The sequence below is a fragment of the Oncorhynchus keta genome, chromosome 10 (assembly GCF_023373465.1).
Source record: "Oncorhynchus keta strain PuntledgeMale-10-30-2019 chromosome 10, Oket_V2, whole genome shotgun sequence".
NCBI lineage: Eukaryota > Metazoa > Chordata > Actinopteri > Salmoniformes > Salmonidae > Oncorhynchus > Oncorhynchus keta.
Genome location: NC_068430.1, coordinates 8530301 through 8670561, shown reverse-complemented (window position 1 = coordinate 8670561; position 140261 = coordinate 8530301). Strand labels below are relative to the sequence as shown.

The 140261-nt window shown below is 46.0% G+C and overlaps 7 protein-coding genes and 3 long non-coding RNA genes across 29 annotated transcripts in view; 4 read left to right on the top strand and 6 right to left on the bottom strand.

Annotated features, from left to right (window-relative positions):
• Positions 1–19057: 19057 nt before the first annotated feature.
• LOC127932609 (keratin-associated protein 10-7-like) lies at positions 19058–31992 on the bottom strand. The gene is made up of 3 exons (XM_052528622.1): positions 31960–31992; positions 19208–20501; positions 19058–19074 (listed from the first exon to the last, which is right to left on the bottom strand). The coding sequence occupies exons 1-3, from the start codon at positions 31990–31992 to the stop codon at positions 19058–19060; spliced, it is 1344 nt and encodes a 447-aa protein (XP_052384582.1).
• A 1119-nt stretch (positions 31993–33111) lies between these two features.
• Positions 33112–45415, top strand: tarbp2 (TAR (HIV) RNA binding protein 2). 2 transcript variants are annotated; one of them, XM_035761154.2, is made up of 8 exons: positions 33112–33328; positions 34060–34133; positions 39650–39893; positions 40157–40232; positions 42432–42549; positions 42808–42935; positions 43178–43373; positions 43692–45415. In XM_035761154.2, the coding sequence occupies exons 1-8, from the start codon at positions 33276–33278 to the stop codon at positions 43847–43849; spliced, it is 1047 nt and encodes a 348-aa protein (XP_035617047.1). In that variant the 5' UTR covers positions 33112–33275; the 3' UTR covers positions 43850–45415. The 2 variants fall into 2 exon arrangements, with proteins under 2 accessions (XP_035617047.1, XP_035617048.1); XM_035761155.2 differs by having other exon boundaries at positions 34060–34183.
• Positions 45416–65542, bottom strand: tespa1 (thymocyte expressed, positive selection associated 1). Of its 2 annotated transcripts, XM_035761151.2 has the most exons (12): positions 65170–65542; positions 63422–63484; positions 61932–62104; positions 61394–61436; positions 53865–53908; positions 53696–53749; positions 52999–53038; positions 52352–52444; positions 51938–52146; positions 47445–48865; positions 46558–46645; positions 45416–45986 (listed from the first exon to the last, which is right to left on the bottom strand). In XM_035761151.2, exons 3-12 carry the CDS (start codon positions 62083–62085, stop codon positions 45904–45906), a joined length of 2229 nt encoding a protein of 742 aa, XP_035617044.1. In that variant the 5' UTR covers positions 62086–62104; positions 63422–63484; positions 65170–65542; the 3' UTR covers positions 45416–45903. The 2 variants fall into 2 exon arrangements, with proteins under 2 accessions (XP_035617044.1, XP_035617045.1); XM_035761152.2 differs by lacking the exon at positions 63422–63484.
• A 2018-nt stretch (positions 65543–67560) lies between these two features.
• sp1 (sp1 transcription factor) lies at positions 67561–79076 on the top strand. Of its 2 annotated transcripts, XM_035761157.2 has the most exons (7): positions 67561–67703; positions 68349–68425; positions 69306–70397; positions 71047–71254; positions 73000–73141; positions 73625–73815; positions 76612–79076. In XM_035761157.2, exons 1-7 carry the CDS (start codon positions 67697–67699, stop codon positions 76917–76919), a joined length of 2025 nt encoding a protein of 674 aa, XP_035617050.1. In that variant the 5' UTR covers positions 67561–67696; the 3' UTR covers positions 76920–79076. The 2 variants fall into 2 exon arrangements, with proteins under 2 accessions (XP_035617050.1, XP_035617051.2); XM_035761158.2 differs by lacking the exons at positions 67561–67703; positions 76612–79076 and adding an exon at positions 67704–67792 and having other exon boundaries at positions 73625–73871.
• Positions 74341–75731, top strand: LOC127932087 (uncharacterized). The gene is made up of 3 exons (XR_008143980.1): positions 74341–74721; positions 74770–74973; positions 75022–75731. It is a non-coding gene; the product is annotated as an uncharacterized LOC127932087 (long non-coding RNA).
• A 223-nt stretch (positions 79077–79299) lies between the features above and the next one.
• Positions 79300–80066, bottom strand: LOC127932086 (uncharacterized). The gene is made up of 2 exons (XR_008143979.1): positions 79930–80066; positions 79300–79535 (listed from the first exon to the last, which is right to left on the bottom strand). It is a non-coding gene; the product is annotated as an uncharacterized LOC127932086 (long non-coding RNA).
• Positions 80067–86546: 6480 nt separating this feature from the next.
• On the bottom strand, positions 86547–89230 carry LOC118374682 (cell division cycle-associated protein 7-like). Its single transcript, XM_052528621.1, has 8 exons — positions 88985–89230; positions 88761–88883; positions 87829–88146; positions 87623–87715; positions 87310–87465; positions 86944–87087; positions 86645–86812; positions 86547–86579 (listed from the first exon to the last, which is right to left on the bottom strand). Exons 1-8 carry the CDS (start codon positions 88991–88993, stop codon positions 86547–86549), a joined length of 1044 nt encoding a protein of 347 aa, XP_052384581.1. The 5' UTR covers positions 88994–89230.
• Positions 89231–89785: 555 nt separating this feature from the next.
• On the top strand, positions 89786–112141 carry LOC118374683 (anti-Muellerian hormone type-2 receptor-like). 5 transcript variants are annotated; one of them, XM_052526433.1, is made up of 12 exons: positions 89788–90042; positions 90303–90725; positions 93043–93234; positions 97832–97996; positions 98445–98534; positions 103338–103456; positions 103535–103756; positions 104269–104383; positions 106493–106650; positions 109653–109803; positions 110270–110397; positions 111299–112141. In XM_052526433.1, exons 2-12 carry the CDS (start codon positions 90701–90703, stop codon positions 111407–111409), a joined length of 1476 nt encoding a protein of 491 aa, XP_052382393.1. In that variant the 5' UTR covers positions 89788–90042; positions 90303–90700; the 3' UTR covers positions 111410–112141. The 5 variants fall into 5 exon arrangements, with proteins under 5 accessions (XP_052382395.1, XP_052382396.1, XP_052382393.1 ...); XM_052526434.1 differs by having other exon boundaries at positions 89789–90042; positions 103338–103444; XM_052526435.1 differs by lacking the exon at positions 98445–98534 and having other exon boundaries at positions 89786–90042.
• LOC127932085 (uncharacterized) lies at positions 105554–106294 on the bottom strand. Of its 2 annotated transcripts, XR_008143977.1 has the most exons (4): positions 106228–106294; positions 106022–106174; positions 105858–105971; positions 105554–105804 (listed from the first exon to the last, which is right to left on the bottom strand). It is a non-coding gene; the product is annotated as an uncharacterized LOC127932085 (long non-coding RNA). The 2 variants fall into 2 exon arrangements; XR_008143978.1 differs by having other exon boundaries at positions 105858–106007; positions 106111–106237.
• Positions 112142–119670: 7529 nt separating the features above from the next.
• Positions 119671–140261, bottom strand: part of LOC118379593 (NLR family CARD domain-containing protein 3-like) — a 40713-nt gene continuing 20122 nt past the window's right edge. For all 12 annotated transcript variants that reach the window (XM_052526420.1, XM_052526424.1, XM_052526421.1 and 9 more), the window contains one exon: positions 119671–120840. In XM_052526420.1, the coding sequence (XP_052382380.1) occupies positions 120341–120840 (500 nt within the window). In that variant the 3' untranslated portion in view covers positions 119671–120340. The remainder of the gene's footprint in view (positions 120841–140261) is intronic.

The following is a 140261-nucleotide window of genomic DNA, read 5'->3' as shown; positions in this document are numbered from 1 at the left end:
ACAACACTCCAACACTCCAACACTACAACACTACAACACTACAACACTCCAACACTACAACACTACAACACTCCAACACTACAACACTCCAACACTACAACACTCCAACACTACAACACTCCAACACTCCAACACTCCAACACTCCAACACTACAACACCAACACTCCAACACTCCAACACTACAACACTCCAACACTACAACACTCCAACACTACAACACTCCAACACTACAACACTACAACACTCCAACACTACAACACTCCAACACTACAACACTACAACACTACAACACTCCAACACTCCAACACTCCAACACTACAACACTACAACACTCCAACACTACAACACTACAACACTACAACACTCCAACACTCCAACACTCCAACACTACAACACTCCAACACTCCAACACTACAACACTCCAACACTACAACACTACAACACTACAACACTCCAACACTACAACACTACAACACTACAACACTACAACACTACAACACTCCAACACTACAACACTCCAACACTACAACACTGCAACACTCCAACACTACAACACTCCAACACTACAACACTCCAACACTCCAACACTACAACACTACAACACTCCAACACTACAACACTAACACTCCAACACTACAACACTCCAACACTACAACACTCCAACAATACAACACTCCAACACTCCAACACTACAACACTACAACACTCCAACACTACAACAATACAACACTCCAACACTACAACACTCCAACACTCCAACACTCCAACACTCCAACACTACAACACTCCAACACTACAACACTACAACACTCCAACACTACAACACTACAACACTACAACACTCCAACACTACAACACTACAACACTACAACACTACAACACTCCAACAATACAACACTCCAACACTACAACACTCCAACACTACAACACTCCAACACTCCAACACTGCAACACTGCAACAACACTCCAACACTACAACACTCCAACACTACAACACTCCAACACTACAACACTCCAACACTACAACACTCCAACACTACAAACACTACAACACTCCAACACTACAACACTCCAACACTACAACACTCCAACACTACAACACTACAACACTCCAACACTCCAACACTACAACACTCCAACACTGCAACAACAACAACAACACTCCAACACTCCAACACTACAACACTCCAACACTACAACACTACAACACTCCAACACTCCAACACTCCAACACTACAACCAACACTACAACACACAACACTACAACACTCCAACACTCCAACACTCCAACACTCCAACACTACAACACTACAACACAACACTCCAACACTACAACACTCCAACACTACAACACTACAACACTCCAACACTACAACACTCCAACACTCCAACACTCCAACACTACAACACTACAACACTACAACACTACAACACTACAACACTACAACACTCCAACACTACAACACTACAACACTACAACACTCCAACACTACAACACTCCAACACTACAACACTCCAACACTACAACACTCCAACACTACAACACTCCAACACTACAACACTCCAACACTACAACACTATAACACTACAACACTCCAACACTACAACACTACAACACTACAACACTCCAACACTACAACACTCCAACACTACAACAACACTACAACACTACAACACTACAACACTCCAACAACACTACAACACTACAACACTACAACACTCCAACACTACAACACACAACACTACAACACTCAACAATACACCCTCCAACACTCCAACACTGCAACACTACAACCAACACTGCAACACAACACTACAACACTGCAACACTGCAACACTACAACACTACAACACAACACTACAACACTCCAACACTACAACACTCCAACACTACAACACTCCAACACTCCAACACTCCAACACTCCAACACTCCAACACTACAACACTCCAACACTCCAACACTACAACACTCCAACACTACAACACTACAACACTCCAACACTACAACACTCCAACACTCCAACACTCCAACACTCCAACACTACAACACTCCAACACTCCAAACACAATACAACACTCCAACACTACAACACAACACTACAACACTCCAACACTACAGCACAACACTCCAACACAACACTCCAACAACACTCCAACACTACAACACTCCAACACTGCAACACTCCAACACTACAACACTCCAACACTACAACACTCCAACACTACAACAACAACTCCAACACTACAACACTCCAACAATACAACACTCCAACACTACAACACTCCAACACTACAACACTCCAACACTCCAACAATACAACACTGCAACACTCCAACACTACAACACTCCAACACTACAACACTCCAACACTACAACACTACACCACTCCAACACTACAACAATACAACACTCCAACACTCCAACACTACAACACTACAACACTACAACACTACAACACTCCAACACTGCAACACTGCAACACTGCAACACTACAACACTCCAACACTCCAACACTACAACACTACAACACTACAACACTCCAACACTACAACACTCCAACAATACAACACTCCAACACTACAACACTCCAACACTACAACACTCCAACACTACAACAATACAACACTGCAACACTCCAACACTACAACACTACAACACTCCAACACTCCAACACTCCAACACTACAACACTCCAACACTCCAACACTACAACACTCCGACACTACAACAATACAACACTGCAACACTCCAACACTACAACACTACAACACTACAACACTCCAACACTGCAACACTCCAACACTACAACACTCCAACAATACAACACTCCAACACTCCAACACTCCAACACTACAACACTCCAACACTCCAACACTACAACACTACAACACTACAACACTCCAACACTACAACACTACAACACTACAACACTGCAACACTACAACACTCCAACAATACAACACTCCAACACTACAACACTTCAACACTACAACACTCCAACACTCCAACAATACAACACTACAACACTTCAACACTACAACACTCCAACACTGCAACACTCCAACACTACAACACTTCAACACTACAACACTCCAACACTGCAACACTCCAACACTACAACACTCCAACACTACAACACTACAACACTCCAACACTCCAACAATACAACACTCCAACACTACAACACTACAACACTCCAACACTCCAACACTACAACACTACAACACTCCAACACTCCAACACTACAACACTACAACACTCCAACACTACAACACTACAACACTCCAACACTCCAACACTACAACACTACAACACTCCAACACTACAACACTGCAACACTCCAACACTACAACACTACAACACTCCAACACTACAACACTCCAACACTCCAACACTACAACACTCCAACACTCCAACACTACAACACTGCAACACTCCAACACTACAACACTACAACACTCCAACACTACAACACTCCAACACTACAACACTACAACACTCCAACACTACAACACTGCAACACTCCAACACTCCAACAATACAACACTCCAACACTCCAACACTACAACACTCCAACACTACAACACTACAACACTCCAACACTCCAACACTCCAACACTACAGCACTACAACACTCCAACACTCCAACACTCCAACAATACAACACTCCAACACTACAACACTACAACACTACAACACTCCAACACTACAACACTCCAACACTACAGCACTACAACACTCCAACACTCCAACACTACAACACTACAACACTACAACACTACAACACTACAACACTACAACACTACAACACAACAATACAACACTCCAACACTACAACACTACAACACTACAACACTCCAACAATAAAACCCTCCAACACTACAACACTCCAACACTACAACACAACAATACAACCCTCCAACACTACAACACAACACTACAACACTCCAACACTACAACACTCCAACACTACAACACTACAACACTACAACACTACAACACTCCAACACTACAACACTCCAACAATACAACACTCCAACACTACAACACTACAACACTCCAACAATACAACACTCCAACACTACAACACTCCAACACTACAACACTACAACACTACAACACTCCAACAATACAACCCTCCAACACTCCAACACTGCAACACTCCAACACTACAACACTACAACACTGCAACACTCCAACACTACAACACTCCAACAATACAACACTCCAACACTACAACACTATAACACTACAACACTACAACACTCCAACACTACAACACTCCAACAATACAACACTCCAACACTACAGCACTACAACACAACACTCCAACACTCCAACACTCCAACACTACAGCACTACAACACTCCAACACTCCAACACTCCAACAATACAACACTCCAACACTACAACACTACAACACTACAACACTCCAACACTACAACACTCCAACACTACAACACTACAACACTCCAACACTCCAACACTACAACACTACAACACTACAACACTACAACACTCCAACAATACAACACTCCAACACTACAACACTACAACACTACAACACTCCAACAATAAAACCCTCCAACACTACAACACTCCAACACTACAACACTCCAACAATACAACCCTCCAACACTACAACACTCCAACACTACAACACTCCAACACTACAACACTCCAACACTACAACACTACAACACTACAACACTACAACACTCCAACACTACAACACTCCAACAATACAACACTCCAACACTACAACACTACAACACTCCAACAATACAACCCTCCAACACTACAACACTCCAACACTACAACACTACAACACTACAACACTCCAACAATACAACCCTCCAACACTCCAACACTGCAACACTCCAACACTACAACACTACAACACTGCAACACTCCAACACTACAACACTCCAACAATACAACACTCCAACACTACAACACTATAACACTACAACACTACAACACTCCAACACTACAACACTCCAACAATACAACACTCCAACACTACAGCACTACAACACTCCAACACTCCAACAATACAACACTCCAACACTACAACACTCCAACACTCCAACACTCCAACACTGCAACACTCCAACACTACAACACTCCAACAATACAACACTCCAACACTACAACACTACAACACTACAACACTCCAACACTCCAACACTCCAACACTACAACAATACAACACTCCAACACTACAACACTACAACACAATAATTTACAAACAAATGTCAGCGTATTCTACTGGTGTAGAAGTCAGGTGCAGGAGAGCAGAGAGTTGTACTCCACTGGTGTAGAAGTCAGGTGCAGTAGAGCAGAGAGTTGTGCTCTACTGGTGTAGAAGTCAGGTGCAGTAGAGCAGAGAGTTGTGATCTACTGGTGTAGAAGTCAGGTGCAGTAGAGCAGAGAGTTGTGATCGACTGGTGTAGAAGTCAGGCGCAATAGAGCAGAGAGTTGTACTCTACTGGTGTAGAAGTCAGGTGCAGTAGAGCAGAGAGTTGTGCTCTACTGGTGTAGAAGTCAGGCGCAATAGAGCAGAGAGTTGTGCTCTACTGGTGTAGAAGTCAGGTGCAGGAGAGCTGAGAGTTGTGCTCTACTGGTGTAGAAGTCAGGTGCAGGAGAGCTGAGAGTTGTGATCGACTGGTGTAGAAGTCAGGTGCAGGAGAGCTGAGAGTTGTGCTCTACTGGTGTAGAAGTCAGGTGCAGTAGAGCAGAGAGTTGTGATCGACTGGTGTAGAAGTCAGGTGCAGGAGAGCTGAGAGTTGTGCTCTACTGGTGTAGAAGTCAGGTGCAGGAGAGCAGAGAGTTGTGATCTACTGGTGTAGAAGTCAGGTGCAGGAGAGCAGAGAGTTGTGATCAGACAAACACTTTATTCGTCAGAAGCAAAGAACAGACGGACGCAACAGTGTCCAACAAACCTCCAGCCAAAGGCAAAAGTGCAAAGCGCGACAAAGTAACAAATAAGCAAGAAATGTTTAACAATTATACATACTCCGGGTTGAACCATAGTACCCGGGGGAAAAACCAGCTTTGCACATCATTACATTTACATTTACATTTAAGTCATTTAGCAGACGCTCTTATCCAGAGCGACTTACAAATTGGTGCATACACCTTATGACAACCAGTGGAACAGCCACTTGCATCTAAATCTTGTTGGGGGTGAGAAGGGGGGTGAGAAGGATTACTTACCCTTACTTACCCTATCCTAGGTATTCCTTGAAGAGGTGGGGTTTCAGGTGTCTCCGGAAGGTGGTGATTGACTCCGCTGTCCTGGCGTCGTGAGGGAGTTTGTTCCACCATTGGGGGCCAGAGCAGCGAACAGTTTTGACTGGGCTGAGCGGGAACTGTACTTCCTCAGTGGTAGGGAGGCGAGCAGGCCAGAGGTGGATGAACGCAGTGCCCTTGTTTGGGTGTAGGGCCTGATCAGAGCCTGGAGGTACTGAGGTGCCGTTCCCCTCACAGCTCCGTAGGCAAGCACCATGGTCTTGTAGCGGATGCGAGCTTCAACTGGAAGCCAGTGGAGAGAGCGGAGGAGCGGGGTGACGTGAGAGAACTTGGGAAGGTTGAACACCAGACGGGCTGCGGCGTTCTGGATGAGTTGTAGGGGTTTAATGGCACAGGCAGGGAGCCCAGCCAACAGCGAGTTGCAGTAATCAAGACGGGAGATGACAAGTGCCTGGATTAGGACCTGCGCCGCTTCCTGTGTGAGGCAGGGTCGTACTCTGCGGATGTTGTAGAGCATGAACCTACAGGAACGGGACACCGCCTTGATGTTAGTTGAGAACGTCAGGGTGTTGTCCAGGATCACGCCAAGGTTCTTAGCGCTCTGGGAGGAGGACACAATGGAGTTGTCAACCGTGATGGCGAGATCATGGAATGGGCAGTCCTTCCCGGGAGGAAGAGGAGCTCCGTCTTGCTGAGGTTCAGCTTGAGGTGGTGATCCGTCATCCACACTGATATGTCTGCCAGACATGCATAGATGCGATTCGCCACCTGGTCATCAGAAGGGGGAAAGGAGAAGATTAATTGTGTGTCGTCTGCATAGCAATGATAGGAGAGACCATGTGAGGTTATGACAGAGCCAAGTGACTTGGTGTATAGCGAGAATAAGAGAGGGCCTAGAACAGAGCCCTGGGGGACACCAGTGGTAAGAGCGCGTGGTGAGGAGACAGATTCTCGCCACGCCACCTGGTAGGAGCGACCTGTCAGGTAGGACGCAATCCAAGCGTGGGCCGCGCCGGAGATGCCCAACTCGGAGAGGGTGGAGAGGAGGATCTGATGGTTCACAGTATCGAAGGCAGCCGATAGGTCTAGAAGGATGAGAGCAGAGGAGAGAGAGTTAGCTTTAGCAGTGCGGAGCGCCTCCGTGATACAGAGAAGAGCAGTCTCAGTTGAATGACTAGTCTTGAAACCTGACTGATTTGGATCAAGAAGGTCATTCTGAGAGAGATAGCGGTAGAGCTGGCCAAGGACGGCACGCTCAAGAGTTTTGGAGAGAAAAGAGAGAAGGGATACTGGTCTGTAGTTGTTGACATCGGAGGGATCGAGTGTAGGTTTTTTCAGAAGGGGTGCAACTCTCGCTCTCTTGAAGACGGGAGGGACGTAGCCAGCGGTCAGGGATGAGTTGATGAGCGAGGTGAGGTAAGGGAGAAGGTCTCCGGAAATGGTCTGGAGAAGAGAGGAGGGGATAGGGTCAAGCGGGCAGGTTGTTGGGCGGCCGGCCGTCACAAGACGCGAGATTTCATCTGGAGAGAGAGGGGAGAAAGAGGTCAGAGCATAGGGTAGGGCAGTGTGAGCAGAACCAGCGGTGTCGTTTGACTTAGCAAACGAGGATCGGATGTCATCGACCTTCTTTTCAAAATGGTTGACGAAGTCATCTGCAGAGAGGGAGGAGGGGGGGGGGGGGGGGAGGATTCAGGAGGGAGGAGAAGGTGGCAAAGAGCTTCCTAGGGTTAGAGGCAGATGCTTGGAATTTAGAGTGGTAGAAAGTGGCTTTAGCAGCAGAGACAGAGGAGGAAAATGTAGAGAGGAGGGAGTGAAAGGATGCCAGGTCCGCAGGGAGGCGAGTTTTCCTCCATTTCCGCTCGGCTGCCCGGAGCCCTGTTCTGTGAGCTCGCAATGAGTCGTCGAGCCACGGAGCGGGAGGGGAGGACCGAGCCGGCCTGGAGGATAGGGGACATAGAGAGTCAAAGGATGCAGTAAGGGAGGAGAGGAGGGTTGAGGAGGCAGAATCAGGAGATAGGTTGGAGAAAGTTTGAGCAGAGGGAAGAGATGATAGGATGGAAGAGGAGAGAGTAGCGGGGGAGAGAGAGCGAAGGTTGGGACGGCGCGATACCATCCGAGTAGGGGCAGTGTGGGAAGTGTTGGATGAGAGCGAGAGGGAAAAGGATACAAGGTAGTGGTCGGAGACTTGGAGGGGAGTTGCAATGAGGTTAGTGGAAGAACAGCATCTAGTAAAGATGAGGTCAAGCGTATTGCCTGCCTTGTGAGTAGGGGGAAGGTGAGAGGGTGAGGTCAAAAGAGGAGAGGAGTGGAAAGAAGGAGGCAGAGAGGAATGAGTCAAAGGTAGACGTGGGGAGGTTAAAGTCGCCCAGAACTGTGAGAGGTGAGCCGTCCTCAGGAAAGGAGCTTATCAAGGCATCAAGCTCATTGATGAACTCTCCGAGGGAACCTGGAGGGCGATAAATGACAAGGATGTTAAGCTTGAAAGGGCTGGTAACTGTGACAGCATGGAATTCAAAGGAGGCAATAGACAGATGGGTAAGGGGAGAAAGAGAGAAAGACCACTTGGGAGAGATGAGGATCCCGGTGCCACCACCCCGCTGACCAGAAGCTCTCGGGGTGTGCGAGAACACGTGGGCGGACGAGGAGAGAGCAGTAGGAGTAGCAGTGTTATCTGTGGTGATCCATGTTTCCGTCAGTGCCAAGAAGTCAAGGGACTGGAGGGAGGCATAGGCTGAGATGAACTCTGCCTTGTTGGCCGCAGATCGGCAGTTCCAGAGGCTACCGGAGACCTGGAACTCCACGTGGGTCGTACGCGCTGGGACCACCAGATTAGGGTGGTCGCGGCCACGCGGTGTGGAGCGTTTGTATGGTCTGTGCAGAGAGGAGAGAACAGGGATAGACAGACACATAGTTGACAGGCTACAGAAAAGGCTACGCTAATGCAAGGAAATTGGAATGACAAGTGGACTACACGTCTCGAATGTTCAGAAAGTTAAGCTTACGTAGCAAGAATCTTATTGACTAAAATGATTAAAATGATACAGTACTGCTAAAGTAGGCTAGCTGGCAGTAGCTGCGTTGTTGGCACTACACTAATCAAGTCGTTCCGTTGAGTGTAATAATTTCTACAGTGCTGCTATTCGGGGGCTAGCTGGGTAGCTAGCAGTGTTGTTTACGTTACGTTGAGTTAAAAGAACGACAATAGCTGGCTAGCTAACCTAGGAAATCGGTCTAGACTACACAATTATCTTTGAAACAAAGACGGCTATGTAGCTAGCTATGTAGCTAGCTACGATCAAACAAATCAAACCGTTGTACTGTAATGAAATGAAAAATGTGATACTCCCTGACCGGTGATTGAATTCGAATCAGTAGACGTGTGGTGACGTTGGCTAGCTGTTAGCTGTTAGCTGTTGGCTAGCTAGCAGAGTCTCCTACGTTAAGGACGACAAATAGCTGGCTAGCGAACCTCAGTGAATTAAGATAATCACTCCAAGGCTACACACACTAAACTACACAATTATCACATCAATACAAAACATGTAACAAAACAATCCCACACAAAGACATGGGGGGGGCAGAGGAATATATACATATATATATATGCAGTTGATTAGGGAATGTAAACCAGGTGTGCGGGGAACAAGACAAAACAAATGGAATAATGAAAAATGGCAATGGCTAGAGGACCGCCGAACGCCGCCCGAACAAGGAGGAGAGCCGACTTCGGCGGAAATCGTGATCACGAAGCATTTGTGTTTAGTGAGTCCGCCAGATCAGGGCAGTAGGCTTAAGGGTTAGGGGTCAGGGAAAATAGGATTTTATAAGTAATGTGTGTGTGTGTGTGTGTGTGTGTGTGTGTGTGTGTGTGTGTGTGTGTGTGTGTGTGTGTGTGTGTGTGTGTGTGTGTGTGTGTGTGTGTGTGTGTGTGTGTGTGTGTGCTTGCGTGTGTGTATGCAAGAGCGAGAAGGGAGAGTCAGTAAGAAAGAGAGAGTGAGAGAGAGATATTGAGAGTGATATGTGGTATATGTGTTTTTCCCATTCCGTTACCTCAGATAAACTGTGTGTGTTTTGTCCAGCCCTCTGTTCTGTCTGTTCTCTGTGACTCATGATCATTGTTGATCATCTAGTAGTCATCTAGGGAGGCAACAGTAGTAATCTAGGGAAGCAGCAGTCCAACAGTAGTCATATAGGGAAGCAGCAGTCCAACAGTAGTCATATAGGGAAGCAGCAGTCCAACAGTAGTAATCTAGGGAAGCAGCAGTCCAACAGTAGTCATCTAGGGAAGCAGCAGTCCAACAGTAGTAATCTAGGGAAGCAGCAGTCCAACAGTAGTCATCTAGGGAAGCAGCAGTCCAACAGTAGTCATCTAGGGAAGCAGCAGTCCAACAGTAGTCATCTAGGGAAGCAGCAGTCCAACAGTAGTCATATAGGGAGGCAGCAGTCCAACAGCAGTCATCTAGGGAAGCAACAGTAGTCATCTAGGGAAGCAGCAGTCCAACAGTAGTCATCTAGGAAAGCAACAGTCCAACAGTAGTCATCTAGGGAAGCAACAGTCCAACAGTAGTCATATAGGGAAGAAACAGTCCAACAGTAGTCATATAGGGAGGCAGCAGTCCAACAGTAGTCATCTAGGGAAGCAGCAGTCCAACAGTAGTCATATAGGGAAGCAGCAGTCCAACAGTAGTCATATAGGGAAGCAACAGTCCAACAGTAGTCATCTAGGGAAGCAGCAGTCCAACAGTAGTCATATAGGGAAGCAGCAGTCCAACAGCCAACAGTAGTCATCTAGGGAAGCAACAGTAGTCATCTAGGGAAGCAACAGTAGTCATATAGAGAGGCAGCAGTCCAACAGCAGTCATCTAGGGAAGCAACAGTAGTCATCTAGGGAAGCAGCAGTCAACAGTAGTCATCTAGGGAAGCAACAGTCCAACAGTAGTCATCTAGGGAAGCAACAGTCCAACAGTAGTCATATAGGGAAGCAACAGTCCAACAGTAGTCATATAGGGAAGCAACAGTCCAACAGTAGTCATCTAGGGAAGCAGCAGTCCAACAGTAGTCATCTAGGGAAGCAACAGTCCAACAGTAGTCATCTAGGGAAGCAACAGTCCAACAGTAGTCATCTAGGGAAGCAACAGTAGTCATCTAGGGAAGCAGCAGTCCAACAGTAGTCATATAGGGAAGCAACAGTCCAACAGTAGTCATCTAGGGGGAAGTCCAACAGTAGTCATCTAGGGAAGCAACAGTAGTCATCTAGGGAGGCAGCAGTCATATAGGGAAGAAACAACAGTAGTCATATAGGGAAGCAACAGTCCAACAGTAGTCATCTAGGGAAGCAACAGTCCAACAGTAGTCATCTAGGGAAGCAACAGTCCAACAGTAGTCATCTAGGGAAGCAACAGTCCAACAGTAGTCATCTAGGGAAGCAGCAGTCCAACAGTAGTCATCTAGGGAAGCAACAGTCCAACAGTAGTCATCTAGGGAAGCAACAGTCCAACAGTAGTCATCTAGGGAAGCAACAGTAGTCATCTAGGGAAGCAGCAGTCCAACAGTAGTCATATAGGGAAGAAACAGTCCAACAGTAGTCATCTAGGGAAGCAACAGTCCAACAGTAGTCATATAGGGAAGAAACAGTCCAACAGTAGTCATATAGGGAGGCAGCAGTCCAACAGCAGTCATCTAGAGAAGCAACAGTAGTCATCTAGGGAAGCAACAGTCCAACAGTAGTCATCTAGGGAAGCAGCAGTCCAACAGTAGTCATCTAGGGAAGCAACAGTAGTCATCTAGGGAAGCAACAGTCCAACAGTAGTCATCTAGGGAAGCAGCAGTCCAACAGTAGTCATCTAGGGAAGCAACAGTCCAACAGTAGTCATCTAGGGAAGCAGCAGTCCAACAGTATTCATATAGGGAGGCAGCAGTCCAACAGCAGTCATCTAGGGAAGCAACAGTAGTCATCTAGGGAAGCAGCAGTCAACAGTAGTCATCTAGGGAAGCAACAGTCCAACAGTAGTCATATAGGGAAGCAACAGTCCAACAGTAGTCATATAGGGAAGCAACAGTCCAACAGTAGTCATATAGGGAAGCAACAGTCCAACAGTAGTCATATAGGGAAGCAACAGTCCAACAGTAGTCATCTAGGGAAGCAACAGTAGTCATCTAGGGAAGCAACAGTAGTCATCTAGGGAGGCAGCAGTCCAACAGTAGTCATATAGGGAGGCAGCAGTCCAACAGTAGTCATATAGGGAGGCAGCAGTCCAACAGTAGTCATCTAGGGAGTAGGCAGCAGTCCAACAGTAGTCATATAGGGAGGCAGCAGTCCAACAGCAGTCATCTAGGGAAGCAACAGTAGTCATCTAGGGAGGCAGCAGTCCAACAGTAGTCATATAGGGAGGCAGCAGTCCAACAGTAGTCATCTAGGGAGGCAGCAGTCCAACAGTAGTCATATAGGGAGGCAGCAGTCCAACAGTAGTCATATAGGGAGGCAGCAGTCCAACAGTAGTCATCTAGGGAAGCAACAGTAGGGAGGCAGCAGTCCAACAGTAGTCATCTAGGGAGGAAGCAACAGTAGTCATCTAGGGAGGCAGCAGTCCAACAGTAGTCATCTAGGGAGGCAGCAGTCCAACAGTAGTCATATAGGGAGGCAGCAGTCCAACAGTAGTCATATAGGGAGGCAGCAGTCCAACAGTAGTCATATAGGGAGGCAGCAGTCCAACAGTAGTCATCTAGGGAGGCAGCAGTCCAACAGTAGTCATATAGGGAAGCAGCAGCCCGACAATAGTCATCTGCTGAATGGATATTGTGAATGGAAATAAACCTAGGATTTAAAATAGGTAAAGCGAGTTTGAAAGTGGCTTGACATGAGACTGCAATGTTCTTTCCTCAGAGACATACTGTAAAACGATGCTTTAGTTCCATTTTATGACAATATACATTATTTTAATGTGTTTGAAAATCAATGAATGCATGGCCAATAGTATATTAATAACGTTTCAAAGTAAGTTAGAATATGGCAAATTTTAGATAAACATATCCCCTTACCCCTCCTCTCTCTCCTCTCCCTCCTTTCCTCTATTCTACCCTCTTCCCTCTCCACTGACATCTCTCTCCTTTCTCCTGAAGTATCCCACTGATCTCTCTCTCTCCTTTCTCCTGAAGTATCCCTCTGATCTCTCTCTCTCCTTTCTCCTGAAGTATCCCACTGATCTCTCTCTCTCCTTTCTCCTGAAGTATCCCTCTGATCTCTCTCTCTCCTTTCTCCTGAAGTATCCCACTGATCTCTCTCTCTCCTTTCTCCTGAAGTATCCCACTGATCTCTCTCTCTCCTTTCTCCTGAAGTATCCCACTGATCTCTCTCTCTCCTTTCTCCTGAATATCCCACTGATCTCTTTCTCCTGAAGTATCCCTCTGATCTCTTTCTCCTGAAGTATCCCACTGATCTCTCTCTCTCCTTTCTCCTGAAGTATCCCTCTGATCTCTCTCTCCTCTCTCCTGAAGTATCCCTCTGATCTCTCTCTCCTTTCTCCTGAAGTATCCCTCTGATCTCTCTCTCCTCTCTCCTGAAGTATCCCACTGATCTCTCTCTCCTCTCTCCTGAAGTATCCCACTGATCTCTTTCTCCTGAAGTATCCCTCTGATCTCTCTCTCCTCTCTCCTGAAGTATCCCACTGATCTCTTTCTCCTGAAGTATCCCTCTGATCTCTCTCTCCTCCCTCCTGAAGTATCCATCTGATCTCTCTCTCCTCCCTCCTGAAGTATCCATCTGATCTCTCTCTCCTCTCTCCTGAATATCCCACTGATCTCTCTCTCCTCCCTCCTGAATTATCCATCTGAGTGCTCTCTCCTCTCTCCTGAAGTATCCCTCCGCAGACTATGTCTGTTGTGTTTATTTTCTCAGCAACCATGCACGTGTTTATCCAAAGGGATGCATTATTTCTCTGCTCCTCCATCATAGTGGCTTTAGTGCTCTCTGTGGTCAGTGTGTGTATTTGTGTGTAGTTTACTCCTACATGGGGAGACTGATGTGCTGTTCCCTTCAGACCCCTCCTCTGCTGTCTAAAAAGAAGAGAAAAAAAAACTCTTCGTTTTTTTCCGTTGACAGACAAACTGACTTGCAGTAAAGTGTTCTCTCTGTTTCTCATGCTCACCACAGCTCCAACTAGGGTGGGTGAGTCATCTCATACACACATAAACAACAACGTACAAAGATATTAATCAGTGAGATGCATATTCCACAGTACACATCAATGTTGTATAATATACATAAGTACACTCTCTTTACTCATGTAGAACAAACACACTAGTACCTTAAAGGCTCTTCTCCCTCTTGTCTGTCTTCATCTTTGTTTTATGCTCGCATAAAGAAAATACAGTCCCCATTCGTATGCATGCACAAGGACACATATAAACACACAAAAGGAGCACACAAAAGAGTAAAAATGCGCTGTAATTATTTTTGGGAAATAAAAATGGAAACTGGCACCAATTAAGGAAACCCATAAAGAAACGTCAAAGCAGAGAAGCACAAGGGGATTCAACTGAGAGTGTACATGTCAGAATACACCCAGGCTTCAGGATGCCATCCAGATACGATCCTCAGTCTATATAGCAGTGTTACCCTTTTTATCTGAACTTTTATACAGTTTTCCAGCTGTTGTTCGTCCATGTTATCTATAAATAAATAAAAACACCTAGTGCCTTAATGTGTCTTAATGTGTTTGGACCCCAGGAAGAGTAGCTGCTGCCTTGGGAGGGTCGTCATTGTAAATAAGAATTTGTTCTTAACTGACTTGCCTAGTTAAATACAGGTTAAATAAATTAAATAAAAAGCTAACGGGGATCCCTAATAAATACAAATACAAAAAGGCCTTGAAAAGCAGAAAAAAAGATGTTGAATGTAGATTTATTTGGGCTCACTATTCTAGTTAGATAAAAAGTTTAAAATACAAAGATTAGATCAAATATACCTGGGTGCTGGTGTTTTTGAGTTGCTAGTTTGGAGAATATAATTTGGAAGTATACAGTATATATATTTTTTTACTTTTTCAAAAATCAGAAATGATTGCTTATGGGTATGTCAAACGTGTGTGTACTGTTCTCAGATTTTTAATTCATAGATTTTAGATGTGCATTGATGTGTTTTGGATTTCATTGATGTGTTTTGATTGCATTGATGTGTTTTGGATTACATTGATGTGTTTTGGATTTCATTGATGTGTTTTGATTGCATTGATGTGTTTTGGATTGCATTGATGTGTTTTGGATTGCATTGATGTGTTTTGATTGCATTGATGTGTTTTGGATTGCATTGATGTGTTTTGGATTGCATTGATGTGTTTTGGATTGCATTGATGTGTTTTGGATTGCATTGATGTGTTTTGGATTGCATTGATGTGTTTTGTATTGCATTGATGTTTTTTTTTTGTTTTTTTGCGAACCGTTATACAGTGCTTTGAAAAATATTTTCCCCGTTTTCTAATTTTCTATACTTTTGTATATTTTTTATACTGAATGTTATCGGATCTTCAACCAAAACCTAATATTAGATAAAGGAAACCTGAGTGAACAAATAACACAACAATTACATACTTTATTTAATTTACTTCATAAACAAATTTATGCAACACTCAATGTCCCTATGTGAAAAAGTAGTTGCCCCCTTACACTCAATAACTGTTTGTGGGACCCATGTCGTCCAAAACGTTATACTTCTGACTCATCTGTCTCTAGAACATTCTTCTAAGAGTCTTGATGTTCATCCAGGTGCTTCAGGGTGTTTTTTGGCAAACTTAAGTCAAACTTTTTAGACGAGATGGTCCCGTTAAGTCTGAGCCATGCAGCAAGACAAAACACACAATCAAACAAGACAAAACACACAATCAACAAGACAAAACACACAATCAACAAGACAAAACACACAATCAACAAGACAAAACACACAATCAGCTAGACAAAACACACAATCAGCAAGACAAAACACACAATCAACAAGACAAAACACACAATCAACAAGACAAAACACACAAGCAACAAGACAAAACACACAATCAACTAGACAAAACACACAATCAGCTAAACAAAACACACAATCAGCAAGACAAAACACACAATCAGCTAGACAAAACACACAATCAACAAGACAAAACACACAATCAACAAGACAAAACACACAAGCAACAAGACAAAACACACAATCAACTAGACAAAACACACAATCAGCTAAACAAAACACACAATCAGCAAGACAAAACACACAATCAGCTAGACAAAACACACAATCAACAAGACAAAACACACAATCAGCAAGACTAAAAACACACAATCAACAAGACAAAACACACAATCAACAAGACAAAACACACAATCAGCTAGACAAAACACACAATCAACAGGACAAAACACACAATCAGCAAGACAAAACACACAATCAACAGGACAAAACACACAATCAGCAAGACAAAACACACAATCAGCAAGACAAAACACACAATCAGCTAGACAAAACACACAATCAACAGGACAAAACACACAATCAGCAAGACAAAACACACAATCAGCTAGACAAAACACACAATCAACAGGACAAAACACACAATCAGCAAGACAAAACACACAATCAACAAGACAAAACACACAATCAACAGGACAAAACACACAATCAGCAAGACAAAACACACAATCAGCTAAACAAAACACACAATCAGCAAGACAAAACACACAATCAGCTAGACAAAACACACAATCAGCAAGACAAAACACACAATCAGCTACACAAAACACACAATCAACAGGACAAAACACACAATCAAGTCTACATGAAAATGTCTAAAAAGCAACACATTTGAAGATTGGAATGGCCTAGTCCAAGTTCAGACCTAATCCCTAGTCCCAATTGGGATGTTGTGGCAGGACTTAAAACGAGCAATTCATGCTTGAAAATCCACACGTTGCTGGGTTAAAGCAGTTCCGCATGGGAGAGTGGGACAGAAGTCCTCCACAGCGACGTGAGAGACTGATCAACAACTACAGGAAGTGTTTGGTTGGAGTCGTTGCAGCTAAAGGTGGACTGATCAACAACTACAGGAAGTGTTTGGTTGGAGTCGTTGCAGCTAAAGGTGGACTGATCAACAACTACAGGAAGTGTTTGGTTGGAGTCGTTGCAGCTGAAGGAGGCACAACCAGTTATTGAGTGTAAGGGGACAATCACTTTATCACACAGGGGCAATGGGTGTTGCATAACTTTGTTTATGAAATAAGTAAAATAAAGTATGAAATTTGATTTGTTATTTGTAAACTCATGTTCCCTTTATCTAAAATTAGGTTTTGGTTGAAGATCTGATAACATTCAGTTTAAAAGAAAACAAATCTGAAAATAGGCAAATACCTTTTTTAGGGCAGCTGTATATCCATCTGTATATCCATCTATGTATCCATCTGTATATCCATCTGTATATCCATCTGTATATTCATCTGTATATCCATCTGTATAACCAGCTGTATATCCAGCTGTAAATCCATCTGTATATCCATCTGTATATCCATCTGGATATCCATCTGTATAACCAGCTGTATATCCATCTGTATATCCATCTGTATATGCAACTGTATATCCATCTGTATATCCATCTGTATATCCATCTGTATATACATCTGTATATCCATCTGTATATCCATCTGTATATTCAGCTGTATATCCATCTGTACATCCATCTGGATATCCATCTGGATATCCATCTGTATAACCAGCTGCATATCCATCTGTATATTCAGCTGTATATCCATCTGTATATCCAGCTGTATATCCATCTGTATATCCATCTGTATATCCATCTGGATATCCATCTGTATAACCAGCTACATATCCATCTGTATATTCAGCTGTACATCCATCTGTATATCCAGCTGTATATCCATCTGTATATCCAGCTGTATATCCATCTGTATATCCATCTGTATATCCATCTGTATATCCATCTGTATATCCATCTGTATATCCAGCTGTATATCCATCTGTATATTCAGCTGTATATCCATCTGTATATCCATTGTTTAGCTGGAATGAAATGTTTGTGTCCTTTCATATTTTACTGTGTGGTTGTCTCACCTAGCTATTAAGATGAATACATTTCATGTAAATCGCTCTTGATAAGAGCATCTGCTAAATGACTTTAGTAAAAAAGGTTGTTATTTGATACATTAGACTGTGTAAAAACCCAGCAGTGAGGCGAATATATAGCATTTTGGGGGAAAAAAGCATGATTATTTTTCTCTCTGAAACGAAACCATCAAGGTTTTAAATAAATGCATGTCTGTCATTGAACAACCCCAAGCCATGATTAGATATGGAAAAAAAACCACACCAATCTTTTTCATAATTTCTTTAACCTTTTAAATGTAAACCAAAATGTAATCTATATAATCCCCAAAAGTAATTATTTATCATGAGAGAGCCATAAACAATAACTAGTAATGCTGCATACCTCAAGAAAGGATCCTATCTCACCTTTCTGTTAAAAAAATAGTTCGAAATTGCTGAGATGTAGTCACTTTTGAGGACCCAAGCTCAAGTACACAGTATAAACAGAAATGTTTTTTTTTGTTTAAAATCTATTAATTATTTTAGATTACTGGCTATAAATCGATCTCTGAATGTGCTACAGCGAATGTGCTCCTACTCTCTCCTGCTGCGTTACAACGTAAGGATTCCAGGGGATTGTTAGTGGCTGTAGGGTTTAGCCAGGAATTGATGAACAGTCGGTAGAGCGAATGAAATGGTAGGAGGGACATCCCAGCTTGAAGTGGTGTCAGATTTCACGTCCTGCTTCACACAGGCAGAAGAGACATACTCATGTGTCCATGAGAATCAGGGCTTCCTCTCAATGCAAGCCACATTTACCAACAATTTTGAAAATGGATATATAGCATTTTGGAATTAGACTCTTCATATGACTTACAGGAGGCTGTAGACTTACAGGAGGCTGTAGGCTTACAGGAGGCTGTAGGCTTACAGGAGGCTGTAGGCTTACAGGAGGCTGTAGACTTACAGGAGGCAGTAGACTTACAGGAGGCTGTAGGTTTGCAGGAGGCTGTAGGCTTACAGTAGGCTGTAGACTTACAGGAGGCTGTAGACTTACAGGAGGCTGTAGACTTGCAGGAGGCTGTAGACTTACAGGAGACTGTAGGCTTACAGGAGGCTGTAGACTTACAGGAGGCAGTAGACTTACAGTAGGCTGTAGACTTACAGGAGGCTGTAGACTTACAGGAGGCAGTAGACTTACAGGAGGCAGTAGACTTACAGGAGGCTGTATACTTACAGGAGGCTGTAGACTTACAGGAGGCTGTAGACTTACAGTAGGCTGTAGGCTTACAGGAGGCTGTAGACTTGCAGGAGGCTGTAGACTTGCAGGAGGCTGTAGACTTACAGTAGGCTGTAGATGTACAGGAGGCTGTAGACTTACAGTAGGCTGTAGGCTTACAGGAGGCTGTAGGCTTACAGTAGGCTGTAGACTTACAGGAGGCTGTAGACTTACAGGAGGCTGTAGACTTGCAGGAGGCTGTAGACTTACAGGAGACAGTAGACTTACAGTAAGCTGTAGACTTACAGGAGGCTGTAGGCTTACAGGAGGCTGTATACTTACAGGAGGCTGTAGACTTACAGGAGGCTGTAGACTTACAGGAGGCTGTAGACTTACAGTAGGCTGTAGACTTACAGGAGGCTGTAGACTTACAGTAGGCTGTAGGCTTACAGGAGGCTGTAGGCTTACAGTAGGCTGTAGACTTACAGGAGGCTGTAGACTTACAGGAGGCTGTAGACTTGCAGGAGGCTGTAGACTTACAGGAGACAGTAGACTTACAGTAAGCTGTAGACTTACAGGGGGCTGTAGACTTACAGGAGGCTGTATGATTACAGGAGGCTGTAGGCTTACAGGAGGCAGTAGACTTACAGTAGGCTGTAGGCTTACAGGAGGCTGTAGGCTTACAGGAGGCTGTAGACTTACAGGAGGCTGTAGACTTACAGGAGGCTTTATGATTACAGGAGGCTGCAGACTTACAGGAGGCTGTATGATTACAGGATGCTGTAGGCTTACAGTAGGCTGTAGACTTACAGGAGGATGTAGGCTTATAGGAGGCTGTAGGCTTACAGGAGGCTGTAGACTTACAGGAGGCTGGAGACTTACAGTAGGTTGTAGGATTACAGGAGGCTGTAGGCTTACAGGAGGTTGTGGGTTTGCAGGAGTAGCAGAGACCCTACACTCTTAGAAGTAAAGGAGCCTCAAAGAACCTTTTGGGGTTCAGATTGCCAATGTGGGGGAACCCCTGTGATATGATGCATTTTTTGTGTGCAAAACCTTCACAGATTGACATTTATACGTTGATATTGGGCTGCCTGTGTAAAGGTTCAAACAGGAACCTTTTTTTGTGATGGAAGGGATTCAACCTTTTTCATAATATATTGTAGTGGCAGCAGCCTATTAGAGGATTGGAGGTTTGACTTTCAGATAGTTTTGGCCACACGTGAGAGTAAATGTCATTCCTGTTCATCACATTAAGTTTGTACACTACGGATTAAAACTGTTCAACCTTAACATGAGATGACAATACAACAGAACAGATGAACAGGAATGACATTTACTCTCACGATGGTCAAAGTTAATTATCTGAAAGCCATGTATCTACTAAGCCACGCTTCCAGTCCTCAGATCGGGTCATATTTTAATAACCCAGCATCAACCCAACCTGGCTCTTTTTAAAGAAAACAACTAAACTAAGTGACTTCAATGCCTGCAACCCAACAGTTTGGTCAATCAAACAACCCAGCACTTTGGTCAATCAAACAACCAAGCATTTTTAAGAGTGTAGGCTACAATAGGTTGAAGATTCTGTAGCTAGCTAGCGACCTAAGCCAACACCTAATAATTATCATCATAAACAAATGTCATTATCATCATTAAAAAAAAATCAGAATTAAACCTGGCTGGTAAAATAGTACTCATATAGGAATGGCTATTTGTTTACAAGTTGCTAGCTATCCCAAAAAAACACATATTTTCATCTTCGTCTGAGTCTGGCAGCGCAACAAATCCAACAGCTAAATTAATTCAAAGAGCTCTGCACGTGCCAGCAAAATGGTTCCTCCAGGATGCCTTTGCTACATTGAAACATTAAAGGTTTCTCCATTAACCCTTCAACTAACCAAAGGTGCAAATATTAACCTATTGACTGCAATGTTTCCTTGAAGAGCTCCAGGGTTCCTTGAGAATGTCCAGGGTTCCTTGAGAATGTCCAGGGTTCCTTGAGTCACACCTAAATCTAAGAGTGTACACAGTTGAGAGGGGGAGCAGGGAGATGTTTTGATTTAATTAAATGCGTACGAATTATGCCCTTATTAACGAGAAGAGCAATGGATCACTTTCTACAGAACGTAACTTTAAGTAAAGAAATGAAGAGGGCTCTGAGACTCCTGCCACTCGGTACTGTGACGGGGGAAATATTTAGAGTTGCTTTCGTCCTGCCAGGGTGTGGGTGTGTGTGTGTGTGTGTGTGTGTGTGTGTGTGTGTGTGTGTGTGTGTGTGTGTGTGTGTGTGTCTGTGAGCTCTTCAGGAGAACCACTAATGGGTGCCACATTCAACCAGCACCATGACGCCATGCCACACGATCACACACACGCACACAGTACAATTACTATATATTGTATGTACACTCTGACATGCAAAGATATGCATAGTCACACAGCTACAGTACACATACAGCGCTCCTTCAGCCTTACCCTGAGACAAACATACTGTCAAATATGATAATCATGTAAACAGTTTTGTACAGCGAACAGTACTGGATTAAGACTGGATTGAGACTGGATTAAGACTGGATTGAGACTGTACTGAGACTGGATTGAGACTGTACTGAGACTGTACTGAGACTGTACTGAGACTGTATTGAGACTGTACTGAGACTGTATTGAGACTGTACTGAGACTGTATTGAGACTGTACTGAGACTGCATTGAGACTGTACTGAGACTGTACTGAGACTGTTTTGAGACTGTACTGAGACTGTATTGAGACTGTACTGAGACTGTATTGAGACTGTATTGAGACTGTACTGAGACTGTATTGAGACTGTATTGAGACTGTATTGAGACTGTTTTGAGACTGTTTTGAGACTGTACTGAGACTGTATTGAGACTGTACTGAGACTGTACTGAGACTGTTTTGAGACTGTACTGAGACTGTATTGAGACTGTACAGAGACTGTATTGAGACTGTACTGAGACTGTATTGAGACTGTATTGAGACTGTACTGAGACTGTATTGAGACTGTATTGAGACTGTATTGAGACTGTACTGAGACTGTATTGAGACTGTATTGAGACTGTACTGAGACTGTATTGGGACTGTACTGAGACTGTATTGAGACTGTACTGAGACTGTACTGGGACTGAATTGAGACTGTTTTGAGACCGTACTGAGACTGTACTGAGACTGTACTGAGACTGTACTGAGACTGTATTGAGACTGTACTGAGACTGTATTGAGACTGTACTGAGACTTCTTTAAGACTGTATTGAGACTTTACTGAGACTGCACTGAGACTGCTTTAAGACTGTATTGAGACTGTATTGAGAGGTTAAGCGATATTCTGGATTTTGTATCATAATGACACAGTTATTCTTCCAGGGCTGTCATTTCATTCCTATAAATCGTATAAACCACTGGGACTTCCTCTCCATTTCTCTCTTCTCCTCCTCTCCCTGCCCCTTCACTCCTCTCCCCACCCCTTTACTCCTCTCCCTACCCCTTCACTCCTCTCCCTACCCCTTCACTCCTCTCCCCACCCCTTCACTCCTCTCCCTACCCCTTCACTCCTCTCCCTACCCCTTCACTCCTCTCCCTACCCCTTCACTCCTCTCCCTACCCCTTCACTCCTCTCCCCACCCCTTCACTCCTCTCCCCACCCCTTCACTCCTCTCCCTACCCCTTCACTCCTCTCCCTACCCCTTCACTCCTCTCCCTACCCCTTCACTCCTCTCCCTACCCCTTCACTCCTCTCCCCACTCATTCACTCCTCTCCCCACCCCTTCACTCCTCTCGCTACCCCTTCACTCCTCTCCCTACCCCTTCACTCCTCTCCCTACCCCTTCACTCCTCTCCCTACCCCTTCACTCCTCTCCCCACCCCTTCACTCCTCTCCCCAACCCTTCACTCCTCTCCCTACACCTTCACTCCTCTCCCTACCCCTTCACTCCTCTCCCCACCCCTTCACTCCTCTCCCCACCCCTTCACTCCTCTCCCCACCCCTTCACTCCTCTCCCCACCCCTTCACTCCTCTCCCCACCTTCACTCCTCTCCCTACCCCTTCACTCCTCTCCCCACCCCTTCACTCCTCTCCCCACCCCTTCACTCCTCTCCCCACCCCTTCACTCCTCTCCCCACCCCTTCACTCCTCTCCCTACCCCTTCACTCCTCTCCCTACCCCTTCACTCCTCTCCCTACCCCTTCACTCCTCTCCCCACCCCTTCACTCCTCTCCCCACCCCTTCACTCCTCTCCCCACTCATTCACTGCCCTCCCCAACCCTTCACTCCTCTCCCTACCCCTTCACTGCCCTCCCCACCCCTTCACTCCTCTCCCTACACCTTCACTCCTCTCCCTACCCCTTCACTCCTCTCCCTACCCCTTCACTCCTCTCCCCAACCCTTCACTCCTGTCCCTACCCCTTCACTGCCCTCCCCACCCCTTCACTCCTCTCCCCACCCCTTCACTCCTCTCCCCACCCCTTCACTCCTCTCCCTACCCCTTCACTCCTCTCCCTACCCCTTCACTGCCCTCCCCACTCATTCACTCCTCTCCCCACCCCTTCACTCCTCTCCCTACCCCTTCACTCCTCTCCCTACCCCTTCACTGCCCTCCCCACTCATTCACTCCTCTCCCCACCCCTTCACTGCCCTCCCCACTCATTCACTCCTCTCCCCACCCCTTCACTCCTCTCCCTACCCCTTCACTCCTCTCCCCACCCCTTCACTGCCCTCCCCACTCATTCACTCCTCTCCCCACCCCTTCACTCCTCTCCCCACCCCTTCACTCCTCTCCCTACCCCTTCACTCCTCTCCCTACCCCTTCACTGCCCTCCCCACTCATTCACTCCTCTCCCCACCCCTTCACTCCTCTCCCTACCCCTTCACTCCTCTCCCTACCCCTTCACTCCTCTCCCTACCCCTTCACTCCTCTCCCTACCCCTTCACTGCCCTCCCCACTCATTCACTCCTCTCCCCACCCCTTCACTCCTCTCCCTACCCCTTCACTCCTCTCCCTACCCCTTCACTGCCCTCCCCACTCATTCACTCCTCTCCCCACCCCTTCACTGCCCTCCCTACTCATTCTCTCCTCTCCCCACCCCTTCACTCCTCTCCCTACCCCTTCACTCCTCTCCCCACCCCTTCACTGCCCTCCCCACTCATTCACTCCTCTCCCCACCCCTTCACTCCTCTCCCCACCCCTTCGCTCCTCTCCCTACCCCTTCACTCCCTCTCCCTACCCCTTCACTGCCCTCCCCACTCATTCACTCCTCTCCCCACCCCTTCACTGCCCTCCCCACTCATTCACTCCTCTCCCCACCCCTTCACTCCTCTCCCTACCCCTTCACTCCTCTCCCCACCCCTTCACTGCCCTCCCCACTCATTCACTCCTCTCCCTACCCCTTCACTCCTCTCCCTACCCCTTCACTGCCCTCCCCACTCATTCAATCCTCTCCCCACCCCTTCACTGCCCTCCCCACTCATTCACTCCTCTCCCCACCCCTTCACTCCTCTCCCTACCCCTTCACTCCTCTCCCTACCCCTTCACTGCCCTCCCCACCCCTTCACTCCTCTCCCTACCCCTTCACTCCTCTCCCTACCCCTTCACTCCTCTCCCCACTCCTTCACTCCTCTCCCCACCCCTTCACTGCCCTCCCCACTCATTCACTCCTCTCCCCACCCCTTCACTGCCCTCCCCACTCATTCACTCCTCTCCCCACCCCTTCACTCCTCTCCCCAACCCTTCACTCCTCTCCCTTTCCCTTCACTCCTCTCCCTACCCCTTCACTCCTCTCCCCACCCCTTCACTCCTCTCCCCACCCCTTCACTGCCCTCCCCACTCATTCACTCCTCTCCCCACCCCTTCACTCCTCTCCCTACCCCTTCACTCCTCTCCCCACCCCTTCACTCCTCTCCCTACCCCTTCACTCCTCTCCCTACCCCTTCACTCCTCTCCCCACCTCTTCACAACTCTCCCCAACCCTTCACTCCTCTCCCTTTCCCTTCACTCCTCTCCCTACCCTTTCACTCCTCTCCCTACCCTTTCACTCCTCTCCCTACCCCTTCACTCCTTTCCCCACCCCTTCACTCCTCTCCCCAACCCTTCACTCCTCTCCCTTTCCCTTCACTCCTCTCCCTACCCCTTCACTCCTCTCCCCACCCCTTCACTCCTCTCCCCAACCCTTCACTCCCCTCCCCTCCCCATCCCTTCACTCCTCTCCCTACCCCTTCACTCCTCTCCTCACCCCTTCACTCACCTCCACACCCCTTCACTCCTCTCCCCACCCCTTCACTCCCCTCCCCATACCTTCACTCCTCTTCCCATTCCTTCTCTCTTCATTCCACTCCTTTTCTATCCCCCTCTCTCCCTCAGTTGGCTTTATGTGAGACTGATTGAGCTTGAGGATTCAGCCCTCATCAAAAGCAGCATGTGGTTGAACGCAAACCACTGGGACTCCAAACCACTGGGACTTAAAACTACTGGGACTCCAAACCACTGGGACTCCAAATCACTGGGGCTCCAAATCACTGGGACTTCAAACCACTGGGACTCCAAACCACTGGGACTCCAAACCACTGGGACTCCAAACCACTGGGACTCCAAATAACTGATTCCAAACCACTGGGACTTCAAACCACTGGGACTTTAAACCACTGGGACTCAAAACCACTGGGACTCCAAACCACTGGGACTCAAAACCACTGGGACTCAAAACCACAGACTCCAAACCACTGGGACTTAAAACTACTGGGACTCCAAACCACTGACTCCAAACCACAGGGACTTAAAACCACTGGGACTCCAAACCACTGGGACTCCAAACCACTGGGACTCCAAATCACTGGGACTTCAAACCACTGGGACTCCAAACCACTGGGACTCCAAACCACTGACTCCAAATAACTGACTCCAAACCACTGGGACTTCAAACCACTGGGACTCTAAACCACTGGGACTCCAAACCACTGGGACTCAAAACCACTGGGACTCCAAACCCCTGGGACTCAAAACCACTGGGACTCAAAACCACAGACTCCAAACCACTGGGACTTAAAACTACTGGGACTCCAAACCACTGACTCCAAACCACTGGGACTTAAAACTACTGGGACTCCAAACCACTGGGACTCCAAACCACTGGGACTCCAAACCACGGACTCCAAACCACTGGGACTCCAAACCACTGGGACTTAAAACTACTGGGACTCCAAACCACTGGGACTCCAAACCACTGGGACTCCAAACCACTGGGACTCCAAACCACTGACTCCAAACCACAGGGACTCCAAACCACTGGGACTCCAAACCACTGGGACTTAAAACTACTGGGACTCCAAACTACTGGGACTCCAAACCACTGGGACTTAAAACTACTGGGACTCTAAACCACTGGGACTCCAAACCACTGGGACTCTAACCACTGGGACTCCAAACCACTGGGACTCCAAACCACTGACTCCAAACCACTGGGACTCCAAACCACTGGGACTCAAAACCACTGGGGCTACAAACCACTGACTCCAAACCACTGGGAATTAAAACTACTGGGACTACAAACCACTGGGATTTCAAACCACTGGCACTCCAAACCATTGGGACTCCAAACCACTGGGACTTCAAATCATTGGGACTTCAAACCACCTGGACTCCAAACCACTGGGATTTTAAACTACTGGGACTCCAAACCACTGGGACTCCAAACCACTGGGACTTCAAACCACTGGGACTTCAAACCACTGACTCCAAACCACTGGGACTCCAAACCACTGGGACTCCAAGTCACTGGGACTCCAAACCACTGGGACTCCAAGTCACTGGGACTTTAAACTACTGGGACTCCAAAACACTGGGACTCCAAACCACTGGGACTTCAAACCACTGGGACTCCAAACCACTGACTCCAAACCACTGGGACTACAAACCACTGAGACTCCAAGTCACTGGGACTCCAAACCACTGGGACTCCAAGTCACTGGGACTCCATGTCACCCTAGCCCTAGTTAATTAGCCCCCACCCTACTCCCCCAACCTCCCCTTCCGTCCGTCTGTCCGCCCCAATCCCGGCATCACTCCTCCCTAACCTACCATCCCTTCTCCTCCTCGCCAGTCCCTCCACACTCCGTCAGCCACAGTCCCTCAACAGGATCTGTTCCAAACCCAGCCTGGCGTCTGTCTCTCTGTGTCGGACCCCCTCCAACCCACCACCACCATCACCACACTGATCATACATACTCCCTTACTTTGCACACACACACACACACACACACACACACACACACACACACACACACACACACACACACACACACACACACACACACACACACACACACACACACACACACACACACACACACACACACACACATCTTATACATGCAGAATCAAACACACACTCCAGACACACGAGCACAGAAACATTCCCAGTTCTTTCCCCGGTAATTGCTTTAATGTGAAACTTTGGAAGGGCTTTCTTGTCACTTCATGTTTTCTGCGATAGTGATGTGGCGAGTATTTTGATGTTATCCTTGGAGTGGCAGTGCTGGGTAGTGTTGGGTTTTGGTCGTCATGCTGTTACTAAAGAAGATATTCCTAGAGCTTCCTACAGTTGGGTCATAAGAAGTTAAAGAATGACAAAACAACATGGAGACAGGGAGGACCTTGTCTTGTCTTAGTGTGCCTGGATGTGAGTGTGGAGGAAGAAATGAAATGGTGTTGCTACCTCGCAGTCCAACCGGGGTGCACGGAGGAAGGAAACAGCTGGATGTGTGTCTGTGAGACATTCATACAGCGAATTGTAACGCTCAGTGGCCTCTAATGCTTCTGTTGTGTCCCTGTGTCTGTGAGACATTCATACACGGAATCATAAAGCTCAGTGGCCCCTAATGCTTCTGATGTGTCCCTGGGTCTGGATGTGAGTGCAGAGGAAAATAAATTGTTTCTACCAAGGTACTGTATACGTAGACTGGACATATGAGGTACATTCAGCCACTGTCTGGACTGGAGAAGGAATGAGAGGCCAAGGACCAGACAGAGGAGGAGGGGCCAGGAAAGAGCAGACAGCACTCAGGCCCATCCATATGTTTCCAATTCCCCCTCCCCCTCCCCTCGTCTGTCTGTGGTGCTCTCTGCCTGGGCTGGGGCAGGGCTTGGCTGGGCTGGGCTGTGGTGACATCCTCACTCACACCTATTACTCCATGGGAGACCATTGCTGATGCCCCCCCCCACACACACTTTACTGCAGGGGATTATATACAGGGACAGACCAGACTTTACAACCCACCCTCTAAATATTTATAATAACATACACCCAACACTACTACAACCCACTACAAAATACCACTACAGTACACACACAGCCAAGGCAAAAAACCCTAGACACATACACAGCTGTACAGCTGTACACAACGTATCAATCAAATCAAATCAAATGTTATTGGTCGCATACACATATTTAGCAGATGTTATTGTGAGTGTAGCGTAATGCTTGTGTTCATAGCTCCAACAATGCAGTAGTATCTAAAAATTCACAATAATACACACACACCTAAAAAATAAAATAATGGAATTAAGGAATATAATATTAGGACGAGCAATGTTCATGAATCATGGGACCAGCACTTTACATGTTGCGTTTATATTTTTGTTCAGTGTATATATATGTATGATGGGATGTATAGACATTATGCACAGTATGTGGATAGAATGTGTAGTATTTCTGTAAAATACGTAGCATAGAATAACAGTACAGTAATAGTTGAATAGGGTGGGCTTTGACTAGAATACAGTATATATATATGAAATGTTGTGGGGTCACTATGGGGTAGCCTAGTGGTTAGAGCGTTGGACTAGAAACCGGAAGGTTGCAAGTTCAAACCCCCGAGCTGACAAGGTACAAATCTGTCGTTCTGCCCCTGAACAGGCAGTTAACCCACTGTTCCTAGACCAGTTAACCCACTGTTCCTAGGCCGTCATTGAAAATAAGAATTTGCTCTTAACTGACTTGCCTGGTTAAATAAAGGTAAAATAAAACTATGTAAACATTATTAAAGTGACTAGTGTTCCATTATTAAAGTGACCAGTGTTCCATTATTAAAGTGACTAGTGTTCCATTATTAAAGTGACTAGTGTTCCATTATTAAATTGACTAGTGTTCCATTATTAAAGTGACTAGTGTTCCATTATTAAAGTGACCAGTGTTCCATTATTAAAGTGGCCAGTGTTCCATTATTAAAGTGACTAGTGTTCCATTATTAAAGTACCAGTGTTCCATTATTAAAGTGACCAGTGTTCCATTATTAAAGTGACCAGTGTTCCATTATTAAAGTGACCAGTGTTCCATGACTATATACATAGGACAACAGTAAAAGTAAAATAAAACTATGTAAACATTATTAAAGTGACTAGTGTTCCATTATTAAAGTGACCAGTGTTCCATTATTAAAGTGGCCAGTGTTCCATTATTAAAGTGACCAGTGTTCCATTATTAAAGTGACCAGTGTTCCATTATTAAAGTGACCAGTGTTCCATTATTAAAGTGACCAGTGTTCCATGACTATATACATAGGACAACAGTAAAAGTAAAATAAAACTATGTAAACATTATTAAAGTGACCAGTGTTCCATTATTAAAGTGACCAGTGTTCCATGACGATGTACATAGGACAACAATAAAATTAAAATAAAACTATGTAAACATTATTAAAGTGACCAGTGTTCCATTATTAAAGTGACTAGTGTTCCATTATTAAAGTGACCAGTGTTCCATTATTAAAGTGACCAGTGTTCCATGACTATGTACATAGGACAACAGTAAAATTAAAATAAAACTATGTAAACATTATTAAAGTGACCAGTGTTCCATTATTAAAGTGACCAGTGTTCCATTATTAAAGTAGCCAGTGTTCCATTATTAAAGTGACCAGTGTTCCATTATTAAAGGGACCAGTGTTCCATTATTAAAATGACCAGTGTTCCATGACTATGTACATAGGACAACAGTAAAATAAAACTAAAACTATGTAAACATTATTAAAGTGACCAGTGTTCCATTATTAAAGTGACCAGTGTTCCATTATTAAAGTGACCAGTGTTCCATGACTATATACATAGGACAACAGTAAAAGTAAAATAAAACTATGTAAACATTATTAAAGTGACTAGTGTTCCATTATTAAAGTGACCAGTGTTCCATTATTAAAGTGGCCAGTGTTCCATTATTAAAGTGACCAGTGTTCCATTATTAAAGTGACCAGTGTTCCATTATTAAAGTGACCAGTGTTCCATTATTAAAGTGACCAGTGTTCCATTATTAAAGTGACCAGTGTTCCATTATTAAAGTGACCAGTGTTCCATGACTATATACATAGGACAACAGTAAAAGTAAAATAAAACTATGTAAACATTATTAAAGTGACCAGTGTTCCATTATTAAAGTGACCAGTGTTCCATGACGATGTACATAGGACAACAATAAAATTAAAATAAAACTATGTAAACATTATTAAAGTGACCAGTGTTCCATTGTTAAAGTGACTAGTGTTCCATTATTAAAGTGACCAGTGTTCCATTATTAAAGTGACCAGTGTTCCATGACTATGTACATAGGACAACAGTAAAATTAAAATAAAACTATGTAAACATTATTAAAGTGACCAGTGTTCCATTATTAAAGTGACCAGTGTTCCATTATTAAAGTAGCCAGTGTTCCATTATTAAAGTGACCAGTGTTCCATTATTAAAGTGACCAGTGTTCCATTATTAAAGTAGCCAGTGTTCCATTATTAAAGTGACCAGTGTTCCATTATTAAAGTGACCAGTGTTCCATTATTAAAGTGACCAGTGTTCCATTATTAAAATGACCAGTGTTCCATGACTATGTACATAGGACAACAGTAAAATAAAACTAAAACTATGTAAACATTATTAAAGTGACCAGTGTTCCATTATTAAAGTGACCAGTGTTCCATGACTATGTACATAGGACAACAGTAAAATAAAAATAAAACTATGTAAACATTATTAAAGTGACTAGTGTTCCATTATTAAAGTGACCAGTGTTCCATTATTAAAGTGACCAGTGTTCCATTATTAAAGTGACCAGTGTTCCATTATTAAAGTGACCAGTGTTCCATTATTAAAGTGACCAGTGTTCCATTATTAAAGTGACCAGTGTTCCATTATTAAAGTGACCGGTGTTCCATGACTATGTACATAGGACAACAGCCTCTAACGGGACCTCTAAGGTGCAGCGTTGATTAACTGGGTGGTAGCCAGCTAGTGACAGTGTCTGAGTTCAGGGAAGCGAACTGGGTGGAGGCTGCCTGGTGATGACTATTTAACAGTCTGATGGTCGTAAGATAGAAGCTGTTTTTCAGTGTCTCTCGGTCCCAGCTTTGATGCACCTGCACTGACCTCGCCTTCTTGATAGCCGGGTGAACAGGCCATGGCTCGGCTGGAGGGCAGGCAGTGTGACCGCACCACCCTCTGGAGAGCCATGCGGTTGTAGACGGTGCAGTTGCCGTACCAGGCGGCGATACAGCCCGACAGGATGCTCTCAATGGTGCATCTGTGAGGGTCTTAGGGGCCAAGGGTCTTAGGGGCCAAGCCAAATTTCTTCAGCCTCCTGAAGAGGTGCTGTTGCGCCTTCTTCACTACACTGTCTGTGTGGAAAGACCATTTCAGATCATCAGTGATGTGTACGCTGAGGAACTTGAAGCTTTTCACCTTCTCCACTGTGGTCCCGTCGATGTGGATGGGGGCGTGCTCCTTCTGCTGTCTCCTGAAGTCCACGATCAGCTCCTTCGCTTTGTTGATGTTGAGGGAGAGGTTATTTTCCTGGCACCACTCTGCCAGGGCCCTCACCTCCTCCCTGTAGGCTGTCTCGTCGTTGCTGGTAATCAGGCCTACCACTGTTGTGTCGTCTGCAAACTTGATGATCGAGTTGGAGGGCTGAGCATGCACCCTTGTGTAACAAAGTAGAATTTTGAATATCCATAAGAGGATCCAATACTTGTTCACAATAATATCCAAATATTATCAGAAAGGAGAGAGAATGAAGAATGAAAGGTTGTGAATGGGGTTCTCATTAGATTCAACTGACTTAAATCAACCATGAGAAAGACTGATAGATTACGGCTTTGTATTGTGAAACTAAAGTCTAGTGTCATGTGTCTTTTTTTATATAGTGGTTAGTTTGACTAAATTCAAGTTTTAAAAAATATCCTTCCTTTCTTTAGTTCACTCAGTTAGCAAAGATGTATCTCAATCATCATCACTTCCATTCCATGTTGTGGGATGAGGAGGAGGAGTGAGAGCCAAAGTTGAAACCAGGAGCCCCTGAGGCCCCAAAGGACTGGGGCCGCAAAACACTCGTCCTCGGTCTTAAAGTTCATAAAAAAAATGTTTTAATCAGTCTGCTGCCCCCTTGAGGTAAATGTAATATGAGTAAAATTGCATTACCCCGAAACGGGACACGCCGCCGTGTAAAACGAGCGGATCGTAGGTCTCTAGCGGACCAATGAACTGTCGAGATTGAAATTATTCCCGGTGCGTATTGACGACGTCATAACAATTCGCCAAACAGAAGCTGTTTTCTGGTGGGACTGGGAGAGCGAGGTGTCTCTTCACATGTCGCTGCCTCCACTGACTTGGAAAATAGCTCATGAAATCAAGTGTCAGTATTTGTGGGGGGGATTTGCAATTGTTGGCTTCATCTCTGTCGATAGGGAATGAATGACGAGACAACACCGGGCAGTTGCAAGATAAACTCTGGGTGCTCCAGGTAAGCGTGTAGCGATGGCTAGCTACCATATGTAGCTAGCTAGGCGGTCCAGAATCTCACCTAGTTTAACTAAATGTCCTCTAAGCACAAATTGTGTAGCAAAGTAAACCGATTAATTAATTTACCATTCAATGTCAAGCGTTTTAATAATTGCATTTTGTAGTTCAAGGCCAGGGTATTTTTCAATAAACTGTCTGAGTTAGTTAGCTAACTAGCCAGCAGATCCGACCCGTTTGCTTACAGCTGCACTGGGTTCGGACAGCATTCCTGTGTATATTAACTGCGGAGCCGGTGCGAGTTCGGCAAAACGTACCTCAAATCCAGAGATGAAAAATGCATACTCCAAATTGTCCCATTATACCAACAGTAACATCAATAAGATTGAATGAGTGTTCGTTGAAAACAAGCAGCCATTCAATCTTGGTTGGGATAATGGAACAATTCGGGGGGTACAGTGAGTTTCTTATTCCTGGATTGAGGTATGTTTTCCTGAGCCATATCTCATGCCAGCTCCAAAATGTCTTAATTACATGCAAGAATGCTGTTCGACCCTCGTGCAGCTGCAAGTGGGTTGGATCTGTTGGCTAACAAACAAACCTCCCAACTAGACAAGTGTTTCTGTCTACCTACCTGTCAATCACTTCATGTCATAGTCTCTCGGAGAGAAACAACATATCGTTCCTCTGAACTGCTGAATGACAATTTCAGCTCTCCCATCTTTTTGTCCTCAGTATTGAGCAAATGCTGGCTGTGAACCCCGGCAAGACACCCATCAGTCTGCTACAGGAATATGGAACGCGGATAGGTAAGGCAGAGATGGTCTAGGAATGCTTCCTCTTCTGTCTCAGAGTCTGGGTAAGGTTTCATTCTGTTCTGTCTTAGCTAGCTACCTACAACTATACCAAATGGACTGGTTTATCATCTGCTTATTTAGTAGAATTAACACACTGCCTCAATACAGGTCACTTGTCAATATATATATTTTATACTGTAGAAGCCATAGAATTCTGAATTTGAGTACTAGAATGGACATGGCCAGTCTTATGCTGGGATAAAGGTCAGACATTTTGGTCAGAGTTGGTCAACCCTGGTTTACCAGTGCTGCAATAAGATATTGTGTAAAATAATGCATTTGAAGAATTTATCTGCACTCTTTGTTAGCTAGCTAGCCAGTCAGTTTCAGAGGAATAATTCCATAGCTTAATGAAATGAACTGCCAAGATGCCAACATTAATCTTCAAACACGACAGTGAGTCAATAGGCATTTTTCACGCCCCCAAAAAGACCACTTCCTTCCACGCCGAGAAGTGTGCGCCGATATCCGGTTGTCTGTAGACTTCTGTGACATTCAAACATTGGAGTTTACCCAGTCACTGCTCAATTTTCCCGAGTTTGGCATTAGCGATTTGGCTATCGTTCACGAACATTCCCAGACGAAGAGATCAGAACTTCATAAAAAGGATACAAGTTCTTCCACAAAGAATGTCTTCAACGATCAAGGTAAGTTAGTACTTGAAGTGACCAGTTGAGATAGATAGCTAGCTAACGATAGCTAAGACGTTACCAAATTGGTTAGTGCTAGTTAAGACGTTACCAAATTGGTTAGTGCTATCATGAGTTACCTAACGTTACTTAAGATTTGTCAGACTTAGTTAACGTTAATAAGTTAGCTAGCTATCTGACCAGCCACTGTAATCTATTTGTTGCTCGTTAGCTAGAGCAATCTCAGTAATGTTAAGAGTAGCAATGGTAACTTACAATGTCATGCATCAATTTAATATTTGTCACCTAACGTTCTTACATGCTCTGCTCTTCTGAATATGCATTGTGAAGACCAGGAGGGGGCAGTGGTAGTATGGGCAAGGTGTCACGTGTGAATGAGGAGCTCTAGTCACTGCAGGTTACGAGAGATGATAGGCAGTTTACCTGTATTTTCTTCAAGATAATCCAACTCTGTATCTGTTCACCGTAGGCATAGTTCCTTTGTTACTGATCTGAAGCTGGATAACCGTAACATGACGTATAGTCCACTTTTATTACAGTTGGTCAGTTATGTTTTTAATGTTAGAATTGATGAGAAGCAAACATGATCTTGCTGCTGCAGATTATCAAAAACATTGTATGAATCCCCTCACACACACACACACGTTATTTTAGATTACATTGCAAGCATCCAAGAAGCCTGTCATCGTAAACGGCTTATCGAGCTGAGGGCGCTTTGTGCAATATGGTGGCTCTACTCTTCCAGACTGCACATTACACCACAATGGTGTTGTAGACAGTGTCAGCACCATTGCTTTGCATGGAGAACTGTAGTTGTGGCATTGGCCAAGGATTCGGATGAGTTTTGAATGTGAGGATTATTCATATTGTCATAGAGAACACCCATTTAGCATTTCTGTAAACTCATATTACTGCACATAGTGTTACATTCATCCTGAATCTTTTTTATGCATTTAAAAAAACATATATTTTTACCAAGGGATTTGACCAGAGCCCATTGGATGAAATGGTTCTGAGGAAGCCAAGGACATCAGGCAAGAGTGTCATAAAACCCACTCTTTATCAAGCATTCCCTGTGAGTTAAACTGTGTTTTAAACAAGTTGGCGTCCCCATTGCGCTCACAAGTTGCTTTCACTTGTGTTGAAATTGCTTGAACTAAAGTTTTACAATCTTGGTTGACACTCATCCCTTGTCTGTGTTTCAGGGCCCCTTCCTGACATTACTGTGTCTGCTGAACAAAGTTTGAGGAGCATGTGACCACAGCCTGCCGTTGCCACGGTGCTGCATGGACTCAAAGAAATTACTCTGGGTGACTCTAGATTTGGTCCAATGCTCCATGGGTCAGTGCTGTCATGTCATTGGCCCCCAACTGTCACCAGAGATTCTAAAACACCCAGATGCTCCTGTGTTCCTCCAGCTCTCAGTAAAATCAAGTAAATTGTTCAGTAATTTAAACTTTGTCCCTACTTGCACTCAGTTTTACCACTTGGAGAGCTTAAAGGTGTCACCAGCATTGTCATCTGCTATTGAGAAGGACACAGTCGAGCAGTATTGTCTGTCAACTATGGAAGGAAATGAGGAAACCACGTGTGATTGCTAGCCAGTTTAGGGAGGCATGCCACGTGCGTGGGGAATCATCTAGCCAGGCCCTAGCCATGAGCACGTTTCCAGGTGAACGGCAAACCGGAGCTATGTGAAGGGGTCTTGAGCTTAAGGTTCTCCAGAGCTACTCTGAATGATTTGATGTCTCAGTCAAACGTTGTGGTTTTGTTGTGCACCCAGATGCACCCCATCTCGGGGCAAACCACGATGAGAAAGTTTATGGCCCTTCTGCAGCGCCACCCTTCAGGCTAGCTGACATCAAGTGCCTGATGTTGAGTGTAACGGACGTGAGGCACATTTTCAGTTTGTCAAGGGCCAGGCCAAGCTCAAACACAGCCACACATCACTAGTAAGTCCAGGGCCAACTGCCTGTAACCGGTTTAGTTTAGTACGACTTCACTACAAGCATTAGAAGTGCCATTACAGTAGAGAGAGTTTGGAGAGATGATTATTTTGAGGAACCTGACCTCTACACCTACAGGGATGTTTAGATAACTCATCAAAGTTGTAGGTAGAAGAATTGTATTTTTAATTGTTTTGTTCTTTTGTCTATCCCGTGTGGCTCAGGTGTTAGAGCATGGGGCTTGTAACGCCAGGGTTGTGGGTTCGATTCCCACGGGGGAACACAAGTATCAATGTATGCAGTCACTACTGTATGTCGCTCTGGATAAAAGCAGTCACTACTGTATGTCGCTATTTATTTTATGACCTAACATGTCACCAATGTATTTATTGAATAAAATCTTCAAATAAAGTTCTCTCTTTAACAAACACTACATCCCAAAAACCCATGTTATTCATAACTGTTTTCAGTACATATTCCATATAAAAATGATCCCAAATTCATATATTGTTTGAACAGATCAATTTATAATAATAAAAAAAATGTTCACTGGTTTAAAGCTGTTATTTATCACGATCTAATTAATTTAACTAAAATAATTTATTTTGTTGTGTGTCCTGCTGTGCTTGACCATGTTTTCACACTGGCTGATCACCCTTGAGATCCAGAGGTCTCTGGTAGTTCACCAATAAGCAGCAGTTGTTCCACAGTTGATTGACAGTCTACCAGAATGAGTGGGATAATCTTGTCCCAGATACAGTGCTCTCTACTAGCATGCTGACGTGCAATTGACTTGCTTTCGCTCTTGTCCTTCCACGTAAGCTGAGTTGCTCTCTTCAATGGGGGAACGATGAGTGTTGCCCCTACATCTGACAGCATCCTCTCTGACGAACCCCTCGTCTTCCATGCATCCATCACCAGGCTCGAGGATTCCCGAGAGACTCGTGATCTCCTGATCAGTGAAGAGTTTGGATACAAAAGTGATGCCTCAACGAGGTGCGATCCCAATCAGGCACATCTCAGATCTGTGCAGTCAGGGTAAATCTGGACTGTGTACTCTGGACAGTACACCTGGAACTGGGCCAATGGCATCTAAATGGGCGCAGAACCTGAGACGAGATGCAGGTCGTTGGTCCAGGTTATTATAATGCGGTTCATTTGAAGGGACAAAGATGTCCGCCAACACGTTCTCCAGCCCAGTTGTTACTCCACAGCATTACAGAAATAATTTTGTCAATGAGTGGCAGCTTCCTGTTGGTGTTGCACTTCCTATTCCAGTCTTCTGTGCCTTGGACCAGTAGATTCATCCTGGAGGTCAGAGGGGGCAGTAGACTCCCAGAACACCATGAAGATCTTCTCTGAATGGAACCGGTTATAGGAACCTGAAGTCCTCATTGGCTGCACAGAATTTTTGGAGCTGGATGTGTACGAAAAAACTGTTGGACTTATAGCGCTTGTTCCTTGATTCCATCCAATGCAGCATATTCAACACACCTATGATCAATTGTATATTGAACAACAACATCAAAAATAGACTAACAATTTCAACGATTTTACTGAGTTCAGTCAATTAAAATAAATCCATTAGGCCCTAATCTATGGATATCACGTTACCAGGCAGGGGCTCGTCCATGGGTGGGTCTTGGATTGCTTAGGCCCACCCAATTGGGAACCGGAGCCAGGCCCAGCCAATTAGAATGAGTTTTTCCCCACAAGAGATTTTATTTAAGAGAAATGCTCCTCAGTTTCGTCAGCTGTCCGGGTGGATGGTCTCAGACGATCCCGCAGGATGTGGAGGTCCTGGGCTGGCATGTTCTGAGGTTGTGAGGCCGGTTGGACGTACTGCCAAAGGAGGGGCTTAAGTTGGAGTGCAGAGTGGGAGAAAAGACATGCAACCTGGCTAGCCAGTTAGCGCTATACAGCTAATGTAATACCTGAAATATAGCAACTGTTTGCAGAACTACAACACCAACCGTCTGAAAAACCTAAGTTCACGTTACTCACCCGGGAGAGGAGGGCTTAGTCATGGGCCTCTGTAGTCAGTGCAGAGGGACCAACACTTGTGAATAGCTGAGAAATCCACCTCCTGTTCCCAGCTCTATCAAAGGGAGAGACCCAAGAATGCAGGCTCCCTCCCCAGTTCCAGGAGAACCGACAGGGAACGGTCTCCGTCTCAGTGCGTACACGGCCTTTTGGTGTTAAGTAGATGTTAGCCAGGTTAAAATGCAGGCTATTGATTAAAGATGCTCCCATGTAAAATAGTCTGGGCGCTCGTCTGTTCTCATTGCTGTCACTTAAAGTCTCATCCTTTTGGGGAAGTTGTGGAAGCTGAGATGTTTTTGTTCTAAAAAAAAAAAATTTAAGAGGGACACTACAGTAGCATCGAGAGGATTGTGCTGCCATTAAGCTAGCTTGCTAACTCTGCGCTGTTGCTAGCAACCTTAGCATAAACCGCAACAACATTCCATTCAAACAAGTCGATCCACAGCCATACGCTGTCTGAAATCAGTTGCTGATAGGACAGACAAATTGTACATGCAACAAGTACTGATATTGTATCATATAGCAGCTTTCCAAGAAAGCAAACATGGACATTTTATGGTTTGTTTACATATATTTGAGGCTATTTGTACAGAAATTGTATAAAAACCCGTATGAATTGTATTTCTAATTAGTGCCGTCAAAGTATTCACACCCTGGATTTATTCCACATTTTGTTACAGCCTGAATTCAATATGGCTGCCATCTTCACCTCATTCTGAAACTGAGGGTTTGACATAACCCCTCTAGTAATTTAATAGGATCTCTATGGTAGTAGCATGGTAGGATCTCAAGTGTCTGTGCTGCAACACTACCAATCCTTTTGTTCCAGGTAACACCCCAGTGTATGACCTGCTCAAGGCCGAGGGCCAGGCGCACCAACCCAACTTTACGTTCCGCGTGTCCGTGGGAGAGATCAGCTGCACCGGCCAGGGGCCCAGCAAGAAGGCTGCCAAACACAAGGCAGCAGAGGCCGCCCTGAAGATGATGAAAGGAGGACTAGGGGGACCAGTGGTGCTGGGAGAAGGATTGGGAGAAGGGTTTATTGGGGCGGAAGAGCCTTTGGATGGGGACAGGTGAGTGGATTATACACGTTTGAATCCAGAGAAAATGAGTAGTTGAACGCAGTGATAATTGGCTTCAATGGCTTATGTGGCGAGAGTAATGTAGAGAGGCTATCTATTGGAAGCCAGGACGCAAAAACACTGTAGACAAGTGCCTCTTATTTTGGTAAAGTTGCAAAACCTCCTTGCCAACCATTTTATAATTATGATAGATCGTGTGCTCTTGGTCAGTCTGGGGTAAATAAGGTCTTTTCTCTTCTGTTTTCCCTCCCTAGTTCTCCGTCAGAGATGAAGACTTCAGGAAGCGGCACGTCTCAGCAGTCAGAATGCAACCCTGTGGGAGCTCTGCAGGTGAGATGCATCCTGAGTTCATTTACAGATGAACTCAGTCCTCTCAGAACTACATTTTGAACCCCTTTCAACTCAGTTCAATAAGATTTATTGCTATTAACGTGTACATATGTACACAGTGCATTCAAAAAGTATTCAGACCCCTTGACTTGTTTCACATTGTTACGTTAATTTAATCTATTTTAGAGTAAGACTTAATGTTTTTCCTCAATCTACACACACTACTCCATTATGACAAAGCCAAAACTGTTTAAAAAAAAAAAAAAGTTTTTGCAAATTGAATACAAAAAAAACTAAAAACATACCTTATTTACTATTCAGACCCTTTGCTATGAGACTAAAAATTTCAGGTGCATCATGTTTCCATTGATCATCCTTGATGTTTCGACAACTTAATTGGAGTCCACCTGTGGAAAATTCAATTGATTTGGAAAGGCACACACCTGTCTATATAAGGTCCAACAGTTGACAGTGCACGTCAGAGCAAAAACCAAGCCATGAGGTCGAAGGAATTGTCTATATAGCTCCGAGACAGTATCAAGGCATAGATCTGGGGCACAGATCTGGGGAAGGTTACCAAGACATGTCATCAACATTGAAGGTCCCCAAGAACACAGTGGCCTCCATTCTTAAATGGATGAAATTTGGAGCCATCAAGACTCTTCATGGAGCTGGTCGCCCGGCCAAACTGAGCAATCGGGGGAGAAGGGCCTTGGTCAGGGAGGTGACAGAGCTTCAGAGTTCCTATGGGAGAACCTTCCAGAAGGACAACTATCTCTGCAGCACTCACCAATCTTGGACCATGATGAAACCGAGATTGAACTCTTTGGCCTGAATGCCAAGTGTCACGAATGGAGGAAACCTGGCACCATCCCTACAGTGAAGCATTGTGGTGGCAGCATCATGCTGTGGGGATGTTTTTCAGCGATAGGAACTGGGAGACTAGACAGGATCGATTCAAAAGATGAACAGAGTAAAGTACAGAGATCCTTGATGACAACTTGCTCGGGACCTCAGACTGTGGAAAGGGTTCACTTTCCAACAGGACAACGACCTTAAGCAAGACAACACAGCATTGGCTTCGGGAAAAGTCCTTGAGTGGCCCCGCCAGAGACCAGACTTGAACCCGATCGAACATCTCGATAGACCTGAAAATAGCAGTGCAGCGACGCGCCCCATCCAACCGGACATGGCTTGAAGGTCTGCAGGGGAAAATAGGAGAAACTCCCCAAATACAGGTATGAGCTTGTAATGTCATACCCAAGAAGACTCACGCTGTAAATCACTGCCAAAGGTGCTGCAACAAAGGGTCTGAATACTTACAGTACCAGTCAAGTTTGGACATCCCTACTCATTCCAGAGGTTTTCTTTATTTACTATTTTCTACATTGTAGACGGTCTTCACATAATATTGAAGACCACTATGAAATGACATATGGAATCATGTAGTATCCAAAAAAAAGTGTTAAACAAATCTAAATATATTTTATTTTAGTCAAAGTAGCTATCCATTGCCTTGATGACAACTTTACACACTTGGCATTCTCTCAACCAGCTTCATGAGGTAGTCACCTGGAATGCATTTCAATTAACAGGTGTGCCTTGTTAATTTGTGGAATTTCTGTCATTATTGTGTTTGAGCCAATCAGTTGTGTTGTGACAAGGTAGGGGTGGTATACAGAAGACAGCCCTATTTGGGGGGGGGCAATTTAATCCATTTTAGAATACGGCTGTGGAAAAGTTAAGGGGTCTGAATACTTTCTCAATACACTATATATAGATCAGGGTTTTCCAACCCTGTTCCTGGAAAGCTACCCACCTGTACGAGGGTAGCTCTCCAGGAACAGGGTTGGAGTGAAAACCTACAGGAGGGTAGCTCTCCAGGGACAGGGTTGGAGTGGGAACCTACAGGAGGGTAGCTTTCCAGGAACAGGGTTGGAGTGAACCTACAGGAGGGTAGCTCTCCAGGAAAACCTACAGGAGGGTAGCTCTCCAGGGACAGGGTTGGAGTGGGAACCTACAGGAGGGTGGCTCTCCAGGGACAGGGTTGGAGGAGCCTGGCTATAGATGTATACTGTCAGTCTCCGAACACCCTCCGACCTTTACAGAGGATAATGGCGTTAATTGTGAAGCAAAACATTTAAAGGTAAATGAATCTCCCACTTTATGGATACATGACTTTGTGTGTTTCACTGAAAGGAGCTGGTGGTTCAGAAAGGCTGGCGTCTGCCAGAGTACACCGTGACCCAGGAGTCGGGGCCTGCCCACCGCAAGGAGTTCACCATGACATGCCGGGTGGAGAGATTTGTTGAAATTGGTAACTAACTTGGGTTCTGCCCTTTTCAATATGTCATGGATTTGTTTTAGTTTTTTTTTTACATTACACCATTAGGTATATTGTATGTCCTTGTGTAGCAACATGATTCAATTGGTCAACTAACCAGGAAGTGAAATCAGGCGTGCTAGTTCTGGAATAGAATCCATGGAGTGACTGAGGAGGATACTTTTAGGAGATGTTTGGGAAACTGTTTACAAGAAGCAATTCTGTGTCTTACATCCAGCCTCTGTCCCACAGGCAGTGGCACATCGAAGAAACTAGCCAAGAGGAATGCAGCTGCTAAGATGTTGTCCAGGATCCACGATGTTCCTGTAGACCTGAGGAGCAGCCACGAGACTGAGCCTGAGGATGACACTTTTATCATGGTGAGACAGCGACCTGTTGGTGGCTTTTTCTAAGACAATATTGCTGCTGTGCTCGCTTCCTGACAGTTCATCATTGCAAATAAGTGTCTGTTCTTCAGACTTTCCGGTTAGAAATAAATCAAATATTGTTGGTCGAATACACATGTTTAGCAGATATTGAAGGTGTAGCGAAATGTTTATTAAAATGAATGAGGTTGCCCGAGTGTCTGAATCATGGTACCACTGTCTCCTCTGGTGGGTAGAACATGGGTGGGGGCAGGGTGGAGGCAGGGAAGTGTAAAGGTCTGGGCTGTACCTGGGACTCTCTGAGGAACTCTGCTGGGGAGAAGATGCTACAGCTAAGGAGCCACCCTCTGGGCATGCCCAGCTCTGACTTCTGCTCTCTGCTACACGACCTCTCAGAGGAGCAGCGCTTTGACGTCAGCTACCTCGACATAGGTAAATAACATCCCCTCATCACTGGGGCCAATTCACATACAGGGGGGGTGGGCTAGGAGGTCTGGGGGGGGTGTAGATCCACTTTGTTTTCCTGTTTTTTTATACTGAATGTATTAATTTAACTGTAAGAAATATAATTTTTCTTTAGTGGCAGCTACTTTATCATATTGAAATGGATAATGTACCTATAACCCTCCCCAACAAAAAATTACAAAAACAAAATATATGCTAAACTGATCCTAAACCAGCTCTCTTTGTGAATGTGACCAGGCTGTGATGTATGAACCTAATGTGTGTTTCCTTATTTCCTTGTGCCAGAGGAGCGCAGTTTGAGCGGTCTGTGCCAGTGTCTGGTAGAGCTATCCACTCAGCCAATCACGGTGTGCCACGGCTTCGCACCCAATCAGGACGGTGCCCGCGCCAGCGCAGCCCACAATGCACTGCAATACCTCAAAATCATGGCTGGGGGGAAGTGACTGTCTCCCAGACCAACCTCTCTCCATGGCAACGACCTAGACCCTGATCACATCGGAGGGTGGAAGCATCTTCCAACCAATGGTGGTCAAGGGAAGTAACCATTGATTGATCCAGAATTACCCATGTGGGAATTGGAATTTGTCTGTCCCCCCCACAGCCCTGTAGTTCTCTGGTCTGTTCATTCCTAAATGCCCCCTGAAGATATCCCACATAGCCCTAGATAATTTGTCCCTATGCCTTGAAGATATCCCACATAGCCCTCAATGACCTCTTGATTGGCTACACCATTTATTTGGATGGTCAGTCACCCACCTCCTCTGCTGTCACAGGCCTAGAGAGATACTCTGCAGGGAAAGGGCCAAATACATTTGACAACAACCCCCGTTTCACTGTAGCCTCATTGGCTGTTTTATTTGTTTTGCCACATCTACAATGATTGGCTTTGGTTGCCTTTTCATTAGCTAGTAAGTACTTTGTCGTCAACCAAAAATACCTCTTCTCCCCCCCCCCCGTTGAAGAAGTCTTGGCCTGAATGAAGTCTAATTTTGGACATTGAAAAGTGGACCTTTTAACAACATGAATTCTTAAATTTAGAGACTTGTGTACTTTTATTGCCAAGTAGACAAGATCCAGCCCATCTGTCTGTCAAGTAATTGACTTTTTTAAGAAGAGTCATCTGATAACTGTTAAAAGGTGTACATTTTTAAATTGCTTAACATCTGAAATGCAAAATGTTGAGTTTTGGAATTACATTTAACATTGTACTTTACCATTGATTATTTTCTTTGTTAGACCTCACAAAACCTTGTTTTGAAATTGTGAATAGATTACTGTGATTTAAAATGAGTCATTTTAATGTTAATAGCTGGTTGCTCTCGTAAAACTGTGTCAATGGACCCTCAATGAATTGATAATATCACTTCCCTTCAACTGTTGTTATTGTTAATGTCTGAAATGGACCATCTAATTAGCCTGTGTGCCAGTCTGTTCAAGGTCTCTTACCCACTACTTATGGAATTGCAATGTTAATACAATGACAATAGAGTAGGCCAAAAGCACAAACAGATCTGGGACCAGGCTAGCATTGAATTTTAGATGGAATTGTATCGCTGCATTTAATATAGTAGATCATCTAACTTGGATTCTCTTGCACAACGGCTGACTAATCTGCTCCTCTACTTCCTGTTACATGCTAATGGTATATAGCCTTAACTCTTATATCCTCCCATGTTTACTCCCACCAGTTCAGATAGTCACGCCTTCATGGTTTCATATGGGAGGTTGAGTCAAGAATAGTATTGGTAGCGAGTGCCAGAAGTATACTGGCTTGTAGTAGAGTAGGGTGACTGTTGGTCGCTGCTACATCTCATGATGAGCAAGCAGTGAGAGAAACACACACCGCATCTGATTAGTTGGGTTTAAATGTGGAAGACCCATTTCAGTTGTTCAACTGACTAGGTATCCTCTCTTTTCCAATGTTTGACCATTGTGGGGACGTGTGGTCCATCACCGGTTTGCTTTGTTCCTTTTTTTAAATAAAATACTTGATTTCAGTGCAAATAAAATGTTTCTTGAAATCACTTTATTTTTAACATTCATAAATAACGACTTTCACAAAAGGCACAGCACTAGCATGGATTAATGACTGTCAACAGAAACACTGGACACAAGACGGTCTACACAATCAAAACCGAAGGGTTGAGTTCCTGTCCGACTTACACTGAAGATCTTACAACGCCTGGACAAGTATTTAAACATGTCAGCGAACCACATTGCATTGTCTGGCACACAACTGTTGGTTGAGGCAATGCCTGCGCATCAGGTTAGGAAACTTGATCTGTGTGTTAAATATGCCTACGGGGCAATGTGTTAACCAACAGAAGTCAACGTTGAAGTGTGACGTCGAAGTGGGTGTGGTCAGAATGCCACCTGATTTCATGATGTCATTCACAATAACAATCCGTATCTGACTGTACCTTCAGTGGCTCAATATGTTTGTATGACTCATGTAAATAATAGCTCCCGGAGTCCATTTCCCCGAGGGTCCTGTTCATCAGCTCTTGTCTCTGTCAGGGGAGTCGTCATCAGCGTAGCCACTACTGTCTGATTGCATGCTGTCCCCTCGAACCACCAGACCTACAGAAAGAAAACCTCAGGTCTACACACAGACAGCCATACTCTCCTCATGGCTTTAACACAGGCCTACAGCACATCCCTGAATTAAACATGGAGGGTCAACCTGCCCATACTCTCCTTCACATTTCCAGTTAGCTGACGTTCTCGATGGAACATCAATCATTCTTACGAGAGAAAGTGTGGCTACAAGTTGTGAACACACCTTTCTTCACACAGCAACTCATTGGCAGGTAATGTAACACCACTGCCCATTGCAGCTACAGTATCAACCACATTCACTTCAAAACTGTCATTTGAAAAGGGTGTGTGTTCCTGTGAGATTAAACCAAAGTCCCAGTCAGTAATTTGACTGCTCTGAATCACACTAGTCAGTCATCTTTCTCTAAAAACAACTAGTTTGGTCGTAAAATATATTTTTTAATATATATAATAAAGGATTCTCCTTTGGACAGCCGAGGAACTGTTTTAGAGTCTTCGTTTTCCCAAAGAGTGTAGTGAGCAGATATAGACTGTTAATATCACTAGGTATCAGCTGACTATGACCACATATCAATCAAGACTATGAACTCACCTTTGTTTTGATTGACAGTGGACCGTGACAAAGATGTCGACCTTATAGTTTCTTGCTGTCCGAAGTCTTCCTCCCCTGCGCTCTGTACCTATTGGAAAACAGGTAGTCAGGAAAAACTCCTGGCCCAAGTATGCATAGTCACTTCACCCCTACCTACATGTACAAATCACCTTGAATAACCTGTACCCCCGCACACTGACTCGGTACCCATACCCCCTGTATATAGACTCCACACTGACTCGGTACCCCCTGTATATAGCCTCGTTATTGTTATTTTATTGTGATAATTTTTTACTTTAGTTTATTTGGTAAATATTTTCTTAACTCTTCTTGAACTGCACTGTTGGTTAATGGCTTGTAAGTCAGCATTTCACTCATCTACACTTGTTGTATTCGGTGCATTTGACAAAGTTTGATTTGAGTCAGGCAACAAAGGATGGATAATGGACTACACCAGATACACACCTCTATCAGCCCTAGGAAATCAGAGACCGGAGTACAGTGGATGGATAATGGACTACACCAGATAGAGGTGTGTATCAGCCCTAGGAACTCAGAGACCGGAGTACAGTGGATGGATAATGGACTACACCAGATAGAGGTGTGTATCAGCCCTAGGAAATCAGAGACCGGAGTACAGTGGATGGATAATGGACTACACCAGATAGAGGTGTGTATCAGCCCTAGGAAATCAGAGACCGGAGTACAGTGGATGGATAATGGACTACACCAGATAGAGGTGTGTATCAGCCCTAGGAAATCAGAGACCGGAGTACAGTGGATGGATAATGGACTACACCAGATAGAGGTCTGTATCAGCCCGAGGAACTCAGAGACCGGAGTACAGTGTGCCATATGGGTCAATCCAAAACAGTTCTGTCACTTACCTCCTCCAGCTCAAAGGAGTTGGCCTGTTGAATAGTTTGGGAGACCTGCCCTTGGAGTGATGTTGGTTTCAGAGGACTCAGGTACCTCTTGTTCCTCCATACACCTGGATAATACTGGGCTGCTGGAGGCTCCACTGTGCTCCCACCACTGGCAGGGAGAATCATCTCAGGTGCATCTGTGTCTAAAGAACTAGGTGGTGTCACATCAGTAACAGTGATGAGACAAGGGGACTTCCTGCAACTAAGGAGCTCTATAGACACGAACGTTGACACAACCCGTGTTCCAGTTTCTCCCAAACTAGACTCCACCTTAGACATGGGAGTTACTGTGACCTCTAAACTCTTGGCTGCGTTACTGGTAGTTAAGAAATCCTCCTCCCTGGGTTTGTGTAGTCCGTCCGATGTGGTGAAGGATCGGTCAGATCTTCTGACGTTCTCAGAGGACAAAATGTCCACCGTCTGTGTGTTACTATTCCTCTGTTGTAGTTGACTGCTGTACGGAGCCTGGTGAACACACTCAACGATCTGAGGACGGGTGATGTCATGGGTAACCTTGGCGACCGGTGCCACTACCGTTGCCCAGCCTGTGGGATGAATTGTGTTTTGAGTTTCTCCAACTTCACAAGTAGGTCTTGGAGTAGTAAGGCCAAAGTCCAGCTTCTTCCTACTACTGGGCTCTCTTTGATGACCCGATTCTGAAAGTGATGATGCCCCAAGGTTGGGTGTTCTGTCAGAATGTCGCTCCCTCTCTAAATCAACTCCATCCCCATCTGATGACGATCCCTGCTCCAACTCCTTGTCCCTGACTGTGTCTCTATCTCCCGGTGTCTCTGTCTCTCTGCCCCTGAACAGACGTGTGCCCACAGCACAGGTCTTGTTACTATCCCCAGTGTCCATATCCTGTACATCTGAAAACAACCCCTGCTCCCCCTCCCTGTCTATGTGTCCCTGTGTCTCTATCTCTCTATCTCTCACCATCGTGTCCACAGCAGCACTCGTCTCATTACTCTCCCCTGTATCCTGATTATCCTCCTCCATGTCTCTGGATAAAGGCTCTGCCTTGGTGTTCTCCAGGACCAGACCCACCAAGTCAGGAAGGCTGCTTCTCTTCTTGGGTGCCGACCCAGGCCCGGGGGAGAGTCCTGGTCTGGGGCAGGCAGAGTCCGAGCCCAGCCGGGCAGAAGCCCCAGAGCCAGTATACAGGCACATCTTAGAAACCGTATCCTTGAGTCGTTCCACTGGAGACCTCGGTTCGCTGCGGACACTTCCCATGAAGCGCCGTCCGATCTGCCTGTCAGCGGTGGGGGAGAAGCTGAACTCAGGAGGGGCGAGCTTCTGGAGGGGCGTGCGGGACACGTGTGAGTAGAGGGAGTAGAAGGCGTTGGCCATGGCTGTCAGCACCTCTACCTGCCTGAAACGGCCTGCAGGGGGGAAGACACATTCAGAGAAAGGAACAGTTTGTTTGGAATGCTGCCCAACACAGAGGGCATTGTACTGTTTGGAATGCTGCCCAACACAGAGGACATTGTACTGTTTGGAATGCTGCCCAACACAGAGGACATTGTACTGTTTGGAATGCTGCCCAACACAGAGGACATTGTACTGTTTGGAATGCTGCCCAACACAGAGGACATTGTACTGTTTGGAATGCTGCCCAACACAGAGGACATTGTACTGTTTGGAATGCTGCCCAACACAGAGGACATTGTACTGTTTGGAATGCTGCCCAACACAGAGGACATTGTACTGTTTGGAATGCTGCCCAACACAGAGGACAATGGGAGATGTGAATTGTTGATAGAAAAGTCAGTGTGGGAAAACTCAATCTGATTGGCTGGGCCCGGTTCCCAGTGGGTGGGCCTATGCCCTCCCAGGCCCACCCATGGCTACACCCCTGCCCAGTCATGTGAAATCCATAGATTAGGGCCTAATGAATTTATTTCAATTGACTGATTTCTTTATATGAACTGTAGCTCAGTAAAATTGTTGAAATTGTTGCATGTTGTGTTTATTCAGTATAAATGAGATACAGTGGCTTGTGAAGGTATTCACCCCCCCTGGGCATTTCTACTATTTTGTTGCCTTAAAACCTGGAATTAAAATAGATTTTTGGGGGGGAGTTTGTATCATTTGATTTACACAACATGCAATATATGTTTTATTGTGAAAGCGTGGACGTGCATAACTATCCCCCCCCCCCAAAAAAAGTGGTGTTGCAGACTCTGGGGCCTTTCAGAACAGGTGTATACAGTTTATACTGAGATCATGTGACACTTAAATAAAGTCCACCTGTGTGCAATCTAACTAATTATGTGACTTCTGAAGGTAATTGGCAGCACCAGATGTTATTTAGGGGCTTCATAGCAGAGGGGGTGAATACATATGCACCCACCACATTTCCATTTTTAATTGTTTTACATTTTTTGAAACAAGTCATTTTTTTTTTCATTTCACTTCACCAATTTGGACTATTTTGTGTCTGTCCATTACATGAAATCCAAATAAAAATCCATTTAAATTACAGGTTGTAACGCAACAAAATAGGAAAAAACGCCAAAGGGGGTGAATACTTTTGCAAGGCGCTGTATTTCTGAATTCAATTTCAATAAATTAGCTAAACTTTCTAAAAACATGCGTTCACTTTGTTATGATGTGGGGTATTGTGACGTCATCACGGGATATTGTGACGTCATCACGGGGTACTGTGACGTCATCACGGGGTACTGTGACGTCATCACGGGGTACTGTGACGTCATCACGGGGTACTGTGATGTCATTACGGGGTATTGTGATGTCATTACGGGGTATTGTGATGTCATTACGGGGTATTGTGATGTCATTACGGGGTATTGTGTGTAGATGGGTGAGAAATATTTGTATTTATTTTTCAATTTAAATTCAGGATGTAACAACAAAAAGGTGGAATAAGTGAAGAGGTGTGTAAACTTTCTGAAGGTCCTGTATACTACAGAGTTATATAGACACTATCAGTCTGTAGATGTAGTTGTCTATTGTACACTTCGATTTAGTGATTCAACTGTTTCAACTGCATGAAAAGTGCTACATAACTACAGTTACTACGTAAATGAAGCTGAGTGCTCCATAACTACAGTTACTACGTAAATGAAGCTGAGTGCTCCATGACTACAGTTACTACGTAAATGAAGCTGAGTGCTCCATAACTACAGTTACTACGTAAATGAAGCTGAGTGCTACATAACCGCAGTTACTACGTAAATGAAGCTGAGTGCTACATAACCGCAGTTACTACGTAAATGAAGCTGAGTGCTACATAACCGCAGTTACTACGTAAATGAAGCTGAGTGCTACATAACCGCAGTTACTACGTAAATGAAGCTGAGTGCTACATAACCGCAGTTACTACGTAAATGAAGCTGAGTGCTACATAACCGCAGTTACTACGTAAATGAAGCTGAGTGCTACATAACCGCAGTTACTACGTAAATGAAGCTGAGTGCTACATAACCGCAGTTACTACGTAAATGAAGCTGAGTGCTACATAACCGCAGTTACTACGTAAATGAAGCTGAGTGCTACATAACCACAGTTACTACGTAAATGAAGCTGAGTGCTCCATAACTACAGTTACTACGTAAATGAAGCTGAGTGCTCCATAACTACAGTTACTACGTAAATGAAGCTGAGTGCTCCATAACTACAGTTACTACGTAAATGAAGCTGAGTGCTCCATAACTACAGTTACTACGTAAATGAAGCTGAGTGCTCCATAACTACAGTTACTACGTAAATGAAGCTGAGTGCTCCATAACTACAGTTACTACGTAAATGAAGCTGAGTGCTCCATAACTACAGTTACTACGTAAATGAAGCTGAGTGCTCCATAACTACAGTTACTACGTAAATGAAGCTGAGTGCTCCATAACTACAGTTACTACGTAAATGAAGCTGAGTGCTCCATAACTACAGTTACTACGTAAATGAAGCTGAGTGCTCCATAACTACAGTTACTACGTAAATGAAGCTGAGTGCTCCATAACTACAGTTACTACGTAAATGAAGCTGAGTGCTCCATAACTACAGTTACTACGTAAATGAAGCTGAGTGCTCCATAACTACAGTTACTACGTAAATGAAGCTGAGTGCTCCATAACTACAGTTACTACGTAAATGAAGCTGAGTGCTCCATAACTACAGTTACTACGTAAATGAAGCTGAGTGCTCCATAACTACAGTTACTACGTAAATGAAGCTGAGTGCTCCATAACTACAGTTACTACGTAAATGAAGCTGAGTGCTCCATAACTACAGTTACTACGTAAATGAAGCTGAGTGCTCCATAACTACAGTTACTACGTAAATGAAGCTGAGTGCTACATAACTACAGTTATTATGTAAATTATAGCTGAGTCATATTCAGACACTATCTATATCTTGGCTGTGGGTGTTGCGTGATGGTGATGACCGCAGTAGTGTGGGTGGGAGTCCCACACAATGGTGTGTGTTTGTCTTACTGGCCAGGGAGAGTCCTGGGTCCTCCTGTCGGAGCCGGTGCAGTTGGGACTGAAGGAAGAGGCGGAGGTTGATGCCGTGGGCATGGGAGGGGAAGTTGATGAAGCGGATAGGTATACGGGCCGTGACCTCAGGCTCATCACAACCAAACCCTAACTGGTACAGAGTCTCCTCTGCATCCTCCGCACACATCTGCAGGGCCTCCGACACACTAGGGTGTGTGTGTGTGTGTAAGTGATGAGTCAGAGAGACAGATAGAAGAGAGAGGGGATGGGGACGGAGATATAGAGGAAGAGAGGAGAGAGAGAGAGAGAGAGTTACTGACTGCACTTCAGTTGAAACATTCTTCAGTGACCGTTGTACTAGATCTGTTAGACTGTGAAACATCAGGTTGAGAGTGGTTGGTCCCAACTCGCCTCGAGGCTTTACTGGTGCTTTTGGAGAGCCCACTGGAGGCCAGACTGTGACCCAGGTGGAGAAGGGACAGAGCCAGCCTCTGGTGGGGAGTACTGCAGATACAGAACAGGAATCAAAGATGACAGGCAGAAATAAACAATGGCCAAAACAAACCAGAAAGATTCTAATAACTTTATAATAGTAGTTGATGCATGCTATTATTTATTATTGTGCCTGTATTAAAACAGAAGTCATATCTTAATGTACCTGTATTTAAAATGTACTAGTAGCTGGGGGGGGGGGGATGTATAAAAAATAAAAAAAACAACTCCAGACTATAAATGTAGCCTGCCGTGTGTAGTACTTTGTAAATTTGACAGATCTACTGTGGGTGGCCAGTGGCCTGGTGGTGACTCCTCTGTGAGGATGTTTGGGTGGCGGAAACAGCAGTGGGCAGCTGCTACACAGGCACCATTTAGCCAGCAGGCACCATTTAGCCAGCAGGCACCATTTAGCCAGCAGGCACCACCATTGGGAGATAAAAGCAGGTCAACTTACATCTCTTCAACCATACTTGACTAAACTAAACCTCCCTCTAAAACAGGAAAGACATTTAAGACAGAATTTATGTAATTAAACCACATATTCCGGTTAAATATGGTCTTACCTCAGTTCTGAGACTCCTTCCTCAACATTTAATACTGTAGCTGTAAAACATTAAAGGAAAGTAACGTTTGAGTGAAAAGAAAACACTGGTGCGTGTGTGTTTTCCCCCAGAAGATTTGGTACATTTCCTCTGTGCCCCTTTGTGTTGTGACTAGACTTCAGTGAGCGATGGCTTGTCTCTTTTCAGACACGCCCTCATCTTTGCTTTATATAAAATCGGGCCAGTCTTAGGGAGAGTCAGTCAGTCAGCAGCTAAATAACATGCACCAGCATGTCAGACACTCAATTAAAAGAGGTGAAGGCTGAAGGTTAGATGCTACAATGAGCCTATTGTTTTGTTTCATTGGAACTACATGTCGTTGATGTACTAGTAGTGGAGAAGCAGTCCTATGCCATGAGAACGGTGTATCTCACTAACATTGCAGACCTGTACCCTGGATTTATTAAATGGCAAAATAATGAAAGCCTTCCACTAGACAAAACAGGTCTAATGGGACTTCACAAGGTAACACACATACACAGACCATCCGTTTCCAAAACATTCATGATGCTCTCCTAATTTTCCTACAAAACTATTTCCTGCTTTGATTATTTCCTATGGTGTGTTTTTATCTCGGTGTGTGTGTGTGTGTCCGTGTGTCTGTGCGCGCCTGCATGTAAATGTGTGCCAACAGGTTTATCTTCTCTTTCATCCTCACCCTCAGCCCCCAGACTCAGGTCATCTTCAAAACTTTTCGATTTCAGCAGAGACTCTGGAAGAAGAGAGGAGACTAAAAATCAGTGTTCTGTTGTGACCAGTAGGATATGACATCATTGCTCCATGCTGACAGTAGATTTCTGTGACGGTGGCTTTGTTGTCAGACTTACCAACAGTCAGATTATGTCTAGAGTTTTCTGAGTCCGTCTCCAGCCTAATGAGAAGACGTAGGTTACATGTTGTTACTAATCATAAAATTTCAATTTAAAATAAAAAAATAAAAGACCTACACACCAAAACAAAAACCTTTATTGTTACATCACAGCCTGGTATGACAACTGCTCGGCATCCACCCGCAAGGCACTACAGAGGGTAGTGTGTACAGCCAAGCTTCCTGCCATCCAGGACCTCTATACCAGGCGGAGTCAGAGGAAGGCCCTAAACAGTTTTCAAAGACTCCAGCCACCCTAGTTATAGGCTGTTCTCTCTTGCTACCGCACGGCAAAGGGGTACCGGAGCACCAAGTCTAGGTCCAAGAGAATCCTAGTTTATACTCCAAAGCCATAAGACTCCTGAACAGCCAATCAAATGGCTACCCAGACTATTTACATTGCCCCCCCCCAGAACGCTGCTGCTACTCTCTGTTATTATCTATGCATAGTCACTTTGATAACTCTACCTACATGTAAATATTACCTCAACACCTCTGCACATTGAAGTACCCCCTGTATAAAGCCTCCACATTGACTCTGTACCGGTACCCCCTGTATATAGCCTCCACATTGACTCTGTACCAGTACCCCCTATATATAGCCTCCACATTGACTCTGTACCAGTACCCCCTGTATATAGCCTCCACATTGACTCTGTACCAGTACCCCCTGTATATAGCCTCCACATTGACTCTGTACCAGTACCCCCTGTATATAGCCTCCACATTGACTCTGTACCAGTACCTCCCTGTATATAGCCTCCACATGGACTCTGTACCGGTACCACCCTGTATATAGCCTCCACATTGACTCTGTACCAGTACCCCTGTATATAGCCTCCACATTGACTCTGTACCAGTACCCCCTGTATATAGCCTCCACATTGACTCTGTACCAGTACCCCCTGTATATAGCCTCCACATTGACTCTGTACCGGTACCCCCTGTATAAAGCCTCCACATTGACTCTGTACCGGTACCCCCTGTATATAGCCTCCACATTGACTCTGTACCAGTACCCCCTATATATAGCCTCCACATTGACTCATTAAGTAAGCATTTCACTGTAAGGTCTATTGTTGGTTAAGGGCTTATATTCAGCATTTCAATGTTGGTCGTATTCCTGTTGTATTCAGCATTTCAATGTTGGTCATATTCCTGTTGTATTCGGTGTATGTGACAAATAAAATAACATTTGATTTGCTTCATTCCATCATTGGTTGGTTGCGGCCCCAGGCCCCATGGGCCGTTTTGTCAGAAACACAATGGCACAGAGGTTTCAAGTTTTTAGGGAGCGTGCAATTGGCAAGCTGACTGCAGGAATGTCCACCAGAGCTGTTGCCAGAGAATTTCCTTTCTCTACCATAAGCCCCCTCCAACATCGTTTTTGAGAATTTGACAGTATGGCCAACCGGCCTCACAACCGCATGTGTAGGCGAGCAGTTTCCTGATGTCAAAGTTGTGGTCCAATACCTGCCCATATCCAGCAACTTCACACAGCCATTGAAAAGATTAGGACAACATTCCACAGGCCACAATAAACAGCCTGATCAACTCTATGCGTAGGAGATGTCACGCTGCATGAGGCAAATGGTGGTCACACCAGATACTGACTGGTTTTCTGTTCCACGCCCCTACCTTTTCTTTAAAGTACATGTGACCAACAGATGCATATCTGTATTCCCAGTCATGTGAAATCCATAGATTAGGGTCAAATTTATTTATTTATTTAAATTGGCTGCTTTCTTTATATGAAGTGAACTCAGTACAATCTTTGAAATTGTTGAATGTTGTGTTTATATTTTTGTTCAGTATATCTTTAAGCCTTTGTCTGGGGAAAAATGTCATCCATAACTGTTATAGGGGTCTACTGTCCTCCCCCGGCTAACCTTTGCGCACTCGATGAGGAAACTAGTAGTTTATTTTTATTTTCCTAAAATCAGAAGTTATTATCCTGGGTGACCTAAATTATGATGTGGGAAATGCAGACAATCTAAACCTAACCCAGATGATGACTAAACCCACACAGCCCAAACCTAAAGATCCTTCAAAATCAACTCTGATTGTTCTTATTTTAACCGATACACCAGATAAATATGTTTCTACTGGTGTCTTCACCCAGGACAGTGACTATTGCCCAGTTTTTGTGGGCTCGCCATGGTGCTTTGTACACATGTATTTTTTTTAGTAAAGTACGTTGATTACTCATATCTGCTGTCCTGCGCCTGACTCTCTACACCAGCTACACACTGGACCATTACATTGGGTCAAGGCCAGGAACAGAAGCCCAGACGGACAAGCTTTTAAGCAACTGAGGTATCATTATGTAAAAACTTTTTTTTATTTTTTTTATCAGAAAAGGCTAAATCTGATTATTATGTAACCACTGTTTCAGATTGTAATGGGAACCCGGCTAAATGTAGACTATTTACAGAAAACCAAGTCCTGGATGCCTTGGTAGCAATAGACAACAACAAATCCACAGGAACCGACCAATTGGATCCCAGTCTGCTTAAAGTGTGCAGCACCCATCATTGTTGGCTCAATAACCCACCATTTTTTCATTTAACATTATTATCAGGAAATATTCAAAAAGTATAGAAATCATCTCTTGTGCTGCCACGCCATAAGCACAGAGATAGTAGAGATCATACTTATCACCCCATTTCAACACTTCCTTGTTTGGCTAAGATTCTAGAATCCTTGGTAAATGCATAACTTTGCACCTTTTTTTAAATTTATCTGAAAAATGTATTTTGAATGTAAACCAATCAGGGTTTAGTCGTGGGCATCCAATCGGGGTTTAGTCCTGGGCAGAGCACTATTACAGCAACCACTTCAGTTGTTAACGATCTTTGTTAATGCTTTAAAACAATGAAATGAAATGTGATGCTTTGTTTTGTGGACCTGTCAAAAGCTTTTGATACTGTTGATCATGCTGTTTTATTGAATAAGTTGTCCTCGATAGGCCTGAGCTCAGACACCTGATTGATGGGGTTAAGTCTGAATAACGATTTAACAGGTGTTCCACAGGGGTCCGTCTTGGGACCTGTTAATTATTCACTATTTATATAAAACACCATTGGTCTATCTATTAAAAATTGTAAGGCGGATATACAGTCCATTGGGAAAGTATTCAGACCCCTTGACTTTTTATACATTTTGTTACGTTACATCCTTGTTCTAAAATGTTTTTTTTTTCCCCCTCGTCCATCTACACACAATACCCCATAAAGTGAAAACAGCATTTTAGAAATTTCAGCAAATGTGTGTGTGTGTGTGTGTGTGTGTGTGTGTGTGTATATATATATATAGTATTTATTTATTTATTGCTTATTTACATGAGTATTCAGACCCTTTGCTATGAGACTTGAAATTGAGCTCAGGTGCATCCTGTTTCTATCCTTGAGATGTTTCTACAACTTGATCGGAGTTCACCAGTGGGAAATTCAATTGACTGGACATGATTTGGAAAGGCACACACCTGTCTATATAAAAGTTTTCCCAGTTGAGAGTACATGTCAGAGCAAAAACCAAGCCATGAGGTCAAAAAATTGTCTGTAGAGCTCCGAGACAGGATTGTATGGAAGTGGTGGCAGCCTCATGCTGTGTGGATATTTTTCCGCAGGAGGGACTGGGAGAATAGTCAGGATCGAGGGAAAGATGGAGAGCAGAGCAGCGAGATCTTTGATGAAAGCCTTCTCCAGAGCGCTCAGGACCTCAGACTGGGGCGAAGGTTCACCTTCCAACAGGACAACGACCATAAGCACACAGCCAAGACAATGCAGGAGTGGCTTCGGGACAAGTCTCTGAATATCCTTGAGTGGCCCAGCCAGAGCCCGGACTTGAACCCGATCGAACATCTCTGGAGAGACCTGAAAATACCTCTGCAGAAATGCTCCCCATCCAACACTGGGACGCCCTGACCTGAGATATCTCTGTTTTCTTTCTATTTTGGTTAGGTCAGGGTGTGACTAGGGTGGGTACGCTAGTTTTAGTATTGTCTTTGGGGTTTTGTATTGTCTAGGGGTTTTGTATTGTCTAGGGGTTTTGTATGTTTATGGTGGCCTGATATGGTTCCCAATCAGAGGCAGCTGTTTATCATTGTCTCTGATTGGGGATCATATTTAGGTAGCCATTTCCCTTTGGTGTTTGTGGGATCTTGTCTATGTGTAGTTGCCTGTCAGCACTCTTTTGTATAGCGTCACGTGTCGTTGTGTTATTTTGATCAGAGTTTATTCTTTAAATAATAAGTATGTACGCATACCACACTGCACCTTGGTCCAATCCTTATCACGAACTTGACAAACACGACAGAGCTTGAGAGGATCTGCAGAGAAGAATGGAACAAACTCCCCAAATACCGGTCAAGCTTGTAGCGTCATACCCAAGAAGACTCGAGGCTGTAATCGCTGTCAAAGGTGCTTCAACAAAATACTGAGTAAAGGGTCTGAATACTTAAGTAAATGTGATATTTCATATATTATTTTTTGTTTTATCCAGTTTTTGCTTTGTCATTATGAGTTGTTGTATGTAGATTGATGAGGGGGAAAAACTATTTATTAAATTTAGTGTAACGGATGTGAAACGGCTAGCTTAGTTAGCGGTGCGCGCTAAATAGCGTTTCAATAGGTTACGTCACTTGCTCTGAGACCTTGAAGTAGTAGTTCCCCTTGCTCTGCAAGGGCCGCAGCTTTTGTGGAGCGATGGGTAACGATGCTTCATGGGTGACTGTTGTTGATGTGTGCAGAGGGTCCCTGGTTCGCGCCCGGGTATGGGCGAGGGGACGGTTTAAAATTATACTGTTACATTGATGCTGTTGACCCGGATTACTGGTTGCTGCGGAAAAAGGAGGAAGGTCAAAAGGGGGGTGAGTGTAACGGATGTGAAACGGCTAGCTTAGTTAGCGGTGTGCGCTAAATAGTGTTTCAATCGTTTACGTCACTTGCTCTGAGAACTTGAAGTAGTAGTTGCCCTTGCTCTGCAAGGGCCGCGGCTTTTGTGGAGTGATGGGTAACGATGCTTCGTGGGTGACTGTTGTTGATGTGTGCAGAAGGTCCCTGGTTCGCGCCCGGGTATGGGCGAGAGGACGGTTTAAAATTATACTGTTACATTAGCATAAGACTGTAACCTAACAAAGTTAGGAAAAAGTCAAGGGGTCTGATTACTTTCCGGAGTTACTATATACAGTACCAGTCAAAAGTTGACACACCTACTCGTTCCAGGGTTATTTTATTTACTACATTGTAGAATAATAGTGAAGACATCAACTATGAAATAACACATATGGAATTATGTGTTGAATCAAAATATATTTTATATTTGAGATTCTTCAAAGTAGCCACCCTTTGCCTTGATGACAGCTTTGCACACTCGTGGCATTCTCTCAACCAGCTTCATGAGGTAGTCACCTGGAATGCATTTCAATTAACAGGTGTGTCATGTTAAAAGTTCATTTGTGGAATTTCTTTCCTTCTTAATGCGTTTGAGCCAATCAGTTGTGTTGTGACAAGGTAGGGGTGGTATACAGAAGACAGCCCAAATAACCAGAGAAATGACAGTCCATCATTACTTTAATAATAATAATAATATAATTACTTTAAGACATGAAGGTCAGTCAATATGGAACATTTCAAGAATTTTGAAAGTTTCTTTAATTGCAGTTGCAAAAACCATCAAGCGCTATGATGAAACTGGCTCTCTATGAAAGGAAGACCCAGAGTTACCTCTGCTGCAGAGGATCAGATTGCAGCCCAAATAAATGCTTCACAGAGTTCAAGTAACAGACTCAACATCAACTGTTAAGAGGAGACTGTGTGAATCACACCTTCATGGTCAAATTGCTGAAGAAAATAAACCACTACTAAAGAGGAGACTTGATGATTGGGCCAAGAAACACGAGCAATGGACATTAGACCGGTGGAAATCTGTCTTTTGGTCGGAGTCCAAATTTGAGATTTTTGGTTCCAACTGCCATGTCTTTGTGAGACACAGGGTAGTTGAACAGATGACCTCCACATGTGTGGTTCCCACCGTGAAGCATGGAGGAGGAGGTGTGGGGGTGCTTTGCTGGTGACAGTCAGTGATTAATTTAGAATTCAAGGCACACTTAACCAGCATGTCTACCACAGCATTCTGCAGCGATACATCATCCCATCTGGTTTGCGCTAGGTGGGAAGATCATTCATTTTTCAACAGGACAATGACCCAAAACATACCTCTAGGCTGTGTAAGGGCTATTTGACCAAGGAGAGCGATGGAGTGCTGCATCAGATGACCTGGCCTCCACAATCACATGTCCGAACTCCTTCAAAACTGTTGGAAAAGCATTCCTCATGAAGCTGGTTGAGAGAATGCCAAGAGTGTACAAAGCTGTCATCAAGGCAGGGTGGCTACTTTGAAGAATATAAAATATATTTGTTTAACACTTTTTGGGGTTACTACATGATTATGTGTTATTTCATAATTCTGATGTCTTCACTATTATTCTACAATGTAGAAAATAGTAAATAATGAAAAACCCTTGAGTTATATATATATCTGGCTATTTAGCCCCAGTGATGAGCTGCAGTCGGAATGATTAAATACTACTGTCTCTTAGATCGATGGTTAATGGTTGTTTAACCTTTGCCTTCTGTGTTAAACACATCCAGGTCGAACCAGACCTACTGGTATCTTTACTATACAGGGTCAGACCTACAGGGATCCTCTCTAGCCAGCTATCCTCTCAGTCTGTCCAGCAGAGCTACAGCTTTTACAAGTTTCTTCACTTCCTACAGAGGAAATGCTCTCAAGCGGATTGTCAGATTGTGAAGTTAACCAGATGCTGTAAGAACACCCCAGCATTTCTTATCTCACTTTATCCGACTGAAAAACCTACAAAATAATAATACAAGTTCGCACGTCCCTTTTAGTCCCATTTTCAGACTACTTGAGCAATTTGACTTGCGTTCATGACATCATGTTGCCAATAGAGACGCGACCAAGTCATCTATGATCATTGGTAATAATACATAAGTAATTACACAATACTTAAGTTTCCATCCAGTTATACAACAATTGCTTGTCTGTGCTAACATGGATGCTATTTTCTGTTAAACGTAACTGGAGGAATCAACAGAACAAACAGTACTATTCTACCAAATATGATGGATACCTGGGACTATAAACACAACACCAAAGAAAGTTTGGAAATAGAATGTCCAACAGTATAAATAGAACACAACTAGTTCTAGAACCAAGGTGTTTCGGGAAATGACTCAAGAATCCCCTTTGGGCCATGCCATTGACCTGTAACCATATCCTAAACAGAAAATATCTATTTTCGAGCACAACTTGATACTGACAATTCACATCTGTTACATTTCCCCACACTGTGGGCGGTTTCCATCAACCTTTAGCTGCCACTGACGCATCATCCTCGCCTATCGAGTTCCTCTCTGAAGTTTTTCATTTCAAAGTCAAACCTTGCACGGCATGCTCACTCACCCACAGCCCAGCAGCCAGCTCTCAATCTTTCCTGCTGAGCATCCTGTGGAAACAGTAGATATAGAACAATCTGGGTGAGCATTCAGCATTAAGACAATTAACACTTCGCACATTTTTTTTTTGCTCTGTTCTGTCGCAAAGCTGTGATGCATCATGCAGAGGCCAGCCGTCCACATTTTGTGACTTGTAAACATACCAGACTAAACAGAGTTGCTGTTAAGGAGTTTTAGCCCCCTGCTTGTTGTTGTTCAATAGATATTATACAGTAATGCATCAATGTCGCAGCGGTCTAAGGCACTGCATCTCAGTGCAAGAGGCATCACTACAGTCCCTGGTTCGAATCCAGGCTGGATTACATCCGACCGTGATTGGGAGTCCCATAGGTCAGCACACAATTGGCACAGCGTCGTCCGGGTTTGGCCGGGGTAGGCCGTCATTGTAAATAACTGACGTGCTTAGTTAAATAAAAGGAACGTTTATTTTTTTAATGTCACTCAAAATGTAAGCTCTTTATCGAACTACCAAAATGAGAACTGACCATCTGAGAAGACATCATCCTCTGATGCAGACTGGTGTGGAACAGACGGGTGGGTGGATGGAGGTCCCTGTGGATCTTGTTCTTTCAGGGTAGGCCACTGGCGACCGGTCTGGAACCAGGCCTGGCGCCTGGTTGTAGAAGACGGCCTCTCCATCAGATGAGGTGGGGGGGGGCTGCATGGGGACAACAAAAAGAGACACTGTTTTACAATATGCGTAACTCACTGTCACGGCTTCCACTGAAGTCGGTCCTTCTCCTTGTTCGGGCGGTGTTTGGCGGTCGACGTCACCGGCCTTCTAGCCATCGCCGATCCACTTTTCATTTTCCATTTGTTTTGTCTTACACACCTGGTTTCTATTCCCCAATTACTTGTTCATTATTTAACCCACTGTTCCCCCATGTTTGTTTGTGAGTAATTGTTTGTATGTAGTACGGTCCGTTTATGTGGGCTCTCTTTTTTGTATATGTTGAGTAAAGTACGTTTATTTACTCATATCTGCTGTCCTGCGCCTGACTCCTCTACTCCATCTACACACAGACCTCATTACACTCACTCAACAGCTCACCAAGTCATTGAATAGCCTACTTAAATAATGATCAACTGGTAGAAGCCAAACAGTATTAGTATTATACAATTTCATCAATAGACTTATTATTGATAATACTACAAATTTCCAAACCATGACCATCTTAATGACATTTTCAGTGAAGCTACTGGTGCCTCTCGGGCATTTCAAGCAGGAACACATATTCACGGATTAATAATCTAGTACTGTTGGTTGGAAGTGATTAGGAATTTATCACATGATTGGAATGAATAGTTGCTATTTCAAAAATAATTGACACCACACACACACACACACACACACACACACACACACACACACACTCACTCAAATCAATCTATAATTAGATAGAGTTTATTAATTTGACCAAAACAAGTACACATAAAACAAGCCATACATACACATTAGTTCAATCATAGAGGAAAACACAATAAAGTGTGGGACTTATTCCATTGTGATTGTCACGTCTACTCCCACTCCGACGCTCGACATCGCCGGTCTACTAACCTCCGGTCCTGGCAACCCATCATCCCATCATGATGCACACCTGGCAACCCATCATGACGCACACCTGGCAACCCATCATGACGCACACCTGGCAACCCATCATGACGCACACCTGGAAACCCATTTTGAGGCACACCTGGAAACCCATTTTGAGGCACACCTGGCAACCCATCATGACGCACACCTGGCAACCCATCATGACGCACACCTGGCAACCCATCATGACGCACACCTGGAAACCCATTTTGAGGCACACCTGGAAACCCATTTTGAGGCACACCTGGACTCCCATCCCTCCCTGATTACTTCCCCTTTATCCAACACTCCGTTGTATCACTTGTTAGGTAGTATTGTTTCCTGTTTTTTCCCATGTTTAGACCCTACATCTGTTTTTGTATTCACACTGATTAAACTCACCGACTGCACCTGCTTCCTGACTCCCTCCGTCTGCGTTACAGTGATCCTCTTCAGACAAGATGGCTAGGCAAGATCCACACGATTGAACACAGTATGGCCGCGTTTTAACACAACGTAAAAAACAAAGAAGAAGAACATCCATCTCATCATTGCAGTTACGTCGTAGGTGACGTTCACATTGGCAAATAAGACAAACATTTTGTTTTACTGTATTTTTTAAAGCTGCCCAGGGAGGACATTGTTTTAATGGTCAGAGGCAACTCATTCCACTCTGAGGCTCCAGTATACAAGACAGTACCTTTCGCAGCATTACTCCTGAACCTGTATAAACACACATTAGCAACACATGTTCTGTTGCTGTGGTTGTGTGCATCCCAAACACAAGGAAAGTAACCAGTTAGATTTTATTTAACATGGGACACCCTAGCCTCAAAAGGCAGCCAGTTGAGATCCTGAAAGCAGCTCCTGCCTATGTGGACTCACCTTCAATAGCCCAGAATAAGAGGATCAGGGTGGTATCTGGAGCTTCCCCTTCATTAGCTAAGATCCCAAACCAGGAAGTACTAGAGTAGTCAAAATGGCATTGAATGAGGGCAGTGGCTAGCACTCTCATGGAGTCCTTATCAAGCAGCTTGGACTTTTTAGCCAAAACTTGGTGCTGGCAGTAACCTTCCCAAGCACTTTAGTTGCCATGCTCACACCCCCAAGCTTCCACCGTGGATGCAGCCAACAGAGGTTTTAGTAGTCAGCACCTCACTCATATATACAGTAAAAACCATAGAGGCCCAGACGCACTCCCCTGCGGAACACCACAACTCATTGGTTTTGCCTGAGACAGTGAACCATTAACCTCTACCACTTGCTCTCGACCTGTCAAGTCGGACTTTACCCAGCCCCAGTGCCTCCTGTTTGGAGATTAGGAGACAGTGGTTAACTGTATCAAAGGCATTCTGTAGGTCCAGCAGTAGCATTCCACACAGATTTCCCTCATCAATCTCTTTCCTGATGAAGTCAATCAACTAAAGTAGACATGAATCAGTAGAGTATGTTTTTCTAAAATGTGTTTGTTGACATATTCATACATTTGCTCATGAACAATTCTCTCTAGGATCATTGATGTTATACTGAGGATAGATACGGTAATTCCCAGGGTCCGATTGTATCCACTTCTTATACAGAGGAAAAGGGGGATATCTAGTCAGTTGTACAACTGAATACATTCAAATTAAATGAAATGTTTCTTCCGCATTTAACCCAAAACCTCTGAATCAGAGAGGTGCGGGTTAACTTTATCTTGCTTCGTGCCCTTAGGAAAGATGCATTGTTCAAGAGAGAGATTAACGATATGCATAATACAAGGAAGAACAAAACATTGATAATCATCGTAATAGTAACAAACTCACAAAATGCTTTCAATTATGTTAATGTTGACCAGAGCTGAAAAATCATAACCTACATGACAATCACAGAAGTTCCCCCTGAGAAAAAAAGTACGTTATTTAATTTCTATAGCCTAACAACTGCCAATATCGGTAGAAATACTTCAGTGCCCATCGTCAGTCTAACGTAAAATGTTATAAAACTTGATTGCACTGCCTATTTGCTCAAGCAAAAAACAAGGACATATTTAGAAAACATGGTTGAAAAACAAACCGCATGCAAATGCTGACACCAAACTACAGTATTTCAAGGACAAATGTTTTTTTTTAAGTGACAAAAAAGGAAAAAAATGTTCTTTCCAAGCCTACCTTCACTGAAGCACCGCAGGTTTCAATTCTGGTTTCTCCCACTGCGCTCACCGGTCTCGAGTTGCATCTTGTTGTCAGCATAGCACTGCGTATTTCATCCAGGTTTTCTTCTGTTTTTCAGATGACAATTTACTGGAACGGTTCATCCTGGATAAATGTTTCAACCTTTATCAACACAACGCCTAGGCTACATGTTCGCGCCTCTCTTTCTCAAACCAATGTGTATAATATATACATCATTGCTGTCAACTCCTCTGACTGTCTCTTGACGCGCAAATTACAATACAAGGAAGGTAGAAAAGGAAGTTCGTGTGGTTTCAATTTAAGAAAAAAAAGAGCGTTTGAAACACTTGTGACATACATCCTCCCTGCGTAACAGAGGCCAAAAAACACTGTAGGCTAATAAAGAAGAGCCCACAGTATAGCCTCGTTTATACCCGGTGCTAACTCGCGTCCTTTGTCCTGATCATTTCCACATTCTGATTGTACATGATCAGATAGTGATTGGATCATATTGATCCGATTACGAAACGTACATGTTAACACAAGGTGTAAACGAGGCTAGTGATTGTGACGTGCACAGGTTATCCAGTGTGTGCTGTATCCCTTCAAGCTCCATCCCTTGAAACTACTAACTATTTGGCAAAAAATATTTTTTATTATAGGGAATCTACAGGTAACTGGCAAAATAATTGAAACACTTGAGTAAATGATGGATAAAAAGTATATTGAAAGCAGGTGCTTCCTCACAAGTGTGCTTCCTGAGTTAATGATGCAATGAACATCCCATCATGCTTAGGGTCATGTATAAAAATGCTCAGGCCATTCTTTTGGTTACCATGGCTATGCCTCCATAGGATGACAATGCCCCCATCCACAGGGCACGAGTGGTCACTGAATGGTTTGATGAGCATGACAACAATCGAAACCATATGCCAAGGCATCTCAGTCACCAGATCTCAACCCAATTGAAAACAATGTTTTCCACCACCATCAACAAAACTCCAAATAGATGGAATTTCTCATGGAAGAACTGTGTCAGCATCCCTCCCACAGAGTTCCAGACACTTGTAGAATCTATACCAAGGTGCATTGTAGCTGTTCTGACTGGTGTTTGTGTTTTCATTATTTTGGCAGTTACTTGTATAATAACAACACTATTTTAAAGATCTTCAAACAAGATTGAAGTATATTCTACTTGGGACCATGATCTTTCAAACGGTAGTCGTATTTGTATTTATTATTTCATTTTAAAATCAATTCCCTACAGTAGGGTTAGGAATAGATGCAGATGGGCTGTGATGGGATGCCAGCTGTTCTGTAAATAAACTTGGGAGGTTGGTTCTACAAAGAAAACATATGGTCGTTAAAACCTATTTATAACCTAAATATTATTGTCAATATCCACTGTGAGGATATAAAAAAAAGGCTACTAAAAACAGCGTCTATGTGCTTCTGAATATCTACAAGATGGGCTTGGAGAACAGTTGGGGATGTACCACTGAGCGATGGATTGGGGGTGGAGTGTGGACTGGAGGGGGTGGTCCACTTCGATGGGAGGGCGGAGGGTGTGTGGCTGTCCAGCATTGGCAACTCCACACTCCATCCTAAGGGGACTGAAATGTTTACCCCGGCCACATGTGTTCCACGGACACCCCCTCACACGTAAAAACCCTCCCACCCACGACAAATCTCCTCCCAGCGCTATCAAAACGAGTCCCTCCACATTGAAGGGTCTCTCCACCCACCCCGGTCCCAGCCCTCCCCTTTGCACGTTCCCAAGCCCACAATGTTCATCCAGGCAGGGAGTGGCCAGCGAAAAAGTTTAGCCCCATCTGTTGCTGAGCGATTTCTAAGCCTCCCTCCTGTAATTTGCATTATGTTGTAAAGGATGTATGAAACATTGTATGATGTATTTCGTTGTGAATGTGGCCTGTTTTTGTTACTGTTGGGCTCGTCAACAACAATTTATTTAGGTCATGTTTGTCAATGGCGCCTTTTCCGCCAAAAAACACTAGTCAACGTAGCCGCTAAAAGGTACAACCTACCATTTGTTGACCCCACCCAAATACCCGCCCATGACCACATCCCCATTGGTCAACTCTGCCCATTTTAGAATAACTACAACTCTTGTTAGGTAGCGGTTAGTGCCACTCAGACATGGGGTGCACTTGATTCAAGTTGCACGGTGTGGCATGCAGGCACTTCGGGAACAAGATTACAGTCGTTCCACAGGTTTAAAAAAAATAATAATAATAATTTAAGCGCAAATATACAAGCCGATGTAGCTCAGTTACTAAATCAAACTCACACTGCTCAACGTAGAAACCCCCCGGGAGGGAGATCTAAGTTATGAAAGAAAACAGCATTTTCATTGGCCCACAACAACACAATTCGACATCTGATTGGATTAAAAAAATAAATCTCCTCCTTTCTCCTTCGTAGCAGAATCAGCATGTTTGGTTGAAGAGCAAAAAGTTGATGTCAACCTGAAAGAAGCCCGAGAAACTCCTCCCGTCTCGAAATTATGAGTGGTAGGTGAACTTTTTTTTCTTCTCTCTTCTCCCCCCCTTTCAGAAGTAGCTACAGTAGTTTTGTAAAAGTCTATGAAGCTAACTAATAGGTAGGTGATTGTTTATGGAGTAGATAAAGCTAGGCAAATCTGAAATTACATGGTCTCAAACTCTTCAGCTCTAAATGTGATAACCATTTATTGAATCTTTAGCTAACGTTAACGAGCTAATGGTTAGCCAGTCACTTAGGATGAAAAGTCGTATGAGATAGATTAGCTAGCTTTGCTAACAACTAGTTAAGGTTGGAAAACAATTTTCAACTCTTCGAATATCATGTCATTAGCTAGTCAGGCAGCTAACGTTAGTTAGCTCTTGTGGTTGTGTAATTAAGACTCCACTAATCGTTGCCATGCTACGAGCTAGCTATTTAGCTACTTTCTTTAGCCAGTTAGCAGCTGTTTTGCGGTTGTTTTTTTGTTGTTGTTGAAAAACTTACATAACTTAGTTTGCTAGTTCGTGGTATTAGCAATGTTTTTATTTTATCTAATGAACGTATCGTAGACGTGTCAGTTGTAATATCCTAGCTTGCTTTTGTTTAACTGGCAACTAATATCAAGTAGTTAGCTACTGTTAGCAGCTAATCCATTTGCAACGTTACATTTACAGACCAACAGGATGAAATGGCCGCGATGGTGGAAAGCGGTGGAGGCTTCCTTCAAAAGCGAAACACAAATACCGGACAAGTATGCTTGCCAGTCAAATAACATTACACATTCCCAGATAACGTGCATTCAATGTATTCCTCTGATGTTTGCTAGAGACGTTACCCCCTTTCCTCCCCCCTCCTGACATGTAACGTTAACTAGCTAGAAAAGTAGCCAAGCATGAGACATTTGTATCTAGCTAGCTATGGATAAATGCGTAGCTTAACTGTGGTCAGTGGTGGGAATGGGTTTTGATCAGTGTTGTTGATTTCTCACAAGCACATGTCACCGGGGTGGGGATATAGGCAGTCGTAGAGGTGGATGATCCCACACGGGGAGTTCCTGCCAGCCCCGTACAGCAGCTCGCACAGCCCATTTTGGCTGGCGTCGGAGGGGGTGGCTTCGGCTGAGTGAGCTAGTTTATAGGGCAAGATAAAGGTGTGGGTGGGTTGGGGGAGGGGAAGTTTAGCCCGCCGCTGCTCTTTAAAAAAAAAATGTGATCCCACCCATTTGCCACTGGCGCTCCCCCATTTCCTCTCCCGTGGCTTGCCCTCTCACTCATGCCTGCTGCAGCACATACGCTGGAATGCTGTGTGTACTGTCACATTTCACTGTAGGTGTGATGTTAAAACCATGGCAAATGTGACAAGAATTTTACATTATGTTAATTATTGTTTGTCTTTCACTGTGGTTTTAATTGAACTCTTTCAGACTAGATTTATCTTATGAACACCTTGAAAAGCAGATCACATTGTTATATCAAACAGAACCCCTTTGGTAAAGTTTTGTGATGCTGTATCTTATTGATTAGATCCCCATTAGCTGTTGCACATGTAGGAGCTACTCTTCCTGTGAACAATGTGTTGAGTTTTGTATACTAGTAGCTTCACAACAAAAATCCAACTTTGTTTTTTTGCAGGACTCCCAGCAGCCCTCTCCTTTAGCTCTGTTGGCAGCGACCTGTAGTAGAATCGACACCCCAGGCGAGAGTGACTCCGGCTCCGAACAACAGTTAGACCTAAGCCAAGCCCAGCTGACCCAGACAGCCAATGGGAGCTGGCAGATCATCCCTGTCAGTCTCGGTAGCTCCAGTGGTTCCAACACCATCACCACCGACTCCACTGGCATGGTCATGACCGCGGGCGACTCGGGGAAGAACAGGGGGCAACAGGTGTTGACGTCGGTCTCCAGTGGGCACCAGGGGCAGCAGCAGTATGTGCTGTCCTCAGCTCCTTCTCTACAGGGCCAGCAGGTCCTCACCATGTCTGGGGGCCAGGTTGTGTCCATGCCCAACATCCATTACCAGGTAATCCCTCAGTTCCAGACGGTGGATGGCCAGCATCTACAGTTTGCCCAGGCAGGGGTGCAGCAGGACCCTAATGCAGCTGGGGCAGGACAGTTCCAGCTAGTCTCCTCGCCTAACGGGGGTCAGCAGCTGGTTAGAACAGGGAGTGGAGGAAATATCCTAACCATGCCCGCCGGGGTCCTACAGCAAGCCATCCCCCTACAGAACCTAGGTCTGGGTAACAGCGTCCTGCAGAACAACCAGGGCCAGTTCCAGTTGGCTAATATGCCTGGTCTCCTAAATGGCAATATCACCCTCCTTCCGGTCAGTGCAGCTAGTGGGTCTGAAGGGGACGGAGGCTCTAACCAGCAGCTGATGCAACAGGTAGTGTCAACCTCTGGCACGTACTATACCAACTCGACCACCACCACCACTCAGACAGGCACCTCGTATGGAGGCATGACACAGCAGACTCAGAGCACCAACGGCTTCCAGAATTCTGGCGGCGGGATCCCCATCCAGCCAGATAACAGAGATCAGCCGCAGCAGATCCTCATTCAACCCCAGCAGCTCATCCAAGGAGGGACCTCCCTGCAGACAATCTCAGCTGGGGGACAGGTGTTCGCGACCCCGACGCTTACCCAGGATGCCCTGCAGAACCTGCAAATTCAGACCCTCCCCAACACCTCTCCCATCCTGCTGAGGACCGTCGGGCTCAACGGACAGGTGAGCTAGAAGGAGTTCTACTCAAGATTTTTCGGAATGTATTTGTTGATTAGTGCTGGCGCCCTAGTTACAGACTCTGACTAGGTTATTATAAGATGATAACCAGTTCTCGGGTATAAACCCCTGGCCCTATAGCTTACATTTGTGATTTAGCACCTTTTCCCCTTACAGTACCGCCAACTAACTGAATGTTGCTCTGGCTGGAGTACCCCTGAAGTACCCCCTCTTGCAGTTTAACAGTAGGCCTATGGTCTCATGAGTCTTATCATAGTATCCCATGTGGATAGACTCGGTACCCTGGTTGGGAACCACTGACTTAGACACTCCTGTCTTTCTCCTAATGATCAAATGTAACAATGATCTCTGTGCAGATGATGTATGATGTTTTAATTTCTGAATAGTTTGTGATGAAAGAACCCACTGATGCCAGAGAGAAAACAAAAGGGGAATGTAAACTCATCTCAGTCCAACATAATCTTTTAATTTTACCTTTATTTTACTAGGCAAGTCAGTTAAGAACAAATTCTTATTTTCAATGACGGCCTCGGAACAGGCCGAATGGAAAATATAACTTAAATGTGTCCGTTCCTAATCGATCAATATGGACTTCCTCGATCTGCTAATCAATTCCTCTACCTCATCCCTCTAGGTGAGCTGGCAGACCCTCCAGCTGCAGAGCCCAGCGGGGACCCAGATCACCCTGGCCCCCATGCAGGGTCTCTCTCAGCTGGGCCAGGCCCAGGGAGGTACCATGCAACTCCCTGGCCTGCACACCATCAACCTCAACACACTGCAGAACTCTGGTTTACAGATGCACCAGCTACAAGGAGTCCCCATCACCATCTCTAACACAGCTGGTACGTGTTCTGCTCGGGACTGAATGAACACTTATCCTATTGAATTTGAATTAGTCTTTTACTAACAGCCCATAGAAACGCATTGAGTAACGCATTCATAAATGAAACAAAGGACTGCTATAAATAAAGGTTAGTTTTTTTATATATATTTTTTTAACCTTTATTTAACCCGGCAAGTCAGTTAAAATATATATATATATATATATTTGTGTGTGTGTGTGTGTGTGTAACCCCTTATTTTTGGGAGGGGGCACCAAATTACCTCCATACTACTTTTTTATGAGTCCTTCAGACGAGTCTCGTGACACGTGACACTTGTGTAGGTCGTAGCGCAAGATGGAGAACGCCATCATGTTCGCGAGAGTCTCTTTCCATCGATTGGTCATAATAGTTTTCGAAGCCAACCCGTTCAGACGGGGAAGGCCGACCTAGACGGATATGGTGGATTGAGACGCAGCCCATATAACTGACCGATTTTTGCTGGAGTTTTTTTTAAAATAGATATATTTTTAATGTTACTTCGCTTGATGCACGGGTGGTCACAGTTGTAGACTTACCCATATCTGCACTTTAATTGATGTAATCAGATTAAAGGTTTTCATTCAGTCGGTTTTGAATGATTTGATGTCAACAAACAAATGTAGCTTGATGCCTGGAATGCGAAAGTAAGTGTAAAGTAAGCCAACTGGTTTGCCTTGTTCACGCTACATGGGGCTAGTATCTACATGGTGCTAGTATCTACATGGTGCTAGTATCTACATGGGGCTAGTATCTACATGGTGCTAGTATCTACATGGTGTGTGTTCAGAGTAACAGATGGGCATTGACTAAGCATTTCCTTTACTCCTCCGTGGGTCAGTGACAATCCGCTAGTGAGAGGTTTGTCTGGTCGGGCAGTCGGCTAGTGAGAGGTTTGTCTGGTCGGCTAGTGAGAGGTTTGTCTGGTCGGCTAGTGAGAGGTTTGTCTGGTCGGCTAGTGAGAGGTTTGTCTGGTCGGCTAGTGAGAGGTTTGTCTGGTCGGCTAGTGAGAGGTTTGTCTGGTCGGCTAGTGAGAGGTTTGTCTGGTCGGGCAGTCGGCTAGTGAGAGGTTTGTCTGGTCGGCTAGTGAGAGGTTTGTCTGGTCAGGCAGTCAGTTGGAGTAGATGAAGGGGGTGTAACCACCCCACCCACCCTGTCAGTGTCTTATCCGGGCCCCCACAGACAGACAAACGTTATGTGGTCCAAGTTTGCCCTGTTCCTACCAGCATTTACATTTTATGGCTTTGCTATAGTTTTTCTGTCCTGAAATTAGACATAAAATTCAACATGGATTTCCCCAATGCCTCAACCTGACCATACTGGTTGGACTTGTAATTTTAATTTGGGTAGGTAGGATAATAAGATGTTTAAACTGGTTTAGTCTCCACAGTACAATGGCAGAATAATTAATCACATGCTATTGTATTTGGTCTGTTGACTGTCATGAGGTTCTCTATGCGAAGCAGTTCTCTTTATGCGAAGCAGTTCTCTTTATGCGAAGCAGTTTTCTGCACCCGCTAGGACATCTACTAAACTGTGTACGTGACCAATAAATGTTGATTTTACTTGAAGGTGGTTTTGTATCTGTAATGTCCAATGGCTCTAGATACACACCTAAAACAATTGATTCGTTCCAGTAAGCTTTCATGGACGGGAAGGCCAATGATGTTTGTAAACACACTGTATGTTTATTGTAATGGCTGAAGTTCCTGTTTATTCCTCCACAGGAGACCAGGGTTTGCAGGCAGGGGGAGATAGTCTTGATGACGGCACAGTCATGGAGGAGGGAGACACGTCCCCTCAGCCTCAGAACCGCCGGACACGCAGGGAAGCCTGCACCTGTCCCTTCTGCAAGGACGGAGAGGCGAGGTACATAACATCTGAGTCTGTCAACACTATTGCATTATCGGGGAAACGCCAAGAGCTGGGTCAAATGTTGGTTTTTATCACCTGAAAGCCTTTCTCTTGATTTTACGATGACGTAGCCAGGAACCAGGTTGGTTATGTGGGTTTATAACCAGGTTTCAGGAAGAACCACTGACACTATTGCTTATGACTCGTGTGCACATACTTCTGTCTTGATCCTATTGGTCCCAACGTAACAATGACCTCTGTGCAGATTAGATTTTGATTTAGGAGTAATCCTGATGAATAAAAAATGCTGATGCCAAGAGAGAGGAGGAAAAGAATAACAATGCAAGCTCATCGGAGAGACCGGGTGGGAAGTATATTTGAGCGGCATGATATGCGCAGACTGGGGGCAATATTTCTGAAACTGCAGAAAAAGGTTGGTGGCACACATCTAATAGCCTAGCAGCAAAATGACTGTCAATTCCCCCTTTTCCTGTTCAGAGATCCCAATAAGAAGAAGCAGCATATCTGTCACATGCCAGGTTGTGGGAAGGTGTACGGTAAGACATCTCACCTGAGAGCTCACCTTCGCTGGCACACTGGAGAACGACCCTTCGTCTGCGGCTGGTCCTTCTGTGGGAAGAAATTCACTCGCTCAGACGAACTGCAACGCCACAAGAGGACACACACAGGTGAGACGGCCAAGCCGATTTTTAAATGGCATCTTTATTGATACGTTATAACAGAGACGATGGTTGGTTGTTTTAGCGACAAAACCGACGCACGCAACTATGGAGCAAAACAGACTGGGTTGGCAACATGTAAATCAATAGATTTAATCTCCCATGTTCATTGAAAACATACATCAAGTTGCACAATGAGCACTTTTCTCTCTAATGAGTTGTTACAGTTGTTGGCTAGCTAGCTAATGTCAGCTGTGACGGCCATCAGAATGCCTCATAACAAGACATGGTATCGAGAACAAGGTCAAACTAGCTGAAATCGGTCACTAAGGAGCCCCCATATGGCAGTTTCTTGTCATTGTTGCTCGCGATCTGACCATCCAGAATCACAGCACATGGCCTTCTGCCCCATTTGAAGAGCCCGCGTCATTGTCAGCTAACCAGTCTATGGAAGTTGTCAATTTAGCTCTCCCCGTACCCAGCCTCACCACACAAACAGAGCTGGAGGTGGTGTTGTGTCCCCGTACCCAGCCTCACCACACAAACAGAGCAGGAGGTGGTGTTGTGAATGTCCCCGTACCCAGCCTCACCACACAAACAGAGCTGGAGGTGGTGTTGTGTCCCCGTACCCAGCCTCACCACACAAACAGAGCTGGAGGTGGTGTTGTGAATGTCCCCGTACCCAGCCTCACCACACAAACAGAGCTGGAGGTGGTGTTGTGAATGTCCCCGTACCCAGCCTCACCACACAAACAGAGCTGGAGGTGGTGTTGTGTCCCCGTACCCAGCCTCACCACACAAACAGAGCTGGAGGTGGTGTTGTGAATGTCCCCGTACCCAGCCTCACCACACAAACAGAGCTGGAGGTGGTGTTGTGTCCCCGTACCCAGCCTCACCACACAAACAGAGCAGGAGGTGGTGTTGTGTCCCGTACCCAGCCTCACCACACAAACAGAGCTGGAGGTGGTGTTGTGTCCCCGTACCCAGCCTCACCACACAAACAGAGCTGGAGGTGGTGTTGTGAATGTCCCCGTACCCAGCCTCACCACACAAACAGAGCAGGAGGTGGTGTTGTGTCCCCGTACCCAGCCTCACCACACAAACAGAGCTGGAGGTGGTGTTGTGAATGTCCCCGTACCCAGCCTCACCACACAAACAGAGCTGGAGGTGGTGTTGTGTCCCGTACCCAGCCTCACCACACAAACAGAGCTGGAGGTGGTGTTGTGTCCCCGTACCCAGCCTCACCACACAAACAGAGCTGGAGGTGGTGTTGTGAATGTCCCCGTACCCAGCCTCACCACACAAACAGAGCTGGAGGTGGTGTTGTGAATGTCCCCGTACCCAGCCTCACCACACAAACAGAGCTGGAGGTGGTGTTGTGAATGTCCCCGTACCCAGCCTCACCACACAAACAGAGCAGGAGGTGGTGTTGTGAATGTCCCCGTATCCAGCCTCACCACACAAGACTGGTTTGGATATATCCCTGACCAATATGGCTTTAATTTTCACCCCATTCTGAGACCGGGTTTGAAACAGCCCCTCTAGTAATTTTAAAGCTGCAATATGTCACTTTTGTTCGACCTGGCCAATTTCACATAGAATAGTGAGTTGTAAGATCGGTCTAGAGTGGTGAGTTGTAGATCGGTCTAGAGTGGTGAGTTGTAGATCGGTCTAGAGTGGTGAGTTGTAGATCGGTCTAGAGTGGTGAGTTGTAGATCGGTCTAGAGTGGTGAGTTGTAGATCGGTCTAGAGTGGTGAGTTGTAGATCGGTCTAGAGTGGTGAGTTGTAGATCGGTCTAGAGTGGTGAGTTGTAGATCGGTCTAGAGTGGTGAGTTGTAGATCGGTCTAGAGTGGTGAGTTGTAGATCGGTCTAGAGTGGTGAGTTGTAGATCGGTCTAGAGTGGTGAGTTGTAGATCTGTCTAGAGTTGTAGATCTGTCTAGAGTTGTAGATCTGTCTAGAGTTGTAGATCTGTCTAGAGTTGTAGATCTGTCTAGAGTTGTAGATCTGTCTAGAGTTGTAGATCTGTCTAGAGTTGTAGATCTGTCTAGAGTGGTGAGTTGTAGATCTGTCTAGAGTGGTGAGTTGTAGATCTGTCTAGAGTGGTGAGTTGTAGATCTGTCTAGAGTGGTGAGTTGTAGATCTGTCTAGAGTGGTGAGTTGTAGATCGGTCTAGAGTGGTGAGTTGTAGATCGGTCTAGAGTGGTGAGTTGCAGATCGGTCTAGAGTGGTGAGTTGTAGATCTGTCTAGAGTGGTGAGTTGCAGATCGGTCTAGAGTGGTGAGTTGTAGATATGCTTCTTGTTTTTGTACACCAGCTTCAAACAGCTGGAAAAAATATTTCAGAGGTTTAGATCAACTGATTCTCTACATTATACTTGTTTGTTTTTTGTCAAACAAACTGAAATTAGGCTCGCTAGCCAGGAAATAATGGAGTGATATCTGCATAGTGCATCTCTGGTTGTTGCCGGTCACTGCTGACCTTGTGATGACTGGACGAGGAACAACTCTGGGGCCCTAGTTACAACCTCTGACTAGGTTATTATATGGTGATAACCAGGTCTCGGGAATAACCTTTGACCCTATTGCGTAATGATTTACCATTTCAGTCATTTAGACACTTCTGTCTTTCTCCTATTGGTCCCAACATAACACTGACCTCTGTGCAGATTAGGTATGTTTTTTTCTGAATAATCATGATGAAAGAAACCACTGATGCCAGACATTTGTTCTGTTTTTGAAGGAGACATTTCTCCAGGTTACAAGAATAATCACTACTAACCTGTAACCTCTTCATGCCATCTAGGTGAGAAGAAGTTCACGTGTACAGAGTGTCCAAAGCGCTTCATGCGCAGCGACCACCTCTCCAAACACCTCAAGACCCACCTCAACAAGAAAGGAACCACTGGTGGCGCTGTGACCTCCGATAACTCCGCCCCTCAGTCGGGTGGAGGCGGAGCCACAGATGGCGGGGCTGGGGGTGTGGTCAATGACCAACACGCCCTCATTGCCATGGAGACACTGTCGCCCGAGGGCATCGCCCGATTGGCCAGCAGCGGCATCAACGTGATGCAGGTGGCTGACCTGCATTCCATCAACAGTAATGGATATTGATTACTGATTGGTTGTGGGGATCAGGACGGTAGTGGAGCAGCGGACATTGATCTATAAGGGCTATATGTGTCTAGATTATATACAGTAAAACTAAGGGCTAATAATGGGAGGGGAGAGCTCTTGTTTAGATATTTTTGAAAGCTGAGACAGGATCCAGGGAGTCCCTTCAGATCCACTGTTATGGCGTATTTCCATGACCTTACCCATTTCATTGGCTGTGAGTCGGGTGGAGAGCAGTCTAGATGTTAGTTACCTAGATCTGATCGATAATGGAAGGGCATGAAATGGTACTACTACAGTGGTTGTCCTAGTAACACATTCACAAAGGCACCTTCTCTGGAACACAATACAAATCCATCACTTCCAATCTCTATTTGTACATAACTCAGAAACGCACTACTCAAGAGTCCCCTCCCCATGGCTCGGAGCCACACCCCCTCTCAGGTCTCTTGTCCAACCCCCCTCTGTCTGGGTATAGTACAGTATACACCAGGGATAACTTCAGTACTCCACTGTACTAGCTGGTTGAGTGGGTTGGGCCTTCGCCTGGTCTCTCACACCTTCTCTTGTCTAGCCCGGTATCACCGTTGGTTCTATCTCATTGGAGGCCAGTGTGGATGGGGGAGGGGCTCACCGTTATTTGGTCACTAGTGACTTCTGGGGCCTGTTCAGGAGGATGTAACGTTACACAACGTTCAGATGGTGTAGAAAAAGGGAATCGGCTCTTGTTTTTTTTCTATTTGTATCTGCGTTTGGCATGTTTCATGTCCCTGAATCCAGCCCAGACCCAGGAGCATTAATCAGCAGGGAGGGACACAATCACCTACATGGGGTCCTGGTCAAAAGTAGTGTACTAAACAGGGACACAAATCTAAAATCGTCATGAAATATCTCCTTGTTTTTTGCCTTTTTATATGATTATTATATAGGTACACATTCAAGCCATCATGCTTTGATACATTTATCATAGCAAAAAAGAGAACATTTGGGATAAGTCTTTTTGTATGTACATATGTTTTTTCTTTTCTCTTTCGTGTAAAGCTACGGAAATTCTTAGCATAGGAAGGATCAACTGAACTTTATATATGGTTGCAAGAGATTGCCTTTCTGTTGTGAGTCTCTCATACACAATCAATCTTAAACTTCTATTCTAAACTTTTATATAAATGTAGATTTTGTTTAAACTATTTCAAAAAGTGTTCTGTCTATAGAATGAACTATGTATGTATTCAATACAGTCCAGTCCCAGTACATATGATTTACTTCTGGTATATTTGTCCTTTTGCTTCATACTCAAGTTCTCTCTGATGCATTTAGATAAATTCTTCCTAGACTACTTTAACCCTTTTTTTTTACGTCTTATTTCCAAATAATGCAAAAAAAATAAATTTCAGCTAAAACCAAAAATCCATATTCTGTTTTAAGAGAACTGTGGAATGGAATGTTTCGTCAGTTCTAGACAGTCAATATAACCTAAGTCCGGACCTGGTTGTATTACGGTTGCAAAAGACCGGTAACATTCCTAGGTTAATGAAACCTTGTTAGGTATTCCTGCTTACGCAATCCCTTTTCCAGGAATTTCACTTTTCTGGAAAACCACATTTATACAACCCTATTTCTGTAACAGCATTGGCCTGCATGTTTTGAAATTAAGTACTGATTTATTACGTAAGAACAGCATCATTAGGTTGTCTCAAACAGAAAGCCAGGGTCGATCAAACTTTAAGATTGACCTCGTCACTATTTTTATCCAGTCAGTTTCAGTAGTGTGGTCAGTCAGATGTCTTGCAGAAGACTGACTAGCCGGGGTTCTAAATGTGCATCAAATGGCGCCCTATTCCCTATGTAGTACTATGGGACCTGGTCAATAGTAGTGCACTGAAGGGAGTAGGATGCCAATTTGGATACACATTTGAAGAGGGTTAAGTACTTAACTCCCTGTTGACTTGATGTCCACTTCAAGCTTGATCAACTACAAGTTGTGGGAAATGTATTTGAATGCATTGTTTGAGTATTTGATTTGTACTCCTATCCTTGCAATTTAGTTTTCAGACAAGTGCCCTTAATGTTTTTATTTCATTTAAAAAGGGAGTTTTTTTTTGTTGAATGTTATTACTACAAATGCCAACAGCTGGATTAAAAATTATGAATACAAAATGTGTGATCTGTTCTTTTAGATTTATGATCCTATTGACTGAGTTGGTCGAGCATGGCACTTGCAACGCCAGGATTGTGGGTTTGATGCCCGCAGGGGCCCAACCACACACACACGACTAAATTGCTTTGGATAAGTGTCTGCTAAATGGCATATTCTTTAAATCTGACATCGTGTCCACCCCTTAGCATCTCAGAGTTGACTGGTGTTGTGACTCGTCCTTAGTAAAGTGAACGACAAATCATTTATTTGAAAAAAAATCTGATTAAAATCAACATTCATATCAAAAACAGCAGTAGAAACCATGTTAGAGCTATAGAACATAAACCTCATCTGGATTAGGTGCAAAACTTCTGTATTCCCGGATCAGTGATTTGCAACTGCTCCCCCTGGTGGTCAGATAAGGACATCGAGGCTCCCATTCAGATCCTCAGTCCTCATTTGTCAGTTTACTGTGAAGACTAGAAAAAAATACAATGTCATAATTGCAATACGAGGGAAGAAAAACCCTTGCTATTCAAAACTACAAGTGGCTGTGCCCTAAAGTAGAGTACAAGAGGATGAATTTCAGGGGCCATATGTATGAAACTGATCCTAGATCAGCACTCGGAGGCTAGATGCACATGGCCCGACCTGAGGTAAGTGTGGACAGAAGCCCTGGTATTTTTTTTAAACAATGTCTTATTATTTACAATGACAGCCTGACGCTGGGCCAATTTTGCACTGCCCTATGGGACTTCCGATCATGGCCGGTTGTGATACAGCCCGGGATCATACCCCGGGTCTGTAGTGACGCCTCGCTGCGCCACTCAGGATCCTGAGCCAGAGAGAGTAAGGGTTCGGGGTAGAGCTGACCTGCTGAGGTAAGAGTGGACATCAGAGAAGCCTTGGAACTGAGCCAGAGGGAACAGGATTCCAGTTGGGCAGCGTCCGTCTCTGGCACGGCAGAAACTGCAGTTACATATGCCTCGACACGGTGGACACCGCCAGTCCTGCAGCAGGGGACAACAAGAATAGTTACATGAAAAATAAATACATTCTAACTTCAAGACTTTCATAACCTCCTAGAGAGAGTGTCTGAATGACTCATATACCCAATGCACCTGCAATAGGCTCTTGAGTTCTTGTAAGCAGATAGGCTCTAAAGGTCATGTTAATTTATTTTTACCTTTATTTTACTAGGCAAGTCAGTTAAGAACAAATTCTTATTTTCAATGACGGCCTAGTGGGTTAACTGCCTGTTCAGGGGCAGAACGACAGATTTGTACCTTGTCAGCTCGGGGATTCGAACTTGAAACCTTTCGGTTACTAGTCCAACGCTCTAACCACTAGGCTACCCTGCCGCCCCTCCACTCTAACCACTAGGCTACCCTGCCGCCCCTGCCGCCCCTCCACTCTAACCACTAGGCTACCCTGCCGCCCCGCCCCTCCACTCTAACCACTAGGCTACCCTGCCGCCCCTGCCGCCCCTCCACTCTAACCACTAGGCTACCCTGCCGCCCCTGCCGCCCCTCCACTCTAGCCACTAGGCTACCCTGCCGCCCCTCCACTCTAACCACTAGGCTACCCTGCCGCCCCTGCCGCCCTCCACTCTAACCACTAGGCTACCCTGCCGCCCCTCCACTCTAACCACTAGGCTACCCTGCCGCCCCTGCCCCCCTCCACTCTAACCACTAGGCTACCCTGCCGCCCCTGCCGCCACTAGGCTACCCCGCCCCTCCACTCTAACCACTAGGCTACCCTGCCGCCCCTGCCGCCCTCCACTCTAACCACTAGGCCACCCTGCCGCCCTCCCCTGCCGCCCCTCCACTCTAACCACTAGGCCACCCTGCCGCCCCTGCCGCCCCTCCACTCTAACCACTAGGCCACCCTGCCGCCCCTCCACTCTAACCACTAGGCCACCCTGCCGCCCCCTCCCTCTAACCACTAGGCCACCCTGCTCCACTCTAACCGCCACCCCCCTCCACTCTAACCACTAGGCTAACCCTGCCGCCCCTCCACTCTAACCACTAGGCTACCCTGCCGCCCCTCCCTCTAACCACTAGGCTACCCTGCCGCCCCTCCACTCTAACCACTAGGCTACCCTGCCGCCCCTCCCTCTAACCACTAGGCCACCCTGCCGCCCCTCCCTCTAACCACTAGGCCACCCTGCCGCCCCTCCACTCTAACCACTAGGCCACCCTGCCGCCCCTCCACTCTAACCACTAGGCTACCCTGCCGCCCCTCCCTCTAACCACTAGGCCACCCCTCTAACCACTAGGCTACCCTGCCTCCCCTGCCGCCCCTCCACTCTAACCACTAGGCTACCCTGCCGCCCCTCCCTCTAACCACTAGGCCACCCTGCCGCCCCCTGCCCCCTCCACTCTAACCACTAGGCCACCCTGCCGCCCCTCCACTCTAACCACCCTGCCGCCCTGCCGCCCCTCCACTCTAACCACTAGGCCACCCTGCCGCCCCTCCACTCTAACCACTAGGCCACCCTGCCGCCCCTCCACTCTAACCACTAGGCCACCCTGCCCCTCCACTCTAACCACTAGGCCACCCTGCCGCCCCTCCACTCTAACCACTAGGCTACCCTGCCGCCCCTCCACTCTAACCACTAGGCTACCCTGCCGCCCCTGCCGCCCCTCCACTCTAACCACTAGGCCACCCTGCCGCCCCTCCACTCTAACCACTAGGCCACCCTGCCGCCCCTCCACTCTAACCACTAGGCCACCCTGCCGCCCTTCCACTCTAACCACTAGGCTACCCTGCCGCCCCTGCCGCCCCTCCACTCTAACCACTAGGCTACCCTGCCGCCCTGCCGCCCCTCCACTCTAACCACTAGGCCACCCTGCCGCCCCTCCACTCTAACCACTAGGCTACCCTGCCGCCCCTCCACTCTAACCACTAGGCCACCCTGCCGCCCCTGCCGCCCCACTCTAACCACTAGGCTACCCTGCCACCCTCCACTCTAACCACTAGGCCACCCTGCCGCCCCTGCCCCCTCCACTCTAACCACTAGGCCACCCTGCCGCCCCTCCCTCTAACCACTAGGCCACCCTGCCGCCCCTCCCTCTAACCACTAGGCTACCCTGCCGCCCCTCCACTCTAACCACTAGGCTACCCTGCCGCCCCTCCACTCTAACCACTAGGCTACCCTGCCGCCCCTCCACTCTAACCACTAGGCTACCCTGCCGCCCCTCCACTCTAACCACTAGGCTACCCTGCCGCCCCTCCACTCTAACCACTAGGCTACCCTGCCGCCCCTCCCTCTAACCACTAGGCCACCCTGCCGCCCCTCCCTCTAACCACTAGGCTACCCTGCCGCCCCTCCACTCTAACCACTAGGCCACCCTGCCGCCCCTCCACTCTAACCACTAGGCCACCCTGCCGCCCCTCCACTCTAACCACTAGGCCACCCTGCCGCCCCTCCACTCTAACCACTAGGCCACCCTGCCGCCCCTCCACTCTAACCACTAGGCCACCCTGCCGCCCCTCCCTCTAACCACTAGGCCACCCTGCCGCCCCTCCCCTCTAACCACTAGGCCACCCTGCCGCCCCTCCACTCTAACCACTAGGCCACCCTGCCGCCCCTCCACTCTAACCACTAGGCCACCCTGCCGCCCCTCCACTCTAACCACTAGGCCACCCTGCCGCCCCTCCCTCTAACCACTAGGCCACCCTGCCGCCCCTCCACTCTACCACCACTAGGCTCTAACCACTAGGCCACCCTGCCGCCCCTCCACTCTAACCACTAGGCCACCCTGCCGCCCCTCCCTCTAACCACTAGGCCACCCTGCCGCCCTCCACTCTAACCACTAGGCCCCTCCACTCTAACCACTAGGCTACCCTGCCGCCCCTCCACTCTAACCACTAGGCTACCCTGCCGCCCCTCCACTCTAACCACTAGGCTACCCTGCCGCCCCTCCCTCTAACCACTAGGCTACCCTGCCTCCCCTGCCCCCCTCCACTCTAACCACTAGGCTACCCTGCCTCCCCTGCCGCCCCTCCACTCTAACCACTAGGCCACCCTGCCGCCCCTGCCGCCCCTCCACTCTAACCACTAGGCCACCCTGCCGCCCCTCCACTCTAACCACCCTAACCCTAGGCCACCCTGCCGCCCTCCCTCTAACCACTAGGCCACCCTGCCGCCCCTCCACTCTAACCACTAGGCCACCCTGCCGCCCCTCCACTCTAACCACTAGGCCACCCTGCCGCCCCTCCACTCTAACCACTAGGCCACCCTGCCGCCCCTCCACTCTAACCACTAGGCCACCCTGCCGCCCCTCCCTCTAACCACTAGGCCACCCTGCCGCCCCTCCACTCTAACCACTAGGCCACCCTGCCGCCCCTCCACTCTAACCACTAGGCCACCCTGCCGCCCCTCCACTCTAACCACTAGGCCACCCTGCCGCCCCTCCACTCTAACCACTAGGCTACCCTGCCGCCCCTCCCTCTAACCACTAGGCTACCCTGCCACCCCTCCACTCTAACCACTAGGCTACCCCTGCCGCCCCTCCACTCTAACCAGGCTGGCTGCCGCCCCTGCCGCCCCTCCACTCTAACCACTAGGCTACCCTGCCGCCCCCCTCCACTCTAACCACTAGGCTACCCTGCCGCCCCTCCACTCTAACCACTAGGCTACCCTGCCGCCCCTCCACTCTAACCACTAGGCCACCCTGCCGCCCCTCCACTCTAACCACTAGGCTACCCTGCCGCCCCTCCACTCTAACCACTAGGCCACCCTGCCGCCCCTGCCGCCCCTCCACTCTAACCACTAGGCCACCCTGCCGCCCCTCCCTCTAACCACTAGGCCACCCTGCCGCCCCTCCACTCTAACCACTAGGTACCCTGCCGCCCCTCCACTCTAACCACTAGGCTACCCTGCCGCCCCTCCCTCTAACCACTAGGCTACCCTGCCGCCCCTCCACTCTAACCACTAGGCTACCCTGCCGCCCCTCCCTCTAACCACTAGGCTACCCTGCCGCCCCTCCCTCTAACCACTAGGCCACCCTGCCGCCCCTCCACTCTAACCACTAGGCCACCCTGCCGCCCCTCCACTCTAACCACTAGGCTACCCTGCCGCCCCTCCCTCTAACCACTAGGCTACCCTGCCGCCCCTCCACTCTAACCACTAGGCTACCCTGCCGCCCCTCCCTCTAACCACTAGGCCACCCTGCCGCCCCTCCACTCTAACCACTAGGCCACCCTGCCGCCCCTCCCTCTAACCACTAGGCCACCCTGCCGCCCCTCCACTCTAACCACTAGGCCACCCTGCCGCCCCTCCCTCTAACCACTAGGCCACCCTGCCGCCCCTCCACTCTAACCACTAGGCCACCCTGCCGCCCCTCCACTCTAACCACTAGGCCACCCTGCCGCCCCTCCCTCTAACCACTAGGCCACCCTGCCGCCCCTCCACTCTAACCACTAGGCCACCCTGCCGCCCCTCCACTCTAACCACTAGGCCACCCTGCCGCCCCTCCACTCTAACCACTAGGCCACCCTGCCGCCCCTCCACTCTAACCACTAGGCCACCCTGCCGCCCCTCCCTCTAACCACTAGGCCACCCTGCCGCCCCCTCCCTCTAACCACTAGGCTACCCTGCCGCCCCTCCACTCTAACCACTAGGCTAACCACCATAGGCTACCCTGCCGCCCTCCACTCTAACCACTACGCCACCCTGCCGCCCCTCCACTCTAACCACTAGGCTACCCTGCCGCCCCCTCCACTCTAACCACTAGGCTACCCTGCCTCCCCTGCCGCCCCTCCACTCTAACCACTAGGCTACCCTGCCGCCCCTGCCGCCCCTCCACTCTAACCACTAGGCCACCCTGCCGCCCCTGCCGCCCCTCCACTCTAACCACTAGGCCACCCTGCCGCCCCTCCCTCTAACCCCTGCCGCCCCTGCCGCCCCTCCACTCTAACCACTAGGCCACCCTGCCGCCCCTCCCTCTAACCACTAGGCCACCCTGCCGCCCCTCCACTCTAACCACTAGGCCACCCTGCCGCCCCTCCCTCTAACCACTAGGCTACCCTGCCGCCCCTGCCGCCCCCTCCACTCTAACCACTAGGCCACCCTGCCGCCCCTCCCTCTAACCACTAGGCCACCCTGCCGCCCCTCCACTCTAACCACTAGGCCACCCTGCCGCCCCTCCCTCTAACCACTAGGCCACCCTGCCGCCCCTCCACTCTAACCACTAGGCCACCCTGCCGCCCCTCCACTCTAACCACTAGGCCACCCTGCCGCCCCTCCACTCTAACCACTAGGCCACCCTGCCGCCCCTCCACTCTAACCACTAGGCCACCCTGCCGCCCCTCCACTCTAACCACTAGGCCACCCTGCCGCCCCCCCCCTCTAACCACTAGGCCACCCTGCCGCCCCTACACTCTAACCACTAGGCCACCCTGCCGCCCCTCCACTCTAACCACTAGGCCACCCTGCCGCCCCTCCACTCTAACCACTAGGCCACCCTGCCGCCCCTCCACTCTAACCACTAGGCCACCCTGCCGCCCCTCCACTCTAACCACTAGGCCACCCTGCCGCCCCTCCACTCTAACCACTAGGCCACCCTGCCGCCCCTCCACTCTAACCACTAGGCCACCCTGCCGCCCCTCCCCTCTAACCACTAGGCCACCCTGCCGCCCCTCCACTCTAACCACTAGGCCACCCTGCCGCCCCTCCACTCTAACCACTAGGCCACCCTGCCGCCCCTCCCTCTAACCACTAGGCCACCCACCCTTCCACTCTAACCACTAGGCCACCCTGCCGCCCCTCCACTCTAACCACTAGGCCACCCTGCCGCCCCTCCCCTCTAACCACTAGGCCACCCTGCCGCCCCTCCACTCTAACCACTAGGCCACCCTGCCGCCCCTCCACTCTAACCACTAGGCCACCCTGCCGCCCCTCCACTCTAACCACTAGGCCACCCTGCCGCCCCTCCACTCTAACCACTAGGCCACCCTGCCGCCCCTCCACTCTAACCACTAGGCCACCCTGCCGCCCCTCCACTCTAACCACTAGGCCACCCTGCCGCCCCTCCACTCTAACCACTAGGCCACCCTGCCGCCCCTCCACTCTAACCACTAGGCCACCCTGCCGCCCCTCCACTCTAACCACTAGGCCACCCTGCCGCCCCTCCACTCTAACCACTAGGCCACCCTGCCGCCCCTCCACTCTAACCACTAGGCCACCCTGCCGCCCCTCCACTCTAACCACTAGGCTACCCTGCCGCCCCTCCACTCTAACCACTAGGCCACCCTGCCCTGGCCCCTCCACTCTAACCACTAGGCTACCCTGCCGCCCCTCCACTCTAACCACTAGGCCACCCTGCCGCCCCATGCTACCAGGTGGATAGTTAATGTAGCCATGAACGCTGCTACTACCCACTAAACTACTTTCTACGAGCAAGGAGACTAAAGACTTTAAAAAAATATTGATGAATCATTAGTGCTTTTTTTTTTCTCACACAGCTGAACCAAGCCAGGCCACATCAGGCGTTAACTGTGCTGGCCTGGTTATGCAACTGTGAGAAAATAAAATAGAGCCAGCACAGTAAGATTTTGGTTGACATGAAAAGGGTATAAAGACAAGTGATTGAGTTCCTACCGGGTCGAGCAGGGCTTTCCTGACATCCTCTCCATATCTGTTCCTCAGACACGGGCCACAGAACTGTCCCGCTATACCACGACACTCGTCACTACGGCAACAGGTTTTGGTGTCGGTAGTCTTTTGGCGACACTGGTGACACGTTGAGCCCTGAGAATCAGACAGACGTCAAATCAACAAGAGACCGCAAAAATACATTTTTGATGCAAATTGGTCAACCAAAATTGTATTGTATTGTGCATAAGACAATACCCCTTCGACTTTGGTGAGACCTAACTTACTGTGGCTCTGTTGTACACCTTCTCTGTCGTGTGGTCGGCCACCAGCAGTAGCACATCTTCAGTGATCTCCTCCACAGGTCTTATGTTGTGAGGTTTGGCCTGTTTGGGACGCGGAGCACGCCTCTGCCTCGGATCACCACGTACCTGGAACAGGGACCGCTCGTTGATAAATCTATTACCGGAACAAATCTCTATACATCACAAGCTACATTTCATACTATGTGAATCTAGAGGTTATTTTACCGTACTGGGGACACACAAAGCCCAACTTAACCAAGAAATACTGAGCTAGCATGGTTACAGCATCCACCCTCGGTGAAGCACAGTTTGGGTTGGTATGATCGCGTCAAAAGGATATTTGTTAACCTCCAATAGTTCCTCCTCCAGACTGAGCTCCAGCGCTCTCTCCTCCTGGTGGGCCTCCAAGCTCTCAACCCCCCCCATGGAGCGGGTCCGTCTCTGGGAGGATCTGTTAGGGATCGTCTTGGACTTCCCAACTGCGCCCTTGGAGCGGGGCGCTCGCTGCAGGGGAAATAGGAAGAGATCAAGGAGCAATGAAGCTGCACTAGCCAATAGAAAAGCTGAAGAAACCTGCGCTGGCCAATAGAAAAGGCTCTAGGGACTTGAATATATTGAACATGCCCATCCATGGTGAGCAAGAAACATGGAATCAACTCACAGAGCCTTTCTCCTTTTTAACATTGCCTTCTTTGTGACTCTTCAGCAGGGCAGCTCCTGGCATCTTATGCAGGTCTGCTATCAACTGAGCCAACTGCAGGAGACGGAGTTAAAACCAGGACAGCATTAGTTGTACAGATAAACGTGACGTTATTTGATTGTCACCTCTCGGGAGTGTGTGGTAATTCTACCAAATGGCACGTTTACCATAGCTTTGTTAGCCTTGACGTTCTGGGCCCTCTTGGCCAGAAAAGATCCAGACTGTGCTAGATCAGCCTCAGAATCAGAACCTGACTGTTGTTTAACAGGCTGTGTTGCTTCAGTCACCAGCTTCTCTTCAACTTCAAATCTGACTGTTCCCTTCTCAGCCTCCATCTTCCTCTCCTCGTCTTCTTCTTCACTGGAGTGAGGAGTTGGTGTGGCTAGTTTACGGGGGCGCAGTACCACCCGTAATGTGAAGCGATGGGGTACAGGCTGTTTTATGGGGCTGCCTTTGAGATCCACTGGATTGCCACGGTCTGAACTCTGGTGGAAAGACGGGGTAGATAGATGAAGTAAGAAAAAACAATTGACAACCACAATCTACCTGAATATTATCACGTTTTTGACAACCACAATCTACCTGAATATTATCACGTTTTTGACAACCACAATCTACCTGAATATTATCACGTTTTTGACAACCACAATCTACCTGAATATTATCACGTTTTTGACAACCACAATCTACCTGAATATTATCACGTTTTTGACAACCACAATCTACCTGAATATTATCACGTTTTTGACAACCACAATCTGCCTGAATATTATCACGTTTTTGACAACCACAATCTGCCTGAATATTATCACGTTTTTGACAACCAATCTACCTGAATATTATCACGTTTTTGACAACCACAATCTACCTGAATATTATCACGTTTTTGACAACCATATAGAACCACTGAATGAGAACAAGGTCCATACAAATCTGATTCCCTCCAAACAGTACATTTTGAAATGAGGCCTATTATTCAAGTAACTCGCTGTGGGTATAAATTAGGATTTTACAAGACCCGATTAAATAGCATAAACTCGTTGACTGGATAATTTGTGAACAGGTGCAAAATAAATGCACAAAATTACACATAGCAAACCTTGTTATCACATAGATCACTTTCACAGTCGGAAAACCCATAGAACGTTCTGTCATTTTCCGAATCTTCTGTGAAAATCTCGGCGAGTTTATTGGAGAGCAAAGATAATCCCAAAACACCAGTCTAGAAGAAGTTGAACAGAAAACAATTCAAAAGATCAACTAGTTCAGTTAAACATTGTAACTAGAATCAATTTAGAGCGAAAGAAGACGAAACAAAGTTACTTTGTCCATTTTGTCAATTGCGTTTGATTTCTTGTCAAAGGCAGCACTGAGAATCTTGGCTGTGTAGCCTATTGATCAGCCTAGCAAGGTAGCCTATCCAATTATTCAAATGATCTTAATCAGGGTCGTGTTTATTAGGCACGAAACGGAAGAAAACGAACTGAAACAGAGAGGAACTACCGAGCATCCAATAAAAATAGGTTAATGTTTGTTTTCCGTTGCTAAATATTTTCCGTTGCATGCTTTAATGAACATGACCCAATATTCATTCCACATGTTAAAATCACTGGGAACGCGTTTATATCCGACGTCCGAGCGTTCCGAACAACTGGGAACTCGGGGAGAAAAAACGAGCTCCGAGACCGTATTTAGTTTATGTCAGGGACCATAAACTAAATGTCGTTCCTTTAACATATCATATTGATGATGATTTGGAATGGGACAATTTTACTTTAACATACTTATTTTCAACAGTACAGTCAAAAATATATTTATAACTAACCCAAGATAGTTAATCTGTGTCGTTTTCAGTGGGAGAAAATGAAGCATAGTAGGCAGAACAAGCAAGGAAGTGGGCAGAGCCAAGCACGAGCTAGCGAGATCCTATTGGCACGTTGTAACATTTATTTGCATATTTCCGTTAGGGAACGCCTCCTCTGTGAAGTGCGCGTGTGCAGAATCTCATTTAGACCTTGTACTTCTTCTGAACAGCGCCCTTTTTTTAATAAAAAAAAAAACTTTGTCAAAGAGTCAAATCTGTCAAATATAGTGCACTGTGTTCTAGTTTTTGGAACAGAAAAATGTATTGAGAACAGATGTTTCATCAATGAGAAAATTAGAAGAATGTCGGCCCAGTTTCAGCCAGTTCCATCCTCTCACCACCATATTGGGGGGGTGAGAAAACGTTCTAAACGGATGTTTCGACTTTATAGCTCATGTGACGTATCTGAGTTACCCCTTCTGTCTGTGGTATGGTTGACAGAGATGAGGTAAGGGGGGCAGGGGATGTCTATGAGGGGGCATACAGGAGGAGAAGGAAACGTGCCACATCGATAAAGGTACTTACACTAACAAATTAAATACATTTATGTTAAACTATTTAAGATTGTGTAATTAGATACAATGAAATGTAACACAGTATACTTGTTATTTTAATAACTTTTTTAATAACCTAAAGTTACTTTTAGAAGAAAAAATCCTGGCTATAGGCTATTAATTGCAGACAAGTTGCTGCTATGCATTTGTTATTGAACAATTTAGTGTTTGTGTCCTCCTTATCAGCCAGTGTGTGTGTGTGTGTGCGTGTCTGTGTGTGCAGGTCACAGGTGTGTGATAGTGAAGGGGGGCTGGACTGCGTGGGAAACTCAGGTTCCATTCCCATCCCAGCTCACAGACATCAGACCTAGCCAGCAGTCAGCTCACAGACATCAGACCTAGCTTACAGTCAGCTCACATACATCAGACCTAGCCAGCAGTCAGCTCACATACATCAGACCTAGCCAGCAGTCAGCTCACAGCCATCAGACCTAGCCAGCAGTCAGCTCACAGACATCAGACCTAGCTTACAGTCAGTTCACATACATCAGACCTAGCCAGCAGTCAGCTCACAGACATCAGACCTAGCCAGCAGTCAGCTCACAGACATCAGACCTAGCTTACAGTCAGCTCACATACATCAGACCTAGCCTACAGTCAGCTCACAGAGAGACAGAACAAATGTGGTTGTATTTAGTCATCTTTGGTAAGTTATGTTTTTATCAAATTTAATGACTGTGCTAATAATTTGAAGTTGACATGGAATTTGGGATACTTGACATTTTTATACATAATTCAATATCATTGCAGAATTATTGATGTGACTATCGGTTGCCATTCACTGTTTGAATGTTTTCTATCTAAAGGCCTTGAAGTGTGTATGGTTTTGAAACACCAAGAACATTGTTTCTGTTGTGTACTTTGTGTATCACCAAAGACCTTAAAGTTTAGCCTACATACCTTTGCAGAAAGGAAAACGGATGAGAATGTTTCGAAAGCAATTCTTATGGGAAAATTCTGAGGAAGTTTCTCCATTTTTATATAATTGTATACCTCGGTCTGTGTAACCGGTGTGAAATGGCTGGCTAGTTAGCGGGGTGAGCACTAATAGGGTTTCAATCGGTGACGTCACTCGCTCTGAGACTTGAAGTAGTTGTTTCCTGTGCTCAGCAAGGGCTTTTATGGAGCGATGTGTAACGATGCTTTGTGGGAGGCAGCTGTTGATGTGTGCAGAGGGTCCCTGGTTCGAGCCCAGGTAGGGACGAGGAGAGGGGCGGAAGCTAAACTGTTACACCTATTCCTGAATTTCAGTTTTTCCCTGATTTAACGTAATTTCAAATCAAATCAAATTTTATTTGTCACATACACATGGTTAGCAGATGTTAATGCGAGTGTAGCGAAATGCTTGTGCTTCTAGTTCCGACAATGCAGTAATCATTCTATTCTGTTTCGTTTCGTTCTGTTCTATTCTAGTCAAGTGAAATAACATTGTAAGTGTTTCTATCTTAGTTAAATTATTACACACTGAGTGTACAAAACATTAGGAACACATTCCTAATATTGAGTTGCATGCCCTTTTGCCTTCAGAGCAGCCTCAATTCATCAGGACATGGGCTCTACAAGGTGTCGAAAGCGTTCTACAGGGATGCTGGCCCATGTTGACTCCAATGCCTCCCACAGTTGTGTCAAGTCATATACCCACCACTGCGACCTGTGTGCTCTCATTGGCTGGCACTCACTACATTCTGTCGCCAAACCCACTGGCTCCAGGTCATCTATAAGTCTTTGCTAGGTAAAGCCCCGGCTTAGCTCAGCTCACTGGTCACCATAGCAACACCCACCCGTAGCACGCGCTCCAGCAGGTATAATGCACTGGTCATCCCCAAAGCCAACACCTTTGGCCACCTTTCCTTCCAGTTCTCTGCTGCCAATGACTGGAATGAATTGCAAAAATCACAGCTGGAGTCTTATATCGCCCTCTCTAACTTTAAGCATCAGCTGTCTGAGCAGCTTACCTTATCTGTACCTGTACAAAGCTAATCTTTAAATAGCACACCCAACTACCTCATCCCCATATTATTACTTACCCTCTTGCTCTTTTGCACCCCAGTATCTCTACTTGCACATCATCATCTGCACATCTATCACTCCAATATTAATGCTAAATTGTAATTATTTATTATTTAAATGATTAGTTATTTATTATTTCTAGGGCCTATTTATTGCCTATCTCCCTACTCTTCTACATTTGCACACACTGTACATATATTTTTATTTTGTGTTATTGACTGTACGTTTGTTTATGAGTAACTCCGTGTTGTTGTTTTTGTCGCACTGATTTGCTTTATCTTGGCCAGGTCACAGTTGTAAATGAGAACTTGTTCTCAACTGGCCTACCTGGTTAAATAAAGGTGTTCTCAACTGGCCTACCTGGTTAAATAAAGGTGTTCTCAACTGGCCTACCTGGTTAAATAAAGGTGATCTCAACTAGCCTACCTGGTTAAATAAAGGTGTTCTCAACTGGCCTACCTGGTTAAATAAAGGTGTTCTCAACTGGTCTACCTGGTTAAATAAAGGTGTTCTCAACTGGCCTACCTGGTTAAATAAAGGTGAAATAAAATAAATAAATATATAAAAGTTAGCTGGATGTCCCTTGGGTGGTGAACCATTCTTAATACACACAGGAAACTGTTGGGGGAAAAACCCAGCAGCGTTGCAGTTCTTGACACAAACCGGTGCACCTGGCACCTACTACCATACCCCGTTCAAAGGAACTTAAATATTTAGTCTTGCCCCTTCACCCTCTGAATGGCACACATACCCGATCCATGTCTCAAGGCTTAAAAGTCCTTCTTTAACCCATCTCCTCCCCTTCATCTACACTGATTGAAGTGGATTTAACAAGTGACATCAATAAGGTTATCATATCTTTCACCTGGATTCACCTGATCAGTCGATGTCATGGAAAGAGCAGGTGTTCCTAATGTTTTGTAAACTCTGTGTATCTTCCCTTTCTCGTACAGGATGTCTGCCACTGTGTGTTCCTGCTCCAGCGGTGGAGCAGGGAAGGAGTTGTGTGTTCCTGACCAGTTCCCGTAACTCCAAGAAAATGGAGGAGGGTCGCCTTAACGGTACAATCCAGTACTGTGCCCACACTAACTGCTGTGTGGGCTTCTTTCGTATTATCGCGGGCCAGCCAGTGGCAGAACTACAAGGTGATATTTATTTAGATTTTTTTATATTAAAAAAATATTAACAAATATCAACAAACAAAAGAGGAATGGTCTCATACAAACTATTTACATGGCCAGGAATCCTAAACAAACTAATTATATTCATTAATAATACAACAAGTTTGAATTTCCTTTTTTGTTTTTCATTTGAGTTAAAGTAGTGCCATATTGTTTCAAATCATTTTTAAAGTGAAAAAAGTTAGGTTTTGAATTAGACTACGTTTTGAATTAGTACATTTGCATAGCTACAAAGTGTCAGTAATTGCATGGAGTGGAAACAAACATTTTTTGGTGAAAACGGGCCAATTTGCGAGTGCTAATCAATCAACCAACCATCACTAACGTTAGCTATCATAGCTAAATTACCTGGGAAATGAATCAGCCACACATTCCACCCAGAGACCAACAATGGTGCTCACAGACATATTCAACTAACCTTAATGCACCCAGGATATATCAGGAGTTGACCAGGAGTCAATATGTTTGTTGGTACCCAGGATATATCAGGAGTTGACCAGGAGTCAATATGTTTGTTGGTACCCAGGATATATCAGGAGTTGATCAGGAGTCGATCAGGAGTCGATCAGGAGTCAATATGTTTGACTCTTTGTAGTTGCAGATCTACAACGAAAGAAAGAAATCCTTGTGACTCTATGAAGTGTCATCAACGACAGGAAGTGTCATCAACGACAGGAAGTGTCATCAACGACAGGGAGTGTCATCAACGACAGGAAGTGTCATCAACGACAGGAAGTGTCATCAACGACAGGAAGTGTCATCAACGACAGGGAGTGTCATCAACGACAGGAAGTGTCATCAACGACAGGAAGTGTCATCAACGACAGGGAGTGTCATCAACGACAGGGAGTGTCATCAACGACAGGAAGTGTCATCAACGACAGGAAGTGTCATCAACGACAGGAAGTGTCATCAACGACAGGGAGTGTCATCAACGACAGGAAGTGTCATCAACGACAGGAAGTGTCAACGACAGGGAGTGTCATCAACGACAGGGAGTGTCATCAACGACAGGAAGTGTCATCAACGACAGGAAGTGTCATCAACGACAGGGCAAAATATAGCCAAGACGGCGTGTGATGTGATGATGCGTCTAGGCCTTCCTCTGTCCCAACTTCCAGGACAAACCTATGAAGGGGCCGCAAGCATGGCTGCACGATTGCAGGGGGGTGCAAGACATTTTAAGGAAAGCATGGCTGCACGATTGCAGGGGGGTGCAAGACATTTTAAGGAAAGCATGGCTGCACGATTGCAGGGGGTGCAAGACATTTTAAGGAAAGCATGGCTGCACGATTGCAGGGGCGCAAGACATTTTAAGGAAAGCATGGCTGCACGATTGCAGGGGGGCGCAAGACATTTTAAGGAAAGCATGGCTGCACGATTGCAGGGGGGTGCAAGACATTTTAAGGAAAGCATGGCTGCACGATTGCAGGGGGGTGCAAGACATTTTAAGGAAAGCATGGCTGCACGATTGCAGGGGGTGCAAGACATTTTAAGGAAAGCATGGCTGCACGATTGCAGGCGGTGCAAAACATTTTAAGGAAAACATGGCTGCACGATTGCAGGCGGTGCAAGACATTTTAAGGAAAGCACAACCCGCTGGCTATGTATTGTCACTGTGGTCCACACTTCATGACCTTAGTTACACAGGCCGCTCCACTAGGAAGAGATTCAATGGGTCTGGTGCATGAATCGGGGGGATTCTTTAATCAATCTGGCAAGTTGATTTTAACAGGAAATCGCAAAATCAAAGCATGGTTTCACCTCGTTGAAACCTCCCTGTCCCACCAGGTGGACTGTTCACACCCCTGCCGTCCGTTCAGTTCTCAGCCAGTATGGGTCAATTTTAAGTTTTTAAATTTTGCTAGGCAAGTCAGTTAAGAACAAATTTTTATTTTCAATGACGGCCTAGGAACAGTGGCTTAACTGCCTGTTCAGGGGCAGAACGACAGATTTGTACCTTGTCAGCTCGGGGATTTGAACTTGCAACCTTCCGGTTACTAGTCCAACGCTCTAACCACTAGGCTACCCTGCAGCCCCAATGCTGACAGTCCTTGAAGACATGGCACCACGCAGCTCATCTGACACTTCAACTAAGGCTAATGGTCTTGATGGAACATTTCTTAAAAGGAACACTGTGCTCAGCCTTGAAATGGCTGAAGACCTGATGGGGGATTTGTAGAGCCTGAACACCTCCTTGCAGCTTAAGAAACAGACCGTTTCAGACAATGTTAGAGGCTGTGGACCATGTCAAAACAAGCATGCAGGACAAGCAAACGGAGGAGCACTTTGATGTCTTGTTCGCAAAAGCAAATGCTATGGCAACAAAGTTGGACCTACAACCTATTCAGATGCTTCATATCCACAAACCAACAAAGTGTTACACCGGTCAGACTGCAGCCCCTATACATCCGGATGCCCTGTTCTACAACCCTTAGGACACAGTGAATACTCAGCCCATATACATCCGGATGCCCTGTTCTACAACCCTTAGGACACAGTGAATACTCAGCCCCTATACATCCGGATGCCCTGTTCTACAACCCTTAGGACACAGTGAATACTCAGCCCCTATACATCCGGATGCCCTGTTCTACAACCCTTAGGACACAGTGAATACTCAGCCCCTATACATCCGGATGCCCTGTTCTACAACCCTTAAGACACAGTGAATACTCAGCCCCTATACATCCGGATGCCCAGTTCTACAACCCTTAGGACACAGTGAATACTCAGCCCATATACATCCGGATGCCCAGTCTTTGTACAAAGCCCAGTTCTACAACCCTTAGGACACAGTGAATACTCAGCCCCTATACATCCGGATGCCCTGTTCTACAACCCTTAGGACACAGTGAATACTCAGCCCCTATACATCCGGATGCCCTGTTCTACAACCCTTAGGACACAGTGAATACTCAGCCCCTATACATCCGGATGCCCTGTTCTACAACCCTTAGGACACAGTGAATACTCAGCCCCTATACATCCGGATGCCCTGTTCTACAACCCTTAGGACACAGTGAATACTCAGCCCATATCCATCCGGATGCCCAGTCTTTGTACAGAGCCCAGTTCTACAACCCTTAGGACACAGTGAATACTCCATTCAAACAGAGGTTTGATCAAGCTGGATTCCAGCTTGAAAATGTGCAGCTATGCTGAGACATGGACAAGGTGGTAGACCAGTATCCTGAATTGAATTCAAGACTACTGCAGGTGCAGCTGGCCTTGTTTTGGGGTTAATTACACATAACAATTCTAGCTCAAATGTTGCTAACATTATTGGGGAAATGGTGCCAGAGGTGAGAGGTCTCTTCAGTCAGGTGGAAGCTTTAGTAAGGCGTCTGCTGGTCGTCCCTGCCTCCTCTGTAGAGGCTGAGAGGAGTTTTAGTGCTCTGAGGAGGCTGAAAACATGGCTTAGATCAGCCATGAGTCAAACAAGGCTGAATAATGTGGCCATGTGGCACATGCACTAAGGAGAAACTGGACAGACTGGACCTTGAAGGAATATGCCAGTCTTTTATCGGTGTCAACGATACACGCAAAAAGGCCTTTGGATCCTTTGTTTGAAGAATGGCAAGTCAAAACACATGTCATTGCCTGGAGAGGAGAGGAGTGGAGAGCAGAGCAGAGGAGATGAGAGGATGGGGAGAGGAGAGGAGAGGAGATGAGATGAGATGACTGGAGAGGAGCGGAGAGGAGAGGAGAGGAGAGGAGAGGAGAGGAGAGGAGAGGAGAGGAGAGGAGGGGGGAGGAGAGGGAGAGGAGAGGAGAGGAGAGGAGAGGAGAGGAGAGGAGAGGAGAGGAGAAGAGATGACTGGAGAGGAGAATATAGGACCAGAGGAGAGGAAGAGAGAGGGCTGGAGAGGAGAGGAGAATATAGGAACAGAGGAGAGAAGGAGAGAGGGCTGGAAAGGAGAAGATAGGAGGAGAGGAGAGCAGAGCAGAGCAAACACCCCTGCTACCCGCCCAAGCTTACTTGTAGATAAAAACAACAATTTGCTAAACCTTGGCCACAATATCTGGACTTGTCTTCATATAACAATGCATATATTTCTGTTTATATGATTAGGGTTATGGTTGTACTTCATTAATTCCTCATCTCTGCCGTTACATAAAATTAAACAAGAAAAGGTTAAAAAAATAATAATAATAATAATAAAACAGAGAAATGTAATACAATACATGATTAGATATTATTACCAAACATGTAAATAAATAAAAAGTTCATCCAATAGTTTAGTGAATTTGTAAATATTTTAGAATGGCAGGAAATTAGTTTTCCCATGTTTATGTTGTTGTCTCCATGGCTACGGCCTTGTGACAGATGTCCACAGACCCTTCACACACCAGACACAATTAGACCAGATAACAGATTTTAATTAAAGGCACGATGTGAAATTTCAACAACATTTTTTTCTGCCTCTTTGCTTTGATAATCTGAGGAATGGGGCAGACGAAATGTAAACCTCTCTCATTCATAAACAGTCCAAAATAAATCCAAATAGCCTAAAAGTGGCGTTTGTGTACACCTCTGTTAATCTGTCATTCTCTGTAGGTTGCAAAATGGTAGTCGGTGGCTGCCTAGATCCTACCTGCTTTACATCAACCACCCATTTAGACTACATTAGATGTGAGTGCAGCTCAAACCTCTGTAATGGCAACATCACGTGGAACGCAGAAGAGAAGCAACCTCAACGCAAACACTCATCTCACTCTGCAGGTATGGATACTTTTTTGTTTACTCGTGATTTAAAAAATATATATATATAAACGCCTAATAGTGTTCATGTTAATGTGTGTTTGTGATTGCATCATATTCATTTCCTTTCTCGTCTGCCCATTCAACCTTGTGAGATCACTCCCTTTCCACTCCTCTTTTCTGTGTACTGTTGTTTAACCTTGGAACCAAAGCCCAGCGTGTGAAGTCCTCGTCCCTTTCACTCCCTGTTCCTCACTCCCCGTCCCCTCACTCCCTGTTCCTCACAGCCTGCACCCACGCAGTCACACAAACATCTACCCTGCTGCATAAAGACATAGCAAGGTGTCATCCATATACCGTATGCATTTATCACAATGGCGCCATGTACCGTAGGCATTACGAATGCAGATTTGACCTACTGCACATTTAAAAGCATGTACTTCATTCTGTTACTGTACTGTGTCTGCAGACATGGTCACGGCCCCTGTGGTTGTCCTTGGGATGTTACTGTGTACCCTAGTGGTGGCAGTTAAATGCAGACATCGTTTCAGAGGTTACGGTAAGTTTATGTTCACACAAATATTAATTTGGTAACCTTCTCCAACATAACTTATCCCCTTTTGATTTCAGCTTATTCTACACACACAGAACAAAATTATAAACGCAACATGTCATGTGTTGATCTTATGCTTCACGATTTGAAATTAAAAGGTTTCTCTCGAATGTTGTGCCCAAAATGAGTTTACATCTCTGTTAGTAAGCGTTTCTCTTTTTCCAAGATGATACATCCACCTGACTGGTGTGGAATATCAAGAAGCTGATTAAAACAACATGATCGTTACACAGGTGCATCTTTTTGATGAGGACAATAAAAGGCCACTCTAAAATGTGCAGTTGTGTCACACAACACAGTGCTACAAATGTCTCAAGTTTTGAGGGAGCAGTGCCATTGGCTGACTGCAGGAATGTCCACCAGAGCGGTTTTGAGGGAGCGTTGCCATTGGCTGACTGCAGGATTGTCCACCAGAGCAGTTTTGAGGGAGCGTTGCCATTGGCTGACTGCAGGAATGTCCACCAGAGCGGTTTTGAGGGAGCGTTGCCATTGGCTGACTGCAGGATTGTCCACCAGAGCAGTTTTGAGGGAGCGTTGCCATTGGCTGACTGCAGGATTGTCCACCAGAGCAGTTTTGAGGGAGCGTTGCCATTGGCTGACTGCAGGAATGTCCACCAGAGCAGTTGCCAGAGAATTTAATGTTCAATTCTCTACCGATTTAGTGATTTTGGCAGTACGTCCAACCGGCCTCACAACTGCAGACCGTGTGTAACCACGCCAACCCAGGGCCACCACATCCTGCTTCTTCACCTGCGGGATCATCTGAGACCAGCCACCCAGACAGCTGATGAAAGTGTGGGTTTGCACAACCAAAGAATTTATACACAAACTGTCAGAAACCGTCTCAGGGAAGCTCATCAAGATCCTCGTCATCCTCACCAGGGTCTTAACCTGACTGTAGTTCGGCATCGTAAACCGACTTCAGTGGGCAAATGCTCACCTTCGATGGCCACTCTCGCACATTAGTGAAGTGTGCTCTTCACAGATGAATCAGATGGCAGACAGTGTGTTTGGCGTCTTGTGGGCGCGTGGTTTGTTGATGTCAACGTTGTGATTAGAGTTTCCCATGGTGGGGTTGTGGTATGGGCAGGTATAAGCTACGGACAACGAACACAATTGCATTTAATCGATGGCAATTTTAATGCACAGAGATACCGTGATGAGATCCTGAGGCCCATTGTCTTGCCATTCATCCTCCGCCATCACCTCATGTTTCAGCATGATAATGCACGGTCCCATGTCGCAAGGATCTGTACACCATTCCTGGAAGCTGAAAATATCCCAGTTTTTCCATGGCCTGCATACTCACTAGACATAACACTCATTGAGCATGTTTGGGATGCTCTGGATCGATGTGTTCTAGTTCCCGCCAATATCCAGCAACTTCTCACAGCCAATGAAGAGGAGTTGGACAACATTCCACAGCCAATGAAGAGGAGTGGGACAACATTCCACAGGCCACAATCAACAGCCTGATAAACTCTATGTGAAGGAGATGTGTTGCACTGCATGAGGCAAATGGTGGTGACAGCAGATACTGGTTTTCTGATCCATCCTTTTATTCCAAGGTATCTGTGACCAACAGATGCATATCTGGATTCCCATCCATGTGAAATCCATAGATTAAGCCCTAATGAATTCATTTCAATTGAGCGATTTCCTTATATGAACTATAACCCAGTAAAATCTTTGAAATTGTTGCTTTTTATTTTTTGTTCAGTGTATTCTATAACATTTTAGTCATTTTCATCATAATAGTTTAAATATATCCCTTGTATTTCCGATAAGTATATTAAATATATATTTGTTGTAGACTGCCACTAGAGTTTGATAAAACGCTCTTGTGGGTTGGGATTATCAAGAGTTAATGATATGTGGGATTACATTCACATGACTATTATGAATCATTCCATTAACCTACTAGCTAGATCCTCCCTCCCTCCCTCCCTCCCTCTCTCTCTCTCTCTCTCTCTCTCTCTCTCTCTCTCTCTCTCTCTCTCTCTCTCTCTCTCTCTCTCTCTCTCTCTCTCTCTCTCTCTCTCTCTCTCTCTCCCTCTCTCTACCTCCCTCTCTCTCTCTCTCTCCCTCTCTCTCTCTCTCCCTCTCTCTCTCTCTCTCTCTCTCTCTCTCTCTCTCTCTCTCTCTCTCTCTCTCTCTCTCTCTCTACCTCTCTACCTCTCCCTCTCTCTCTCTCTCTCTCTCTCTCTCTCTCTATCTCTCCTCCCTCCCTCCCTCCCTCTCCCTACCTCCCTCTCTCTCTCTCTCTCTCTCTCTCTCTCTCTCTCTCTCTCTCTCTCCCTCCTCCCTCTCTCTACCCCCTCCCTCCCTCCCTCCCTCTCTCCCTCCCTCCCTCCCTCCCTCCCTCTACCCTCCCTCCCTCTCTCTCTCCCTCCCTCCCCCTCCCTCCCACACGCTGTCCTCTTTTGTTCACTGACCTTGGTTTTTCCTCAGACCACTTTTCACTTTTCACTGCTGTTGCATTTCAGTCTTTCATTTATTTTTTCAATCTCGTGATTTCTTATCTTCCTTTTCCTTTTGAGTCATTCCTGACTGGCTGACTGGCTGACTGGCTAACTGACTGACTGACTCGCTGACTGACTGACTGGCTGACTGGCTAACTGACAGGCTGGCTGACTGACTCGCTGACTGACTGACTCGCTGACTGGCTAACTGACTGGCTGGCTGGCTGACTGACTGGCTGACTGGCTGGCTGGCTGACTGACTGACTGGCTAACTGACTGACTGGCTAACTGACTGACTGGCTGACTGACTGACTCGCTGACTGACTGACTGGCTGACTGGCTAACTGACAGGCTGGCTGACTGACTCGCTGACTGACTGACTGGCTGACTGGCTAACTGACAGGCTGGCTGGCTGACTGACTGGCTGGCTGGCTGACTGACTGGCTAACTGACTGACTGGCTGACTGGCTGGCTGACTGACTGACTGGCTAACTGACTGGCTGACTGGCTGACTGGCTGGATGGCTGGATGACTGGCAGGCTGAATGGCTGACTGGCTGGCTGGATGACTGGCTGGCTAACTGACTGGCTAACTGGCTGGCTGGCTGACTTAATGACTGGCTGGCTGACTGAATTGCTGACTGACTGGCTGACTGACTGACTGGCTGACTGGCTGACTGACTTAATGGCTGGCTGACTGACTGGCTGGCTGACTTAATGACTGGCTGGCTGGCTGGCTGACTGACTTAATGGCTGGCTGGATGACTGGCTGGCTGACTTAATGGCTGGCTGACTGACTGGCTGGCTGACTTAATGACTGGCTGGCTGACTGAATTGCTGACTGACTGGCTGACTGGCTGGATGACTGGCTGGCTAACTGGCTGGCTGACTGACTGACTGGCTAACTGACTGACTGGCTGATTGACTGACTGACTCGCTGACTGACTGACTGGCTAACTGACAGGCTGGCTGACTGACTCGCTGACTGGCTGACTGGCTGGCTGGCTGACTGACTGGCTGACTGGCTGACTGGCTGACTGACTGACTGGCTGACTGGCTGACTGGCTGGCTGACTGACTGACTGGCTAACTGACTGGCTGACTGGCTGGCTGGCTGACTGGCTGGATGGCTGGATGACTGGCAGGCTGAATGGCTGACTGGCTGTCTGGATGACTGGCTGGCTAACTGACTGGCTGGCTGACTTAATGACTGGCTGGCTGACTGAATTGCTGACTGACTGGCTGACTGACTGACTGACTGACTGACTGGCTGACTGGCTGGATGACTGGCTGGCTAACTGGCTGGCTAACTGACTGACTTAATGGCTGACTGACTGACTTAATGGCTGGCTGACTTAATGGCTGGCTGGCTGACTGAATTGCTGACTGACTGGCTGACTGACTGACTGACTGACTGGCTGACTGACTTAATGGCTGGCTGACTGACTGGCTGGCTGACTTAATGACTGGCTGGCTGGATGACTGGCTGGCTGACTGGCTGGCTGACTTAATGGCTGGCTGACTGACTGGCTGGCTGACTTAATGACTGGCTGGCTGACTGAATTGCTGACTGACTGGCTGACTGACTGACTGACTGACTGGCTGACTGGCTGGATGACTGGCTGGCTGACTTAATGGCTGGCTGACTTAATGACTGGCTGGCTGACTGAATTGCTGACTGACTGAATTGCTGACTGACTGGCTGACTGACTGACTGACTGACTGGCTGACTGGCTGGCTGGATGACTGGCTGGCTGACTTAATGGCTGGCTGACTGACTGGCTGGCTGACTTAATGACTGGCTGGCTGACTGAATTGCTGACTGACTGACTGGCTGGCTGACTGGCTGACTTAATGGCTGGCTGACTGACTGGCTGACTGGCTGACTGGCTGACTTAATGGCTGGCTGACTGACTGGCTGGCTGACTTAATGACTGGCCGGCTGACTGAATTGCTGACTGACTGACTGACTGACTGACTGACTGACGGGCTGCCTGAATGTCTGGCTGACTGACTGACTGGCTGACTGACCACCTGCACGCCCCAACACTAATGCAACACTGTATCAGTAAGTCACATTGTCTAAAATATCGGAGTCTATTTGCTTATATTGTATTTTACCATAGGGTGAATCCTAACCTCCCGAAGAATCAAACATTTACTTAGTTATGCACTGATGTCAATGGGAGACTAAGTGAAAATGCGACCCTGTCCTAAATTAGGATACACCCGTGCATTAACAGTAAATGGCTGAACATGAATTCTCTCCATTCTCTCTCCGCCTCTTAGATGACAAGCAGCATCTATCTCTGCCAGAGGAATCTCTTACCTCACTGTGCTCATGTCACACATCAAAACAGTCTGATATGGACCTGACCAGCATGGAACTACAACAGGAAAGTATTCACGTAGGTCGCTGGACATTGTGGGCATTCTGTGTACCTCTTCTCATTTCAGATTGATTCATTGATTTATTGATATTTCAGATTGTGGGTAGTGGTCACTTTGCGTCGGTGTGGCAGGGAAGTTACCAAGGGACTACGGTGGCTGTGAAGGTGTTCCCCACCTGGTGCAGACAGGAGTTCACAGTGGAGAGGGAAGTGTACGGACTACCACACCTGGTGCATGCTGGGATTGCTCACTTCCTGGGAGCTGGCAGGAAGTCAGATAGCGGAGACTGTGTCCTGCTCCTGGAGCTAGCCACATGCGTGAGTAACACTGTTTTTTATTTTATTATTATTTTTTTTTAACCTTTATTTAACCAGGCAAGTCAGTTAAGAACATATTCTTATTTTCAATGACGGCCTGGGAACAGTGGGTTAACTACCTGTTCAGGGGCAGAACGACAGATTTGTACCTTGTCAGCTCAGGGGTTTGAACTCGCAACCTTCCGGTTACTAGTCCAACGCTCTAACCACTAGGCTACGCTGCCGCCCCATAGAGCGACGACATCAAATACCTCTTACATGCTTATTGCAACAAGTTATAAAGCCTTATAACCAGATGCTTTAATACGCAGTGTTACCATAGTAATTGTCTGATTCTCTAGCTTGGTTTGACGTAAATCGTCATTCTGCTTCCTGTCCAAAGTTCAAAGTTCAAAGGCCAGGCTTCATGTTTATTGTTTGTTTAAATACTGATGTAAAGTTACGGTCATTTTAACTAGATAACCACACGAACGTGACACAAGGAAAAACTCTTGACTTGTCTTTCTATCCAGGGCTCTCTCAGTTCCTTCCTGTCCAAGAACAGCAGTGACTGGACGACAACACTGAAGCTGGCCCAGTCTCTGTCTGAGGGACTGGCTTACCTGCATTCTGACTTCTACAGGCATGGTATGTATGGTCCATCATCATCAACATCATCATCATCATCATTATTATAAATCATCAACATCATCGTTATTGTCATCATCATTATTGTCATTATCATCATCGACATCATCATCATTATTATCATCATAATCAACATCATCATCATTATTATAATCAACATCATTATCAACATCATCATTATTATAAATCATCAACATCATCGTTATTGTCATCATCATTATTGTCATTATCATCATCGACATCATCATTATTATCATCATAATCAACATCATCACCATTATTATAATCAACATCATTATCAACATCGACAAAGTACCCAATTATCGTACCTGGTTTTAAATATACTTAAGTGTCAAAAGTCAAAGTATAAATAATTTAAAATTCCTTGTATTAAAGCAAACCAGATGGCACAATTGTCTTTTTTATTTATTTATTTATTTACTGATAGCCAGGGGCACACCTCCAGATCAGGGGCAGTAGGGATGACGAGGGATGTTCTCTTGATAAGTGCGTGAATTGGACCATTTTCCTGTCAAAATGTAACGAGTACTTTTATGTGTGTCAGGGAAAATGTATGGAGTAAAAAGTACATTCTTTTATTTAGGAATTGTAGCGGAGTAAAAGTTGCCAAAATATAAATAGTAAAGTAAAGTACAGATACCCAAAAAAACGACTTACTTTTAAGTATTTTTACTTAAGTACTTTTCCCCACTGTGGGAGATCACCAGTAAGCCAGCAGACCATTCCATAAAAATGAAGCTCTATAGGAGAAAGCCCTGCCACCAGCTGTTTGCTTAGAAATTCTAGGGACAATTAGGAGGCTTGGGTCTTGTGACCGTAGCGTACGTGTAGATATGTACGGCAGGACCAAATCGTAAAGATAGATAGGAGCAAGGCCATGTAAAGCTTTGTAGGTGTGTAGGTAAAAATTTAAAATCAGCCCTTCCCTTTGACAGGAAGCCAGTGTAGGGAGGCTAGCACTGGAGTAACACGATAACATGACAGGAAGCCAGTGTAGAGAGGCTAGCACTGTAATATGATCAAATTTTGTGGTTCTAGTCAAGATTCTAGCTGCCGTATTTAGCACTAACTGAAGTTTATTTAGTGCTTTATCCGGGTAGCCGGAAAGTAGAGCATTGCAGTAGTCTAACCTAGAAGTGACAAAAGTGACATGATGCTTTTCTGCATCATATGTGGTCCTCACAGTTTAGACAACATACTGGGAAAAAGCTCCAAAGCCCCACTACAGTTTCTCCTGACCATGTGACCTGCCCAGGAAGACCTCCTGCTCCACTACAGTTTCTCCTGACCATGTGACCTGCCCAGGAAGACCTCCTGCCCCACTACAGTTTCTCCTGACCATGTGACCTGCCCAGGAAGACATTCTCCTGCCCCACTACAGTTTCTCCTGACCATGTGACCTGCCCAGGAAGACATTCTCCTGCCCCACTGCAGTTTCTCCTGACCATGTGACCTGCCCAGGAAGACCTCCTGCTCCACTACAGTTTCTCCTGACCATGTGACCTGCCCAGGAAGACCTCCTGCCCCACTACAGTTTCTCCTGACCATGTGACCTGCCCAGGAAGACCTCCTGCCCCACTACAGTTTCTCCTGACCATGTGACCTGCCCAGGAAGACATTCTCCTGCCCCACTACAGTTTCTCCTGACCATGTGACCTGCCCAGGAAGACCTCCTGCTCCACTACAGTTTCTCCTGACCATGTGACCTGCCCAGGAAGACCTCCTGCCCCACTACAGTTTCTCCTGACCATGTGACCTGCCCAGGAAGACCTTCTCCTGCCCCACTACAGTTTCTCCTGACCATGTGACCTGCCCAGGAAGACCTCCTGCCCCACTACAGTTTCTCCTGACCATGTGACCTGCCCAGGAAGACCTTCTCCTGCCCCACTAGTTTCTCCTGACCATGTGACCTGCCCAGGAAGACCTTCTTCTGCTCTCACCACAGTTTCTCCTGACCATGTGACCTGCCCAGGAAGACCTCCTGCTCTCATCATGTGGTCAGGAATAATGCCTGACCCCAATCCTATATGTCCTTTGTCAGCGGCTGTACAGTGTGTGTTTGTGTGTGTCTGATGTCTGTGTTCTCAGGGGTGCACAAGCCAGCGGTGGCCCACAGAGATCTCAGTAGTAACAACGTGCTAGTGAGGGACGATGGTACCTGTGTCCTGTGTGACTTTGGCTCTTCCACCATCCTGCGCTCGTGCGCCGGTCCACACAGCTGGCAGCACTACATGGTTAACGTACAGGTGGGCCTGTCTTTCCCCCAACCCCGGCTCCTTATTCCCCCAACCCCGACTCCTTCTTTCCCCCAACCCCGGCTCCTTCTTTCCCCCAACCCCGGCTCCTTCTTTCCCCCAACCCCGGCTCCTTCTTTCCCCCAACCCCGGCTCCTTCTTTCCCCCCACCCCGGCTCCTTCTTTCCCCCAACCCCGGCTCCTTCTTTCCCCCAACCCCGGCTCCTTCATTCCCCCAACCCCGGCTCCTTCTTTCCCCCAACCCCGGCTCCTTCTTTCCCCCAACCCCGGCTCCCTTCTTTCCCCCAACCCCGGCTCCCTTCTTTTCCCCAACCCCGGCTCCCTTCTTTCCCCCAACCCCGGCTCCTTTTTTCCCCCAACCCCGGCTCCTTCTTTCCCCCAACACCGGCTCCCTTATTCCCCCAACCCCGGCTCCTTATTCCCCCAACCCCGGCTCCCTTCTTTCCCCAACCCCGGCTACCTTCTTTCCCCCAACCCGGCTCCTTATTCCCCCAACCCCGGCTCCTTCTTTCCCCCAACCCCGGCTCCCTTTTCCCCCAACCCCGGCTCCTTTTTCCCCAACCCCGGCTCCTTCTTTCCCCCAACCCCGGCTCCCTTCTTTCCCCCAACCCCGGCTCCCTTCTTTCCCCCAACACCGGCTCCTTATTCCCCCAACCCCGGCTCCCTTCTTTCCCCCACCCCCGGCTCCTTATTCCCCCACCCCCGGCTCCCTTCTTTCCCCCAACACCGGCTCCTTATTCCCCCAACCCCGGCTCCCTTCTTTCCCCCAACCCCGGCTCCCTTCTTTCCCCCAACCCCGGCTCCTTATTCCCCCAACCCCCGGCTCCCTTCTTTCCCCCAACCCCGGCTCCTTCTTGCCCCCAACCCCGACTCCTTCTTTCCCCCAACCCCGGCTCCTTCTTTCCCCCAACCCCGGCTCCTTCTTTCCCCAACCCCGGCTCCCTTCTTTCCCCCAACCCCGGCTCCTTCTTTCCCCCAACCCCGGCTCCCTTCTTTCCCCAAACCCGACTCCTTCTTTCCCCCAACCCCGGCTCCTTCTTGCCCCCAACCCCGACTCCTTCTTTCCCCCAACCCCGGCTCCTTCTTTCCCCCAACCCCGGCTCCCTTCTTTCCCCAACCCCGGCTCCCTTCTTTCCCCCAACCCCGGCTCCTTCTTTCCCCCAACCCCGGCTCCTTCTTTCCCCAACCCCGGCTCCTTCTTTCCCCCAACCCCGGCTCCTTCTTGCCCCCAACCCCGACTCCTTCTTTCCCCCAACCCCGGCTCCTTCTTTCCCCCAACCCCGGCTCCCTTCTTTCCCCCAACCCCGACTCCTTCTTTCCCCCAACCCCGGCTCCTTCTTTCCCCCAACCCCGGCTCCCTTCTTTTCCCCCAACCCCAGCTCCTTCTTTCCCCCAACGCCGGCTCCTTCTTTCCCCCAACCCCGGCTCCCTTCTTTCCCCCAACCCCGGCTCCTTCTTTCCCCCAACCCCGGCTCCCTTCTTTCCCCGAACCCCGACTCCTTCTTTCCCCCAACCCCGGCTCCTTCTTGCCCCCAACCCCGACTCCTTCTTTCCCCCAACCCCGGCTCCTTCTTTCCCCCAACCCCGGCTCCCTTCTTTCCCCCAACCCCGGCTCCTTCTTTCCCCCAACCCCGGCTCCCTTCTTTTCCCCAACACCGGCTCCTTATTCCCCCAACCCCGGCTCCCTTCTTTCCCCCAACCCCGGCCCCAACCCCGGCTCCTTAGTCCCCCAACCCCGGCTCCTTCTTTCCCCCAACCCCGGCTCCCTTCTTTCCCCCAACCCCGGCTCCCTTCTTTCCCCCAACCCCGGCTCCTTCTTCCCCCAACCCCGGCTCCCTTCTTTCCCCCAACCCCGGCTCCCTTCTTTCCCCCAACCCCGGCTCCCTTCTTTCCCCCAACCCCGGCTCCTTATTCCCCCAACCCCGGCTCCTTATTCCCCCAACCCCGGCTCCCTTCTTTCCCCCAACCCCGGCTCCTTATTCCCCCAACCCCCGGCTCCCTTCTTTCCCCCAACCCCGGCTCCCTTCTTTCCCCCAACCCCGGCTCCTTCTTTCCCCCAACCCCGGCTCCCTTCTTTCCCCCAACCCCGGCTCCCTTCTACTTCTTTAGGATGTTTTCTCAGTTTATTGAACATATAGAGAGAGTGACAGAGATAGATTCTATCCTTCCTATCAAAACAATGCTGGTATATAATGCCAGAGGCTGTGGCCCTTAACTGCTACACCACCCAGTCTCTCATTTTAATAGCAACAACATGTTTTCAAATCAAATCAAATGTATTTGTCACATACACATGGTTAGCAGATGTTAATGCGAGTGTAGCGAAATGCTTGTGCTTCTATTTCCGACAATGCAGTAATAACCAACAAGTAATCTAACCTAAACAATTCCAAAACTACTACCTTATACACACAAGTGTAAAGGGATAAAGAATATGTACATAAAGATATATGAATGAGTGATGGCCAGAACGGCATAGGCAAGATGTTTAAAGTGGCTAGTTTTAAAGTATATAGAGTACAGTATATAGAGTACAGTATATAGAGTACAGTATATACAGTACAGTATATACAGTACAGTATATACAGTACAGTATATACAGTACAGTATATAGAGTACAGTATATACAGTACAGTATATACAGTACAGTATATAGAGTACAGTATATAGAGTACAGTATATAGAGTACAGTATGTACAGTATATAGAGTACAGTATATAGAGTACAGTATATAAAGTACAGTATATAGAGTACAGTATATAGAGTACAGTATATACATATACAGTGGGGCAAAGAAGTTTTTAGCCAGTCTCTGATTTTAATAGCAACAACATGTTTTTGAAAGGCAACTTCTGTTTCTACTCTCTCCACAGGCCAGTGTCCAGGCAGTGAGATGATCCTGTTGTTGTTGTTGTTGATAATGATGTTGTCGTTGCAGTAGATCATACACACAGTGTTCAGTTTAGTGCAACCTTTCTCCTCTCCATCTACAGAGCCAGGTGGGGACGTTGTGCTATATGGCCCCCGAGCTCCTGGATGGCTGCGTGAACCTGAGCAGTGGCTGGTGTCTCATTCAGGGAGACGTCTACTCCTTCGGAACGCTGCTTTGGGAGCTGCTGATGCGCTGCTCAGACCTTTTCATAGGTAGGCTATATATCAAACCGGGGTTGGGGTTAAAAATTGTATTTGAAATATTTATTGAGCGTTTCCTTGAGCCTTCCTGGAGTGCCAGGTTGGCTGTGTTTGCACTTTTGGGACTATGGCATCTCTTCCGTTGCTAGTTAGTTAATTAATTAATTATGTTTCACTGTTAGCTAGCCAAGCGCATGTGAGATTTGGTTCTGAGATAATTCAATCTCTTAAGAGTTCTCAGTGTTTATCATAATCATTGGGTTACCCTAAGGTTATCCTAAGGTTACCCTAAGCTCACTTGTGGTCTCAAAGCGCACTGCCCACAAATGTTTGTCAGTGTGAGACTACCCCCTAACCCTAACACTAACCCTATGCCTGCGTCTCCCCCTGCAGTCTGCCCGGTGTCAGATCAAACTGTCTTATGAAGAGTTACATCGCCAACCCTAACCATAACCCTAACCTCTGTCTCCGCCTGCAGGCTGCCCAGTGCCAGAACACAGACTGCCTTATGAAGAGGAGCTAGGGGCCAGTCCGTCTTTAGAGCAGCTCATAGTCCATGTATCTGAGAGAAGGGAACGTCCTTCAGTACCCAAACACTGGCAACAGGTAGGTTATTTCTCTAGGAACTACTCAGTTTCAAGTATTTGTCTGACCTGACTGACCTGACTGACCTGACTGACCTGACCGACCTGACTGACCTGTGTGACATGTCTGACCTGTCTGACCTGACTGACCTGACTGACCTGAATGACCTGAATGACCTGTCTGACCTGACTGACCTGACTGACCTGACTGACCTGTGTGACATGTCTGACCTGACTGACCTGACTGACCTGTCTGACCTGAATGACCTGTCTGACCTGACTGACCTGACTGACCTGACTGACCTGTCTGACCTGACTGACCTGACTGACCTGTCTGACCTGACTGACTGACCTGACTGACCTGTCTGACCTGACTGACCTGTCTGACCTGACTGACCTGTCTGACCTGACTGACCTGACTGACCTGACTGACCTGACTGACCTGTCTGACCTGACTGACCTGTCTGACCTGACTGACCTGTCTGACCTGTCTGACCTGACTGACCTGTCTGGCCTGACTGATCTGTCTGACCTGACTGACCTGTCTGACCTGTCTGACCTGACTGACCTGTCTGACCTGACTGACCTGACTGACCTGACTGACCTGTCTGACCTGACTGATCTGACTGACCTGACTGACCTGACTGACCTGTCTGACCTGACTGATCTGTCTGACCTGACTGACCTGACTGAGTTACTAGAAGATAGGAAACAAACAAACACATCATTCCCAGGTTATTACTGTCTAACTACTGTTGTTGTATCAAGTATTAGAGGTGATGACTGTCTACTCTGGGGGGCGAGTTTCCCCAAAACATAAAGATTAACTTTAGCTCAAAGACCACCTGGAAATAATGACAATTAGGTGAAGCATGTTACACTATGTTTTTAGGAAACTGATTAATATGGGTTGTCTGTTGCAGGGCTTGCATGACATTCTGTTGGACAGTTGGGACCATGACTCAGATGCCAGACTGACAGCCCAGTGTGCCAGGGACAGACTAGTGTCTCTTCCCCCCTGTTGCTCCATATGATATATATATATATAATATTTTGGGATATGTAATTATTCCTTAGTCTAGGACCAGACTGACAGCTCAGTGTGCCAGTCTCTACTCTCATGTTGACGTGTGTGTGGTATTCTATTGTATTATATTCTATACTATTCAATAATATTCTCTATACTATTCCATTCTATAATATTCTATTCTATACTATTCTCTTGTATTCTATTCTATTCCATTCCATAATATTATATTCTATACTATTCTCTTGTATTCTATTCTATTCCATTCCATAATATTCTATTCTATACTATTCTCTTGTATTCTATTCTATTCTATAATATTCTATTCTATACATAGTCACCTCATTATTGTCACTGTCACAGTTGGAATAGATGTGTCTGCTTGCTATTTCATTGACGTAGACATTTCATACTTTTTGGTTTATTTTACCTAATGTTTGTGCATGCAGAAAATGTACTGTAGTGAAACTCTATTGGGCTCTTGCTAAAGACTTGTTTGACATTTGTTGTAGAATCCTATAAACCTAGTGGTAAACCGCACAGCAGAATCAGACGTTCGGTTGCTAAGTTACGACTGAGGTCAAAGCTGCTTCTAAATCTACATTTTATTTTGGATCACAGTAATATCCTCTGACATTTTTATGTTGATATTTGTACGGTGGAGGACAGAAACGTGATTGGATTATCTTTACTGATTTTGTGCAGAAGGCTTGAATAAAGCTCATAGTGATGAACATCATAGGCGTAATGTGTTTATCTTGAATGATCACTATGTCATATGTTGATGTTTCTATAGCAATAATATAGAATCATATCCTGTATGCTTGTTTCTATAGCAATAATATAGAATCATATACTGTATGCTTGTTTCTATAGCAATAATATAGAGTCATATACTGTATGCTTGTTTCTATAGCAATAATATAGAATCATATACTGTATGCTTGTTTCTATAGCAATAATATAGAATCATATACTGTATGCTTGTTTCTATAGCAATAATATAGAATCATATACTGTATGCTTGTTTCTATAGCAATAATATAGAATCATATACTGTATGCTTGTTTCTATAGCAATAATATAGAATCATATACTGTATGCTTGTTTCTATAGCAATAATATAGAATCATATACTGTATTCTTGTTTCTATAGCAATAATATAGAATCATATACTGTATGCTTGTTTCTATAGCAATAATATAGAATCATATACTATATGCTTGTTTCTATAGCAATAATATAGAATCATATACTGTATGCTTGTTTCTATAGCAATAATATAGAGTCATATACTGTATGCTTGTTTCTATAGCAATAATATAGAATCATATCCTGTATGCTTGTTTCTATAGCAATAATATAGAATCATATCCTGTATGCTTGTTTCTATAGCAATAATATAGAATCATATACTGTATGCTTGTTTCTATAGCAATAATATAGAATCATATCCTGTATGCTTGTTTCTATAGCAATAATATAGAATCATATCCTGTATGCTTGTTTCTATAGCAATAATATAGAATCATATACTGTATGCTTGTTTCTATAGCAATAATATAGAATCATATACTGTATGCTTGTTTCTATAGCAATAATATAGAGTCATATACTGTATGCTTGTTTCTATAGCAATAATATAGAATCATATCCTGTATGCTTGTTTCTATAGCAATAATATAGAATCATATCCTGTATGCTTGTTTCTATAGCAATAATATAGAATCATATCCTGTATGCTTGTTTCTATAGCAATAATATAGAATCATATCCTGTATGCTTGTTTCTATAGCAATAATATAGAATCATATACTGTATGCTTGTTTCTATAGCAATAATATAGAATCATATCCTGTATGCTTGTTTCTATAGCAATAATATAGAATCATATCCTGTATGCTTGTTTCTATAGCAATAATATAGAATCATATACTGTATGCTTGTTTCTATAGCAATAATATAGAATCATATACTGTATGCTTGTTTCTATAGCAATAATATAGAGTCATATACTGTATGCTTGTTTCTATAGCAATAATATAGAATCATATCCTGTATGCTTGTTTCTATAGCAATAATATAGAATCATATACTGTATGCTTGTTTCTATAGCAATAATATAGAATCATATACTGTATGCTTGTTTCTATAGCAATAATATAGAATCATATACTGTATGCTTGTTTCTATAGCAATAATATAGAATCATATACTGTATGCTTGTTTCTATAGCAATAATATAGAATCATATACTGTATGCTTGTTTCTATAGCAATAATATAGAATCATATACTGTATGCTTGTTTCTATAGCAATAATATAGAATCATATACTGTATGCTTGTTTCTATAGCAATAATATAGAATCATATACTGTATGCTTGTTTCTATAGCAATAATATAGAATCATACACTGTATGCTTGTTTCTATAGCAATAATATAGAATCATATACTGTATGCTTGTTTCTATAGCAATAATATAGAATCATATACTGTATGCTTGTTTCTATAGCAATAATATAGAATCATATACTGTATGCTTGTTTCTATAGCAATAATATAGAATCATATACTGTATTCTTGTTTCTATAGCAATAATATAGAATCATATACTGTATGCTTGTTTCTATAGCAATAATATAGAATCATATACTGTATGCTTGTTTCTATAGCAATAATATAGAATCATATACTGTATGCCATTTAGCAAATGCTATAAAAAGGTGCAATATACAGCAGAAATCACTCTGCCATTTCCTGGCTTGCTTAAATTCTAATATTTCGCCTAATTTAAGTTTGTGTGACAAAACAAACAGTCATAGTGTAGAGAATCATTGTACCATCTAATATGTGGTGAAATATATTTTCCAAAACCAAAAATGTTGTATTTTCATCTGTTTGAAGCTGGTGTATAAAACCGAAAGTAAAAGAACAAAAACTAAACACAGGAAGCATAGAAATAGAGCACATAGAATATATCTACCGCTTCTTAGACTTGCTTTCAATGAGAATGACAGATCTTTAACTCACATTTCTAAGTGAATTTGGTGGGGTCTCCAAAAACATGACACATTGCATATTTAATACGTATGGCACGCTTACATCTTCATATGGGTGGCTCCAGTGGTAATTGAACTCTTGATCCTGACTTTGCAAGCTTATTATATATAGTTGAAGTCGGAAGTTTACATACACCTTAGCCAAATACATTTAAACTCAGTTTTACACAATTCCTGACATTTAATCCTAGTAAAAATTCCCTGTTTTAGGTCAGTTAGGATCACCATTTTATTTTAAGAATGTGAGATGTCAGAATAATAGTAGAGAGAATAATTTATTTCAGCTTTTATTTCATTCATCACATTCCCAGTGAGTCAGAAGTTTACATACACTCAATTAGTATTTGGTATTATTGCCTTTAAATTGTTTATCTTGGGTCAAATGTTTTGGGTAGCCTTCCACAAGCTTCCCACAATAAGTTGGGTGAATTTTGGCCCATTCCTCCTGACAGAGCTGGTGTAACTGAGTCAGGTTGTCACGCACTGACCTTAGAGAGGCGTTTTATTTCTCTATTTTGGTTTGGTCAGGGTGTGATGTGGGGTGGGCATTCTATGTTTTGTTTTCTATGTTTCTTTATTTCTATGTTTTGGCCGGGTATGGTTCTCAATCAGGGACAGCTGTCTATCGTTGTCTCTGATTTGGAATCATATTTAGGTAGCCCTTTTCCCCTCCTTTGAGTGTGGGTAGTGAACTTTGTTTGTGGCACTTAGCCCTGTAAACGTCACGGTTGTTTCTTTCGTTTGTTGGCGACATATTAAAATAAAATGTACGCTCACCACGCTGCACTTTGGTCTACATCCAACGACACATGCGTTACACAGATTTGTAGGCCTCCTTGCTCCCACACGCTTTTTCAGTTCTGCCCACAAATTTTCTATAGGATTGAGGTCAGGGCTTTGTGATGGCCACTCCAATACCTTGACTTTGTTGTCCTTAAGCCATTTTGCCACAACTTTGGAAGTATGATGGGGGTCATTGTCCATTTGGAAGACCCATTTGTCTTGAGATGTTGCTTCAATATATCCACATCATTTTTCTTCCTCATGATGCCATCTATTTTGTGAAGTGCACCAGTACCTCCTGCAGCAAAGCACACCCACAACATGATGCTGCCACCCCCGTGCTTCACGGTTGGGATGGTGTTCTTTGGCTTGCAAGCCTCCCCCTTTTTCCTCCAAACATAACGATGGTCATTATGGACAAACAGTTATATTCTGTCTCTAGGAGACAGAACATGTCTCCTTCCTGAGCGGTATGACGGCTGCGTGGTCCCATGGTGTTTATACTTGCGTACTGATGAATGTGGTACCTTCAGGCGTTTGGAAATTTCTCCCAAGGATGAACCAGACTTGTGGAGGTCTACAAATTGTTTTCTGAGGTCTTGGCTGATTTCTTTAGATTTTCCCATGATGTCAAGCAAAGAGGCACTGAGTGTGAAGGTAGGCCTTGAAATACATCCACGTGTACACCCCCAATTGACTCAAATTATGTCAATTAGCCTATCAGAAGATTCTAAAGCCAAGACATCCTTTTCTGGAATTTTCCAAGCTGTTTAAAAGCTCAGTCAACATAGTGTATGTAAACTTCTGACCCACTGGAATTGTGATACAGTGAAATAATCTGTCTGTAAATAAATGTTGGAAAAATGACTTGTGTCATGCACAAAGTAGATGTCCTAAATACTTATTTTCCACCATAATTTGCTAATAAATTCATAAAAAATCCTACAATGTCTGTCATAGTTGAAGTGTACCTATGATGAAAATTACAGGCCTCTCATCTTTTTGGCTAAATACTTTTTTGCCCCACTGTACATTATAAGAAATTAGTGGCACAATTATAACAGAGGCGGAAGCATGAGAAATACAAAAATACATGTGAACAGGGACTCCTTTCTCAGAGCTTAGTAGTTAATTAAGATAGAGTCAAGATGTTAATGCCTGGCCTGTTCTATGTTTAGCGGAGATCTTCTGTGGAAAAAGTGTTGTGGAATGGCAAAAAAAAGTAAATAAAGAACCATCATGATGAATCTTTAGTAGCCAAGCTGTTTCCCAGAGCCTTTTTTTGTCTCATTAAAACCTTTCCACATCTACAAGTGATCCAGACTAAGTGCATCTTAGATACTTTTTTTTTTTTGCCCTTCCACGACACTTTTTCCACAGAAGATCTCCGCTAAACATAGAATCAAGATGTCTATGCCTGGCCTGTTCTGTCTGACTGTGACGATCTATAACTTCAGAATTTTAAATTGACTACACATTCAAAGTTGATCAAACATTTGCAATTGTTACAAACAAGTAGTGGCGATTTTAGCATGTAAATCCAGAGGTGGAAAAAGTACTCAATTGTCATACTTGAGTAAAAGTAAAGATACATTAATAGAAAACGACTTAAGTAAAAGTGAAAGTCACCCAGTAAAATACTACTTGACTAAAAGTCTAAAAGTATTTGGTTTTTAATATACTTAAGTATTGAAAGTAAATGGAATTCCTCAAATGTACTTAAGTATCAAAAGTAAAAACCATTTAAAATTCCTTATGTTAAGCAAACCAGATGGCACAATGCTTTTAAAAAAATTGACGGACAGCCAGGGGGACACTCCAACATTCAGACATAATTTACAAACGAAGCATTTGTGTTTAGTGAGTCTGCCAGATCAGAGGCTAGAAGGGATGACCAGGGATGTTCTCTGTTTAGTGAGTCTGCCAGATCAGAGGCTAGAAGGGATGACCAGGGATGTTCTCTGTTTAGTGAGTCTGTCAGATCAGAGGCAGTAGGGACCAGGGATGTTCTCTGTTTAGTGAGTCCTCCAGATCAGAGGTAGTAGGGACCAGGGATGTTCTCTGTTTAGTGAGTCTGCCAGATCAGAGGCAGTAGGGATGACCAGGGATGTTCTCTGTTTAGTGAGTCTGCCAGATCAGAGGCAGTAGGGATGACCAGGGATGTTCTCTGTTTAGTGAGTCTGCCAGATCAGAGGCAGTAGGGATGACCAGGGATGTTCTCTTGATAAGTGTGTAAATTTGACAATTTTCCTGTCAAAATGTAACGAGTACTTTTGGGTGTCAGTGAAAATGCATGGACTAAAAAGTACCTTATTTTCTTTAGCAATGTAGTGAAGTCAAAGTAAAAGTTGGCAAAAATATGAATAGTAAAGCAGAGTACAGATACCCCAAAAACGACTTAAGTAGTACTTTAAAGTATTTCTGCTTAAGGACTTTGCAACACTGTGTAAATCATGGTGGGGCAAACTACCCACATATTTTTTTAGATGCATGCCAGCAAAGCCACTACACAACACAACACTAAACAATACATGACTTGTACTATAACAGTGACAAAAGGTGCCCACAAACTGTTAGGGCCTTCAACAGCAGTCCCAACACCTTACCACTGCTACACCTGGCTTTCAGCGGAGTCTTGTCTGGCAGCCTAATTTAATGCCTCAGCTGATTTAAAAAAAAAACATAGCTGATATGGCTGACTTGCTTCAACAAATGTGGTTTCTACTGACAATTGAGATGTACAAACTATGGCGTAAGGGGACGACGAGAGGATAAGAGGCAAACCGTAAGACAACTGGGAACTCTGGGGGGAAAACAAGGTCAAATCATGATGACGTCAGTGATCTTCAGGTCGGAGCTCTAGAAAGAGGCCAGAGTTCCCCACTTGGAACCATGACATCAGTGATCTTCGGGTCGGAGTTCTAGAAAGAGGCCAGAGTTCCCCACTTGGAATCATGACATCAGTGATCTTCAGGTCGGAGTTCTAGAAGGAGGCCAGAGTTCCCCACTTGGAATCATGACATCAGTGATCTTCAGGTCGGAGTTCTAGAAGGAGGCCAGAGTTCCTGACTTGGAATTCCGAGTTGGATGACCGTTCGAATCGTATTTTTCCAGTCGTGTTTTTCTTCAGAGTTCCCAGTTGTCTTGAACTCACTGAAGTATGAGATTTCCCAGTTCCGAGTTTCCAGACGTTCCAGAAGTCAATCTGGATTGACAGCATGGCAAATGTTGAATGTTTATCCGTTTAAGTTTTGGAAAAGAGATCGTTAAACCCAGACTTGGACCACAAACCCACCCCACTGATTCCTTCCAAACCACTCCGTGTTGAATAGTCGATTTCCCACTTGTCGTATAATGTTTATGGCCGATGAGCACCGATACATTTTATCTAGAATTTCTCTTCATATGACAAGGATTAAAAAGGATTTGCCAGTAGATTGTCGACTTGATTCATGATGATGACTGCTAGCTTGCTAGCTACGATTTTGTAAGTATGATGTTGACATGTCCAATCAAAGCTAAAGTAGATATAACGTGATTTGACGACGATCTGTCCAATGACCTTGAGCCTTCTTGGATGGGCAATTCTAATGTAACTCTATGGCAGCACCCAAGGGGCTTGAATTTTCGAGCTCTACCCGTAGATTTTGCGGTGGCGTAGTATCCCCATGTGTAACAGAACACTGAGCCAATCACAGCGCAACTAGAGAACATTACCAATCCCCTAAACTCCATATTTTCCGCTGTCTGCCCCATCACCATAGAAACCACTGAACTAGGCTGAAACATCTGCATTTTAGAGCTGCCTTACTCAAGAAAGCAAAAAAAGAGACCATGTTTGTATGCATCTTCATTAACTCAATTATTTATTTATTTTACATTGTTTGCAAACTGATATGTGACACGTATTAATGGCAAAATAACATGCAAAACAGGCAACAACAACCAAACGTTTTTATTTTTTAAGCTAAACAGGTGAATGACGGGTTGCCACTGCAAACAAGTGAAAGATAACACAATGCTTCAAATGAAAACCGAGATGACTTCATTAAAAGATAAATAGGATAATTGAGCCTTGAAATCATATCGAGTTATATTTTTCCACTAGGCTACTTACTGTCTGTAATTTTTTGCCTCAATATGTTTCATGATGTGTGACAACATGTGCCCAATCTGTGATGTATTAGCTCTATTATTGGCTAAGCATAACAAGCACCTTCAATATTTGCAGCCATAGGTAATATCTCACTAGGAACTTATCTGTCGTCAATATTGTTGTATAATTGTAATGTTAAAGGTAAGATTTTAATGGAGAAAGCTGATCCTTGAGCAGCGCTGATTTTCTTTCGATCCTATCAATATCTACAGTCTAACGCAGCCTGGTCTCATAGACTAGACGTAACACAGGAAATGTAATTAAAAAAAAAATAATAATAAAATAAAATGTTTTTCAAATTTACAACATATCATACATTTTACAAATTCGTAACATATGTTTCACAAATTCATAACATATCATACAACATGGGTGATGGAAATCCACAAATTAGGACTAATACATACCATACAAAACACATGATTTTGGGCTCGCGAGGCGCAGCAGTCTAAGGTACTGCATCTCAGTGCTAGAGGTGTCACTACAGACCCTGGTTTGATTCTAGGCTGTATCACAACAGGCTGTGATTGGGAGTCCCATAGGGCCCAGCGTCGTCCAGGTTAGGGTTTGGCTGGGGTGCCATCTCCTCATTGGTTATACCCACGTGTCGTGATCGCATTTGGTGTGGGGGGCAAAATACATTTATGCACGATGGCGCACGATGGCGCACGCGCGCAGCCGGTTTGGGTTCCGTGTAAAGGTCAATATATCAGGTCTATGGCAACATCGCTTAACTTACTTCTTCATGTTGAATTATTTTTAATTGTATAATATCTGTAGACTTGAATACATAATATGCTACGTAACATTTTCTTCTATTGATGGGGAAACTGTATTTTGTACCAAAGAAGAAGAAGAAAGATGGATTTGAATACCCAGATTTACCTGGAAGGTCCAGTTGCTAAGAAACAATAAGGTCTAGCAGGTCTAACAGGTCTAGCAGCTCGAGCTAAAAATCACCCTGCACAGGGACACCGTCTCCTCAACCAAAAACCCTGCATAGAGGGGCTCATTGAACGAGGTGTGGAATGTGTGCAGGTGGGTCAGTGTGTCAGAGGAGATGCTATAGAAGGTAAGAGAACCAGCCTGCCAGTCCAGATAAACTCCAACTCTACTGGAGTAAGGTGCCAGTATGGTTGTGTGATTACCATTGTGCCAGGCAGTGTAACCATCACTGTAGCATCCCAGACCCCAAGATATGTCATTGCTTCCAAGTAGATTGGAATCAAAACTACTTTTTCTTTTATAGGTCACTGCCAAACGAGTTTTTTCCCCACTCCACTCTACCTCCCAGTAGCAACGCCCATTCAGACCCTCTCTACACAGCACCTGTGGCCGGTCCTTAAAACTCTCCACCGATGTCACTTTTCTGTTGTCCTCAGACAGAATGAGCTGTCTGCCTGCTGTGTTTGGATCCAGTGTGAGTTCACAGGCATCTGATGGCAAAACCAATAAAAAAAACACATTACAAGTTACATTTGTCCCATCTAGTCAACTAACATTATTCACTGGTCTCCAGCTTCATATCACACCATAAACAACATTGGTTATTGTTTATCTATGCATAGTCACTACACCCCTACCTACATGTACAAATTACCTCAACTAACCGGTACCCCCACACACTGACTCTGTACCAGTACCCCCTTAATAACTCTACCTACATGTACAAATTACCTCAACAAACCGGTACCCTCTGCACACTGACTCTGTACCGGTACCCCCTTAATAACTCTACCTACATGTACAAATTACCTCAACTAACCGGTACCCCCACACACTGACTCTGTACCAGTACCCCCTTAATAACTCTACCTACATGTACAAATTACCTCAACTAACCAGTACCCCCACACACTGACTCTGTACCAGTACCCCCTTAATAACTCTACCTACATGTACAAATTACCTCAACAAACCGGTACCCTCTGCACACTGACTCTGTACCGGTACCCCCTTAATAACTCTACCTACATGTACAAATTACCTCAACTAACCGGTACCCCCACACACTGACTCTGTACCAGTACCCCCTTAATAACTCTACCTACATGTACAAATTACCTCAACTAACCAGTACCCCCACACACTGACTCTGTACCGGTACCCCCTTAATAACTCTACCTACATGTACAAATTACCTCAACTAACCGGTACCCCCACACACTGACTCAGTACCGGTACCCCCTTAATAACTCTACCTACATGTACAAATTACCTCAACTAACCGGTACCCCCACACACTGACTCAGTACCGGTACACTCCTGTATATATAGCCTTGTTATTGTGATGTTATTGTGTTACTTTTTGTATTTATTTTTATTTGTTGATGTCGAACTGTAGACCAAACTCTGTATTGAACACTTCTTTGGCTGAAATTGAGAATTAAAGATCAAAGGTCACTTAGAATCACCAACCTTGAAACTCACCAGTTGTCTATGATCTTTTACTATTAAAAAAAGATTGTGCACACACAGGAGGCACAGTGAAAATAACGTGCCCGAACAATGGAAACCAGAGGCCCGTCCAACTGATTTATTCTGGCGCCGGCCCTGGGTCACTAGAGCAGGGACAGGTAACCCTGGTCCCGGTGTCATGTTTTGTCTTATATTGTCTTGTCATTATGCTTTCCCTTCTGTTCGTTTCCCCCTGCTGGTCTTATTAGGTTCGTTCCCTTTTTCTATCCCTCTCTCTCCCCCTCCCTCTCTCTCCTCTCTCTATGTTCCGTTCCTGCTCCCAGCTGTTCCTCATTCTCCTAACTCACTCATTTAGTCTTTTCACACCTGTCCCCTATTCTGTCCTCTGATTAGAGTCCCTATTTCTCCCCTTGTTTTCCGCTTCTGTCCTTGTCGGATCCTTGTATGATGTTCGCTGTGCTGTGTCTTGGTCTCGCCCTGTCGTGTCTTGTCTCCTTCAGATGCTGCGTGTGAGCAGGTGTCTGAGTCCGCTACGGTCGGTGCCTTCCCGAGGCAACCTACAGTTAATGGTCGAGTCTCCAGTCTGTCCTCGTCACTACGAGTGGATTTAAGTTTTTATGTTTTGTTTTCTGCTCTGATTGTCCAGGAGTAGTGCTCTTATCCTTTACTGGAATAAAGACTCTGTTTTCATAAGTCGCTTTTGGGTCCTCATTCATCTGCATAACAGAAGGATCCGACCAAGAATGGACCCAGCGACTACGGATTCTCGTAACACTGCCGTCGAGATCCAGGGAGCCATTTTCGGCAGACACGAGCAGGAATTGTCTGCTGCTCGTCATGCCGTTGAGACCCTGGCCGCTCAGGTTTCCGACCTCTCTGGACAGTTCCAGAGTCTTCGTCTCGTGCCACCTGCTACTTCCTGGTCTGCCGAGTCTCCGGAACCTAGGGTTAATAACCCACCTTGTTACTCCGGGCAGCCCACTGAGTGCCGCTCTTTTCTCACCCAGTGTGATATTGTGTTCTCTCTCCAACCCTACACATACTCAAGAGAGAGAGCTCGGGTTGCTTACGTCATATCACTCCTTACTGGCCGGGCTCGAGAGTGGGGCACAGCTATCTGGGAGGCAAGGGCTGATTGTTCTAACAATTACCTGAGCTTTAAAGAGGAGATGATACGGGTTTTTGATCGTTCAGTTTTTGGTAGGGAGGCTTCTAGGGCCCTGGCTTCCCTATGTCAAGGTGATCGATCCATAACGGATTACTCTATAGAGTTTCGCACTCTTGCTGCCTCAAGTGACTGGAACGAGCCGGCGCTGCTCGCTCGTTTTCTGGAGGGACTCCACGCAGAGGTTAAGGATGAGATTCTCTCCGGGAGGTTCCTTCCAGTGTGGACTCTTTGATTGCACTCGCCATCCGCATAGAACGACGGGTAGATCTTCGTCACCGAGCTCGTGAAGAGAGCGCGCGTTAACGGTGTTTCCCTCTCCGCATCGCAACCATCTCCTCCCTCCGGCTCAGAGACTGAGCCCATGCAGCTGGGAGGTATTCGCATCTCGACTAAAGAGAGGGAACGGAGGATTACCAACCGCCTGTGCCTCTATTGCGGACTTGCTGGACATTTTGTCAATTCATGTCCAGTAAAAGCCAGAGCTCATCAGTAAGCGGAGGGCTACTGGTGAGCGCTACTACTCAGGTCTCTCCATCAAGATCCTGTACTACTATGTCGGTCCATCTACGCTGGACCGGTTCGGGTGCTACATGCAGTGCCTTGATAGACTCTGGGGCTGAGGGTTGTTTTATGGACGAAGCATGGGCTCGGAAACATGACATTCCTCTCAGACAGTTAGGAAGCCTACGCCCATGTTCGCCTTAGATGGTAGTCATCTCCCCAGTATCAGATATGAGACACTACCTTTAACCCTCACAGTATCTGGTAACCACAGTGAGACTATTTCCTTTTGATTTTTCGTTCACCTTTTACACCTGTTGTTTTGGGTCATCCCTGGCTAGTATGTCATAATCCTTCTATAAATTGGTCTAGTAATTCTATCCTATCCTGGAACGTTTCTTGTCATGTGAAGTGTTTAATGTCTGCTATCCCTCCTGTTTCTTCTGTCCCCTCTTCTCAGGAGGAACCTGGTGATTTGACAGGAGTGCCGGAGGAATATCATGATCTGCGCACGGTCTTCAGTCGGTCCAGAGCCAACTCCCTTCCTCCTCACCGGTCGTATGATTGTAGTATTGATCTCCTTCCGGGGACCACTCCTCCTCGGGGTAGACTATACTCTCTGTCGGCTCCCGAACGTAAGGCTCTCGAGGATTATTTGTCTGTGTCTCTTGACGCCGGCACCGTAGTGCCTTCTTCCTCTCCTGCCGGGGCGGGGTTTTTTTGTTAAGAAGAAGGACGGTACTCTGCGCCCCTGCGTGGATTATCGAGGGCTGAATGACATAACGGTTAAGAATCGTTATCCGCTTCCCCTTATGTCATCAGCCTTCGAGATTCTGCAGGGAGCCAGGTTCTTTACTAAGTTGGACCTTCGTAATGCTTACCATCTCGTGCGCATCAGAGAGGGAGACGAGTGGAAAACGGCGTTTAACACTCCGTTAGGGCATTTTGAGTACCGGGTTCTGCCGTTTGGTCTCGCTAATGCTCCAGCTGTTTTTCAGGCATTAGTTAATGATGTACTGAGAGACATGCTGAACATCTTTGTTTTTGTCTACCTTGACGACATCCTGATTTTTCACCGTCACTCGAGATTCATGTTCAGCACGTTCGACGTGTACTCCAGCGCCTTTTAGAGAATTGTCTCTACGTGAAGGCTGAGAAGTGCGCCTTTCATGTCTCCTCCGTCACTTTTCTCGGTTCTGTTATTTCCACTGAAGGCATTCAGATGGATCCCGCTAAGGTCCAGGCTGTCAGTGATTGGCCCGCTCAAGGTCACGTGTTGAGTTGCAGCGCTTTCTAGGTTTCGCTAATTTCTATCGGCGTTTCATTCGTAATTTCGGTCAAGTTGCTGCCCCTCTCACAGCTCTTACTTCTGTCAAGACGTGCTTTAAGTGGTCCGGTTCCGCCCAGGGAGCTTTTGATCTCCTCAAGAAGCGTTTTACGTCCGCTCCTATCCTCGTTACTCCTGACGTCACTAAACAATTCATTGTCGAGGTTGACGCTTCAGAGGTGGGCGTGGGAGCCATTCTATCCCAGCGCTTCCAGTCTGACGATAAGGTTCATCCTTGCGCTTATTTTTCTCATCGCCTGTCGCCATCGGAACGCAACTATGATGTGGGTATAGAACTGCTCGCCATCCGCTTAGCCCTAGGCGAATGGCGACAGTGGTTGGAGGGGGCGACCGTTCCTTTTGTCGTTTGGACTGACCATAAGAACCTTGAGTACATCCGTTCTGCCAAACGACTTAATGCACGTCAAGCTCGTTGGGCGTTGTTTTTCGCTCGTTTCGAGTTTGTGATTTCTTATCGCCCGGGTAGTAAGAACACCAAGCCTGATGCCTTATCCCGTCTCTTTAGTTCTTCTGTGGCTTCTACTGATCCCGAGGGGATTCTTCCTTATGGGCGTGTTGTCGGGTTGACAGTCTGGGGAATTGAGAGACAGGTTAAGCAAGCACTCACTCACACTGCGTCGCCGCGCTTGTCCTAGTAACCTTCTTTTCGTTCCTGTTTCTACTCGTCTGGCTGTTCTTCAGTGGGCTCACTCTGCCAAGTTAGCTGGCCATCCCGGCGTTCGAGGTACTCTTGCTTCTATTCGCCAGCGCTTTTGGTGGCCTACTCAGGAGCGTGACACGCGCCGTTTCGTGGCTGCTTGTTCGGACTGCGCGCAGACTAAGTCAGGTAACTCTCCTCCTGCCGGTCGTCTCAGACCGCTTCCCATTCCTTCTCGACCATGGTCTCACATCGCCTTAGACTTCATTACCGGTCTGCCTTCGTCTGCGGGGAAGACTGTGATTCTTACGGTTGTCGATAGGTTCTCTAAGGCGGCACATTTCATTCCCTCGCTAAGCTTCCTTCCGCTAAGGAGACGGCACAAGTCATCATCGAGAATGTGTTCAGAATTCATGGCCTCCCGTTAGACGCCGTTTCAGACAGAGGTCCGCAATTCACGTCACAGTTTTGGAGGGAGTTCTGTCGTTTGATTGGTGCTTCCGTCAGTCTCTCTTCCGGTTTTCATCCCCAGTCTAACGGTCAAGCAGAAAGGGCCAATCAGACGATTGGTCGCATACTACGCAGCCTTTCTTTTAGAAACCCTGCGTCTTGGGCAGAACAGCTCCCTGGGCAGAATACGCTCACAACTCGCTTCCTTCGTCTGCTACCGGGCTATCTCCGTTTCAGAGTAGTCTGGGTTACCAACCTCCTCTGTTCTCGTCCCAGCTCGCCGAGTCCAGCGTTCCCTCCGCTCAGGCGTTTGTCCAACGTTGTGAGCGCACCTGGAGGAGGGTGAGGTCTGCACTTTGCCGTTACAGGGCGCAGACTGTGAGAGCCGCCAATAAACGTAGGATTAAGAGTCCTAGGTATTGTCGCGGCCAGAGAGTGTGGCTTTCCACTCGTAACCTTCCCCTTACGACAGCTTCTCGTAAGTTGACTCCGCGGTTCATTGGTCCGTTCCGTGTCTCCCAGGTCGTCAATCCTGTCGCTGTGCGACTGCTTCTTCCGCGACATCTTCGTCGCGTCCATCCTGTCTTCCATGTCTCCTGTGTCAAGCCCTTTCTTCGCACCCCGTTCGTCTTCCCCCCGTCCTTGTCGAGGGCGCACCTATTTACAAGGTACGTAGGATCATGGACATGCGTTCTCGGGACGTGGTCACCAGTACTTAGTGGATTGGGAGGGTTACGGTCCTGAGGAGAGGAGTTGGGTTCCATCTCGGGACGTGCTGGACCGTTCGCTGATTGATGATTTCCTCCGTTGCCGCCAGGATTCCTCCTCGAGTGCGCCTGGAGGCGCTCGGTGAGTGGGGGTACTGTCATGTTTTGTCTTATATTGTCTTGTCATTATGCTTTCCCTTCTGTTTGTTTCCCCTGCTGGTCTTATTAGGTTCGTTCCCTTTTTCTATCCCTCTCTCTCCCCCTCCCTCTCTCTCCTCTCTCTCCTCTCTCTATGTTCCGTTCCTGCTCCCAGCTGTTCCTCATTCTCCTAACTCACTCATTTAGTCTTTTCACACCTGTCCCCTATTCTGTCCTCTGATTAGAGTCCCTATTTCTCCCCTTGTTTTCCGCTTCTGTCCTTGTCGGATCCTTGTATGATGTTCGCTGTGCTGTGTCTTGGTCTCGCCCTGTCGTGTCTTGTCTCCTTCAGATGCTGCGTGTGAGCAGGTGTCTGAGTCCGCTACGGTCGGTGCCTTCCCGAGGCAACCTACAGTTAATGGTCGAGTCTCCAGTCTGTCCTCGTCACTACGAGTGGATTTAAGTTTTTTATGTTTTGTTTTCTGCTCTGATTGTCCAGGAGTAGTGCTCTTATCCTTTACTGGAATAAAGACTCTGTTTTCGCCAAGTCGCTTTTGGGTCCTCATTCATCTGCATAACACCCGGAGTGCCATAGACACTTCATGTTTTTAAGTTAACCGACCTGGACCAGGCGGTGTCAGAGGAAGGTTCCAAAAAATGGTCAAAGACTCTAGTCACCCTAGTCATAGACTGTTGTCTCTGCTACGGCAAGCAGTACCGGAGCACCAACTCTAGCACCAAAAGGCTCTGTATCAGATTCTACCCCCAAGCCATAATGCCATACTGCTGAACAACTAATCAAAATGGCCACCTGGACTATTAATATTGACCCCACCTTATGTTTTTACACTGCTGCTACTCGCTGTTTATTATCTATACATTGTCACTTTACAAATTACCTCGGCTAACCTGCACTCCCGCACATTGACACGGTACCAGTACCCCCTGTATATAGCCTCCACATTGACTCTGTACCGTAACCCCCTGTATATAGCCTCCACATTGACTCTGTACCGTAACCCCCTGTATATAGCCTCCACATTGACTCTGTACTGGTACCCCCTGTATATAGCCTCCACATTGACTAAGTACCGTAACACTCTGTATATAGCCTCCACATTGACTCTGTACCGTAACACCCTGTATATAGCCTCCACATTGACTCGGTACCGTAACACGCTGTATATAGCCTCCACATTGACTCTGTACCGTAACACCCTGTATATAGCCTCCACTTTGACTCAGTACCGTAACACCCTGTATATAGCCTCCACATTGACTCTGCACCAGTACCCCCTGTATATAGCCTCCACATTGACTCTGTACCGGTACCCCCTGTATATAGACTCCACATTGACTCTGTACCGGTACCCCCTGTATATAGCCTCCACATTGACTCTGCACCAGTACCCCCTGTATATAGCCTCCACATTGACTCTGTACCGGTACCCCCTGTATATAGCCTCCACATTGACTCTGTACCAGTACCCCCTGTATATAGACCCCACACTGACTCTGTACCAGTACCCCCTGTATATAGCTCCACATTGACTCTGTACCGGTACCCCCTGTATATAGCCTCCACATTGACTAAGTACCGTAACACTCTGTATATAGCCTCCACATTGACTCTGTACCGTAACACCCTGTATATAGCCTCCACATTGACTCGGTACCGTAACACCCTGTATATAGCCTCCACATTGACTCTGTACCGTAACACCCTGTATATAGCCTCCACTTTGACTCAGTACCGTAACACCCTGTATATAGCCTCCACATTGACTCTGCACCAGTACCCCTGTATATAGCCTCCACATTGACTCTGTACCGGTACCCCTGTATATAGACTCCACACTGACTCTGCACCAGTACCCCTGTATATAGCCTCCACATTGACTCTGTACCGGTACCCCTGTATATAGCCTCCACACTGACTCTGTACCAGTACCCCTGTATATAGACTCCACACTGACTCTGTACCAGTACCACCCTGTATATAGACCCCACATTGACTCTGTACCAGTACCCCCTGTATATAGCCTCCACATTGACTCTGTACCAGTACCCCCTGTATATAGACCCCACACTGACTCTGTACCAGTACCCCCTGTATATAGACTCCACACTGACTCTGTACCATCACCCCCTGTATATAGACTCCACATTGACTCGGTACCGTAACACCCTGTATATAGCCTCCACATTGACTCGGTACCGTAACACCCTGTATATAGCCTCCACATTGACTCAGTACCGTAACACCCTGTATATAGCCTCCACATTGACTCGGTACCGGTACCCCCTGTATATAGCCTCCACATTGACTCTGTACCGTAACACCCTGTATATAGCCTCCACATTGACTCTGCACCAGTACCCCTGTATATAGCCTCCACATTGACTCTGTACCGGTACCCCTGTATATAGCCTCCACATTGACTCTGTACCGGTACCCCTGTATATAGACTCCACATTGACTCTGTACCTGGTACCCCCTGTATATAGCCTCCACATTGACTCTGTACCGGTACCCCCTGTATATAGACTCCACATTGACTCTGCACCAGTACCCCCTGTATATAGCCTCCACATTGACTCTGTACCGGTACCCCCTGTATATAGCCTCCACATTGACTCTGTACCAGTACCCCCTGTATATAAACCCCACACTGACTCTGTACCAGTACCCCCTGTATATAGACCCCACACTGACTCTGTACCAGTACCCCCTGTATATAGACTCCACACTGACTCTGTACCAGTACTCCCTGTATATAGACTCCACACTGACTCTGTACCAGTACCACCCTGTATATAGACCCCACATTGACTCTGTACCAGTACCCCCTGTATATAGCCTCCACATTGACTCTGTACCAGTACCCCCTGTATATAGACCCCACACTGACTCTGTACCAGTACCCCCTGTATATAGACTCCACACTGACTCTGTACCATCACCCCCTGTATATAGACTCCACACTGACTCTGTACCAGTACCCCCTGTATATAGACTCCACATTGACTCGGTACCGTAACACCCTGTATATAGCCTCCACATTGACTCGGTACCGTAACACCCTGTATATAGCCTCCACATTGACTCAGTACCGTAACACCCTGTATATAGCTTCCACATTGACTCGGTACCGGTACCCCCTGAATATAGCCTCCACATTGACTCTGTACCGTAACACCCTGTATATAGCCTCCACATTGACTCTGCACCAGTACCCCCTGTATATAGCCTCCACATTGACTCTGTACCGGTACCCCCTGTATATAGACTCCACATTGACTCTGTACCGCAGTACCCCTGTATATAGCCTCCACATTGACTCTGTACCGGTACCCCCTGTATATAGACTCCACATTGACTCTGCACCAGTACCCCTGTATATAGACTCCACATTGACTCTGTACCGGTACCCCCTGTATATAGCCTCCACATTGACTCTGTACCAGTACCCCCTGTATATAGACTCCACACTGACTCTGTACCAGTACCCCCTGTATATAGACTCCACATTCACTCTGTACCAGTACCCCCTGTATATAGACTCCACACTGACTCTGTACCAGTACCCCCTGTATATAGACTCCACACTGACTCTGTACCAGTACCCCCTGTATATAGACTCCACACTGACTCTGTACCGGTACCCCCTGTATATAGCCTCCACATTGACTCTGTACCGGTACCCCCTGTATATAGCCTCCACACTGACTCGGTACCAGTACCCCCTGTATATAGACTCCACACTGACTCTGTACCAGTACCCCCTGTATATAGACTCCACACTGACTCTGTACCGGTACCCCCTGTATATAGACCCCACACTGACTCTGTACCGGTTCCCCCTGTATATAGCCTCCACATTGACTCTGTACCGGTACCCCTGTATATAGCCTACCCCCACATTGACTCTGTACCAGTACCCCTGTATATAGACCCCACACTGACTCTGTACCAGTACCCCTGTATATAGACTCCACACTGACTCTGTACCAGTACCCCTGTATATAGCCTCCACATTGACTCTGTACCAGTACCCCCTGTATATAGACCCCACACTGACTCTGTACCAGTACCCCCTGTATATAGACTCCACACTGACTCTGTACCAGTACCCCCTGTATATAGACTCCACACTGACTCTGTACCGGTACCCCCTGTATATAGCCTCCACATTGACTCTGTACCAGTACCCCCTGTATATAGCCTCCACATTGACTCTGTACCAGTACCCCCTGTATATAGCCTCCACATTGACTCTGTACCGGTACCCCCTGTATATAGCCTCCACATTGACTCTGTACCGGTACCACCTGTATATAGCCTCCACATTGACTCTGTACCTGTACCCCTGTATATAACCTCCACATTGACTCTGTATCAGTACCCCCTGTATATAGCCTCCACATTGACTCTGTACCTGTACCCCCTGTATATAGCCTCCACATTGACTCTGTACCTGTACCCCCTGTATATAGCCTCCACATTGACTCTGTACCGGTACCCCCTGTATATAACCTCCACATTGACTCTGTATCAGTACCCCCTGTATATAGCCTCCACATTGACTCTGTACCTGTACCCCCTGTATATAGCCTCCACATTGACTCGGTACCGTAACACCCTGTATATAGCCTCCACATTGACTCGGTACCGTAACACCCTGTATATAGCCTCCACATTGACTCAGTACCGTAACACCCTGTATATAGCCTCCACATTGACTCGGTACCGGTACCCCCTGAATATAGCCTCCACATTGACTCTGTACCGTAACACCCTGTATATAGCCTCCACATTGACTCTGCACCAGTACCCCCTGTATATAGCCTCCACATTGACTCTGTACCGGTACCCCCTGTATATAGACTCCACATTGACTCTGTACCGGTACCCCCTGTATATAGCCTCCACATTGACTCTGTACCAGTACCCCTGTATATAGACCCCACACTGACTCTGTACCAGTACCCCTGTATATAGACCCCACACTGACTCTGTACCAGTACCCCTGTATATAGACTCCACACTGACTCTGTACCAGTACCCCTGTATATAGACTCCACACTGACTCTGTACCAGTACCCCCTGTATATAGACCCCACATTGACTCTGTACCAGTACCCCTGTATATAGCCTCCACATTGACTCTGTACCAGTACCCCTGTATATAGACCTCCACACTGACTCTGTACCAGTACCCCTGTATATAGACTCCACACTGACTCTGTACCAGTACCCCTGTATATAGACTCCACACTGACTCTGTACCAGTACCCCTGTATATAGACTCCACATTGACTCGGTACCGTAACACCCTGTATATAGCCTCCACATTGACTCGGTACCGTAACCCCTGTATATAGCCTCCACATTGACTCAGTACCGTAACACCCTGTATATAGACTCCACATTGACTCGGTACCGGTACCCCTGAATATACCCTCCACATTGACTCTGTACCGTAACACCCTGTATATAGCCTCCACATTGACTCTGCACCAGTACCCCTGTATATAGCCTCCACATTGACTCTGTACCGGTACCCCTCTATATAGACTCCACATTGACTCTGTACCAGTACCCCTGTATATAGCCTCCACATTGACTCTGTACCGGTACCCCCTGTATATAGACTCCACATTGACTCTGCACCAGTACCCCTGTATATAGCCTCCACATTGACTCTGTACCGGTACCCCTGTATATAGCCTCCACATTGACTCTGTACCAGTACCCCTGTATATAGACCTCCACACTGACTCTGTACCAGTACCCCTGTATATAGACTCCACATTCACTCTGTACCAGTACCCCTGTATATAGACCCCACACTGACTCTGTACCAGTACCCCTGTATATAGACTCCACACTGACTCTGTACCAGTACCCCTGTATATAGACCCCACACTGACTCTGTACCGGTACCCCCTGTATATAGCCTCCACATTGACTCTGTACAGTACCCCCTGTATATAGCCTCCACATTGACTCTGTACCAGTACCCCTGTATATAGACTCCACACTGACTCTGTACCAGTACCCCTGTATATAGACTCCACACTGACTCTGTACCAGTACCCCCTGTATATAGACTCCACACTGACTCTGTACCGGTCCCCCTGTATATAGCCTCCACATTGACTCTGTACCGGTACCCCCTGTATATAGCCTCCACATTGACTCTGTACCAGTACCCCTGTATATAGACCCACACTGACTCTGTACCAGTACCCCTGTATATAGACTCCACACTGACTCTGTACCAGTACCCCTGTATATAGCCTCCACATTGACTCTGTACCAGTACCCCTGTATATAGACCCACACTGACTCTGTACCAGTACCCCTGTATATAGACTCCACACTGACTCTGTACCAGTACCCCTGTATATAGACCCCACACTGACTCTGTACCAGTACCCCTGTATATAGCCTCCACATTGACTCTGTACCAGTACCCCTGTATATAGCCTCCACATTGACTCTGTACCAGTACCCCTGTATATAGCCTCCACATTGACTCTGTACCGGTACCCCCTGTATATAGCCTCCACATTGACTCTGTACCGGTACCCCTGTATATAGCCTCCACATTGACTCTGTACCTGTACCCCTGTATATAACCTCCACATTGACTCTGTATCAGTACCCCTGTATATAGCCTCCACATTGACTCTGTACCTGTACCCCCTGTATATAGCCTCCACATTGACTCTGTACCTGTACCCCCTGTATATAGCCTCCACATTGACTCTGTACCGGTACCCCCTGTATATAACCTCCACATTGACTCTGTATCAGTACCCCCTGTATATAGCCTCCACATTGACTCTGTACCTGTACCCCCTGTATATAGCCTCCACATTGACTCGGTACCCCCGTAACACCCTGTATATAGCCTCCACATTGACTCTCGGTACCGTATACACCCTGTATATAGCCTCCACATTGACTCAGTACCGTAACACCCTGTATATAGCTTCCACATTGACTCTGTACCGGTACCCCCTGAATATAGCCTCCACATTGACTCTGTACCGTAACCCCTGTATATAGCCTCCACATTGACTCTGCACCAGTACCCCTGTATATAGCCTCCACATTGACTCTGTACCGGTACCCCCTGTATATAGACTCCACATTGACTCTGTACCGGTACCCCCTGTATATAGCCTCCACATTGACTCTGTACCGGTACCCCCTGTATATAGACTCCACATTGACTCTGCACCAGTACCCCCTGTATATAGCCTCCACATTGACTCTGTACCGGTACCCCCTGTATATAGCCTCCACATTGACTCTGTACCAGTACCCCCTGTATATAGACCCCACACTGACTCTGTACCAGTACCCCCTGTATATAGACTCCACATTGACTCTGTACCAGTACCCCCTGTATATAGACCCCACACTGACTCTGTACCAGTACCCCCTGTATATAGACTCCACACTGACTCTGTACCAGTACCCCCTGTATATAGACCCCACACTGACTCTGTACCGGTACCCCCTGTATATAGCCTCCACATTGACTCTGTACCGGTACCCCCTGTATATAGCCTCCACATTGACTCTGTACCAGTACCCCCTGTATATAGACCCCACACTGACTCTGTACCAGTACCCCCTGTATATAGACTCCACACTGACTCTGTACCAGTACCCCCTGTATATAGACCCCACACTGACTCTGTACCGGTTCCCCCTGTATATAGCCTCCACATTGACTCTGTACCGGTACCCCTGTATATAGCCTCCACATTGACTCTGTACCAGTACCCCCTGTATATAGACCCCACACTGACTCTGTACCAGTACCCCCTGTATATAGACTCCACACTGACTCTGTACCAGTACCCCCTGTATATAGCCTCCACATTGACTCTGTACCAGTACCCCCTGTATATAGACCCCACACTGACTCTGTACCAGTACCCCCTGTATATAGACTCCACACTGACTCTGTACCAGTACCCCCTGTATATAGACTCCACACTGACTCTGTACCAGTACTCACTGTATATAGACTCCACACTGACTCTGTACCAGTACCACCCTGTATATAGACCCCACATTGACTCTGTACCAGTACCCCTGTATATAGCCTCCACATTGACTCTGTACCAGTACCCCCTGTATATAGACTCCACACTGACTCTGTACCAGTACCCCTGTATATAGACTCCACACTGACTCTGTACCATCACCCCTGTATATAGACTCCACACTGACTCTGTACCAGTACCCCCTGTATATAGACTCCACATTGACTCGGTACCGTAACACCCTGTATATAGCCTCCACATTGACTCGGTACCGTAACACCCTGTATATAGCCTCCACATTGACTCAGTACCGTAACACCCTGTATATAGCTTCCACATTGACTCGGTACCGGTACCCCCTGAATATAGCCTCCACATTGACTCTGTACCGTAACACCCTGTATATAGCCTCCACATTGACTCTGCACCAGTACCCCCTGTATATAGCCTCCACATTGACTCTGTACCAGTACCCCCTGTATATAGCCTCCACATTGACTCTGTACCAGTACCCCTGTATATAGACTCCACATTGACTCTGCACCAGTACCCCCTGTATATAGCCTCCACATTGACTCTGTACCGGTACCCCTGTATATAGCCTCCACATTGACTCTGTACCAGTACCCCCTGTATATAGACCCCACACTGACTCTGTACCAGTACCCCCTGTATATAGACTCCACATTGACTCTGTACCAGTACCCCCTGTATATAGACCCCACACTGACTCTGTACCAGTACCCCCTGTATATAGACTCCACACTGACTCTGTACCAGTACCCCCTGTATATAGACCCCACACTGACTCTGTACCAGTACCCCCTGTATATAGCCTCCACATTGACTCTGTACCGGTACCCCCTGTATATAGCCTCCACATTGACTCTGTACCAGTACCCCTGTATATAGACCTCCACACTGACTCTGTACCAGTACCCCCTGTATATAGACTCCACACTGACTCTGTACCAGTACCCCCTGTATATAGACCCCACACTGACTCTGTACCGGTTCCCCCTGTATATAGCCTCCACATTGACTCTGTACCGGTACCCCCTGTATATAGCCTCCACATTGACTCTGTACCAGTACCCCCTGTATATAGACCCCACACTGACTCTGTACCAGTACCCCCTGTATATAGACTCCACACTGACTCTGTACCAGTACCCCCTGTATATAGCCTCCACATTGACTCTGTACCAGTACCCCCTGTATATAGACCCCACACTGACTCTGTACCAGTACCCCCTGTATATAGACTCCACACTGACTCTGTACCAGTACCCCCTGTATATAGACCCCACACTGACTCTGTACCGGTACCCCCTGTATATAGCCTCCACATTGACTCTGTACCAGTACCCCCTGTATATAGCCTCCACATTGACTCTGTACCAGTACCCCCTGTATATAGCCTCCACATTGACTCTGTACCGGTACCCCCTGTATATAGCCTCCACATTGACTCTGTACCGGTACCACCTGTATATAGCCTCCACATTGACTCTGTACCTGTACCCCCTGTATATAACCTCCACATTGACTCTGTATCAGTACCCCCTGTATATAGCCTCCACATTGACTCTGTACCTGTACCCCCTGTATATAGCCTCCACATTGACTCTGTACCTGTACCCCCTGTATATAGCCTCCACATTGACTCTGTACCGGTACCCCCTGTATATAACCTCCACATTGACTCTGTATCAGTACCCCCTGTATATAGCCTCCACATTGACTCTGTACCTGTACCCCCTGTATATAGCCTCCACACTGACTCTGTACCAGTACCCCCTGTATATAGCCTCCACATTGACTCTGTACCGGTACCACCTGTATATAGCCTCCACATTGACTCTGTACCTGTACCCCCTGTATATAACCTCCACATTGACTCTGTATCAGTACCCCCTGTATATAGCCTCCACATTGACTCTGTACCTGTACCCCCTGTATATAGCCTCCACATTGACTCTGTACCTGTACCCCCTGTATATAGCCTCCACATTGACTCTGTACCGGTACCCCCTGTATATAACCTCCACATTGACTCTGTATCAGTACCCCCTGTATATAGACTCCACATTGACTCTGTACCAGTACCCCTGTATATAGCCTCCACATTGACTCTGTACCGGTACCCCTGTATATAGCCTCCACATTGACTCTGTACCAGTACCACCTGTATATAGCCTCCACATTGACTCTGTACCTGTACCCCCTGTATATAGACTCCACATTGACTCTGTATCAGTACCCCTGTATATAGCCTCCACATTGACTCTGTACCCTGTACCCCTGTATATAGCCTCCACATTGACTCTGTACCTGTAGCCTCCACCCCTGTATATAGCCTCCACATTGACTCTGTACCGGTACCCCTGTATATAACCTCCACATTGACTCTGTACCAGTACCCCTGTATATAGCCTCCACATTGACTCTGTACCAGTACCCCTGTATATAGCCTCCACATTGACTCTGGTACCCCCTGTATAACACCCTGTATAGCCTCCACATTGACTCGGTACCGTAACACCCTGTATATAGCCTCCACATTGACTCAGTACCGTAACACCCTGTATATAGCTTCCACATTGACTCGGTACCGGTACCCCCTGAATATAGCCTCCACATTGACTCTGTACCGTAACACCCTGTATATAGCCTCCACATTGACTCTGCACCAGTACCCCCTGTATATAGCCTCCACATTGACTCTGTACCGGTACCCCCTGTATATAGACTCCACATTGACTCTGTACCGGTACCCCCTGTATATAGCCTCCACATTGACTCTGTACCGGTACCCCCTGTATATAGACTCCACATTGACTCTGCACCAGTACCCCCTGTATATAGCCTCCACATTGACTCTGTACCGGTACCCCCTGTATATAGCCTCCACATTGACTCTGTACCAGTACCCCCTGTATATAGACCCCACACTGACTCTGTACCAGTACCCCCTGTATATAGACTCCACATTGACTCTGTACCAGTACCCCTGTATATAGACCCCACACTGACTCTGTACCAGTACCCCTGTATATAGACTCCACACTGACTCTGTACCAGTACCCCTGTATATAGACCCCACACTGACTCTGTACCAGGTACCCCTGTATATAGCCTCCACATTGACTCTGTACCGGTACCCCTGTATATAGCCTCCACATTGACTCTGTACCAGTACCCCCTGTATATAGACTCCACACTGACTCTGTACCAGTACCCCTGTATATAGACTCCACACTGACTCTGTACCAGTACCCCTGTATATAGACCCCACACTGACTCTGTACCGGTCCCCCTGTATATAGCCTCCACATTGACTCTGTACCGGTACCCCTGTATATAGCCTCCACATTGACTCTGTACCAGTACCCCCTGTATATAGACCCCACACTGACTCTGTACCAGTACCCCTGTATATAGACTCCACACTGACTCTGTACCAGTACCCCTGTATATAGCCTCCACATTGACTCTGTACCAGTACCCCCTGTATATAGACCCCACACTGACTCTGTACCAGTACCCCCTGTATATAGACTCCACACTGACTCTGTACCAGTACCCCTGTATATAGACCCCACACTGACTCTGTACCGGTACCCCTGTATATAGCCTCCACATTGACTCTGTACCAGTACCCCCTGTATATAGCCTCCACATTGACTCTGTACCAGTACCCCTGTATATAGCCTCCCACATTGACTCTAGTACCGGTACCCCTGTATATAGCCTCCACATTGACTCTGTACCGGTACCACCTGTATATAGCCTCCACATTGACTCTGTACCTGTACCCCTGTATATAACCTCCACATTGACTCTGTATCAGTACCCCTGTATATAGCCTCCACATTGACTCTGTACCTGTACCCCTGTATATAGCCTCCACATTGACTCTGTACCTGTACCCCCTGTATATAGCCTCCACATTGACTCTGTACCAGTACCACCTGTATATAGCCTCCACATTGACTCTGTACCGGTACCCCCTGTATATAGCCTCCACATTGACTCTGTACCGGTACCCCCTGTATATAGCCTCCACATTGACTCTGTACCGGTACCACCTGTATATAGCCTCCACATTGACTCTGTACCAGTACCCCCTGTATATAGCCTCCACATTGACTCTGTACCGGTACCCCCTGTATATAGCCTCCACATTGACTCTGTACCGGTACCACCTGTATATAGCCTCCACATTGACTCTGTACCGGTACCACCTGTATATAGCCTCCACATTGAGTTATGGGGTGTTTCAGGCCCTGAAGTGAACAGAATTGTGCACTCGTAAACTCCATTAAAAAGGAAGGCAGAAGGACTTGCATTGCAAACTTCTCTTGCTTGGCTAATCATTTGGACCGATGACAAATATGGCCTTGGGGATTCCCCCAAGGGTAAGTGGATGAGGGTGTGTCTTGAATGAGTTTGAAATGCAGCCTAGGAACAGGGTTGTCTAGCCCTGCCCTAGAATCTAGGAAGAAACACAGCCTAGGAACAGGGTTGTCTAGCCCTGCCCTAGAATCTAGGAAGAAACGCAGCCTAGGAACAGGGTTGTCTAGCCCTGCCCTAGAGTCTAGGAAGAAACGCAGCCTAGGAATCGGGTTGCCAAGCCCTGCCCTAGAATCTAGGAAGAAACGCAGCCTAGGAACAGGGTTGTCTAGCCCTGCCCTAGAATCTAGGAAGAAACGCAGCCTAGGAACAGGGTTGCCTCGCCCTGCCCTAGAGTCTAGGAAGAAACGCAGCCTAGGAACAGGGTTGCCTCGCCCTGCCCTAGAATCTAGGAAGAAACGCAGCCTAGGAACAGGGTTGCCTAACCCTGCCCTAGAATCTAGGAAGAAACGCAGCCTAGGAACAGGGTTGCCTAGCCCTGCCCTAGAATCTAGGAAGAAACGCAGCCTAGGAACAGGGTTGCCTAGCCCTGCCCTAGAGTCTATGAAGAAACGCAGCCTAGGAACAGGGTTGCCTCGCCCTGCCCTAGAATCTAGGAAGAAACGCAGCCTAGGAACAGGGTTGCCTCGCCCTGCCCTAGAATCTAGGAAGAAACGCAGCCTAGGAACAGGCTTGCCTCACCCTGCCCTAGAATCTAGGAAGAAACGCAGCCTAGGAACAGGGTTGCCTCGCCCTGCCCTAGAATCTAGGAAGAAACGCAGCCTAGGAACAGGGTTGCCTCGCCCTGCCCTAGAATCTAGGAAGAAACGCAGCCTAGGAACAGGGTTGCCTCGCCCTGCCCTAGAATCTAGGAAGAAACGCAGCCTAGGAACAGGGTTGCCTCGCCCTGCCCTAGAGTCTAGGAAGAAACGCAGGTCACTATATGGAACTTGAATCAGAACTTTGCATCAGAGCCTCCACAGTCCTGTTTCAGCTCAATACATTGTTTAACTTAAGCATTCATC

Excerpts from the sequence above, each read along its gene's own strand:
- sp1 (XM_035761157.2), top strand. Across the intron at positions 68,426-69,305 it reads GAAACACAAATACCGGACAA|GACTCCCAGCAGCCCTCTCC; the intron begins GTATGCTTGCCA and ends GTTTTTTTGCAG. Across the intron at positions 71,255-72,999 it reads CACCATCTCTAACACAGCTG|GAGACCAGGGTTTGCAGGCA; the intron begins GTACGTGTTCTG and ends ATTCCTCCACAG.
- tespa1 (XM_035761151.2), bottom strand. The coding sequence starts at position 62,085 with ATGGAGAGGCCGTCTTCTACAACCAGGCGCCAGGCCTGGTTCCAGACC. Across the intron at positions 53,909-61,393 it reads AGCTGGCTGCTGGGCTGTGG|GCTGGAGACGGACTCAGAAA; the intron begins GTGAGTGAGCAT and ends TCTTCTCATTAG. Across the intron at positions 52,445-52,998 it reads GAAGGAGTCTCAGAACTGAG|TACTCCCCACCAGAGGCTGG; the intron begins GTAAGACCATAT and ends CTGTATCTGCAG.
- LOC118374682 (XM_052528621.1), bottom strand. Across the intron at positions 87,466-87,622 it reads TTAAAAAGGAGAAAGGCTCT|CGAGCGCCCCGCTCCAAGGG; the intron begins GTGAGTTGATTC and ends TTTCCCCTGCAG. Across the intron at positions 86,813-86,943 it reads AGGTGTACAACAGAGCCACA|GGCTCAACGTGTCACCAGTG; the intron begins GTAAGTTAGGTC and ends TCTGATTCTCAG.
- tarbp2 (XM_035761154.2), top strand. The coding sequence starts at position 33,276 with ATGAATGACGAGACAACACCGGGCAGTTGCAAGATAAACTCTGGGTGC. Across the intron at positions 39,894-40,156 it reads GAGCCTTTGGATGGGGACAG|TTCTCCGTCAGAGATGAAGA; the intron begins GTGAGTGGATTA and ends TTCCCTCCCTAG. Across the intron at positions 42,550-42,807 it reads GGAGAGATTTGTTGAAATTG|GCAGTGGCACATCGAAGAAA; the intron begins GTAACTAACTTG and ends TCTGTCCCACAG.
- LOC118374683 (XM_052526433.1), top strand. The coding sequence starts at position 90,701 with ATGTGGTTGTATTTAGTCATCTTTG. Across the intron at positions 93,235-97,831 it reads GCCAGTGGCAGAACTACAAG|GTTGCAAAATGGTAGTCGGT; the intron begins GTGATATTTATT and ends CATTCTCTGTAG. Across the intron at positions 98,535-103,337 it reads ACATCGTTTCAGAGGTTACG|ATGACAAGCAGCATCTATCT; the intron begins GTAAGTTTATGT and ends TCCGCCTCTTAG.
- LOC127932609 (XM_052528622.1), bottom strand. The coding sequence starts at position 31,992 with ATGGCCTGTTCACCCGGCTATCAAGAAGGCGAG. Across the intron at positions 20,502-31,959 it reads CCGGCTATCAAGAAGGCGAG|GGTCTCTGCTACTCCTGCAA; the intron begins GTCAGTGCAGGT and ends CTAAGAGTGTAG.